At 33.9% G+C, this 144,179-nt stretch overlaps 8 protein-coding genes, 4 long non-coding RNA genes and 1 other non-coding gene across 15 annotated transcripts; 4 read left to right on the top strand and 9 right to left on the bottom strand.

Annotated features, from left to right (window-relative positions):
• Positions 1-17,540: 17,540 nt before the first annotated feature.
• LOC105632674 (protein LPA3) lies at positions 17,541-20,560 on the top strand. Of its 2 annotated transcripts, XM_089716001.1 has the most exons (9): positions 17,541-17,694; positions 17,773-17,913; positions 18,013-18,060; positions 18,139-18,178; positions 18,253-18,353; positions 19,454-19,646; positions 19,721-19,819; positions 20,064-20,181; positions 20,300-20,560. In XM_089716001.1, the coding sequence occupies exons 1-9, from the start codon at positions 17,620-17,622 to the stop codon at positions 20,418-20,420; spliced, it is 936 nt and encodes a 311-aa protein (XP_089572127.1). In that variant the 5' UTR covers positions 17,541-17,619; the 3' UTR covers positions 20,421-20,560. The 2 variants fall into 2 exon arrangements, with proteins under 2 accessions (XP_089572127.1, XP_089572128.1); XM_089716002.1 differs by lacking the exon at positions 20,300-20,560 and having other exon boundaries at positions 20,056-20,139.
• A 4,031-nt stretch (positions 20,561-24,591) lies between these two features.
• On the bottom strand, positions 24,592-24,698 carry LOC149492820 (small nucleolar RNA R71). The gene has a single exon (XR_016319017.1). It is a non-coding gene; the product is annotated as a small nucleolar RNA R71 (small nucleolar RNA).
• A 601-nt stretch (positions 24,699-25,299) lies between these two features.
• Positions 25,300-29,234, top strand: LOC149492819 (uncharacterized). The gene is made up of 4 exons (XM_089715960.1): positions 25,300-26,557; positions 27,390-27,476; positions 27,597-27,819; positions 28,445-29,234. The coding sequence occupies exons 1-4, from the start codon at positions 25,300-25,302 to the stop codon at positions 29,232-29,234; spliced, it is 2,358 nt and encodes a 785-aa protein (XP_089572086.1).
• Positions 29,235-30,053: 819 nt separating this feature from the next.
• Positions 30,054-33,583, top strand: LOC149492818 (uncharacterized). Its single transcript, XM_089715959.1, has 4 exons — positions 30,054-30,576; positions 30,681-31,921; positions 32,311-33,318; positions 33,422-33,583. The coding sequence occupies exons 1-4, from the start codon at positions 30,054-30,056 to the stop codon at positions 33,581-33,583; spliced, it is 2,934 nt and encodes a 977-aa protein (XP_089572085.1).
• Positions 33,584-53,297: 19,714 nt separating this feature from the next.
• Positions 53,298-58,003, bottom strand: LOC105632719 (subtilisin-like protease SBT4.15). Its single transcript, XM_089715849.1, has 11 exons — positions 57,873-58,003; positions 57,218-57,306; positions 56,823-56,920; positions 56,614-56,757; positions 56,408-56,513; positions 55,800-56,310; positions 54,945-55,045; positions 54,619-54,840; positions 54,388-54,496; positions 54,085-54,298; positions 53,298-53,999 (listed from the first exon to the last, which is right to left on the bottom strand). Exons 1-11 carry the CDS (start codon positions 57,963-57,965, stop codon positions 53,446-53,448), a joined length of 2,241 nt encoding a protein of 746 aa, XP_089571975.1. The 5' UTR covers positions 57,966-58,003; the 3' UTR covers positions 53,298-53,445.
• Positions 58,004-67,887: 9,884 nt separating this feature from the next.
• On the bottom strand, positions 67,888-73,948 carry LOC105632675 (Ankyrin repeat family protein). Its single transcript, XM_012215121.4, has 2 exons — positions 73,618-73,948; positions 67,888-68,712 (listed from the first exon to the last, which is right to left on the bottom strand). The coding sequence occupies exons 1-2, from the start codon at positions 73,749-73,751 to the stop codon at positions 68,100-68,102; spliced, it is 747 nt and encodes a 248-aa protein (XP_012070511.1). The 5' UTR covers positions 73,752-73,948; the 3' UTR covers positions 67,888-68,099.
• A 4,942-nt stretch (positions 73,949-78,890) lies between these two features.
• On the bottom strand, positions 78,891-88,772 carry LOC149492817 (uncharacterized). Its single transcript, XR_016318773.1, has 7 exons — positions 88,051-88,772; positions 87,697-87,834; positions 86,927-87,008; positions 81,001-86,112; positions 80,647-80,784; positions 79,877-79,958; positions 78,891-79,062 (listed from the first exon to the last, which is right to left on the bottom strand). It is a non-coding gene; the product is annotated as an uncharacterized LOC149492817 (long non-coding RNA).
• Positions 88,773-90,865: 2,093 nt separating this feature from the next.
• On the bottom strand, positions 90,866-93,662 carry LOC149492816 (uncharacterized). Its single transcript, XM_089715958.1, has 5 exons — positions 93,410-93,662; positions 93,123-93,298; positions 92,117-92,564; positions 91,662-91,974; positions 90,866-91,157 (listed from the first exon to the last, which is right to left on the bottom strand). The coding sequence occupies exons 1-5, from the start codon at positions 93,660-93,662 to the stop codon at positions 90,866-90,868; spliced, it is 1,482 nt and encodes a 493-aa protein (XP_089572084.1).
• A 14,077-nt stretch (positions 93,663-107,739) lies between these two features.
• LOC149492815 (uncharacterized) lies at positions 107,740-109,796 on the bottom strand. The gene has a single exon (XM_089715957.1). The coding sequence runs from the start codon at positions 109,753-109,755 to the stop codon at positions 107,740-107,742; it is 2,016 nt and encodes a 671-aa protein (XP_089572083.1). The 5' UTR covers positions 109,756-109,796.
• Positions 109,797-110,544: 748 nt separating this feature from the next.
• Positions 110,545-113,253, bottom strand: LOC119370411 (uncharacterized). Its single transcript, XR_016318742.1, has 3 exons — positions 112,531-113,253; positions 112,335-112,408; positions 110,545-110,827 (listed from the first exon to the last, which is right to left on the bottom strand). It is a non-coding gene; the product is annotated as an uncharacterized LOC119370411 (long non-coding RNA).
• A 1,853-nt stretch (positions 113,254-115,106) lies between these two features.
• LOC105632677 (putative polyamine transporter At1g31830) lies at positions 115,107-117,514 on the bottom strand. 2 transcript variants are annotated; one of them, XM_089716691.1, is made up of 2 exons: positions 117,083-117,514; positions 115,107-116,945 (listed from the first exon to the last, which is right to left on the bottom strand). In XM_089716691.1, the coding sequence occupies exons 1-2, from the start codon at positions 117,101-117,103 to the stop codon at positions 115,491-115,493; spliced, it is 1,476 nt and encodes a 491-aa protein (XP_089572817.1). In that variant the 5' UTR covers positions 117,104-117,514; the 3' UTR covers positions 115,107-115,490. The 2 variants fall into 2 exon arrangements, with proteins under 2 accessions (XP_089572817.1, XP_012070512.1); XM_012215122.4 differs by having other exon boundaries at positions 117,192-117,512.
• A 3,133-nt stretch (positions 117,515-120,647) lies between these two features.
• LOC119371355 (uncharacterized) lies at positions 120,648-122,958 on the bottom strand. Its single transcript, XR_005178966.2, has 2 exons — positions 122,823-122,958; positions 120,648-121,181 (listed from the first exon to the last, which is right to left on the bottom strand). It is a non-coding gene; the product is annotated as an uncharacterized LOC119371355 (long non-coding RNA).
• Positions 121,933-124,093, top strand: LOC110009306 (uncharacterized). Its single transcript, XR_002284195.3, has 2 exons — positions 121,933-122,023; positions 123,860-124,093. It is a non-coding gene; the product is annotated as an uncharacterized LOC110009306 (long non-coding RNA).
• The last annotated feature ends 20,086 nt before the right edge of the window (positions 124,094-144,179 follow it).

Raw genomic sequence — 144,179 nt, 5'->3', positions numbered from 1 at the left:
TTTTACTTCTACTTGGAACTAAACTCCATTGTCTATCACAACATGATGGGGGATTCCATATATACAGATCGCGTTCTTTTCAATAAATTTGGCCATTTGCTTGGCACTATTTTCTTAAATGATTCTGCTTCAACCCATCTTGAGAAATAGTCCACTGCAACCACTATAAACTCGTGTCCATTAGATGCAGGTGGCGAAATCTTGCCAATGATATCTATTCCCTAAGCTACAAATGGCCATGGTGAAATAGAAGGATGTAATTCTAAAGGAGGAATGTGACTCAGGTCTCCATGTATTTGACATTCAAAGCACCTTTTCACAAATGAAATCCAATCCTTTTCCATTGTCAACCTAAAGAAACCCTGTCTGAGAATTTTCTTAGTAACCGCTTTTCCATTCATGTGGGTACCGCAAACCCCTGCATGGATCTGTTCCATAATCCCTTCAGCTTCTTTCTTTGATACACATCTTAACAGTACCCCGTCTGACATTCTTTTGTACAACTAACCGTCTAAGACTGTAAATTGTAATGCCAAACGCTGTATAGCTCTTCTGTCATCTCTAGTAGCTGAATCTGGGTATACCATTGTAATCATCCACTACAGGACATCATAAAACCATGGCTTCTCTTACTCCTCAATATCCATAATCTTTTCGCCTCCATAACACGAGATGTTACCCAAAGACATCATAAATAGTTTCTCAGGCATTACCGAAATCTCTTCCCAAGCTGAGGCTAAGTTAGCCAAGGCATCTGGTACTCAGTTGTTTACTCTGCTTGTATGTGTGAAGGTTACCTTTTTAAATTTTTGAACAACAATGCACAAATGGTCAATGTAAGGCTTCAACCTATCCTCTTTAACTTCCCAATTGCCATTAGCATGCTCGATTATCAGTTTCAAATCACTAATAACCTCGACTTCTTCAGCTTTAACTGCAATCAAAGCTTCTAACCCAAACAGGCAGGCCTCATATTCTGCCATGTTATTTGTGACTGCAAATTGTAATCTCTTTAACATCTGGATAACCTCTCCTTGTGGAGATTCTAGCAAAACGCCTACTCCGGCTCCTTTACTATGAGCTGAACCATCAAAGTAGAGCTTCCATCTTTTCTTTTATATCAAACTCAAGTGTTCATCGGGAAAATCAATCTCATACTGTTCATTGTCTTCAACTTGATGTGCTGCTAGAACGTTTACAATTGCTCAACCTTTGACGATTTTCTTCATGGCATATTCGATATCAAATTCTGATAGTAGGATTAGCCATCTAGCTAGTTTCCCCACTGATGCCGGTGTTCCATAGAAATATCTGAGTGGATCCATTCTCGATACTACTATCATTTTATAAGACTGAAAATAGTGCTGAAGTTTTCTAATAGCCCATACCATTGCTAAGCAAGTTCTTTCAATCAAGTTATATTTCTGGTCATTTGGAAGAAGCATTTTACTCAAGTAATACATTGCCTTCTCAAGTACAGAATTAAGGGTTTTGCTGGCTTTGGTGAGCACAAAACTGGGGACTTGATAAATATTCCTTGATTTTGTCAAAAGCTATCTGGCAGTGATCGTTCCACTTTACTGGCTGATCTTTCTTTAAAAGCTTAAAGATTGGATCATATACTATAGACAACTTCGATTTGATCCTACTGATATACTAAATCTTTCTCAGAAAGCTTGAAGATCGGATCATATACTGCCAGAAAGCTTCTCACTTGTTTTTCCGTCTTAGGTGGCTCCATTTCTTAGATCGCCTTAATCTTGTTTGGATTGATCTCTATTCCCTTAGGTCCTACTATGAATCCTAACACTTTCCCGAAAGTCACCCCGAACACACATTTCTTCGGGTTCAACCGCAGGTTATATTTAATCACTCTATCTATGAACCGATCGAGGGCTGCTGGATGTTCTTCTGGTGTCTTCGTCATGACAATCATATCATTGATATACACCTCTAACTCCTTGTGGATCATGTCATGAAATAATGTAGTTGCCATCCTTTGATAACTAGCCCCATCGTTCTTTAAGCCAAACAACATCACCCGATAGCAAAACGTAACAAACTCTGTCACAAATGTTGTCTTGCCTTTATCCAATAATGCCATGAGAATCTGGTTATATCCTACAAATCCATCTATAATGGAGTAGTATCCTATCATCGCTACACTGTCGATCAGGATATCAATATGAGAGAGAGGAAAATCATCCTTCGATGATTTTTTGTTTAGATCGCTGTAGTCCAAACACATTCTGACCCTTTCGTCCTTCTTAGGAACTAGGACTATGTTTGCCAACCACTCTGGATAGTGAACCGCTTCAAGACAACCTGCATCTATCTGTTTGGCCACTTCCTCTTTAATTTTCTCGGCTCATTCTGTCTTAACCTTCTTCTCTTTTACTCCACTGGCTTGGCTCCAGGAGAGGAATTGTGTGCTTAGCTATAGACCTATGTATCCTTGGCATGTCTCCATAACTCCATGCAAAGGCTTCCTTCTTGTCCATGAGTAGACTTTGAAATTTGTGTTTAACGCTCGTGTTAGGTTTGGCCCAATTAATAGAATTCGTGGATTATCTTTTGTGCGAATATTAAATTCGAGCATGCACGACGAGTTAATGTCAAATATGCACATGTGCTTATCTACTCGATGAATGGAAACATCAGGAAAGACATCAAACAAGTAAGCAAAATTGAAGTTCATTTCATTAAACAGCATAGAAAGTTCATTACAATCAGATTCATCACTAATAGAAATCAACACATCAGAAGGGGTCTCAACTTCTTTAAAGCTCTCTTCTATGCAGGCCCTTATTTCTTTCAAAACTTGATCTGTAGGGTCCTCTTCTTCTTCAGCGCTCGCCTTCCCTTTATTCTTTTCTTCCTTCTTCACTTTCTGGGCAGCTTGCCCCTCTTCCGATTCCTCTTTCTTCCTTTCTTCCTCAGCCACTTGTGGCCCCTTAACCTCCTATTTCTTGGGTGTCTTCTCTTCTTCCTTCGGTTCCTTCTCTTCCTCAATCTTTCTTTCCTTAAGCTCAACCACCAAGATATCAATAACATCAGCAAAGATCTTTAGACCAGGGTATGCTTTCCTTTGTGCTCAAAAGGCTCTATTGGCAGACATGGAGAGGCATGCTCACTCGAACGGACGAATCGTCCATCCATGTCCAACCAGCCGTATGTTCTCTTTGGTGTGCTTCCAAATTTATACCCCAAGCCTTGATGGTCCCTTTGAGTGTGAATCTGGGGTAGCTCTGTAACGCCTTGTTGATTCTTTCCAAGCCCTTTTCCTTCTTCATAGTTCATTTTCTTCATGATGTTAGAGATAGTGGGTCCCATATTAGTGCTCAATACAGCAACATGAAAACCAGTCCATGGGAGGATAACCTGGTTATCCACATTTAACATAGCTACGCTTCTTTCACTAGCAGCAGGTATGGTGATGATTTTCCCATTGAAGGGAAATTTGATTTTCTAGTGCAATGTCGATAGCACACCTCCCAAGGAATGATACCATGGCGCCCAAGTAGCAAAGCAAATGTAGGGGGGATATCAATGACTATAAATTCAGTCTCTTTTTAAATCGGCCCCACCTTGACCACTATTTTGAATATCCCCTTAACCTGTCTCTTGGAATCGTCATATGCTCTAATCACAACATCAAAAGATTATAAATTAGACAATTCCAATTTGAACTTGGAAAGCAGCTTTAACGGGCAAACATCCATAACTGACTCGTCACTATCATCACATTCCCAGTCACTCTTCCTCTGACCTCAGCCTTAATGAACAATGCCTTGGTGTGATTTCTTTCTTGAGGAGGAAGTTCATCATTAGAAAAACTGATAGTGAGGGGATCATGTTGCACTATCCCCATAAAATCAGCTAAAGAAATGGATGCTAAAATCGGAATCTCCACCATGGCTTTTAGCAAAGCCTCTTGGTGTTATTTTAATGATACGAACAGATCCCACATGCTTATATTCGTATGGGTTCTTTTCAGTTGTCTCATCAGGGCATCATCTTCTACATCCTTCTTTAGCACCTCCGATGAGCTTGCTTTGTCTTTTTCCTCCCTCGGCTTGGTCACATTCGGCTGATACACTCGACCACTGCGAGTCACATCGCTTACTGCTCTTGCTTCCTCTTCATCTTCACTACTCCAAACATTCAAAATAACAAGATTCACCTCTACTTCATCTTCACTTCCAACCCAAACTTGCTCGCTTTGTTCCAACTACTCTTCATCGTTATCCCACACATTTAGCACCATTACATAGATTTGTTCCAACAGCATCTCCCTCTCTCTTTCCTTCTCCTCCTCTTCAAACTCGGCCAGCACCTCCTCGGGAGTCTTTCCAGACTCGACCATATATAAGTTCTTAGGAGGCGGCACGTTCCTAAAATTCGAAAGTCGATTTGTCCTCGTGCTAGGCCTTGATTTCTCGGGATCAGTAACTTTGCCATTGTCAATCAAATCTTGGATTTCATGCCTCAATCGCAAGCAATTATCAGTTGTATGGCCCTTACCCTGATGATATTTGCAATAAGCACTCTGATCATAGTTTTTTGGTAAAATGGCCAGAGGAGGTCTCGACGTAAGTGATCATAACAGACCCGCCATTTTCATTTTCTCAAATACTCTAGAGAGAGGAGTGTCAAAGTTAGAAAGTCTCCTTAGTGGCACATATGAAGTTCTCAAATCAAGAGTGGTTGTTATTGTGTTCTTGGTGGAGCTAGGAGTCTTGGTTGATTTTCTCAACCCTTGGAACCTGAACTTATTAAAGCTTCCGACCCAGTTCCTATATTTCTTATCTTCTCTTATTTTATCTTCTACGGCGGTCCCCACCTCATAGACATGGGAAAATTCAATCAAAGGCATATAGTACAGCTTTTCACGAAAGACTGGCAGAGCCCCCTTGATGAATATCTTGATCTGTTCCTTGGTATCTGGGCGGTTCCTCATTTGCGTGACCTTAGCTCTCCATCTAGCCATATAATCAGTGAAGGTCTCGTCATTCTTCTACACAGTTGCTTCTTAATCTCACAAATTGATGCTCATTTGGAGATTGTAAGCATATTCTTTGAGGAAAACCATTATCAACTCATTCCAATCTCTTCTTACCCTCTTCTCGAGATTGTAATACCAAGTTTAGGCAGACCCTGCTAAAGACATAAGGAACATCTTCAAAGTTTCCCTTGACGGTAGACCCGCCAACTTTATAATAGACTTGTACTGCATGAGGTGCACCTTCAAGTCACCGTTGCCATCATACTTCGCCGCTTTTGGCATCTTATAAGTCATTCGGGTAGCTTGCCTCAACTCTAGCTCCTCATCCTCATCGTCGTCAAGGTCAACATATTGGTCCATTCCCTTCATGTAGCTTCTTAAGCTGCTTATCCAACTTCTTAAACTTTTATGAGACGAACGGCTTAGACTCAGACCTCTTGGCAAACATGTTCTTGTAAAACTCATAATCTTGCCAAGTGTCGTCTACATGCTCCTTCTTCTAAGACTTTCCTTTAGCCTCATTGTCATCCTCGATAACTACTTTTTCTTTCCCTTTATTAGTCCTCATGAGCTTCTCAAGGCTAGATGCACTGTTCTTTCAACCATCTTCTCCATTTCAAACAAAGGAACACTAGGTTCAGCCATTCCATCAGCAGAAGTGGAAGCTAAAACTGGTGAATCTATTCGAACCGGAGAGTTTTCAATCTCAAAGCGGGAACCCAATGAACTAGAAGAAACTGAACTAGGTAAATCATAAGGGGTTGAAGGTTCTTCAAGTCCAATCAACCAGCTGTCTGTCCTTAACCAACTAACCACTTTTAGTGCTTTCCCTCTTTGTGGAGCTATCTTGACTGCACAAATTTGAATGTTAGAAAACATGACATAATGCATGTATGCATGAATGCAATCTTATGAAATGGCATACAAAAATGCGATCATATAATCACAACATCGTGCAATGCACCTAATGTTAGGAACAAAACACACCCTATTTCATAGCTAAATACTTATAATGACCTTACTGCTTATTCTTTTTATTTTGTATCCCTTTCTTTTTACCTGAAGCGTGATAATACTTGAGCAGGATTCTTTATTTATCTACGATTGAGATTTTTTTCTCTTTTGCATTACTAATATTTGGCTCGAATATACTCTTTCATTACTTTTCCAAAAGTGAACTTCTTACATCAATTGTTTTTTAAGGCCCTAACTAAATATTTACAATTCTTAAACCTCCAAGCCTAAGAGGTTTGATAAGGCTTCGCATCCTCTAAAGTGAAGTAGCCAATTTCCACAAGGCAGTTGGCGACATTTCGCATGAGCGTGAATCACGCCTCCACACCTTGGAAGATAGTCATGGCTTGGAGTTGGGCTTGCTTTATTTCAAGCAAAAGTTGATGAGCCTCTTTTAATTGGTCTTCCTTCATCGGAGTTGGAACCGAAGGAGCTCCCCTCTTAGGCATTTGGGTCTAGGCCTTACAGTCACTATTGGATAGAGCTCTTTTAACTCATTTTGGCTCTAACACTTCTCTTAGGTTTTTCGCCCTTTGGCGCTTTGATCATCGGGATCGAGCCATAATGGAATATACCCTATATGGCTATAAAACAAGTTAAATGATGCATGAATAAAGCACAACACAACCATAGCAATTATATACAAAGAAGGGGGGGCACGGGTGTCAGGAAATGCATGACCTCCACTCTTATATCTCCCACACATGATTCGAGGTAAGGTCTTTTCTAACCCTAGGACATATAGGTTGGGCCCATAAACCATCATGAGGTTTTGGACTGACGCCTCTCGCATATATTGGATGAATGCATCAATCAAATCTTATTAAGATAAACCTAGAGGAAAGAACTAAGGCCATTTACATGTGCTTAGGTCGGGCTTATTAAGTCTTGGGTTCCATAAGTGAGAATTGGTTGTTTCCTCCCATTTGCTTTGGGTCTAAGCGTAATGGTGATAACGGATTGTGCCAATTCTTTTGATATACTAAAAGGTACTTGACTTATGGGTGGTGTATATTAGTGGTGGATCCAAATTGTCGAGTGGAGTGAGAGGATCACGACCTCCAATACCACCTTTAAGGTTTAGGGTAGAGAGGAGATAAAGAAGAAAATAATGCATGAATGACAGTTTCTAATTACGAAAAGTAAACTCAATTTGAAGCTAATAACACTATTAAAGATTATGAATAAGTGGACAACTTTCAAACTCAACTCTCTTATTTGAACACAAAACCAAAAACCAGAGATTCTGGGTTCGATCCCCAGCAGAGTCGCCAGGCTGAGGACGCTTGATTTTTCCCAAAAGGATTTGGAAAGAATCATATAGAACGGGCTTAATTTATTTTATTTAATAAAATAGTTTTCTTTTATTAAACCCATTTAATCCACTAAAAAAGATTTTCTTATTTTGGTAAGAGTTTTATTTTGGAGTTGCAACCCTTATTAGGGAAAATTCTCGAATCAACAAATTCTTTGAAATTGACTAATCCGATTTTAAACCAGAGATAGGGTCCGGGATATAGGTTCGAAATGGAAGGTATTAGGCACCCATTTCATCCGGCTAAGCCAGCCTCCATGTTGTCCAAACATTCACAATAATTTAATAATTGTGAACCCCTCCCCCAAAAATAGGCATATAATGAATATGACTAAGGGCAGAAATGCACGTGAATGTGTGAGTCGCCACCTTGTTTAATTATTTTAAGGTAAACTAGGAAAAAACCCTAAGTTGACTCCAATTTTAATTAACCTAATTACTAGATTAATTATCCCAATGTTTAAGGCACAATCTACGAACCCGAGGTGGATCTCGAGACTATGTCATGCTGATGAACTAACCAAAGTATAAATGCTTTGCAAGGTAAATGATGTAATTGGACCAATGAAATGTTTAAGTGATTTCGACTTGCCGCTCGGGGTTACATCCCAAACGTGCCTACGTACTTCCGTTTGAATGGAAGATCAAAGTTGACGTAGTTCGATAGGCCTTTTTTTAAAGGGCTTTGAATGGGTATGCTTAATGCATGAGTGTGTGTATGCTTCGTGCATTTTGTTTAGGTATTTTGCCAAAGAATTGATTGGTTTGATTAGGCGTTTGTTGCCAAAAGTGTTGATTTAAGGCTTTTAGCCAAAAAGATTGATTTAGGCAATTTGTTGCCAAAAGTTGATGTGATTTAGGCGATTGTCGCCAAAATTGATTATTTGAAGGCTTTTAGCCAAAATGGGTTGATTTAGGCAATTTGTTTGCCAAAAAGTGTTGATTGGGCGATTGTCGCCAAAATTGATTGATTTAAGGCTTTTAGCCAAAAGATTGATTAATTCAAGGCATTTTGCCAAAGCTTCGATTTAAGCGATTTGTCGCTAAAAATGGTTAATCTTACTTATAGGCAATTTGTTTGCCAAAAGTGATCAATTGAATTGCAATATAGGCAATTTATTGCCAAAAAAAACGTGGTCAATTAAGGCTATTTAGCCACAATTATTGATTAATTGGACTTAAGCCAGACTGTTCGAAATAAAGACGATTATACCATAGTCATTAATTGACTAGATACTTTAGCCAATATTATCGGATTTAGGCTTTAACACTACGATTATTAATTAACCGGGCATTTAAGCTAAATCATATTTAATTGAGGCAGTTTATTTGCCTAATTGATGACGTGAATGCATTGATGCAGCAGTTTAATTCAGAATTGGAGTAGAAGAGAATATGCACAAAATGCTGAAATTAAATAGACAGGGTTTCATTATTACCTGAGTTAATCGGCGGCCGCTTCTTAGCTTCAGCTTGAAAACTCCGGATTAAGCTCCTCGTTTGGGGAATATTAATTAAAATTTATTCAATTAAGTGACCAAGTATCACAACAGTAGAATAATAAAAGCCTACACTAAATGCAGAAAAGCAGTAAAAGAACCGCAAGGAGCGTAGGGGAGAAGAGAGCATCCGTCAACACAGACTGAGTGAGTAAAAAAGTCGCACCGGGGCTGTATTTATATGGAAAACCCGGGCTGGAGGGCGGCCGCAGCCGCCCTGGCCGGCGGCCGCCGGTCGCCCTTTCCGGCGGCCGCCACAGCCGTGAAGGGCGGGCGCCCCCGCTGTGTCCGGCGGCCGCCGCTGCTGTTGCCGGCGGACGCCGCCGCCGTGGCTTGTCCACTTTCTAGTTTTTCGCTCCGAAGGCTTTTTCAAGAGTTCCGTACCTCCAAAAAATATTCCGGGACCAGTTCTGCGATCCTCGTAATTTTCTGGACGTTTCAAGTGCCATATTGGCATACTTTCGATGAACTTTTCCGAATGGCCTCCGGTCCAACCGGACTGTTTGCAGTCTGGGAAAACAGGCTTTTTGAGCCTCAAAATTTGAGTATTCACAATAATGCAGTTAACTATAAATAGAGATGTAAAACCTTTTATGCACTTTTTGGAAAGCATGTCAAGCAAACATTCAATCTCATCCATACAACATGAATTATAATCAACCAAAGAAGGGGGGGGGTGAGGAGAATAGAGTTACAAACCAACCTAAACATTACATTTTATCCCTAAACCCTCCAAATTTCCCAAACCCAAATAATAATTACATCAAGCAATAATAGGAATCCCATTAAGGATCCTTTACATTTAGCAATAAGAAACTTAAAAAGATAAATTCAAACCACAAATAAGAACCATAAAGGATAACAAGTAACCACAGAATTACATTATAATTACAAGATCATAACACAATCAATCATCCTATAATCATCACTACGATTAATGGAAGTGATACAAGATTAACAAATTTAGGGTTAGCACAATAACAATGAACATTAAACTAAATGGCAAGAATTTAAAGTATAGAAATAATAAAGAACATGAATAATAAAGTGCTAGTAAAGTAAAAGACAATAATTAAATGACATAAATTTAAAGGTTTTACATGATTTAAGCTCATGATCTAGATGTTAATCTTAGAAGGATGAACAAATTCATTAATCACTACTCTCAATCATGTTTTATGTGTTTATTTGATCCATATATGACCTAATACGCATCACGAACCTTTTAAGGTCGGAGCTTGGCCGAATCACCGAATCCGGACTTTCATTAAGTAAGAATAAGGGTTTCTAGGCATTTGTGGCGTGAGCCATAAGAAAGTGGCGCACGCAACTTCTGTTGGCCTCGCGCCACAGAGGTGCAAAAATCCCTGTTTGCTTGATCCTAGGTTTTCCTCCTAATCGAGCTTAGAAATGGTGATTTAAACACCGAAAAAGCAAAGAAAAAGATGAAGAAAATTTTTAAAGGTTCTCAAAAACTACTTTTTGTGATTTCTTTGATGATTTGATTAAAAAATGGATGAAGGAAAACCCAACACTTGATCCTTGATCCAACAATCCGAGATTCAAGATTAGAGTTTGTGGTTTTAGGATTCTAGATTGTTTACAAGGGGTTTTTGATTGATTAATCAATGAAATCTCAACACAAATCTAAGGTTAACACAAGTTTCCTTTAGATTTCTTTGTTGAGTTTTTAAAATGCAAGAGCTTCCCCCTATTTCCAAAAAGAGCCCCCCTTTTACACACCTCTAAATGCCTATTCATAAGCAAATGAGGGTGGGTGGCCCCATCTTAAGGCTAACATAGCAAAAATGTCACTGTCGGGCCCCGCAACGGGATTGGGCCCGCTTTTACAAAATCAGACCGGCTGACATCCAAAACGAGGCAGTGCATTGGAAAGTATGCCGGGCGAGCCCAGCGCGCTTTCTAGGCTCGGTTCGTCGCGAAACGCGCAGTAACCCAAAAGGTAAAAGTGGTTAAACACATTAGTAATCTTAGCCACGGACCATCGGTCCAAAAATCAGGGCGATCGGGAATCCATATCCAGTTCTATGTGAAAAAATGGTATATCATCACTGAATCTGTTAGGGGCAAAATTTCAGCATCTACAGCTGCTTGAGTACTTTTGATGATCATGTCATCTACATACACTTCTACCGTTCTCCCAATCTGGTGTTGGAACATGCTGTTGACTAATCTCTGGTATGTAGCTTTTACATTTTTTAGACCGAAGGGCATTACCTAGTAGCAGTAAATTCCCCTATCTGTAATGAAGCTCGTATTTTCTTCATCTAGTTCGTTCATCCTTATTTGATGGTATCCAATAGCTACATCCACGAAGCTGTATACTTTATAGTCAGTCGTTTAATCTACTAGTTGGTCAATATTAAGCAGAGGGTAGGAGTCCTTGGGGCATGCCTTGTTCAAATCAGTAAAGTCTATACAGTCTCCACTTTCCATTAGACTTTGGCACCAAAACCACGTTCGCCAACCATTCTAGGTAGTTAACTTCTCTTATAAATCCTGCATGCAATAATTTATCTACTTCGATCCCTATGGGTTGTTGCTTTTCAGGTCCATGGCCTTGCTTCTTTTTCTTGACAGGCTTGTACTCTGGATCAAAGCTGAGTCTATGGGACATGATGTCTGGGTCTATCCCAACTATGTCTCTAGTGGTCCACGCAAAGCTGTTTAAATTTTATTTCAAAACCTCTTTGATGTTATTTTGTACCTCTATGGGTAGTTCACCACCCAAGGTCAGATATCTCCCTGGCTCCATCTCTCATTTAGTGAGTTCACCCACAAGCGCTGGGTTCAACTCCGAGCTATCCCTTGGTATGTCGAAAGGTTGATGTTCCTCTTATATTATGTATTGTTTCTCATATGGCATCCACATTATAGGTAAGGCAAGTGGTATCCCTTTTAGTGGCACCATGTATGCTTCCCGAGCCACCTTCTAATCCCCCCTCATAGCAATAACTTTATTATTATCAGAGTAAAATTTTAGAGTTAGGTACTTGATGCACGAAACTGCCTCCATCTCATATAAGGAAGGTCTACCTAGTATGACATTGTATGGAATGTGGATGTCTGCTACCATGAATTCTGACTTAATCCTTATCGAGATACCTTCTACTTTGAGCTTTAAAGTCACCTTTACGGATCCAGCTACAGGGATTGGCTTTCCATAGTTAATAAGTTAATCGTACTACCCTCATCTACTAAGATCCTTTTTGCTAAGAAGTTTTCGAGGACTCCTTCTATTACTAGAGCATCGTTATGTGGGGGTATGCAAATGTTCTCCATCTGCCTCAGAAAATTAGATTGGTGGTCTCGCGACTAACTTTGGCTGAGGAAATATAGAATAATTTCTCGACCCTTCTTTTCCTCGCTGAATTACTATCCCTGCCTAAGAAGCCTCTAAATATTGTGTGAATTATGCCTAAAGTATTGCGTTGTCTGGCCTTTTTTTCTTTCTTCTCAGTTTCTTTCCGAACCTGTCCAATATAACTCTTTGAGTTTGCCTCTCTATATGAGGCGTTCAATCTCCTTTTCAATTGCCAACAAGCTTCAGTATCATGTACGATGTCCCTGTGAAATTCACAGTATCTGCTCTCGGTGCCCATGGTATCTTCTTTCATCTTTAAAGGGTAATTGAGTTGAGCCTTGTCTCCATGATCCCTGAACTAGGATAATATTTTCGAGCGTGACTTTTTTAAGGGGGAGAACTCTCGGTCTTATTATGATTTATCTTCTTTTGAGTAAGGTGTTTAAACAACGCAGCTAGCTTGTGGATGTCGAAGAGGCGATCTTCTCCTAGGCAAATATCTCATGATTGGGGAAGGGTGTCTTTTATGTCTAGGCTTTTCTTCCTTAGGCGACCTTCAGTATTGAGCCTTGTAATGGCTTTGTCCTGCTTTGTGTATTTGTTAGCTCGTGCCATGAGTTCAGCAAAAGTTAGAGGAGGGTCTATACTCAAACTCTCGAGTAGCTTGTTTTATTTGCAGTTCTTAGCCATGACACTAATGGCCACTTCATCATTCAAGTTCTCAACCTGCATTGCTATTCTTTGAAATTTGGAGACATACTATCTCAACGTCTCACCATCTTGTCTCTTTAGGTCTACTAGATCAGATGAGATTTTCTTGAATGGCACACTTGTGATGAACCGAGCTCGGAATGATGTAGCCAATTAGGAGAACAATGGGATGGATCCTATTTTGAGAGTCTGATACCACTCTTGGGCTACCCGCTTGAGTGTGATTGGGAAGATCCTGAACATAAGATCTTCAGAATTAGTTTGCAGGTACATCATGGTTCGGAAAGTCGCTAAGGGACTTCGAGAATCAGTGGATCCGTCATAGGGTTGGAAAGTCAAAATTTTGAACTTTATGGAGGAGGTATTACAGTATGTTCAACCACCTCACCATGGTTGTTGTCCTAACCCTCCATGTTATGGTGTTCGACCGATTCATTAGCCATGGTACTCAATGGTGAAAAAGATTGAGATTAACGGAGAGTGAAGGTGTTTTCCACGCTCACCCTACCACTTGTTAAGTTATCAGAAATTGAGTAAATGAAAGAATTCAGAATTAGCCTTTTTCTGAAATTAATTTGGGATATATATACTGGAAAAAGGATAATTGTATTAGGAAAAGGACTGTGGGAATCCTATATTATCTATTAGTTAGAGTTTATTTAGGAATCTAATATCCTTTTATATTATCTTTTTAAATATTTTATTATTATATATTATCAAGAAGAAATATTGGATTGAAGATTTTATGGATTTTGAAAGAAAAGAAGTATGATTACCTAGACTCTGGTTAAAACCGAGTCGAGTACCTCCAAAGAGGTGATTAGTTCGATATTTTTCCCTAAAGAGGGTGACGACTCCTAAAAATGCTCTTATCAATTAAGAGTCCTTTCTTTAAAATCCTTTTTCAAAATAATATCACCTCTCTGAAGGTGAAACGGGTTCAATAAAACCATTTTTGTAAATTAAAATAAATCTAAACTCGTTCCTACGTCCCGATGACGCATTCTCACTCAAGAAAAATTATTCCAATTCATAGGTTGTCTTATATCTAGATGATCTAGGTAGAATATCTGAAAATTATAATTTTGTCGTGTGTCATCTAAATAAAATTTCAATTTGAAATAATAAGGCAACTCAATACATGCAATACTTTGTAGAGTAACTCAAAAAACAATATGTAATCTCTTAAGTCACTTGCTTTTTCGGACTTCCTTAAGCCATCCTGGAAGAATTTGACAATTTGTACGAGCCAGTTTAAAATCTCTTGTTGTTTCTATATATCTGCAACAACATCCAGTAAATTAAGGCTAAACCTACTACACTAGGTTGGACAAAGGAAAACCCGAGTGTGTACAATAAAAAATGTTACTAGAATTGGTGCTTCCCTCTACTACTCCTTATTCTCTTGATCACCTTAGCCTTCACAATTACTTTACGTCCTTCATACTTGGCAGTTGTACGCTTTACTAGTCTCTCTCGATCCTACCTCTTTCGGCCCTTCCACGAGCACTTCCTCTAGCTGGGATTCCTACAATTCACCCAACATGATTCGATAAAATTCGTATGGAGATCTCTTTTGAAACTCCAAGTACAAATTCTCTGTGTTCAATTTCTCGCACAACCAATAATATAGCTTTGTATTTATAGTCATTTCTGGCAATTTTAGAAACTCTCCAAACCCTAACTCCATCACCCACTACTTTTGTAGGTCTCTCAACTCCATAACCAGTGGTCTAAGTGCAAGAGGCCTATTATGCATTAGGGCTCTAAATGACATAAATAAGCCTACTTTATCATACTATAGCATGTTTCACAAGCATATAAAATCGTCACATTGCAATTGCTCTTACCAGTTTCACATTTTTTTTAATGTGTGCATCATAACCTTTACTGAATCTTGTAGGGTGTTTAATCAGATTAGCTACAGATTCATTCGTATTGTCATCTTCATTATTAACCTTCTCCCACAAATAATAACAAATACACCTAAGATCAATTATTTGTTTTCAACAATTGCTCACTTTATCATATTACTAATCAAACATCATTCAATCAGTCACACACCAACTGTAATATTGGTTTCAACTAATAATATTTAACAATTCATATTACATTACTACATTAAAAGATTTAGTTTCAGAGGCTTCCAAAAAAATTTTGTTGTTCCTCTCTTTAATATTTTATGATTTAAAAGCGTTTTAATTAGTGCCCTGTATGGAATAGGAAAATAAGACTCAAAAATCTAAGTACATAAATTAATTTTTTTTTTTTTTACATATATCTACAAACCCATTTATTTTTAATATATAATATAAAAATAATTATTAGTTATTACTTTTGAATCTTTTCTCTTATCTATATTTACACATTTTTTTATAATTTTTATTTTTTAATATATCTTTAGTTTTCAAGATTTGTGTAATAATTTTCTAGATATATGTATATATACAATATTTTAAGTCTTAAACTAACTATACATTACACCAATCTATCCAAAAATTAGTATTTTATTATTTAATTTATATTTGCAAGCCATTATTCTTTTACTTTAATTAGAAAAGCTTATGAGAAAAAATATATATAATATATTTTTTAAAGGGTATTATTATATTATTGGAATAAAAAAACTAAACTACACTTATAAATTTAAAAGGCTTGAAAATTTAAATAGGTTTACCTTAAATCATTTTTATCTATAATACTTTCAATTATTTTTAATATAGTAAAAAGTGAAGTTATGAATGAAAATTTTTCGAAAAGTATAATATATAGCGAACTTGAGCAACCCGCGCAATGTGCAGGCCTTCATCTAGTATTTATAAAAGTGTAAATATATAGCAAATAGAACAATCCGCGCAAGTCAATATATTGATCATTTTGCAAGAATTTGGAAAAAAATATTTTAATTTTATTTTTTTGTATATTAGTAAGTACAATATTGGATATTTGGATTCTTGAAAATAATTATTAATTATAATTAAAATAATTATTAATTATATAACTTTCGCATGCGAAGCGTGAGAAGACGACTAGTAAATATATAATTTCTAAAGTCTAATGCTTATACGGCAACATATGAAAAATATAAAAGTGATGATGTGACATTTTAGTTTTTCATTATAATTAATTTTTTTATTAAGTAAAGAAGTTATAAATTTATAAATCTAATGGGGATTTTATTATAATTAATATTTTTGCATTTAATAAATATTAAATTTTTTATTAAATAGTTTTTTCTGTAAAAAAACTAATAAAGTTGTAATAAAGTCATATTTAATAAAAATTAATTAAATAATATAGTTACGTTAACAAATAATTAAAATACTAATTTCAACTCATCAAAATTTATTCCATTAAAATTTATTTCATTAAAATTAAATATTTTTACACCTCATTTAATTTGAATATATGAGACTTTCAAAGAAAAAAATAAATAATTAACTAAATATATCAGTTGAATTACAATAATTTACTTACAATAATTAATTGTGTTAATTAATATTTTAGTTCATTACTTGAGAATTTCTAAAAGAGCATTTAATTTTACCTTTCATGATTTAATAAAAAATATAAGCAAATTATTTAAATTAAATCAACATAAATACGAATTACAATAATTTTTTTGAAAATAACATTCAATTTAATAAAGAAAAATAGAAAATTATACAATCTGCACATTGTGTGCAGGTACATGACTAGGTTTTATAATAAAGATGTTTGACTCAAGTTGAGTCTGACTCAACTAAAATTTTGATAGGTAGAATATCCGGTGCCCTTAATAATTTTTTATTGGTTAGATGAGAGATATTAAATTTGAATTTGAAATACACTCTCTTATCTACTTTAATGATGGAAATCTAAGACAATTTTAATTGATGTAGAGAGAGAAATTTTAAATTTAAAAAATTGACATTCTCTCTCCTAATTTAATAATGACTATCTAACATTAAAAAAAAAAAAAAGAGAATTATTTGATGGGAGCTATAATTATTAAGCAAGTAGTAGTTTTTTTTTTTTCATCTTCCTTGGTTATGGCCTGTGTTGACCAAAAATAAGTTTATTTGTTTTTTTTCTTCGTTGGTTATAACACATGTTGGCCAAAATATAGGGGCAAAATGAAAAAAAAAAAAAGGAGAAAAGATAAAAAACAATTAAAACAGTTATCCTCACATAATTAATATTCCTCGTATAAAAGGTTGTTGATATCTTATGATCGAGGATATAGATAACTGGAGTAGAATATTGTATTAATTATCAATTAGAAGATAAAATTTTTGTCGCATTCATATTAATTTTTTTTTAAATCAACTTCATCTCACATCTCTTTCATAAGCGGTAGTATATTAGATATTATTATTTCGAGACACAATAAAATTAAATAGGGATTAGTGGTACAGATGATATGTGAGTGTGTTATCTAGAGGAGAGACATGAGTTTAATCATTTTTATGTATGACATGCAAAGGAATCACATTTTTCAATAGAAATAATGATTGCAAATAAAATCATATTTATTTTAGTTATAAAGTGCAACTAGGTAAACGCGCAATCAAAAATAATTCTTATTGAATCATTCTCAATTTGAACCGTTTAGCTTGCTCCTATTTTTATTGTTAAATATTTTATATTTCAAATTATAAATATTGGTATGAGTTGGCGGCTAACCTTCGAGCCGTGGAACCCGAGCCGTGCATCACTGCTGCCCAATAATGCGCACCATCATCGTCCTCTATTCTGTGTGGTTCAAAATATGCCGTTATCCAACAGCGTATTTGGCGCCTCTGCTCCGTTGGCAACCCCATGGTTGGCAAAACCAAAGCTGAGAGTAAGAGATATTACCAATTGAATCGAACCGAACACAATCAATTCCTTTCTCACTTTATTTTTTTTGTTAAATATGTAGAATGATCGACACCATCTTCTTCATACTAAAAGAATCATTCCCCAACTTATAACTTACTCTGTTTCAAGAAATGGCAGTTCCTCTTCCTCTCTTGAACTCGATGTGCCATTTCCCAATGATTATCAGGAGCTTCTTCGACAAGTAAGTTTTCATTATATATTCTATTTATTACTCCGTTTGTTTTATTAGAAATTAGAAATAATTACAGTTGAAAAGAAAGTGTTTATTACCTTCTAACAGGCCAAGAAAGCAAGCAATTTGGCTATGGAGAACAACAAACAGTTGATGGTTAAGTATTTACCAAAATAATTATTGATACTTATATTGAATCACTAATAGACTGTTAACCCAAAATCTGTATAACAGGAGATTGAATTCCCAACTGCTGGACTTGAATCTGTGCCAGGTTCTATTTATTTTCATTTTTGATTTTCTTTATGCATATATCATGAAAATTGACATGTTAAATTCTCTTATCAGGTGATGGGGAAGGGGGTATAGAAATGACTGAGAGTATGCAGTTCATTCGGGAATTTTGTGACCAATTTGTAATTCCAGAGAAAGTTACACGAACTAGAGTAGTAAGTATTTACCCATTGTTTGTTATAAATAAATTTTGGTTTAGTTATATGTTGAATTCCATAAAATTTAGCTTTTGGGACACTAATTTTTTCATTTATACCAAACATGAGAACACGAAGTTACAAGAAATAAAACTAATAAGACAAAATTTTGTGGACTTATTAGTTTTATTTCCTGTTTCATTTGATCAATAAATCATTATGGTGCGAGTTCAACTTGTTGAGAACCATGATGTTAGAACATGCAGGGAAAAAAATATAGAAGGGTAATTTTGTTTTAACAATTTGGGTTGTTTAATTTTGTGGTAGAATTTGGTTTCCTTTGGTTACCAAATCACTATGGTGCTTGAAGAGAGGGTTTGTTATGGATTTTTACCCATGCTGTACATAAATGACAAGCATAACTTCTGCAAATTGTACAGCAGTTCCAAAGGGCTTAATTGTATGTGATATTTGTAATGGAACAAATACATTATGTAGAACTGCTTCGAAACATGTTTTTGTAGAAGAATTTTGAAGCTTTATAATTATGGACTGTTTTAGCCCTAATCTGATGAAGCTGTCTACAAATGTAGCCTTAGAGGGTATCAGTAACAGTAATATAGCCTCAAAAAAGGTCATACTATTGTTCAAAACTATATTTGATGATGCTTTTCAAGAGTGATAACACTTGTGAAATTCATGTTATGGTGGGTTTCGTGATAGTTAGGATTATGGTGGGTTAGCAGTGATAAGTTAACATATTTCAATCATATTTCATAGTTTGTTCAAACATTTACCAGGGCTGTCAAAAGCTCTATCAAGTCTAGCTACTTTTTGGTTTTATTATGAAAAATTTTACCTGACTCCTTGTCCATGTCACCTACTCATAATTATCATCTATCTTGGATGTTGCTGTGTTTTTCCCATTGTTATTAGTTAAACTCAGGCAAAATCTCTTACCTTACTTCACGTCCATGTCACCTACTCATAATTGTCACCTAGCCTGGGTGCTGCCTTAGCGTAAATTGTTAAGCTTAGGAAAATCTGGTCGATCTATCTTTTATTGTAATTTTGTTTTTTTTTCAATGATTTAAAATCTGTAAATCAATTTGTTCCAGTTTTTTCCTGAAGCAAACGAAGTTAAATTTGCAAGACAAACAGTTTTTGAAGGATCTTCCCTTAAGCTGGACTATTTGACAAAACCATCATTTTTTGAGGATTTTGGTTTTGTTGAGAAAGTCAGAATGAAAGATCGTGTGAAGCCAGAAGATGAGTTATTCCTGGTTGCCTACCCCTATTTTAATGTCAATGGTAGCTTCAAACTTGTTATCTTCAGAACTTGATCTCCACTTTATCTACATTTTTCCAATTCATCTGCATCTCAGAAATGCTTGTGGTGGAAGAGCTTTACAAAGAAGCTGTTGTGAACACAACACGGAAACTGATCATATTCAATGGAGAACTTGATCGTATAAGATCTGGCTGTATCCTTGTAATGCTAGTTTTTTTAATCTGCTAGATTTTAGATTCTAGTTTATCTTTTCAATGCACTTATAGCCAACCGTTTTGCTCTTTCATTAATCTCCATAATAGAAAGCCTTGTTTTAATCACAACTCTAGTCATAAATTTTATTTTACTTCATTTTATTTTCTATAAAAGAGATTTATATTGAGATGAGTCATGCGTCTTATGTTTCTCAAACTAAAGTTGTCCTTGAAGGAAATAAGATTATCCACCCTTCTTTTATCCTAAGCTGGCTTCTCTTTCCAAGACTCTATTCCCAATGATGGAAACTGTCTATTATATTCACAACTTCAAGGGATTCAATGGGGGAACTCTTTTCAGGTTTGCTGGTTATATACAATCTTCCTTGCTAGTTAGTATTGCCTACAAGTTATGGCTGTTTTGCTTAACTGAAGAGTCAATACAATATTATTAATTTCTATTTCTGTTTGGACATTAGGTGCTACCCAGGTCCTTGGAAAGTCCTTAGGAAAGTGAAGAATGCCTACATTTGTTTGCATCAGCAGGAAGTTATGCCATCCCTTAAGGAAGTTGCGCTTGATATTCTCCCATCAGTTTGAGAATTTGTTACTTATCTCATTTATTAATCTTATGGATTCTTTTGTTTTTAGTATTTATAAGAAAATTTGATCTCCAGATTATGATATTGATACTAATATGAAATCTATTAATCTATTTCCGATGAACACAAATTTCTTTAGCTTCCTCCAACAATGAATGTACTCAAAATAGAGACAGTATGCTCTATATAGATATTGCAAAACAATACCATTAATCTTATTAGAATGGGCCCTTAGCGTAATCATGAGTGGTTTTGTTATAGTTAAGAACGTTGATACAGTTCAAGAAAAATAGAAGAAGATATTTGAGATGAAGTTGGAAAAAACAATTGTATTAATAATCAACTGAAGCTGTCCTCTGTGATTCCAAGGAAGAAGAAATAGAAATTAATAAGAAGGATAAGATAATGGTGTTAGGCCTCAGGCACCACTTGCCTCAGCTCTGATACCACTTGTTTGGCCTTTTCAATCAATTAAGAGAAAATTGACACAACGAAAAAATAGAAATGGGACACATAGAAATTTACATGGTTCACCCTCAACTGTTTAGGGCTACGTCCACGGGACAAACTCCAAATAATTCTTCCATTATTAAAATAGTAGGTACACAGAGAGTAATATAAAAATAGTGACACTCAAAGTGTTTTCCAAAAACACTCTATAATAATTTCCTCACTATTTTTTCCCTCCCTAGTTTTAGGAAACCCTTCCTAAAGATAACTCTCTCTACATTTTTTTTTCTTCTTTCTACCGTGTTTAGATATAAATCCTCTCCTCTATTTATAGGACAAGAAGATGCGAGAATGAGCTGTACAATACAAATTGCACATGTGGAAAGTAAAATCGCCGCCTACCTTCATTATTTTCTTCCTTCCTTTGTTGAACTTGTTGCTTCTTTATTTCAAAGTGTGTGGGTCCCACTTGAGTGGGCACCGGCATAACAAATGGCTGAATCAGCCCCCAAGCCTTTGCCCATGCCGATTGCTCTGCCCAAAATAACTGAATTGTACCAGGATGCCTTTCTCTCTCATCTTCATTCTTTAAACAGGTTGTTCATGAGGAATCTGCTTACATGCCTCTATTTCTTGGTACCCAATTCTGTATTTGGAATTCCCTTTGATGCCCTTAGCAAGTTTTCCCCTTCTAGAATATACCAGGAATGGTTTAGGATCAGGAGCCTTTCTATCATTACATGCTGCTCGACAAACAGCCCTGTCCTCAAGGCGGAAGTGGGGGAACTGAACTGAGAAATCAGACTCATCCACCCAAGTTGCCTCTTCTTCACTCTACCCTTGCCATTGTATCAGCACTTGAGTTTTCTGTAAATCACCATCTTGCACAAATCTTCTTTGACATAATTTCCAACATAGGTCCTTCTTGCACCTCCAACCCTTCGGGTAAACTCTCAACAACAGAATGATCACCAACAACTCTCTTCAGTTGAGAAACATGGAACACGAGGTGAATCTTGGATGTTGAAGGGAGTTTCAACTTGTATGCAACTGCTCCCATTTTTTCAATGACTTCGAAGGGTCCAAAGTAGCATGCAGATAATTTAGCATTGACTCGCATAGCCACGGATTGCTGATGGTGGGGACGTAGCTTTAAAAACACCTTACCACCAACAAAACATTGGAGATCCCTACGATGCTTATTGGCATATTTAATTATAAGCTGCTGGGCTTGATGCCAGTTGTAACGCAGCAGCCTTTGTATTTCATCCCGACTTTGTAGGTGCTAGGGAAGGGCTTCAACTCTTGTTTCGCCTAGCAGGTAGTGTTGGATATCGGGGAAGGTCTTTCATAAATAGCCTCGAAATGTGTTCTCTTTATAACACCTTGGAAATTTGTGTAATACCAGAGTTCAGCCTAGTAGAGCCACTTCGACCAAGTTTTAGGCTGCTTAGAGGAGAAACATCAAAAGTATGATTCTAGACTACGGTTGAGTACTTTAGTCTGGCCATCACTTTGTGGATGATAAGAAGAAGTGAAGGATAGCTGGATACCTTGTAAATGGAACAACTTGATAGCCTCGCAAAGCGGGCAAATTTTGTTATGTTATTTTCATATAATTTGCATGAATGCATGAAGTTTTTATGTATTTTACGTTTGTTCGCATTGTTTTTGTTTCAAAGTGATTATAGGAACACAATTGGAACAAAGGAATAAAAAGGCTTGCTTTATATAGAAAAAAGACCAAGAAGTTGATTAAAAATAGAAGAAGTTCCTAAACCAGCCTTCGCGTCGCGAAGGAGGTCACAACAAGAAGAAAGCCCAATCGCGAGCGCTACCTGAGGCCGCGCGCGCAACTTACATACCAGAAGACTCAGCAGGCACCAAAAACGCAAGTCACAAGCGCGACAACCATATGCGTGAGCACGAGAAGCACTCCAGCAAGTCAGAGAGTTTACAAACAAAAGTCGCAAGCGTGAGAAGCACCCTTGAGAGACAAAGACCTTTAAAGCAAAAGTCGCGAGCGCGACCTTGAACCTCGCGAGCGCGAGTCGTGTTTCCAGGAGACGTAATTGCTGCCTTTTCATCAGAAAAACATGTCTTCCCATGCATGGGTCGGGACTCTTCCCAAAAGAAGTCACCTGAAGCACCTTTTGGCCAACAGATCACCATCATAACCAACATCATTCTCCTCTTCTATAAATAGCAATCAAAGTGAAGGAAGAAGATATTCAGATTCAGATATAGATTCAGATTAAGACTCTGAAGATATTCAGATTTAGATTGTGTAAAACTAGAGAAGTGTGATAGTAGTACTTAGAGCAAGTTGACGAGAGTCACTTGTTATTAATTGTGCCAAGAACATCAAGAAGTTCCTCGAGGTGTGACGCCCTCCGGAGGCTTGAGTTTGATTACTTTTTTCTCTTGTTTTATAAACTTATTGTATGTTGTTCTTCACAACCTTTCTATGCAAAGCAACAATTTCAATTGGTATCATTCAATAAAAGTTCCTTAAGTTATCTTTTAATCTTTGTTTAATCAAGGTTACTAAATTATATTCTCAGAAGGAAATAGTTTAGTGAAGATCAAAGAGATTTAATTCACTTAGTTGAATTTTCATATGCATATTTCACTTATTTTGTCAAAGTTAAATATGTCTTATTGAAATAATCAAAGAATAAGTACTAGGTTTAATATTTAACAGAATAAGGTATTTATTATAAGTAGAAATACATATAATAGATAGAATAATTCTATACCGAGAGGTTGAATTATATCATATCATAAGTAATTAAAGAATAATTTATTGTAAGTTTCAAGCTTTGGCATAGAAGGAGAAAATCCTCTGTATGATTAATTATTGTAAGTATACTACTACACACTTATCTATAGAATTAATAATAATTAGTTTTAGTATAACTAGAAATTTAATCAAAATTTTTCATATTCATATTCATATTTCTGTAGACATACCATTAAGAATAAAGTAGTAAAGTGGACTTAACCCGTTCCTCGTGGGATCAATCTTTTTATTACTACGTTGCGATCCGTATACTTGCGGGAACTCAAAAGAGACGCAACAAGTTTTTGGCTCCGTTGCCGGGGAACGGTGTTCTGTTATTTAACGAAATATTCTTATATGTGATTTACAGCTTATTTTATTAAAGATACCTACTTATTAATTTTTTTTGATTTTGCAGGAGCACATAATTTACATACCTCATATGCCAAGTACCAGATCTTCGAATAGTGAATTAAAAGATTATCAGCCTAAGATTGAACAGTTTCTTTCACAACAGAAGAAGAAAAAGAAAAGACGAAATTCAAGAGTTATGGCTAAGGGAAATCCACCACAGAGTTTGATGGACTATGTCACTCCAAGTTTAAATGGTTCACAAAAAGGAGTAGTACGTCCACCCGTAAATGCTAACCAGTTTGAGATTAAACCTACTTTATTACAAATGATCCAAAATAGTGTTCAATTTTACGGATTACCGAATGAGGATCTTAACTCGCACATAGCCAGTTTTCTTGAGATCTGTGATACATTTAAGATGAATTCAGTACCAGCAGATGCTATTAAGTTACGTCTATTTCCTTTCACATTGAAAGATAAGGCAAAAGCTTGGTTGAATTCATTACCACCAAATTCTATCACCACTTGGAAACAACTAGCCCAAGCTTTCCTGTCTAAATACTTCCCACTAGCAAAAACCGCTAGGCTTATCAAATAAATAACCTCATTTACCCAACATGAAAATCAATCCCTATATGAGGCATGGGATCGCTATAAAGAACTCCAATGAGTTTGCCCACACCATGGCCTTCCCCAAAATATATTGATTCAAACTTTCTACAATGGGGTTACTCCTTCTACATGAGGAACTATAGATGCTATGGCAGGAGGATCATTAATAAAGAAGACTACTAATGATGCAATTGAGTTACAAGAAGAGATGGCCAACAATAATAGCATATGGCCAACCGAAAGAACTCAGGTAAGTCATTCTACTATTAATAATGAATCATCTTCTACTTCTTCCTCAAAGAATTCGGTAAAGAAAGTGCATGAATTAGATCCCTTAACTATGATGCAAGCACAGATTTCTGCTTTGTCATATAAAATTGATAACTTAAATATGAGTAAATCAACATCTATTATTTGTGACAATTATGGTCAAAATGGGCATGTGTCGAATGAATGTAATTATAAGCATCCGGTTATCGAGGAACAAGTGAATTATGTTCAAGGACAAGTTCGCAGTCCATACTCGAATACTTATAATGCTGAAAATTGAAATTATCATAATTCTTTTTGGAGAAACCATGATAATCAAGATAGGGGCAATCAAGTTAGTCAATCTCAAGATAGACTAGGACAATTGACTAGTAAAATTGATAAATTTTTGGATGGAATTAACCAGAAAATGAGTAGTCAAGACGATAGTTTTAAATGGTTAGAATCAAAGTTTGACAAGTTATTCAAAAACCATTCATCATCCATACATAACTTGGAGGTACAAGTAGGGCAGCTTGCAAATGCTATTTCCTCACGTGAAGTGGGAAATCTTCCTAGTAATACAGAAAAGAATCCTAGGGAAAATGTAAGTGCCATTGCTTTACGAATTGGAAAAATAGTAGATAAAATAGTTCCTTCGGGTATTGATGCTAATATTTTGAATAATGCAACTGTGAAGCCAATTTGTGAACCGAGCATTGAAGTAAATAGTGCAGGATCAAAAGAACAAGAAAAAGGAAAGGACAAGGAAAAGGATAATGTTAAGGCTTATCAATCTAGGCCACCTTTTCCACAAAGGTTAAAGAAGCAAGAGCAAGATAAGCAGTTCTTAATTTTTATTGATAAATTGAAAAATTTGCATATTAACATGTCACTCATGGAAGCTATTACACAAATTCCAAACTACAGGAAGTTTCTTAAAGAGTTGATCTCGAAGAAACGTAGTTGGGAAGACGTGTCAACAGTTACCCTAACTGAGGATTGTAGTTCCATAATCTCAAGTAAGTTACCTACTAAACTCAAGGATCCAGGAAGTTTCACTATACCATGCAAATTAGGTAAAGTAGATTTCCCTAGATGCCTTTGTGATTTAGGAGCAAGCATTAATTTGATGCCATTATCTCTCTTTAAGAAATTGGGTTTAGAAGATGAAGTTAAAAGAACTAATATGGTTTTACAACTTGCTAACCAATCTATTAAAAGATCCTATGGTATCATTGAGGATCTACTTGTTAAGGTTGACAAGTTTATTTTTCCAACTGATTTTGTCATACTTCATTTTGTTTATGATGAAAATTGTCCTCTTATTCTAGGAAGACCATTTATGAACACAGGGAGGGCATTAATTGATGTTTCAAAAGGAAAGTTAGTCCTTAGGATAGGTGATGATGTCATTGAATTTCATATAAACAAAGCCATGAAATATCCTATAGATGAAGGTAATTGCATGAGAATTGACATAGTTGATGCATGCATACAGGAAATTTTTGCCTTGGAAAATAGTGATAAATATGAAGAAGATAATGCAAATAATGAAGGAGAGGATTTTATAAATTTAAGACCTGAAATGTTACTTAGAGAACATGAGCCTTTGCCTCCATCAATTGAAAGTCCACCAATAGTAGACCTTAAAGAGTTACCTAGTCATCTACGATATGCTTTCTTAGGTAAAGATCACACACTTCCTGCAATTATTTCTAACAAATTAACTATAGATCAAGAAAATGACTTGTTAAAAATTGTTAGAAATAGGATTAAGAGTATAGGATGGCAAATTTCTGACCTTAAGGGGATAAGTCCAAATCGAGTCATGCATTACATCAATATTGAAGATGGACATATACCTAAGGCAGAAAGACAAAGGAGACTTAATCCTAACATGAAAGAAGTAGTGAAGAAAGAAATTATCAATTTGTTAGATGTAGGAATAATACACCCAATTTCAGATAGCCAATGGGTTAGTCCAATTCAATGTGTGACTAAAAAGGAGGAATGACTGTAGTAAAAAATGAAAATGGTGAACTAATTCCTACTAGGACCACTACAGGTTGGAGGGTATGTATTGATTATAGGAAACTCAATTCAGCTACAAGAAAATATCATTTTCCATTACCATTCATAGATCAAATGTTAGAAAGAATTGCTGGTCATGCTTTCTATTGTTTTCTCGATGGATATTCTGGATATTTTCAGATTTATATCTTTCCAAATGACCAAGAGAAAACCACATTTACTTGTCCATTTGGTACATTTGCATATAGACGAATGCCTTTTGGATTATGCAATGCACCTGCAACATTTCAACGTTGCATGACTGCAATTTTTAATGACTACATAGAGGAAATTATGGATGTATTCATGGATGACTTTTCTATTTATGGTGATTCATTTGAAAGTTGTTTGAAAAATTTAGATCTAGTATTGTCAAGATGTGAAAGTGCTAACTTGGTTTTAAATTGGGAAAATGCCACTTTTTGGTTGATGAGGGCATTGTTTTAGGGCACAAAATAAGTAAGGAAGGAATCCAAACAGATAGGGCAAAAATAGAAGCCATAGAAAAGTTACCTCCTCCTACTACGGTTAAAGGTATAAGATCTTTTCTAGGCCATGCAGGATTTTATAGAAGGTTTATAAAGAATTTATCTATCATTACTAAAGCTCTTACTAACTTACTTATTAAAGATGCATCTTTTGATTTTTCCCCAGATTGTTTGAAAGCATTTAATACTTTGAAGAATGCATTAGTAAGTGCACCTATTATGGCAAAACCTGATTGGGGATTACCATTTGAAATAATGTGTGATGCTAGTGATGTTGCTGTTGGTTGTGTTTTAGGACAAAGACATGATAAGAAATTGCATATGATATACTATGCTAGCCATGTTCTAACTAGTACTCAAATGAATTATACAACTACTAAGAAAGAAATGTTGGCTGTAGTATATGCATGTGATAAATTTCGATCATATTTGTTAGGAGCCAAAGTCATAATCTACACTGATCATTCTGCATTGAAATACCTATTTGCTAAGAAAGATGCAAAACCACGTCTTATTAGATGGGTATTATTATTGCAAGAATTTGACATTGAAATTAGAGACAAAAAGGGTTCTGAAAATTTAGTTGCTGATCATTTATCACATCTGGAAAATGAAGAAGGACCAATAGGAGAATCTACAGTTATAAATGAAAGTTTTCCTGATGAAAATTTAATGTTAGTACAACATGTTCACACACCTTGGTATGCTGACATTGCAAATTTTCTAGCCTCTAACATAATACCTCCAAATATGACTTATGCACAACGAAAGAAGTTCTATGCAGATGCTAAAAATTTCTTATGATGAACCATTCTTGTTTAAGATATGTATGGACGGTATGATTAGAAGGTGTGTAGGGGAAACAGAAATACAAGATATACTTATGCATTGTCACTCTAGTCCATATGGAGGGCATCATGGAGCAAATAGAACTGCTTCAAAGGTTTTGGAAAGTGGCTTTTATTGGCCTACTTTATTTCAAGATGCACGTATATTTGTCTCTCATTGTGATAGGTGTCAAAGGGTTGGCAACATAAGTCGGAAAGATGAAATGCCTTTATCCAACATACTTGAGGTAAAAATATTCGATGTATGGTGGATCGACTTTATGGGACCCTTCCCTGTTTCACAAGGTGAAAGTTATATCTTAGTAGCTGTCGACTATGTTTCCAAATGGGTGGAAGCACAAGCTTGTGTCACAAACAACGCCAATACAATGGTCAAATTCTTAAAAGCACTATTTACCAGATTTGGAGTTCCAAGGGCAATCATAAGTGACGGTGGTACGCACTTTTTAAATAGATCTTTTAAAAGCCTTTTGAAAAAATATGGAGTGCACCACAAAGTATCTACCCCATATCATCCACAAACTAGTGGTCAAGTGGAAATTTCAAATCGTGAGCTTAAGTGGATTTTGGAAAAAACTGTCAATTCATCACGGAAAGATTGGTCACTTAAGCTCGATAATGCACTTTGGGCATATAGAACGGCATTTAAGACACCAATTGGGATGTCTCCATACCGTTTAATTTATGGTAAGGCATGTCATCTACCCCTAGAATTAAAGTATAAGGCATATTGGGCAATAAAGTCTCTGAATTTTGATTTAAGCAAGGTCGGCTACAAAAGGAAACTTCAGTTAAATGAACTTGATGAGATCAGATTATTAGCATATGAAAATGCCAAGTTGTATAAGGAAAGAACTAAGAATGGCATGATAATAAGATTCGAATCAAATCATTTAAAGAAGGAGACAACGTGTTGTTATTTAATTCAAGACTACGCCTATTTCCTGGAAAGTTGAAGTCAAGATGGAGTGGACCATTTGAAGTAGTTAAAATTTCAGATCATCGAGCATTAGAATTGAAAAATCTATCTAATGGTTCCACATTTATGGTCAATGGACAAAGGTGTAAGCTTCATTTGGGTGATAAAATTAATGATCCACCACAAGTAACATTTTGAATCAACGCAATGGGCATGTATAATATCAATATCTAACTATATACTTTGTTTATTTTAATTTACTTTCTATTATTTGTAAAAAAAAAAAAAAAAAAAAAAAAAAAACTCATTAAAAGTCAAGCATGCAAGAAAGTTTATTTTTGCAGGGAATCGAATTCGCGAGCGCGAATACAGAAGGTGCGAGCACGATTGTTGTAAAAAAGAGACAGAAGGTTTTTCATCATCAATCGCGGTCGCGACAATAAAACAGTGCGAGCGCGAGTTCTCTGCAAAACAAGTCAGAAACGTTGAGATCCACTTTCGCGATCTCGATCATATCAAGCACGGGTGCGATTAGGGTACAACAGAACTCAGAGAGAACGGAGACAACCATTCGTGAGATGCGAATTGCAGACTCGATCGCGACTCCAGCAAATTACTGGCGCGACTGTCTAACGGTCAGAAACTCTCAACTGCCCTCTCACATTCAAATTCAACTCTTCTCCTTCCCAAGGCATTCAAACCTGTAAAAACTGCTAATACCCTTTCCAATCCAATCAAAACTCTTCCTTTTCAACTTCCCCATTAACCCTATCTTTCCCTAAAATCATCTATATAAGAGTTTCCATTCCCACTTTTTGTGTGTCTTCAACGCAAACTCTCCATCCAAGCCATCACAATGCCATTCAAACAAAAGGCCAAGAAGAATAAGGAAGGATCTTCTTCCTCTGCACCAGCAAAAAGGGATTTGGCTTCCAGGTATAAAGCTCCTTTCCCTATATATACTATGGAGGAAGGAGAACGTTTCACCCGTCTTGCCAAATGCAATTTCACAGGTATGTATCTTCTTGACCATAATTTTTTACAGAATACTGGCATTTTAGAGAAAGTTCAAGAATATTTGAAAACCCTGAACTTTGAAATATTTAGCCAATTGAAAATTCCTGAAAATGCTAAATTGAGTTTAGAATTATTGACTACCATTGACTGGGTAGATAACACTGAAATGGCCATCAAATTTAGAGTGGATGGAGAGGATTTAACTGTGGATTATGATAAAATGCACCAATGGATAGAATTCCCCAGAAATGGATTTGCTTCTAAATGGAAAGGTTGGAATGCGACTTCCGTTTGGGAAATGCTAACGGGTCAATCATCTTTTCCTCCTCGAAATGCTGGAAACAAATGGATTAAGGATGAGAGTATTTTATACCTGCATAAATATTTGTGTTATGCTTTGTTCGGACGAGTGGAAGCCTCCAAAGTCCAAACAAGGAATTTGTTTGTGTTGGAAACTATTTTGCAGGGAAAATAAGTAGATATTGCAGGCATAGTGCTCGATACAATATACAATGCCTCTCGTCATCAAAAATATTCTGGCTAGCTCATGGTGACAAAAATACCAGGTATTTTCACTCCTCAGCTTCTTCACGTAAAAAATTAAATTTCATCACAGGTATCCGTGATTCGAATGGTGTTTGGAAGGAAGATCCGAGGGATATGCATAATGTGTTTCTAGACTATTTCACTGATCTATTTACAGCCACTCCTGCTCAGTTTAGTTCTATTCTTGCACATGTCAATTCTCGAGTCTCTGAGTCTGATAATGACAGCCTTATGGCCCCTCTTCTTGATGAGGAGTTTCGTATGGCAGCCTTTCAAATGCACCCGGATAAAAGTCCTGGCCCTGACAGGTTTAACCCATGCTTCTTTCAAAAATTTTGGTCAGTCGTGGGTTCAGATGTTATTACCAGCTATAAACAGTGGATTGCGAAGGGCTCTTTTCCTGAATTGTTGAATGAGACTAACATTGTCCTAATCCCAAAACTTGATAATCCTGAGTTTGTGAAAGATTTGCGGCCAATTTCTTTATGTAATGTCTTGTATAAGATTGTGGCAAAGGTCTTAGCTAATCGGCTGAAGCATGTCTTAGGAAAAATTATCTCCCCATCTCAGTCAGCTTTTGTTCCTGGGAGGCTAATTACAGACAATGTCATTCTTGCTTTTGAAACAATACATTCTATGAAAGGTCGGGGGAGGAGTCAAGAACAGACAGTGGCCCTGAAGATTGATATCAGTAAGGCTTATGACCGTGTTGACTGGTCTTATCTAGAAGCTATAATGATAAGACTTGGTTTCCGTGCCAAGTTTATTCAGCTGATTTTGATGTGTATTACGACGGTCAGGTACCATGTGCTTGTTAATGGTCAAACTGTGGGTCCCATTATTCCATCTCGTGGGTTGAGACAAGGCTGCCCTCTATCTCCGTACTTATTTCTTCTGTGCTCTGAGGGACTTTCAGCTTTATTTATGCATACGGAGGCTATGGGGTCAATTCATGGGGTCGAATTTGTAGAGCTACTCCGAGGCTGTCTCACCTCTTATTTGCTGATGATAGTATTTTTTTTCTTTAAAGCTATGGCGGACGAAGCTACAGCGGTTGCAAATATCCTAAGACAGTATGAAGCAGCATCAGGACAGGGTATGAATTTGCAGAAATCAGGGGTTTTTTTTAGCTCTAATGTGGATGACTTGGTTAAAGAGCAGGTCTCTCAACCTTTAAATCATGGCAGATATCTAGGACTACCTTCCTTAGTAGGATGTAACAAGAAGGCAGTCTTTTCTTTTCTTCGTGATAGACTAAGAAAGGCTATTTTTCGATGGAGTCACAGACTTCTTTCCAGGGCGGGAAAGGAAGTAATGATTAAAACAGAAGCTCAGGCGATTCCATCCTACTGCATGAGTACTTTCCTTCTTCCTTCCTCCTCATGTGAAGAATTGCAAAGAATTATAAACTCCTTTTAGTGGGGTACATAGGGCTCGAATGGTAAAGGAATTCCTTGGCTATGTTGGGATCACATGTGTGTTGAAAAGGCTATGGGAGGCCTTGGCTTCAGACATTTATACTCTTTTAATTTGCCCTAGTTGGTAAACAGATTTGGCGACTTGTCACCGAGCCAAATACTCTTCTATGTTCAGTTCTCAGAGCAAAATATTTTCCCAGAGGGAATGTATTGGATGCGCCCTTAGGGCATAATCCCAGCCTTATATGGAGGACCATGGTCTCGGCTAAGTCATTTCTAAGAAGAGGGTATAGGTGGAGAATTGGTAACGGTTCAAACGTCAATATCTGGCATGAGCCGTGGCTACCAAACGATATTGATTTTTATCCGCATAGCCCTGTTGTTCCTGGTTTTGAGAATACGTCAGTTGGAGACCTCAGGCTGCTTAACGGTTGGAATGTGGATTTCATAGCCAGACTGTTTAGTTCAAAGGAGGTATCTCTGGTCCTCTCTATCCCTTTTACTAGAGCTACCCAGGAAGATAAACTAATATGGAACTTCTCTAGTTCAGGTAAATACCTTGTTAAATCAGGATACAAACTTGTCTTACCTCATTTTGTGGCGCCTGAAGTAAGCATAACTTCGCCAGTGTGGGCTAAATTATGGCAATTAGCAGCCCCTCCGAAGGTTAAGCATTGGTTATGGAGGGCATGTCGTAATATTTTGCCAACAAAATCTGTACTTTTTGGCAAGCGAATCACAGAGGATGACCATTGCCCATTTTGCGATGAAACAGAGACAATAATGCACATGCTATTCTTTTGTGAGAAAGCTCGGCTGTGTTGGACTCTAGCCCGGATTCCATTGGATGGATCTGCCATTGGGTTTATTGATCTATTGTCGGGGTTTATTGATCGGCACAGTGATGAGCACTGCTTGTTATTTGGTGTGTTGTGCTACTTTATCTGGTTTGATAGAAATCATCAGGTTTGGCAGCAAACTGATGTTGATCCGTACAACATTGTCATGGCAGCCACTAGCTTTCTTAGAGAATGGAAGAATGCGCAGATTAGTCGAAGCACTTCCTCTTCTCCGTCGGCTTCAGTTCTGACATGGGTTCCCCCTCCGACTGGAGCTGTGAAGTGCAACTTTGATGCAGCTGTCCATACGCACTACAAAAAAAACTTCAAATTGCGACCGATTTTTGCGACCGACAAAAGTCGGTCGCAATATGGATACCAATTTGCGACTGATTGGTAAACAGTCGCAGATTTTAGCGCGGAAAACTCGCGCGGGATTGCCTTTCAGTTTGCGACTGAATTACTGCGCATTTGCGACCGATTTTGAGACCGCTTTGCGACCAACTTTGTTTCTGTCGCAAAAATGGGCGCCTCAAAAAAAGGGACACAATCTGAGACCGAAATGAGATAAAATTGCGATCGATTTTTTGCGACCGCATATTTCAGTCTCAGATCGGTCGCAATTTTGGCGCATATTAAAACGACGTCGGACAATTAAAATTTGCAACCGATTTAAATGACATTTGCGACCGATTAGTCGGTCGCAAATATTAGGGCTTTAAACACGCCCTCTTCTTTTCCTTTTTTTCTTCTTTCTCTCTTCTCCTTCTCCTCTCCTCTCTTCTCCTCCGTCCGCAGCGCGCCTCCAGCCCTCCTGAGAACGCTCCAGCCACTGTGACGCCGCCACCGACGCTCCAGTCACTCCTCTACGGCGTTCGCCACCGTTTGGACAGCATTTGAGGTAAGCCGGTGACCATTTTATTTTTTTCCATTTTTTTTTTTTTTTTTGCGATTTTTGTGTTTTTTTCAATTTATTATTATTGTTACTGTTATTACTGTTAATATTATTAATATTGTTAATATTGTTAATGTTGTTACTGTTATTATTTTTTTCGAAATTTTTTTTTTGCGATTTTTGTGTTTTTTTTCAATTTATTATTATTGTTACTGTTATTATTGTTAATATTATTAATATTGTTAATATTGTTAATGTTGTTACTGTTATTATTTTTCAATTTATTATTATTGTTAATATTATTATTTCGATTTATTATTATTGTTACTGTGACTGTTTATTATAATTAATAACATTAATCAAATAATGGATTTATAATAATAAGATTAACTAATAAAATAAAATATAATTTCATTTCATTAAGATTAATTGCATTATCATTAAATCTTTATATATGTCCTGTAATTATAAAAAAAATTAATAAGGATTTGAATTGAATATATGAGAATTTCAAAATGAAAAAAAATAAATAATTATGTCAGTTGAATTAAAATAATTTAATTACAATAATAAATATTTCAATTTATTTGGCAGAAAAATGATCATATTTAAGTAATGATCATATAATATCATCTTTTGTTATTTAATGAAAACATATAAGTAAATTATTTAAATTAAAAAATACAAATTTAAATCGGCATTCATTTAAATTTATTAAAAATATATATATAATTATATCAATAATTATACATGAATAATTTATCTATGAAATTAGAATAAACCATCAATAATAGAGGGATGGAGTTGGTAAAAAATCATACGTACAAAGATTCCAAATAACATTAAAAAAGAATTCTTTAAAATATTTAAATAAAATTAATTAATTATAGAAATATAAAATTATAGTAATAAACAAACAACAAAAGATTCCCAAACGTAATTGGTTACCTGGATGAGGAAAGTATTGATTTTTGGGGGATTCTATTAGCATATTTACATCAATATGATAAATATTTTTTATTATTAATTTTTAATAATTGTTAAATTATGAAATAATGTGGCACCAACTCTTATTTAATAATTATGTCACTTTCAGAAATTATTTCGCAAGTCTAACCATCTTACGTCAAATATAAGATAAAAATACGTTGAACACAACAAATATATATATAATTTATTTGTCATTCTCAATAATAAACTTACTTGTCATTGTTGTTACAGTTGCATTGACAAAAGTGGTGTTTTGTTAATTTATTTTTTAATAATTTCCACCGTTTCTAATGGATAACGACAACTTGTTTGAAAATGCTTTCATTATATTTCAATTAAAATATTTTATAAAATAATTTTAACATTATAAGTTAAATAAAAAAAGAAAAAGTTAAACGGCTAGTTAACAAGAAAAGATAGAGGTGGGCTCATTGGGGCCCAATTTAATAAGGCGATGGTTTAAAGGGCCCAAAGAATTATGGGTTTTTATAAATACGCGTTGTTTAGTTATAGTAATTATCAACATGTACTTGCTCCACTACTGCCTAAGTTAAAATTAAAAAGAAACCCTCACTAGAATTGAATTTTGCGTATTAGGTTAATTGAAATTGAATTTAAATCAGGGTTGTGATAATTGTAATGAGTGCTGCAGTTTTTTATCCTAACGTGCAACTTTGTTGTGATAATTGTTGTTTGAGCAAGTCCTGTTAATGATGAGTTTGGATTGGAGGCCTAGTAGTGGCCATTTTGCCTTTGGAGAATGTTGATATGTTATAGAAGTGTTTATTGAAGTGTCTTTCTATTTGAGATTTGATAGTGTTGTGCCGAAATGCTGCCGAATTTTTTTCAATAAATTCAATATGTAGAATAGTACACTTACCTTTATATATATATATATATATATATATATATAACTTTACCAGATTCAGATCTAAAACTCAGAGCCTAAGGATTTAGATCTGCTAATTGGTATACATATAAAGCCTTCGTTTTATAATATATCATAGATAGTCTTGACATTGTGCCACTGAACCCGTTCCATTGAACCCGTGTAAGACCCATGAGTGAAGGGCAGTAAAAGGGTATAACCGGAGGGTATAACCGGACAGTTGTCATTAATATTTATGATATCTTCTAAAATGGATCCTTTATTATGTAGATCGGCTAGTAGTAATAGATCTGAAGACTCAGATAACTCCGAAATTAAAAGGGTAATAAATAGAAATGAATTAATTTTACAAGATTTTAGTAAAGCTATTCATGAATGGGAAATTCCTAAAGTTGATAAAGAACAAATTTATAAAATTTCTAAATTTAATTTATTTAAAACTGATTATGTTATTAAAACCGAAGAAAGAGATTTTCAATTAAGTAAACCTTTTGAAAGGATCACTCTTTTGTCTTCTAAAACTTTGCAACATCATAAAAGTAAAAAATATAAATATATTCATATCGGATTAATTCAAGTAGGTATAAAACCTTTAACCAGAGAAGGATTAAATACTAGTATTCTTGCAGTAGTAAGAGATGCTAGATTTTTAAATTTTCAAGATTCTTTATTAGGATCAGTTGAGACTAGCTTAAGTGAAGGACCAATCTCTTTTGAGGTCTATCCAGATATGACTGTCTCATTAAATGATTTAAACATTTTAGAAAGTATAGTTTTAGAAATTAAAACCCATAATTATAAGATGAAGCAAGGATCAATTCCTATAGCTTTGATTTATAAAATTCATTATAAAGCAATGAACTCAGCTTTTGGGACTAAATATAAGTTACAACCTAAAATTGGCGAAACACGTTTTCTTCAAACAGATTTAACTAAAACAAACACTGTAATACCTAAAACCATTCAATGGAAAGACATCACACTTCCCGATGAATGGATTTTGGAAGGGGTTGTACCTCCTCCTATATTAGAACCAATTAAACCAAATGTCAATTTACAAAAAATTGAACAGTTTGAAGATGGTAAAGTTACATTAAAATTTAATAGAAGTCATAGTATGAGGATTACAGGGTCATCTTCCTCTGTAACTACAGATGAAAATGATAAACCTAGTTCTTCTATACCTTCTGTTATTTATGCAAAATATAAAGAATCTGAACCTAAACCGATTATTCAAACTTTTGTAAAACCTAGGTATTCTACTTCAGATATACCTAATTTAAATAAAATGAAAGGAGTTGATTATAGTTCTTCTATACCACAGGCTGTTTATAATCCTGTAACTAACTATGTTAATCAACAATCTAATTTGGTAAATTCATCTCCAGAATCACCAACAGCTTCGGCTATAACTGAAAATGTTAGTGCAATAGACAGAGAATTAAATGTTCTTACTAAAGAAAATATTGAAAAGAATTTAATAAAAGAAATATCCAAAACAAAAAATTTATTAAAAATAAAAAAGATATTAAAAACATATACTTTTGAAGAATTAAAATCTGAATATTTAGAATATAAATTAAATAACCAAATTGAAATTAAATTCTTTGATTGGTATAACTTAATTAAAGAAACTAAATTTGAGAACAGTCTAAACCCAATAACTATTAGAGACAAGAGACCAGAATTTGTAGTAAATGACCAAACAATAAAGAGTGATTTTCCTCCTAAAACAATTAGTAAATTAAGACACCATGATAATGAAATTACTTGTGCCCCATACAAAACTGCTCAAGATAATGATATAAATAAAAAAATAATCGAACAAAATAATTTTAGTAATGCGAGTTTAATTTGTTTAAATACACAATTAAAAAGAATTGAAAACTTATTGGACAATAATCTAATTGTGAATGAAACGGTAAAAGGTAAAGAAAAAGTACAATCTCATATGTTTAAACCTTTTCAAATTTCCCAATCAAGTAAAAAAGAATTTGTACATCAATTAAAAGATCAATTAAGTAAAATTCAAGTTCGATCTGCGACTACCCAACATGTAGCTCAGGATACTCCTCAATCATCAGCATCAAGAAATATAAATATAATTGAAGAAAACACCAACTCTGATGTTAGTGAACCTGACTCAGAAAATATTCAACAATTTGAAATCAATCCTATAAATCATCATAGAGAAATAGTAAATAGAGCACCAGACTTAGGAATTGTTGATAAACCTAATACTATATCTCAATTTAAATATAATGCTTCAACAATCTATGAATGGAACATAGATGGTTTAAGTGAATATAATATCTTAAGTATTTTGCAACAAATGACAATGGCTGCAAATGCTTATAAAACACAGTCAATCATTTCTGATAAAGCTATAGCAGAAATCTTAATTGCTGGATTTACCGGCCAACTTAAAGGATGGTGGGATTATCATCTCACTGACCAACAACATTTAGAAATTCTAAACTCAATTCAAATAGATGATGAAGGTGAACCTATATATGATGAAAATGGTGAAGTAATTCAAGATGCAGTGTCATCTTTAATTCTCACTATTTCACTTCATTTTATAGGAGATCCATCTCACTTAAAGGATAAAAATGCCGAGTTACTTAGTAATTTAAAATGTAGACATTTAGGTGATTTTCAAAATTATAAAACGACTTTTCTCACTAGATTAATGTTAAGGGAAGACTCTAATCAAAGCTTTTGGAAAGAAAAGTTTTTAGCTGGGTTACCTTATTTCTTGGGAGAAAAGGTTAGAAATCATATTAAACAACAACATGGTCAACCTATACCTTATAGTAAGTTAACCTATGGACAATTAATTAGTATAATTCAAAAGGAAGGTTTACAAATATGTCATGATCTAAAACTTCAAAGAAAGATAAAATATGAAATGCAGAAAACTAAAAAAGAATTAGGATCTTTTTGTAAACAATTTGACTATAGTATAACTTCTCCACAGAAATGTGAGGGCCAATGTTCTAAAACCAATAAACCTAAAAAATATTATAGAAATAAATACTCTAAAAAACAATATAGATATACACCTAGTCAAGATAAATTTTATAGTAAAAAAAGAACAAAATCTTCTTATAGAAACAAAAATAAACAACCTTCTAAAACTACAACTAAAACTTCTTATAAAAATTTGACTTGTTATAATTGTGGTAAAAAAGGGCATACATCTAAATTTTGTAAATTTAATAAAAGATTACATGAATTAAATTTGGAAGAAAATGTTTTAAATAAAATATACGAACTCTATATTGATTCGGACTCTTCGGAATCTGAGACTAATGAAAGTGAAAATCAAATTGATGAATTAGGAACTACTACAAGTTCTTCCAGTTCATCAAAATTTTCTTTAAATATGTTATCTAAAGATCAAAGTAATTTATTAACAGTAGTTAATGGAATTGAAGATCAAGAAATTAGAGCTAAACTTCTTAAAAAACTAATAAAAAGTTTTGAAGACGAAGATGACGTAAAAAATATTACTCCTAAAATTCAGTCTAATACTTATGATTTAACTACCATTTTAAATAAAAATCAACCTAAAAAGGTCGATATGGATGAATATACTAAAGAATTATATAAAGAAATTAAGATGCTAAAAAATGAAGTAAAAGAATTAAAAACCCAACTTCAACAAAACTCTAAAAAAATAAAAATACTAGAATCCCAACTTATTTCTAGTTCTTCCTCAGAAGAAGATGAACCAGCGAGTAATTTAAAAATAAATGAATTAGATGAAGATATAGACTGTAATTTTCTCAATTTATTGCAAGAAATCACTTCACGAAAATATTTAGTAAAAATAAACATTCAAATAAATGATTTTGTGATAGATGCAATTGCACTTTTTGACACATGTGCAGACTTAAACTGTATAAAATCTGATCTAGTTCCTAAAAGATATTGGTTAAAAACTAGTGAAAAATTAAGTACAGCCAACAAATCTAAACTTGAAATTATAGGAAAAACAGATGCAATGATCATAGATCAAGCCTTAGAAATACACACAGTATTTTTACTTTCACCTCAGATAAATTATATGGTAATACTAGGCACTCCATTTATAAATCTCATCACACCATATTCAGTTAAAGAGGATTGTATTAAATTTAAAATAAAAAATTGTAAGGCTCAACTAGAATTTACGGAAAAACCTAAAAAGAAACAATTAAATTTATTAAAAGCTCATTCAATTAAAATGTTAGAAATAAATTCTTTAATCAAATCTAAAGAAGAAAACTTAAAAGATTTGAAAAATAATGCATGTTTAAATAGAATTAAAAACCAATTAAATTCTGATGATATCCAAAATAAAATCTCAACCCTAAAAAATTTTATGGAAAACAAATTATGTGCTGACCATCCAAATGCTTTTTGGGATCGTAAACAACACATAGTGGACTTACCATATGAAAAAGATTTTGATGAAAAAACCATTAAAACTAAAGCTAGACCAATTCAGATGAGTCCTGAATTGAGTAACCATTGTAAAAATGAAATTCAAGATTTACTTAATAAAAAATTAATTTCTAAATCTAGAAGCTCATGGTCTTGTGCAGCTTTTTATGTAAAAAAAAACGCTGAAATAGAACGAGGTGCTCCCAGATTAGTAATAAATTATAAACCATTAAATAAAGCTTTAAAATGGATTAGGTATCCTATTCCAAATAAAAAAGATCTATTAAAGCAACTTTATAACGCAAACATTTTTAGTAAATTTGATATGAAATCTGGCTATTGGCAGATTCAAATTGACCCTAACGACAGATATAAAACAGCATTTACAGTTCCATTTGGTCAATACGAATGGAATGTAATGCCTTTTGGATTAAAAAATGCTCCTTCTGAATTTCAGAGGATCATGAATGATATTTTTAACCCTTATTCTAAATTTTGTATTGTTTATATTGATGATGTGCTTATATTTAGTACAACCCTTGAAGATCATTTTAAACATTTAAAAACGTTTTGTATGGTCATCGAGAAAAATGGTTTAGCATTAAGTAAAGCTAAAATGGACTTGTTTAAAACTAAAATAAGATTTTTAGGACATCATATAGAACAAGGTAAGATTCAACCTATAGAAAGAGCACTTGTTTTTGGTGAAAAATTTCCTGATGAAATTTCTAATAAAACCCAATTACAACGTTTTCTTGGTTGTTTAAATTATGTAATTGATTTTTATCCAAATTTAAATTGCATGATAAAACCTTTACATAATAGACTTTGTAAAAATGCTGGTCCCTGGACAACTCAGCATACTCAACTAGTAAAAAAGATAAAATCATTAGTAAAAGAAATCCCTTACTTATATATTCCTGATCCTAATGCCTTTAAAATTGTTGAAACTGATGCTTCTAATATTGGTTATGGAGGCATTTTAAAACAAAAAATTAATAGTAAAGAAAGAATAATCCAATATACTTCAGGTCATTGGACTTCAACTCAATTAAATTATTCTACCATTAAAAAAGAAATTTTAAGTATTGTTATTTGTATAAATAAATTTCAATCTGATCTTTTAAATCAAAAATTTTTACTTCGTATTGATTGTAAATCTGCAAAAGAAGTTTTGCAGAAAGATGTCCAAAACCTTGCCTCTAAACAAATTTTTGCTCGATGGCAAGCGCTTTTAAGTATTTTTGAATTTGACATAGAATATATTAAAGGTAATGATAATAATATTCCAGACTTTCTAACTAGAGAATTCTTACAGAACAATGGGAAGAAAGAAGGATAAAGGGAAAGAAATTAAACAAGATTCCAGCTCTCCAACTAAAGCTCTTTCTGAGCACTCTGAAGATCTTAGTAAAACCTTAACCACTAAAATCACCTCTCCTAAAGACCTTAAAAAATGGATTGAGGAACTTTCTCAATCTCCTGAAGTAATTAAAGCACTGCAGGGAATGGCATCCTCTTCCACAGAGGACCCAGGTATGTCTTCTAAATCTAAAGCGATCGTATCCGCTCATGATACGGCTACTCTGTCTCAAACGGTAGACAGTAAAGAGTTATCAAATCCGTTAATGGCTGTGGATTTGCCAAAAATCCAATATAAATCTACTGGTAATATACACAAATGGTTTGATAAAAATTTATTTGATTTTGAAATCGAAGTTGAGGATGGTTATAATCATACTAATCCTTGGCAAATTATAAAAAATTATTATCCTGAGAATTGGTTTTTTATGCCAACAGACTTGTCCAAACCTCAGGCCTATTATAATAATATATTATTAGATACTGAATCAGTAAACATCAAACATACTTTTGATAAAAATGGAATAATTTCTTATTCTTCTATAAAAATAAAACGCGTCATCCATCCTAAGGATTGGCCCGTATCTTCTTTAGTAACGCCAGTAAAATTTAAAGGATTACATAAATATAATATGAGTTATAATTATTTTGATTATAAAAAAGCGTGGGATACGATATTTTGTCTTCAAAATCCCACCACTACTCATTCATGGTTAATATATTTTGATCAACATATACGCACTGATTTAAAAATCCCAAATTGGTTTAAACGATGGTGGCAATTTAAAGGAATTTCTGAGGAAATCATTCCTCATGATATCCATTATTTGTACCAGTTCTTTAAAACCCATTATAAGCCTAAACCTGAAGAAGTTCATATTCCTTCTTTGATGTATTATTGTATGACCTTCTTTACTCCATGGGTATATCAATGGTATTTTGATTATCAGTATGTTCCAGGAAGCCAAATTCCCATGATAATAAAAAGACATAAAATAAAATGGTGGGGATCATTCAAGAATTCCACCACTGAACATAAAATTAGTCAATGGATCCGCAATAAATTATCCAGCCCATCTAAACCAGCTTTAACCTATGCCCATACATTAGCTATTCAGGATAACCCCCAGTTTGGTATCCAAAAAGCCCAATGTCAGGCCCGGTTAGCTGCAGCCAAAACAGCAGAAGAATATAGATTGATCTGTCAAGAGATATCTGAACAACTCTCAACCAGTTCAAATCAGCCCATAAAACCATCCACCAGTAAAGCCCACAGTGCATCCTCCAGTAAATCTTCAAACACTACACACCATAAAGACAAGGGTAAAATCGTTTTACCATCATCCTCATCATCTAGTTCATCTAGTGACGAAAGTGATGACAGCGATATCATAAAAATCCAAAGTAAAGCAGGTAAAAAAGAAAAAGAAAGAAAAAAGAAGTTAAAACAAAAAGAAAAATAAAAAGAAAAGAAAAGTTAAAAAAGAAAAAGAAGGACACATCATCGTCCTCATCTTATTCTGAATCACTGTAAACAGGCAGAAGGAACCTTATTCCTTCACTCTTTGTAAAATACCCAATCAAAGCGGCACACAAGTTTTTAGTAAAAGGCCAACTTAGCAAAAGTAAAATACAGCTCGGCACAGTCAACTCAGCAACAGTAAAAGTCCACTCAGCAACAGTAAAGGTCCACTCGCCAACAGTAAAGGTCAACTTGGCACAGTAAAAGCAAACAGTAGAGATTCTCCGACAGAGACTACTGTTCACCAACAGTAAAAGCAAACAGTAGAGATTCTTCGACAGAGACTACTGTTCACCAACAGTAAAAGCAAACAGTAGAGATTCTTCGACAAAGACTACTGTTCACCAACAGTAAAAGTAAATAGTAGAGATTCTTCGACAGAAACTACTGTTCACCAATAGTAAAAGTAAATAGTAAAGATTCCAAAATTTTTATTTAAGGGAGCCTTTTCCCCTTGTGAAGGCATCGTATGAAAACTCATAATATAGCATATACTTCAATCTAGGTGTAGTTATTCCCTCCTTAAACTATCTCCCTCCTTTCCCAGTTCGATTGTAAAGGATTCAAGTGTTGAAAGTCTTAAATTCTTGTAAGTTAAAACTAGTTTAAGTTTATCATTTAAAGTTTAATTTTTGTATTTAAATATTGTAATACTATTTTGTTATTTCAATTATTTATTTTAGTAAATATAAATTGCTACTTATTAAAGCCCTGTTAAAGGCTTCATTCTCTTCTCCCTCCACACTCTGACTTAGTTCTGGGGATCCCAGGCTAAGGTTGCAGGAACCCTCAACCTTAATTAACATATAATTAATTAAAATTGGTTGAGTTAATTGATAAATATTAAATTGATTTGAGTTTTGATTGTTGTATAAGTATGCTCTGTGGTTGCACCTTAGTGTGATCTTCCACATCAGAAATATCATTCTTGTATGTTTATAAATAAATACTATATATAATAAAAATCTTTGGTATATCAGCTGGAAACACATAACCTCCTGGTGTTTATCTTTGCACTTGATAAACAAGGGAAACTTTGTGCTACAACGCTACGTACCAAGATAATAGTAATGATTTATATGATTATAAATCCTATTGATAATAGTATATTATTTGACATATATGTTAATGATATTTTGATTAATATGTATATTGATAATGATCGTTGTTTAGTTCATGCTTATATAGGTTTTAATATGTATGATATGTTTATTAATTTATAAATATTAAAATCAACTTAATATCTGAATCTGAGTAATTAATTAAACGGTCCTTTTGTCTTTTTATAATATATATATAAATGAACTTAGTTATTTTACATTTATCTATAGTTCCCCCTTATTATAGAAATAACCTTAGTTAGTTATAAGTGTAACTTGAACATTACATTAGTGGCATGTTTTAAGGCTAGATCAGACTAATGCAATTACATATAATTTACCCTTGATAAACACATTGTTAATTAGGTAACAAAAATGCAAAATAATCGAGATTGGATGTACTGGAGGTTCGAGGTCAATGGGATATTAAGACAAGAGTTCCTGCACGGATTGGAGGCATTTATACAGTTTGCAGTTGGTAATCCCAGTTTTATGGATGGGAATAAGTTGAGGTGTCCATGTAATCACAAGAAGTGTCGAAATCGAGCCTTCTTAGACATCGATACAGTGAAACTTCATTTGTGCAAAAATAGGTTCGTGGAAAATTATTACGAATGGATACATCATGGTGAAGCTCGAGTTGCCAGTGGGTCAGGCCACTCCATTCCGGTAAGTTTAGAAGTTCAGCCTTATCAATTTCTGTATGGTAATCAATGCAATGATATGGTAATCGATGCGAGTAGAGTACAATTTGATTGGGATAATATGGAGGAATCGCCAAATGTAGCAGCACAACAATTGTTTGACATGCTAAGTGCAGCTAACATTGAACTGTGGCCTGGATGCAAGAATCATTCAGTTCTGTCTGTTGTTGCACGATTACTACACATGAAAGCAGAGCACCATTTTTCAGAAAGGTGTTACGATGATTTTGTTCAGTTAGCAAAAGAAATGTTGCCTGAAGGCCATTCAATGGTTGATAATTTTTATCAGACAAAAAAATTAGTTCGGGGATTGGGACTACCAGTAGAAAAGATTGATTGCTGCCGTAATAATTGTATGATATTCTGGGGTGTTGACTCGGAATTCAGAGAATGCAAGTTTTGTAATCTTCCAAGATATCAACGGCGCAGTCAAGGGACTGGTAGAGTACAAAGGGAGAAGGCTTTCAAGAAGATGTATTATTTCCCTCTTGTTCCTCGCCTTCAAAGGTTATATGCATCAAAGGCGACAGCTGAACACATGACATGGCATGCTTTGCATGAATATGAGGATGGTATAATGACTCATCCGTCAGACTCTGAAGCGTGGAAACATTTTGATAACATTCATCCTCTGTTTGCTGCTGAAATAAGAAACGTGAGATTGGGGCTTTGTACTGATGGGTTTCAGCCGTTTGGCCAATCAGGACAACAATATTCATCATGGCCTATCATTGTCACACCATATAATCTACCACCGACAATGTGTATGAAAGATGAATATATGTTTTTGTGTGTTATTGTTCCTGGGCCTACTAATCCAAAACATAAAATTGATGTGTTTCTGCAGCCTTTGATGGCCGAACTTAATTATTTATGGGAATATGGGGTTCAAACATTCGATATTTCGACCAATCAGAATTTCATAATGCGAGCTGCTTTGCTTTGGACCATCAGTGATTTTCCAGCATTTGGAATGTTATCTGGGTGGAGTACCGCTGGCAAATTGGCTTGTCCTCATTGCATGGAAAACACTAATGCATTTACACTAAAGAATGGAGGTAAACAATGTTGGTTTGATTGTCATCGCAAATTCTTACCAGAATCTCACCCTTGGAGGAGAAATCGACAATGCTTTAGAAAGAACACGACTATTGTTGAACCCCCTCCACCTGTGAAGTCTAGAGCAGAAATATTATAAGAAATTGAAGATTTGGGGCTTATGAAAGTTACTGAGTTGGGTGCAGATGAGGTAAATAAAATAATTGGCAGGAATAGCGGGTGGAAAAAGCGAAGCATCTTCTGGGATTTGCCATACTGGAGTTCACTTCTTATTCGTCATAACCTTGATGTCATGCACATAGAAAAAAATGTGTTTGAAAATCTGTTCAACACTGTCATGAACATTGAAGGGAAAACCAAGGATAATGCAAAAGCAAGAGCGGACATGAAGGAAATTTGTCGTCGACCAGAACTCGAGCAAACTGTACTTACTGGTAAGTTTCCGAAGGCATGTTATTGTTTAGATAAACCCCAAAGGCAATTATTGTGCAAATGGTTACGATCATTAAGGTTTCCAGATGGCTACTGTTCAAATATGGGTAGATGTGTGGACATGAGGAAGTATAGATTGTTTGGCATGAAAAGCCATGACTGCCATGTTTTCATGCAAAGATTGATTCCTGTGGCATTCCGAGAATTATTACCAGGAAAAATTTGGGAAGCAATGACAGAATGGAGTCTGTTTTTCAAGGAATTGACGATGACTGTTATCCGATGCGATGATATGGACCAATTAGCGCGAGAAATCCCAATTGTGATGTGCAAGTTGGAGCGAATTTTTCCACCCGGCTTCTTTGATTCTATGGAACATCTGCCGGTTCATTTGCCCTATGAATGTCATTTAGCAGGACCGGTACAATATCGATGGATGTATCCATTTGAGAGGTGATTCACTAACATCTCATTCTAATGATTACATCATTTATTTGAACTTATACTTACATATTGGCATTGTACAATCACAGACACCTGCAGAAAATTAAAAAGAATGTGCGCAATAAGGCAAAGGTCGAGGGATCCATTTGCAATGCATATTTGGTTGAAGAAGCTTCCACATTCTGTTCGCACTACTTTGACCAACATGTTTTCACCAAGCATCGGAGAGTGCCACGTAACGATGACGGAGGAGATCGCGTTCAATCTGAGTTTGAAGGAAATCTAAAAATTTTCACCTACCCTGGGCGTACGATTGGTAAATCAAAAAAAAGACGATTGACTGATGCAGAGATACAAGCGGCTCAAACCTATATTTTATTGAATTGCGAAGAGATCACACCATATGTACAGTAAGTATAAATAATGTAAACATTCTAGACTTGATGTTGGCCGTTGTTAAAGTATACTTATGCTAATATGGTTCGTTCATAAATAGGGAATATATCAATCTTCTGCGGCTTCAAAATCTCAATTTGACTGATACTGCAGTTGATGCAAAGCTGGACACGGAATTTGCATAATGGTTCAAATATTATGTAAGTTACTTTCAATGTACACAACACGGAATGTACATTTATTAAATTTGACTCATGTCATTACTATTTCCCATAGGCTCGAAGCTCGGGAAGCGATATTCGTAACAGATTTATTACGGATCTGGCAAAGGGGCCATTACCGGTTGCTAATGCCTACTCTGGCTACTTTGTAAACGGTTACAAGTTTCACACTGAGGGTTATGGGAGAAGCAGAAAGACAATGAACAGCGGTGTGTGCATAAAGGGATCAAACTACAGTGATGTGTCAAACGATTTTTATGGGAAATTGGTTGAGGTTTTGGAGTTAGAATATCCAGGCCTACCAATGAAGTGCACAATCTTATTCAAATGTGAATGGTTTGATCCTACGCCAAACATTGGCACGAAGGTTCATCCTAAGTATAATCTGGTTGATATTAATCAAAGAAGAAGATATACAAAGTATGAACCGTTTGTTTTGGCAATGCAAGCTGCACAAGTGTACTATGTCCCATATCCATCGTTTAAACGAGATAGATGCGATTGGATGGCAGTGTGTAAAATCAAGGCTAGATCAGTTGTTCATGCACTTGAAACGAAACAGTCTTCTTCACTCGCAGTATCGGAGGCATTTCAAGAAGTTAGGGTTGAAACGCAACCGATGCAAGTTGTTGAAGATTTAACAGATAGGTTGGATGATGAAAGCCGATCTTATGTTGAAATAGGAGCATCAGATGATGAAGAGGAAGAAGATCAAATCATCATGGGTACCTCAGAAGACGAATATGAAGAAGAGGAAGCTGATGAAGAGGAGGAGGAAGCAGATGATATTGAAGACACTTAAAACTTAGAGCAATTTTACTGTTAGAAATTGATAAATGTATATGCAATTAATATTATTAATGAAGAATTTCAATGGTATTCACTTTGTTTACTCGTATTTACCACATGTTCTACAATTCATATAATTGTATAAATTCATTTTATCTAGGTTCTGATATCTGCAGTACAGATGGCTAGAGGCAGAGCGTTTGATTCTGACGCGTCCGGCAGTGGTTCGCGTGGAGGTCGTGTACCTGGACGCAGTGCCCGTGGACGAGTAGGGTCGATCCCTCGTCCTTCGTCAGGTACGTCTGGGGCTTCGTCATCTGCTCAGCGACCGGTACTGCCGCCATCACATCCTTCTTCAGGTACGTCTGGGGCTTCATCCTCTGCTCAGCGTCCAGTACTGCCGCCATCACAGCCTTCTGCTCCTTCCTCTTCTGCTCCTTCCTCTTCTACCCCCGTTTCTGGACCATTACAGACTCCAGCAGCTGCACAGTCACCCACTGTGCAAGGTAATCATAAATGTCATAACTGTCATTTTAATTATATATTAATTATCTAGAAATGTATAACATTTGTCATTTATTTTGCAGCTTCATCAGATCCACGTATCACCCTCAGTTTGGTAGCGGGACAGTAAGTACTTATTCAGATTTTCTGTAGGCATATTTTGTAATTATATTTTGTACTTGTTCATCTCTGTGATGCTTTTGTGTAATTATATTTCACTTCTGTTTTTTTTTTTTCAGCATATATCCATCTTCTCAAGCAGCGAGGCAAATTTTGAAGATAATCAAGCTACAGCTGCATAAAGAAGGATACACATGGGATGCCGTACCACAAGAGGCGAGAGACTTTTATTGGGAGGAGTTCCAGGTACTCTTTGGTTTAAGTTATATCATCATTCAATGTTTACAATTCAAGATAAATCCTTAGTGTTTAAACGCTATATTTCATTTTTTTGCAGAAACATTTCATATGGGACGAGGCCATTACAGCTATGTTGAAAGTAGCCTGGGAGAAGATATGCGCCGATCGATACGCTGACTTCACGTATAGGATGAGAAAAAGCGGTAAGAAGCAGCAGTGCGTGTCTCAGGAGATATGGGAGAGCTGGCAAAAGGCTTGGGAGGATCCTGCATTCAAGAGAAAGCGGGAGATATTTGCACAAAACAGGCGCAGTGAGACTGGCGGTGATGGAGCAGGACCTTCGCGACACACAGGCGGATCTATATCTGCTATAGAGACAGCTCGATTATTAGTAAGTGACCTAGTCCATTTATAATACACTGATGTTTAATGAAAGTACATTATATATATTAATATATCATGAATAAAAATTTATTACAGGCTAAAGAATTAGGTCGTGAGCCCACACCGATGGAGGTGTTTACATACACTCACACGAAGGACCACGATCGTAATACCTTTGTCGACAGACGTGCGCTGAGCGTCAATGTAAGTAACAATGAATAATATTTACATTTACCCTCTAATCATTGCGAAGATGTACAAAGTTCAATATAATAAAGCTTGCAATTGCATTGATTAATTAATTTTTTATTTTCAGGAGAACTATACTACAGCTCGGGAGCGTATTGTTACTTCTCAGACCGATGAATCCGAAGCTGAGTCAAGAATTGACGAGGTAGCGCTTTATCTCGAGGCTGTAGGGGGCGAGAAGAAGAGGAAGGTATACGGCATCGGGTCTCAGGCATCACAGTTTTACACTAGCTCAGCAGCTCACGCTTCTACAGCCAGCGCAGCACCGCAGCCGGAGCACACTGGCTCGCACTATGATGATGATATACGGGCTCAGCTTGCTGATCAGCAGAGACAGATTGCAGAGCTTAGAGCGCATGTGCTGCGGCTGTCCGGTGAGGACCGTGCTGGTACTTCTTCCTCTGATCCTGCGCCTGCTACAGACCGACATGTTTCGACGTCTCAGCAGCAGCCACTATCAGCTCCTGATCCCGATGCTGCAGGCGATACCTTGCTCACCCCTCCTGGCGCTACATCACATCCAGCAGGTACTCCTCCCGGCGGTCCGACATCGGATCCTGCAGATGAGCAGCAGCATATATAGATTTGATTTCCGACCTTTTATTTTTTCATTTGTATTTTCATTTTTTAATTTGTTCAGAACAATAAAAATTACATTTTTATACTGTTCTTGAATTGCGTGTGTGTATATATGCATTTATGTCAACTTTTACAGGTGTAGAAAAATTTTGGTTTCAAAATAATATTTAATTTTTTTTATTCCCTTTTTCATTTTTGCGACCGATTTGCGACCGATTTGATACCAAAAAAAAAATTTTTGAATTTATAAATTGAGACCGATTTGCGACCGATTTTAAAAAATTGCGACCGATATTCTGCGACCAAAGTTGCGACTGAATTTCCAATTAAACCACGACCAAAATTTGCGACCGCTTTTTCAATTTTGCGACCGAATTATCGGTCTCTAATTTGCGACCGATTTTCTCATCGGTCGCAATTGACATTTGCGACCAGTGATTTTGCGACCGACGTTTGTCGGTCGCAAATCGGTCGCAAAGTATAAATAGCGACCGATTTTTGCCATTTTGCGACCGATTTGTCGGTCGCAAAATGGCGTTTTTTTTGTAGTGACGTCTGAGGGTCGATCATCATATGCTGGCCTTATTCGGAGTGAAGCTGGGCAGTTTTTGGCATCTTACGCAGGTCATTTTGCCGGGGTGCTAAAACCACACATCGCAGAGGCCATTGGTCTGAGGGAAGTATTGTCTTGGTTGCTCGCGAGATCATTTGGTAGGATTCTATTGGAAACAGATTGCTTACGACTGTTTCAAGCTGTCACGACTGGTTTTGAACCTTTTTAAGATTGGGCACCAGTATTAGAAGAAATTAAACAATTGCTTTCTCAAAATCCATCTTGTGAATTGATTTGGGCTAGGAGGCAAGTCAACAAGTCTGCAATGCTCTCGCTCGTGTGGCATGTTTACATCCTTATTTCCATTCATGGGCCATGATTCCCCACTGTATTGAAGATCTTATTGCTTTTGATTTATTATAATATTATGATCTCCTTTATTATCAAAAAAAAAAAAAAATTCTCCTTTTCTTTTCTCTCCTTTCGTACCTACCACCACCTCCACCTCTACAACACCATTGCCATCATGACTGCCATTGCAATTGGCTGCTTCCACTTCAACCCCTGTGCCACCAGACACCTACCTAAATAAGATGTGATAATCCAATCTCAATTCCTCTTTAATCCAGAAACATTCAAGGCATTAATTAAAGGGGTTAGAGAGAGCTAGACATATGGTGTCTTTTGGCAATCATCTTATGATTACCCTGGTGCATTGTACTGCAAAGGAGAAGAGGATAATAATTTGACTAGACCTGTGCTTTTTTTTTCTTTAAACTTCTTTCAGCATTTTTTTGCACATTTACTTTTGGTTTTGTCATATTTATATTTAATCGGTGAAAATTCCTTTAATGTATGTTTTTTTTTCCTCAAATGTTTTATCAGATCAGTGATTCTTAGCTTCATTTCCTTTGATTCTGATTGAGATCTAAATTTGTTTGGGGGTTTGTTGGTTTTTTTTGCTAATTTTGTGTTAATTTCTATTAGATTTGTCTCTAACCATACTCATCCTCCCGACCACAAGTGTTTTCACCAATTTGTGAGTGAAGGGTTATTTATGTTGTGTAGGCCGTAGTGGTATTTCGACCCATTAAGCCTCCTAATGAATTAAAAAAATTATTTTTTAAACAAATATATATAGATAATTAAATATTTAAAAATTTAAATTTTATCTTTACTAAGTTTATTTTTTAATAAATATATATGACAATGAGATATTTGAAAATATTTTATATTTTATTTATTAAATATTTAATTCTTTTAGGATATAGATAAAAAAATAAAGCAAATATATATGTGTGTATGATTTGATTGGATGTATTCTTTTAAAAATAAATTTTAAATAGCATATATATAATATTTTATTTAGGAGAGATAAAAAAAAGAAGAAAAATGTATATTACCCTAAAAAAAAGAAAAAAATTATATTATTTTTATTAATATTTTTCTTTATTTTTGTAAAATTTCATTCGACATATTTTTTAAAAGTAAATTTTCAAATAAAATTTACATAATTAAACCTGAGTTGAAAATTTTAATTTAAAAAATATATATAATATTTTATTGATATATTTATATATTTATATACATTGAAATTTTTTTTGTTCGGTGAGTTTTGAAAGAGTTTTATTCTTAATAATAATTTTTTATTTTCTTTTTCATTACTGAATAATTTGTAACTATTATCATTTTAATTTAGTAAGAGATGTATATCCCCTTGCAATAAATAGATGGTCTATTGATGATTAAGCATGTTTAATTTTCTTGATATTTGTTTTTCTTATATCTTAAATCTATTTGATTTAAAAGAAAATAGTATTTAGGAAACTGGAAAAAAAATAGAATTATATGGTTCTATTTGAATCATTTTTTGGAGTTTCAAGAATTTGTTTGTATATGCATATATTTCTTTCTCTGATACACTGGTAAATAATATTGCTATCATAGCCAAAGTGATTTCTATTATTAATTCAAATCATCCTTTCATTTCTTTTCTTTTACCTAGCAATAAAAAATAATTTATTAATTTAGTATTTTTTAAGAATAAAATTACATAAATTATTTTGTCTTAAGTTTTTTTTATTTATTATATTTTTATTCTCATTGTTGTCACTATTTCTTTTATTACATTATTTATAATATTCTTACTGAGAATTTTGTTAATTAATTGCTTAGTATTATTCTGAAAAATAAACTTTCAAAAAAAAAAAAAAACCATTATAAGCTCTCTTAATTTACCATCTTGCATAAGCTTGCTCTGCCATTTCCTTCTACAATATCAATTACAATTACTGATCCAAAGGAACATATCAATTATTTAGATCATTTAGCCAAGTTTCAAACACAGTGCACCATTGATATATTCCTCTACACAAAAACCATAAATCCCAACAAAAAAAAAAAAAAAAAAAAAAAACTCAAAGCAAAGAGGAAAGTTTCAAAGGGATTCAAAATGTTAAGTGATGTTATTTCTTCTGAATAATGAATACTAATGAAAAAAACAAAAATTTGGAATCTAACTTAGCAATTTCTTAAAAAAAAAAAAAAAGAAAAAAGAAAAAAAAATCAATCTAAGTACCAAATTCTTTTGCAAATAACAATAGGGCTCTTCACACAATGCATGTTATCACTCCACTCCAGCAAAGCTGAGCATGACTCCATCTCATTTGGCATTGGACCACCTTTCACTATAACCTTAAAATCTTTCTTCTCCTTCAATGAAGTGAACGTCAAAGTTTCTGGTTCAACTTTGACTGAGAGATGCTTTGGAGCTTTCACAGTTGCTTTATACACTGAAGTTGCATATCCTACATTAGTCACCGTCCGGTAGAAAACTGCTGAAATGGAAGTCATATTATTTTTAAGTTGCAAATGCATTGAAGGGTAGTTTAGGCCATCAGTGCCTTTTGCAGGTTTGAAGCTCGAACAATTGTACTTTTTCTCCCCACCAATTAGCTTGCCAATGGTTGTGCTATTGTAGCCTTCTTTGCATAGGAAACTCAGGTAGGAACTCACTGAAATGTCATAAACAAGGCCAGGATGCACTGCCTTTACTGGGTTCATTTGCCCTGATCCAGCCCCCAAATCCGTGTCAACATCTTTAATCTTCATAGGTGTGGCTAAACCAAAGAGAATGGCACTTTGGTTAGTCCTTAATCTAATAATAAACAAACTATGTCATATTAGCATTTAATAGAGTGTTACCAGTAGTCATCAGAGCGGACTTAATCGCGGATGGCGACCAATCAGGATGGAAGCTTTTGACATAAGCAGCAGCTGCAGAGGCATGTGGGCAAGACATAGATGTTCCTGATATTATGTTAAACGGGGTATGTCTCGCATCAGTTGGATCCCCTGTCACTGATGACAATTTTGAGTAGGCAGCTAATATGTCTACGCCTGGTGCTGCAAAATCAGGCTATATATCCAATATACACTATTTCAGTACAAAGAGCATCTCAATTATGTTTGTAGACTAAAAATTACAAATATATATTTTTGACTAACCTTGAGGATGTTAAGAGTAATTGATTGAGGTCCTCTAGATGAAAAAGATGCCAAAGCAGGAGCACTAATTTCGGCAGTTCTTGTCTTGTAGATAATAGCTTGAGGGTTCCTGTAAATATAGAGTTTGATCAATTCAAATAAAACATGTTACAATATATATATATATATATATATATATATAGAGCAAGGAAAATAAAATTATTGGTAAAATTAAATCAAAACATAACATACTTAGTTGAGTTAATATACTGATCTATCTTCAAGCCATCGTTGGGATCGACACTGGTCGCTGGTATTACAGTAGTGAAAGCAGTGTCTTTAAATGAAGTAAGAGTAGAGATCACACCAATTCCTTCCAGTTCTTTAATGGTGTAATCTTGGCCAGCATTATCAAGGCAATACACAATCTTTCCCTTCACTTTGGTCATGCTCAGTGTCCCAAAATCACAAGCACTATGCCACCATTGCCGATAAGATTGAATTAGTATTAGAAGCTCTAAATGGAACTTGTAAATTAGTTATATCATCAAAATCAATTGAGTTTTTAGAATTTCTACCTGGCATTTCCATAGGGCTCTTCTGCAGTCAGATTTTTTGCAAGGGTTCCACTTATTAAAGGATACATTTTGTTTGGTGAAAATGTATTGATTGAAATTCCCTGCCGACAAAATATCAAAAAACATTATGCAATATGGATGTGGATAAAAAATCTTGATTATAGTTGTCAAATCGAGAATCGCACTTTTTTATTTTTAAAATGGAGAATCGAATTGTAAGATTCATTGTGATTTCTCAACATGAATTTAAAATACATATGTATAAATTTATGGATATATTTCTATTAATTTTATGAAAATATACTAAAAATTTAATTGTAAATATGTAATTATATAAATTTCAATTTTAGATCATTTTCTAAACACAAGATGAAAGAGACATAAAGAGTTGTGTAGTTGTCAAATTCAAAATAATCAAACTATAAATTAAAATTTTAAAATAAAAGAAAAAGTAAAACTATAAAACCATTAGAATTTCCTATCCAAATCCATATTAATTTATTTACTATCACTTCCAAATTCAAGCCCTACATCATCTTCATCTTCCAATATATCGATATTTCTTTACTCTTCTTTCTTTGGATTAAATTTTTCCATTTGATTTGTTGGCTAAAACAATCGTTGAACATGAGAATCCACGAGAATCGCATGAATTATAAGATTCGAATCATGAATCGTAAGATTCTAATAACACCAATCTTGATAACTTGTTAATTGCTCAATATGCTTCAAGCTCAAGAGTAAATTTTAACACCAATCTCACAGTATGTTTCTATATTATAATCTCACATTATTAATCCCTTCCATCCCAAGAAAACATAAATCCTCTCTACCACTCATAATAAAATAAGTTACCTGAGCTATCATGCCATTGCCAAGCTTAAAAGCAGTCTGGAATTCCCTGTCGATAGTAGAAGCAGCAACTGTCATGATCCACGGAGCAGCATTATCTACAGTTGATAGAGATGGCCCTCCATTCCCAGCTGAACATGAAGTTAATATTCCCTTCTTCATGGCATGAAATGATCCAATGGCAATTGTATCTTCAAAAAAGGCTCTAGGGCCTCCTCCTATTGAAACTGATATTATATCCACACCATCAGCAATAGCATCGTCAAAAGCAGCTAGTAAATCTGTGTCTGTGCAACCACCAGCCCAACAAACTTTGTACATGGCAATGCGAGCAGATGGTACGCCACCACGAGCAGTTCCATTTGCTATTCCATATAAATTTGCTCCTCTCACAGCAACTCCACCAAGAATGGAGGAAGTGTGGGTTCCATGGCCATCATCATCTGCTGGACTTAGGTCTTCATCCCCATTACCAATGTTCTCCAAGTTGTAGTATTTTGCACCTATTACCTTCCTTTTCATGTCATTAATTACCGTTCAAAGATTCCATCAGGACTATCTTAGAGAAAGTGAAACTTCTTAAAGATAAACAAAAGTAGAAACATATGTACTTGTTGCATCTTGTGAAGTTGGCTCCAGTAATACATTTTCCCTTCCATCTACGTGGGATAGGCCCAAAACCCTTATCACTGAAGCTTGGAGAATCTGCATAAATTCCTGTAAAGAAATAGGAAAGAACAAATAGTATTAGCATCTTTTGTATTTTCAAAAGAACTCCTTCAACAAAAATTCCTAAGAAGACAACTCAAGTTCTTACCAGAATCCAGCAAACCCACTATGATGTTACTCTCGAGTTTGGGTACCCTCTTTATTGTTTCTGTCATTCCAAGAAAATCCCATGATCTTGTTGTATGAAGTTTGTTCGTTGTGCTTGCAAAAACTGATACTACACTCTCTTCCTCTGCATATATTTTAAACTTATTAGCTATTTCAAAATTTAAATATCATACTCACATAAACATATACCTGATAGTCTTTTCACTTCATGGGGTAACAACTTTGCTGCAAATGCATTGAAGCTCCTTCCATAGCTATGTATTCTGGATTTTCTTGCAATAGACTCACTACAAAAACAAAATATTACATCCATGTCACTCAGATCTCAATTTACTATTTTGATTTTTGTTATCAAAAACCAAAATTAAACTAAATTTTTTAAAAATTAAACCGATCAATTTGACTTAATTTAGTCGATTTTACAGTATTCTACCTAACGCGTTTTCGAGAAAGCAAAATTATCAGCATCAATCACATGTTTAAGGAAAATTAGGTAATAAAAGTTGTTATGTAAAATACTTAATTATTGTTTGGTTTGTGAACCAAATGATATAATATTGAAATGATGAGAAAATGTTACATACTCTCCTATTACTGTCAAAAGCAAATTATGGTGCTCTTCTTCGACTGACTTTCCTTCTCCGGACAGGTCTCCCATGTACACAATATATGGCTGATGGTTCTCAAAAATTATATGCGTCATTCATGAGTAAAAATAAAAAATAAAATCAATTAAAAATGTTCTAGAATAATAAATATCATAATAAAAATAAGTTATAATTTAAATTTCAGAAACTAATTAATCAATGTTAATATTAATATTAATATAAACATTACTTAAAAAATTCTAAAAATCTAAGAATATAATTTTAATAATATAAATATAATTTAACTTATAACTACATAATCTAAAAGTTTCTAAACTGCTCCAGTAGTATTCAATCACATAAATTCATTATTTTGTGATGAGCCAAAAAAAAAAAAAAAAGGGGACAATTAATAGATAGCATGACAGTAACATCATAAATAATAATAATAATAATAATAATAAATTAATTAGTTTGAATTCGAGACCTTCAATGGTTCGATAAGTGAAGATACCAACTAGACTCGGAAGTTTTAAAAAAAAAAAAAATTCCAATATTACTGAAATTACAAACTTGTAGCAGAAAAAAAAAAAAAAAAGAAAAATCAAATTTGTCATCAAGAAATTTGCCCTCTTAACAATCATAACTATACCTTTCTTCCATCATTATAACCATAACTAGAAGCATGAACTAATGAAATTACTGAGACAAGACTGAAAAATAAGAATACTAGATTTTGTGACATTTTCACTTTTAAGTTTCTTTTTTTTCTCTTTTACTGCATTTATTTATAAAAGGAAGGCTGCTTTAAATAGATGATGGAGAGATCAATAACTCTGAGTTTACAATCTCTCTGTGCGTAAAATATGCCAAAAGAATAGATTTAACTCGGAAAAATCCAACAATCTGTTTTAAGACTCAAGATTTTTTTGGCTTCCCTTTTGGATGTCTCTTCATTGAATTACTATTTTTGTTCCATTTTTGAACTGTAATGAAAACTTGGGAACAATTATAATTGAAGGGAATCAGAAATGGAATGAGATTTTTCTCTCAAGTGTTTGGTTCAAATAAAAATATTTTACACGTATCGTATCATGAGTACTATTTTATTTTCAATTCATATTAAATGTCTTTCGCTCCTTGTTTTACCTCTGTTCTATAATATTTATCACATTTCAGAAAATAGTTTGTTCTAAAATACTTGTCATATTTATTTTTTCAAGGAGTAATAACTTTTTTTTTCCATGTTTACCGTTTGTATATGTACTAATAATTATTACTTCAATTTAATAATTTTCTTGGATAATTAGAATTAAATTAAGAATAATATAGTCAATTTATTCAATAATTTATTGTAATTTAGACAAATTTAATAGTTTTATTAAGAAACGTGAAATTCTAAATGTGACAAGTATTATAGAATACAGATAGTATTTAATAGATAAGTTTAACCACTAAAACTTAGTATTTTCTGAAATTATTTTCCATATTTAGCTCCAAAAATTGATCCAGAACATAAGGCTTGAGATTCCAATCCAAGGCATAAAACAGATCTTTTTTGCAACCTTCCTTTCTATGTCTTATAAATTCCTAATAAAAAAATAATTTGGTTCTCATAAATTGAATCAATTAATATTTTTTGAAATATTCTTCTTTGCATCTGAATCAAGGGATTGACCTACAATCATGTTGATGCTTAAGTTAATAGAGAGAATAGAAGAAAGAATTAAAATTAGGGAAAATAATTATTTAGTCTTTGAGGCTTTACAAAATTAATTATTTGGTCCTCATCTTTTTGTATTTTAGGCATTTAGTCTTGAATATTTAGTTCCATCTCAATAAGAGGTCTCCTCAGCTTTGTTAGAAGCATTCATGTCCCTCAAATTTTAATTCTTCCTTTGCATCTCATCAGTTTGAACATATGGACATTAGGTATACTAAGTTGATTTTTTAGTTCCCACGAGGATTATATACCAAGTATCAAATTTCTATTAACCTACTATTATTTAAATGACAATAAGGAGAATAATTATAAAAATAAAAAAAATAAAATAAAGTAATAAGAAAGAAATCAAGTAATTGTTGAAAAAAAAATCAAGGTTTAAAGGTTATTAGGAATTTTGACTTCACTTAATTCTATCCGGTTTATCTTATTAGTTTAATAATCAATTTTAATTATTTAAGAAGGAGAAAGAATCCTATATTGCTAATAAGCTCTCTCGATGTTTTATTAGTTATTTTAACCCAATTCAATTACTCATCTCTCAATGGCGCAACCAAACATAGATTAATCATTAAGTTCTTGTGATTATTCAGAAGTCCACAAATTAAAGCTTTTACTTTTATGAAAACTTTCCAAGAGTCAAATCATCTAGCTCTCACATCATGTTGTTACTCTCATGAAATTTATTATCATGTTCATATCAAAAACCCTTCCCTTGACAGTGATTAATGAAATAAATCAATCCAGGGGGAGAAACTCTGCCTGGAATCATTAAGATCAATAATAAATTTTACTTAAATAAAGAAAATCAAATCTAATATTATAAACTGGAGTTGAATTGAAGCTACATCATATCCCTAGTAAAAAGATTTATTTTGACATAGTAAATAAATTAAACTCAATTAAACTTGTAAATAATCTCATAATGAATAATAAACAAGAAAAGAGTTTAAAAATAAAAACTAGTCAACGATTGGCTTGAGCAGCTTCCTTGAATCTTTGCACCAATTTGAATACTTGAAGTCTTAAAGAGAGAGAAACTACGTATAGTGGAGAACAATAGAACAAAAGATGGAATATACAATGAATGTCTCTAGATTATAGTTAGTCTCTCTTTATATAGATTTTTTGGAATATCTTCGGATTCGTTTAGGAAAGTGAATCTCTATTAAGCAAGAAATCTTTTGGAAATAGGAAACTATTTATGGTTTGTATTTCTTCCCAATTAGAACTCCCACATCGTCTAAATAGGAATCCAGCTTTAATAAGGTACGTCCCACAATATCTTCATGCAGGCAGCACAAGATTAATCTGAAATCTCGATTTAAGTTGAACTCTGCAGAGTAGCACGAGGGTACTGGGTAGCACGGCCTGGGCATGCTTCTTGCTAGATGTCATGTCCAAACTTTTGCTTTTAATCATCTTTTGCATTTTTGGCTAGTTTTCAATAAAAAAACCTAAAAAATCCTCAAGATCAAGTAAAATATAATTTAATATAATTTAAGGAAGCTTTAAATAAAAAAATAAATAAAACTAAATAAAAACTAATTAAAGTAATTAAAAATACTAAAAATTCTAATAAAAGCTATATTAAAAATATTATAAAAATAACACCTAGCAGTCTTCCTCTACATCTTCTTTTGCCAAGGTTGCTAACCATTTCAGCAAAGTTAGTATCCTCATTGCATGACCTATTTCAAATATTTGAATCTCTAACAAATTCCCTCTTATTTTGTCTTTCATCTTCATTTTGTTCCCCATCCACACTAGCTTCAACATTGCCAAGCCCTACATTCTGCTATTCTTCATGATTTTCTTTAGCATTAAATCACCTGCATTCTGAGATTCTTTACCCAAAACAACATCTTCAATCTCAGCATTTATGTTAGTATTTTTTGCACTTAGTCTACCAACATCCTCCACTTTAGTATTTGTTGCACTTATTCCACCAATATCATCAACTTTAACTTGAGAATCCACAACAATGACACCATTAGGTCCTACCATACTACTATGCCCTATTTGGCTTTGTAAATCAATTACTACAGGCTCAGATACATCTTTAGTTTTGTTGGAGTTTGGTTCATTGATCACACTTAAATACAAAAAGATTAAAGTACCACAAGTATGGTTTATTGTCAATCCTATACTTGGCCATACTTTTACCCATACTTCATAACTTATCTCATACTTAACCTACCTAATTCATACTTCTAAAACTAAAAAGGCTGCAACATAATACAATAATAATAAACAAAATATTTTCATAATGTGACAATAAGAAAGCCATAACCTTCAACACTCCTCCTTGGCATTTTTGCTGGAAATACCAAGTCTATACTTTAAACTTTTCAATCTTGTTTTGGATAATTTTTTGGTTAAAATTTCTGCAACTTAGGGGCATCTTCTCTCCAAATCACAATGTTACATGGAGCATTTTCTCTTCATAGTTCTTAATTTAATTTGTTTTGTATGGAGCATTTACTCTCTAACATTTTAATTCTTCATGGAGTACTTACTCTCCGACTTTCTTCTTTTCTATATGGAGCACTTCTCTCCAAAAAGCTTCTGTAACTTCTTGGTGCACTTCTCACCATTTGGTACACTTCTCATCAAAATATATTTTTTTTATTTTTTTTAGAACAAATAATCTTCTCCCCATACTTCTTGTGCCATGTTTGAGCTATTTTCTTCCTTAAGTCTGCAATTATTTTGAGTATGCCCAAACCTCTCGCATTTGTAGCATTACGGTTTTCCTTTATGCCAACAATCCTTCTCTTCATGGCTAGTTTTCTTATAGATTCGACATGGAGAATACTTCACAATAGTTGGCTCTTTATGTTTAACCTTTGCTTGAAAAGCTCCTTCCTTGGATACTTGATTTCTCATGGACAGCTTTTGCTTTTGAGCTTGCAAAGCTCCTATGAGTTCTGTACAGAGTACTTCGCCAAATCATGAGATTTCTCAATGGTAGCAACTTCAGATTCATATTTGTTAGGCAAAGTGATGAGAATTCTCTCTACCACCCTTTGATATGAAATTTCTTCTCCATTCATTCTTAGCTGGTTCACTACTTGCATCAGTCTTATGTTATAATCTTTAATGCTTTCACCATCTTTCATTTTTAAAGCTTAAAATTCTCTTCTAAGAGTTTGCATTTCACATGCTTATTCTTTCGGAACCTTGAAACTCCTCCTTTAACAAATACCATGCTTTCTTTGTAACATCCACACCAAATGAGGTGCTAGCTTGAGATGTTAGCTTACCTTAGGCAAATCTCCCATCGGCTATGCACAAGGTGAAAGTGATATATATAAGGAAAGGCAAGCCTTAGATTAGCAAAAGGCTTTTTGCGTTATTGAGTTGATTCTAGCCCAAGAATAAAATCGTGCGAGCCTAAGAGGGCTCGGCCCAAAGCTTAAAGTATCTTGCTAGCCTAGGATGCCATAGACTTGGTATTAGAGCCAAGCCTTGTCCCTCTAGTGGGTGGTGGGGCAAACCTTGGCGAGGACACTGAGTCCCTAATGGGGGCAAAGTGTAACATCCGCACCAGATGAGGTGCTAGTCTGAGATGTTAGCTTACCTTAGGCGAATCCCACATCGGGTAAGCACAAGGTGGAGGTGATGTATATAATGAAGGGCAAGCCTTAGACTAGCAAGAGGCCTTTTGGGCTATTGAGTTGGTTCTAGCTCAAGAACAAAACTGTGCGTGCCGGAGGGGTTCAACCCAAAGCGGACAATATCTTGCTAAGCCTGGGAATAGCTCAAGGCTTTAAAGCATCATTTTCTTGTTGTTTAATTTGAGCAAAGTTGGGTTTGCTCTTGGTGGAGGTGATTCATAATCTTATTATACTACCTCCCACAAACCTTGAGCTTTCAAGAAAGCTTTCATTTTTACTACCCAAAAATCATAGTTCTAACCTTTGAAAACGGTGGTGTTGATCAGGCCCCTAAGAACTAAAAAGCTCTGATATCATGTTGAGGTTTGGGGCATAATACATTGATCAACTTTCATACTTAAATACAAAAAGATTAAAGTACCACAAGTATGGTTTACAATCAATCCCGTACTTGCCCATACTTTTACTCATACTTTATAAGTTATCTCATACTTTACCTATCTAAGTCATACTTCTAAAACTAAAAAGGCTACAACATAATATGATAATAATAAACAAAATATTTTCATAATGTGACAACAAGAATGCCATAATCTTCAACAACTTTGATGATCCAGTAGTATGGGACCAATATTGTCATCAACTTCACTAAAGAAATCATCATGCATCACTATTTGAAAGGGAGATCTTCTATTACTGATGCATAAAGTGACTACTACTATATGCTTAAACATTTCCAGCATAAAATTTACCTCGTCATTATTCTCTATTTTAATATTCTGACCACAGATGATATCCACATAACCAGTTTTTATTTTGTATAGTTTACACACCAGTTGTAGTCGAATAATGTAAGAAATTTTATAGGGATCGACATTACTTATGGTATCCCATTGTCCTTCATACAAAATCTCAATCATATACCATGGAGGAGGCATGATAATGACATCCTGTATAATCAGTTCAAACATTTAAGTACTTATCCAATGACTCATTACCTTAAAAAAAATCATAAATTCCCAAATACATTATCAAAATCGAAGCATAGAAACATGTAATCCGGTCTTTATATAGCGCAATGCAACCATGATAAAAGAAAATTTGAAATTTTGAGGGTAACTATGAAAAATACGTCAACTTTTATAAAGAAACTACCTTAAAACAAAACAAAGACTTATGAACCCTGGGAAATAGCAAACCAAAACACTTCTTTTATATATATTGACAATAATAAAATGTCCATATAAAGAGGCCTATATTCATGCTTTATTTCACATTTTGCCAAAACTTCCAAGGCATATAAGAGCTCTTGTTGCTTGTGATTTTTCTTTTATTAACAAAACAAGCTATTTTCAAAAAAGACCTATTCTAGAATTTTAAAATATATAAAATTGTAACTATATATATTTTGACTTATTTTTTATTTTTAAATGTTATCTTTTAATTAGTCTTCATGTAAATTATTCAATTATGCAAAATTACATAGATACTTTTTACTATATAAGAATGAAAATTTTAAGAAAATTTCATATCAATATGTTTGGGAATTTAGTAATTATATGCTTTCTTTTTTAGCAATTCAAATTACAAATTGTTATTGTTATCGATTCTAAAAACTTGTAATTTCTAAATTCAAGAGTATATAATTAAAACCATTGTATTAAAATTTGGATAATGAATGCATGTTAGGTGAGTTTTTCATATAAATTTTTATGTCATTGTTTTTATTTAATATAATTGTTAATTTTAATTTCGTCCACCCTGACTATATTTTCTACCTTTGACCCTGCCTGAGTAGGAGATTTGAGCCCTTTTATATATAAAGGTAACATCTTTATAGATATCTAGAGCTGTAATTGGAATACTAGTTTAATAGATATGTAGTGTGGATTTGGACAAGTACGAAATTAGTATGCCCTATTTAGAGCTGAATTATAATATTGATCACCTATGTATATTATTTTTCTATTATCATACAATCCTTACTATCTCATTTTGTCCCCATGTATAAATTTGACATTGAATTTTGGCCGATTCTTTGTGTGCCCCCTAGATTTTGTGGGATCCAATCATTACCTTATACTTTTACATTTGAAAAATAATTATATTCCTCGCTAAAATAAAATGTGAAAATGCATAGTCGTGATTGAATCGATGCAAGTTATTTCATTTTGACGATGACCATAGTTGTTACTGAAATATGAAAGTACAGAATCATGATTGATTTTAAAAGGCCACAAAAAGAATTGACGAAGGTTCAGGATCAAATTTACATATTAATTCATTTTCTTTCTAATTCATATCACTTGCTTATACCCTTATATAATAAAAATATAAAATGTGCCAAACATGTATACTCATCCCTGTACTGTGCATAAAAATTTAATGGTACCTCAAACTTGCTTAGTCATATTATATTTAGGGATGGCAAGATAACCCATGCCTTTTTAGATACTCACCCAAATCCGATCTAAATGATCGAGATGGGTAAAACACAATTCAAATAGTATGGTTGAAACCCATTCCATTTCAAGATGGGTAAGTATGGATTTTAAAAGAGAATTATAATCGTACTCTACCCTTGTATTTTTTTTAAATACACCACTATACCCTCATATTTTTACTCCGTTAAACATAATTGTCCTTCTGTCCATTTTATGCACTTTTAGACATTAAATTGACATGAAATGCCTTCAATAACCCTAACTAAAAGACAAAATCAGTTTTGTTCTGAAATCAATTTTTTGTCTTGCCAGAATATCATTGGTGGTGTTGCCCGTGGTGGCCAAAAAATCGAGTTATCTCATAATCTTATGGGAAACTCAAATTTTACATCTATTTTCATTTTTTATCACAAATTAAAATTGATATCAAGAAATTCTTAAACCCCAAAACTTTTAGAGAGAGAAAAACTTATTCATATTTTCTCTCTAAATTGAAAATCATAATTTTATTATTATTTCAGCAATAACAATAAGGAAGAATAATGATTTCTATTACTATATTAATCTCTTCTTCTTCTTCTTCTTCTTATTCTTTTTCTTATTTTAGAGAGATAAAATAGAGAGAGGAATTATATAATTGCTATTATTCTTGGTTTTTGTTCATTGATTCATACCCAACAGCTTTATGTGGCAAAAAGCTACAACAAATTGTTCCAACACAAGCAAATTTAGCTCTTAGATACTCTTGCAATGGCCAAAATAGAACTTGTCAAGTTTACATTGTCTCTAGATCCAAACTCGTTCAAATATTGTCGCTTCTATTTCTATCTTTCTGAACTTTGATCCATCTCAAATTTTCTGCAAAAAAATGAATGTTTATAAAATAGAAATCCATTGAGATTCTCATATATAGGTAGTAATGAATATGGAGGGAAACAAAGTGTTATAGAGAAGCCGGAATCTATGGAGAGAGTCTTGGAAATGTTTGCTAGAAGAGAAAGGGAGGAAGAAGAAGAGGGTGTTTTGGTGAAAAAAAAAATTCTCTCTCTTTAGACCGTTAGGTTTTCTTTGACTTGTTTTTTGACAATGTAAAAAATGGACGGAAGGGGTACTAGTGCAACGAACTAAAAACATGAGGGTATAGTAATATATTTTAAAAAATACAAGGGTAGAATAGTTAATTTCGATAAAACACAAGGATAGGATTATAATTTTTTCCATTTTAAAGCTAAAAACTACGGTGCTGTTTGTTTTAGATTAAGTTTTTTGTTTTTTATTTTTTTCTTTAAAAAAATAAATAAAACTTGTTTGTTTAAACTTGTTTAATTTTTTTCTTTACATTTTAGAATACTATTTTGTAAAAGAAAGAAAATAAATTTTATGAAACCACAGATAATAATTTTTGTAATTGTGCTTTCTGTTTTTATTCTATATTTCTCCTTTTTTTTATTTTTTATAAGACTTGTCCTTACAAAGTTGTATTATTATTATTATTATTATTATTATTATTATTATTATTATTATTATTATTTTCTCTATCAATATAAATCTAATGTCATTTATTTATTCAAAATATATAAGCATTAGTTTTATTATCTCTATTAAAATTCTACACTTTTTTTTTCATCTCTTCTCTATTTAGTATTATTTTTATTTTTATTATTATTTTCTCTATCTACGTAAATCTAATGTCATTTAGTACTATTTATTTATTATAATACTTGGATATTATATTTTTATTCAATTGATTGTATACATAATAATCAACCGTTAATTTAACTTTGAATTTAAAAATTAAAATGTGAAATATTTTTAATTATTTTGTCTTAAATTTTATATTTTTATTTTTTTATTATTAACCAAAATCTTTAATGGTTTAATAAGGGAGAGATTTGATAATTGGAAGAATTTTTCACACCGTGAACTAAAAGAAAGGAAAAATTAATTTTAGGAAAAAAAAATAGTTTTGAAAAATAAGTAACCAAAAACTAAAAACAGCTTCATGTTTCTAATAAATAAAAAAACTAAAAACAAATAACTGTAACAAAGTTTCTAATAAATAAAAAAACTAAAAACAAATAACTGTAACAAACGGGCCTAATTTGCTCGATAGCTCATCCTTGCTTAAGTTTTTTTTCTTTTAAATTAAGTTTATATGTTTTATTTTTTACAAAATTCTTTAAATAAAGCCCACTCCATGATGTAGTCTGCTCCGCCTCATTTTCATCCTTAATTACTTATACTCCTAGATACATATCTCTTTATATTAAAAATTATAATTTGTATGATTTTTAATTTATATATATATAATATTGATTAAATATGTAGCTAGTGTGATCTTTAAAAAAAATAATTTTCAATGATCCAAAATGATTTAAAAAATTAAAAACACCATGAGATTTTTGACGAAAAGCACAAGGATGAATTTATCCATTTCACATATGGTCTCACATCATCCACTACCATCAAAATACAAGTGAAATTGAAATGCATGTTCAATAGAGCATATAGGATGCAGAAATACATGCATTAGGAAAATATGTCATGATGCAATAAGTTCAAAGCTCCACGTTGGAAATGCAATGGTATTTTTTTTCCCACATGATTTCATCACCATCTGATGTTCTCACTTCTCAGTAGTCATCCCTGCTATCAAAATAAAACTAAAAAAGAAAGCTTTTATAGCTCAATTGAAGTGGTTGTCGGAAACAAAAACAATCGAGTGCTGAAATTGAAGTGCACCGACCAAGTATGTATAGTAGGGGTGATCAACTGATCATGGTCCATGAGTATCGAACCGGTTTTAGTTAATCTGAGTGCCAACCATTAAAGGCTAACAACTGTATCCTCAATCTCTTGTGTAGAACAGAAAACAACCACTGGACTAATTTCCACTATCATTCATTCCAACAGATATGCAGAAACAAACATGTAGGAAGTTACTTTTATCTCATACAACAAAGAAAGCCTGAAGACGAACACACACAGCACCATAACGTAGCTACCATAACACCAGCTGTGATCATTTTGGTTTCTAAGGTTAGTCTTCTGCCAAAAAAAAAAAAAAAAAAAAAAAAAAAAAAAAAAAATGTTTACAAATTTTCATCTTCCTGAGTATCATCTTCACTTAAAAGATGATTAAGTGTGATTTTTTGCTTTTTATGTTCTGAATACCCCGCGCTAATTTCTTTACCTTCATTGCCTTTCCTCTTCTCCTTTTCATCCTCCTGTTCTCCCTCGTCCTTAATAACAGGAGCTTCACTGCTACCACTCTCTGGTTTATCTGGAAACAATAGCTTTGGATTGGATTCTTCAGCTTCCTCTCTTGGATTCAGATCTCTATTTTTAGATGAGTGCTCACTTTCTTCTAGAAACAAGCGGATCTCTTCCTTGTTTGCAAGATCAAGAGGGGTCTTTCCTGCTTTCGTCTTAACAGCAAGGCTTGCACCTTTCTTTACCAAGTACTTGACTAGCTCAAGATTGGAACCTTGAGCAGCATAGTGAAGTGGAGTTAGGCCCTTTCGGTTGGAAGTTTTGACAGAAACTCCGGATGAAAGCAGAATCCGGACAACTTCTAGATGACCCTTCTGGGCTGCAAAATGGATTGCGCCCATGTCATCCATAGCAGCCGCACCAACATCAGCTTTCTGCTTGCAGAGGTAACTCACCACATGTGCATGTCCAGACCATGCTGCTAAATGCAATCTATGGAACAAGGTTATTTTTGTCAAGGAAATAACATTGAGATAGCTCAGCACATTACAAGTTTCACAGTAAAGATTGCCATGAAACTAAAGAAACCTGATAATTAAACCATAAATTGTAAAGAACAAAAATAAAGAGAATAATCAGACAAATCAGATTTGGTTAAACACTTGACTAGGAAATTAGCATGGATCGCAAAAAGCTTCAATTGGCATGCACCCAAAATAAAAATGGAACAAACGATAGTCATCAGAAGCTTCCTTCTGAACACCAATATAAAATCTCAAATACAAATAGGGGTGAACTCACAAGACAGATCTACATTAATTAAATATATTAACTTCTCTTTGATCAATCTTATATTTTATTTCACTGTATTAATGTGTAGAAAATGTTTCTTATCATCCTATTCATCATGGAACAATGTGAAATTTTGTCGCCAGAAGATAATAGAAGAGAGAAATCAAGCTGGCTATAAATAAATAGAACAGTCAATGGCATTGAGTGCCTCAGAAATAGAAGACAATCCTTCTTTTTGTTCCATTTAGATAGCTTGTCATTTGAAATGGATGAGTATTTAGAATTCGGCACTATGCTGAGTTTTATGATTTTACAATGAAAACTCAAATCAAAACCACATTAACTTCAAATGACTCTCTGCCCAAATGGAAAATAATGCAAACAAATTACAATATAAAGGTAATACATTTCTTTTCTTTTAAAAAAGAAAAGATGATACATCCACAAAATACTCAAAATGTTTCATGGATATTTATATTATTCTCAAAGTTACTGGAACAAGAAAATAAGCATCAGAAAAATATTCTATTTTCAGTTTTAAGTTTCTGAGTAGTTTCCAATATGTATGTTTCTCAGTCAAACAGTAAAATTTATGTTTCCGATTTGGAAGTCTAAGTTCCATAAGCATTAGAAGGTCCAGAAGGTTTAGTGTTATATTGAGTCAAAACTGTAACATTCTTATGAAAAAAAATTTGAGAAATTTGCGGCAACTTGCCAGTCGTGCAATAAAATTCAATCTTAGAAATTCGATCTGTGAAGCATAGAATTTTATGGCATTACTCAAAATCACCAGGCAATTCATACGTGAAATTCTCCTTTTATATGGTAGAAGACTTCCTTTCACAAATAAATCATACTAAGTTTCCAATAAAACCCTAATTTTCACTTCCCTATTGGTGTCAAAGAATCCAATATTTCCCTTAAAGTAGTGCTAAATCTGCACTCTGAATAGCCAATTTGTATTTTGTTTTAGATCCTAATCACAGCTCTTTTACAAACCTGGTTATCCGTATAACTTTCCATCATTTCCAGCTTTAAAATGAACAGAATGCAGAAATTGAATTATAATTTGCAAGCTATCTTATATTGATTTGGTATTAGCATGAAGAATCCTACAAGTCAAATTATATAATCCTCTTGAACGACAGAGAATGATTGATTGAATGAGTTTTATAAATTAAAAGCTGACATGCATACTCTGAAGGTACAAGTGGATCATCTAAGTACATTCACATTTGATGTTTTCTCCCCCTTTTCCTCAATTAATTAATTGCACAAATTTAAAACAACTAAGGAGCTAGAGGTAGACTGGATGATGTAAAGATAAAGAGTTAGAACAAAAGCAGCAACTAGATTGACCAATAAAGCAACAGAAAAGTTATAACAGAATATCAGAAGAGTAAAGAACCCGAAGGAGCCCTAAACAGCAACTACAAGGGTAACTATTACTCAAGCATGTGAAGATGGGACTTCCAAACCCTATAACTCAAAGCACCAGCAATGCAGACAGCCTAGAACTCATGGTACACAAGTCTACATATGAGAAATTTAGAATTGGTGTTTATTTTGGACATTCTCAGATACTTTTTAGTCCTTAAAGGTCTTATCTTTATGCTTACTTGAGTCAATTACCTTTGAGTGAATTATTTCATCATCTATTTTAAAACTGCGGCATATTATAGTAGTTTTGTGATTAACTGGAATCGGATGAGTAGTGGCATCTTGAGTTTTATGCAAGTCTCTACAGTTGAGGCATCAGTTATAATTCTTGAGTTATTTAGTGTCTTTAGTTCTCTATTCAATATTTCATGAGAATTAGGCTTCTCCCATAGATTTGAGTGCACAAAAACACCCATGATTTGTAATATATTATTAGAATTAAACTGATCAAAAATTTTCAAGCAATGCTGATAAGGGACTGGACCCCTAACTTCGCCCCAAAAGTTAGCTCGTAGAGGAAGGACCGAACCCAACCTTATATACTAGCCCAGAATGTACTCTGCGGGCGATGTGGGACGCATCATCCCCACCCCCATAAGACCCGACTGCCTCAGTCGGCGTTCTGACGAACCCCATGAGACACCGACCCTACGGAGCCAAAGTTCTGATACCAAATGATAAGGGACTGGATCCCTAACTTCACTCCAAAAACTAGCTCGTAGAGGAAGGACTGAACCCAGCCTTATATACTATCCCAGGATGTACTCCGCGGCCGATGTGGGACGCATCAAATGCTCTTTTGGATTTTGTGATACCCACAAACAATCTTGGGTTAGATGTCCAAGGACTTCAAAATATAAATTTAATCCTTAGAATATTTCATTTTCATTCTACTTTTTGACAGCAACCAGATATGCAGTCCAGTAAATTATTGATGATATGGAACACCCATTTCAATCTATTCCTATCCAAATTCAACCACTAACTTAATTGCTAATTTTCTGACACAAACACTTTTTTACTAAAGCAAATACTTTTTAAGTTCCAGTCAATCAAGCTGTCCTACATAAATATTGTAGTGAATCTGAAGTCAATTTAAAAGACAATGTTTCACATGAAACCTCACTACACATTGTTACTTTTGTATAATGTGATGTGGCTAACAAAATTTGAAAGAAAAAAAAAATAAAGAAAAGAAAAGGAAGAAAAAGAATTTAAATTCAAACACAAAAGTTTGTTTTGATAGCATATTTTTCTAGTTCTTTTAGCATCATGTTCATATGTCTAGTAAATGAATAGTTGTTGCTTCAGTATTTTAAGTCTCAAGGAAATTTTTAATGCATGTATTTACAAAATTGCCTTGAGACTTAAAAGTAGTGAAGCAGCAACTATTCACTTAAAAGGTGCAAATAGCACAAGTTAGGGATAAAATGAGAGCAGTACATCTGAGATGGTTTGTTTTGATAGCATATTTTTCTAGTTCTTTTATCATCATGTTCATATGTCTATTAAATGAATAAGTTGTTGCTTCAATATTTTTAGTCTCAAGGCAATTTTGTAATGCTTGTATTTATAAAATTGCCTTGAGACTTAAAAGTACTGAAGCAGCAACTGTTCACTTAAAAGGTGCAAATAGCACAAGTTGGGGACAAAATGAGAGAAGTACGTCCAAGATAGTTTGGTCACGTCCTTCAAAGACCCCCATGCACTCCAGCTCATAAGTGCAATACATTGATCTCAGAGGATGTTACATGGAAAGAGGTAGACATAAAACTGCATGGAGGAAAGTTGTCTCAAAGATCTACAACTTCTTGACATTTGTGCAGACTTGGTTATGAATAAAGTGGAATGGAAACAAATGATTTATATAGCCAATCCAACTATTTTGGATTAAGGATTAGTAGTAATGGTTTTAATTGTTTTTGTTGTATGCTTCTATGGAAACATCATTTGAAATTACTGAACATCCAGAATTTGGCACCACGACTATCTTTGATGATTTTACACACTTGAAACTGAAATCCAAGTCTGCAATCATTCCAAATTATGATCCGTCAAAAGAGACTGTAAGAGTATTAATATTTACTCCAAGTCTTATTATAGAATCCTTGTTGGCTTAGGATAACGTTATTCCTTATGATGACTAGCTTTCAAGTAAAGGTAGATTTAAGTCTATGTATGCTAAGCTAGTATGATTGTAAGGTATTTCAAAGAACATTTCAGTCAATAAAATTTCAGCAATATCTGTTTTTATTTTGAGTTGTGATGAAATTCAACCCTAGAAAGCTTGAAGCCTTCTTGATAGGAGCAAGTCCTATATCCCACTAGTGTTGGAGCACATATTAGTAACATTTCTCAACCAAGAGATACTGCTTAGTTAATAAGAAAATTCTAGAGGAGAATTGAAGAACAAACAGTCTCATATGATAGATATGGAATTGTTAGAGAATGGATCAACCTAAGTTCAAATTTGTAGAAAAGGATATAAGGATGAATTTTACATCCTTAGCTAACCTCCTTACAGGAACAAATAAAAGGACAATTCTTTTTTACGATAAAATGTGATTAATAAATACATAACCTGGGATGCGAACTCCGAAAATTTTGACTAAAGATTCTCCACCACCATATAAAAACAGTCAAACTAAACACACAAGTTTTTGAGAGCCCGAAACAGGTTTTGTATCTTTAACATCATCCTAATGCCAAAATGCGCCTGGGCTTGAAGCATTGAGAGCACAGTCTGCCCTCTAAAGTTTAACTAAACCAGAAGGTAACGGCTTAAGAAAGGAATTCATTTCTTTAGCATGAATATAGAAGCATATGTGGGTGTTTGGGCATCTATTGTACATATTAGGTTGACAAAGGTAATACAGCACTGTCAAGACTAGTATAAACTATTGTTTTTAGAAGTGTTTTAATTTCATTTGCAACACAAACAAATTCAAACCACAATTCAAATTCAAGGAAGAACAAACACAATCCAAAAATCATGAATTCCCAATTTGAAGCGCAACCAATTCAAAGCCCAACTACAATCCTATCACAATTGCAAGCGAAACAACAAGAAACGAAAGATTATAAATAAATATTGAGAGAAACCGATTAAAGTTAAAAACTATTGAGGAGCTAAAACAACTGTAATAAAGAAACGGATGAGGATACGGAGTTCTAGAGTGCTTATCTCTAGAGTTAATGGCCAAGAGGTTTGAACTGAGAATTGACTGAACTGCATTCAAGTCACCGGACCTTGCCGCTGCATGAAGCTCTAATTGATCATTTCCACTGCCCCTTCCCATTTTCTTTCTTTCTTTCTTTGCCCTGTCTATCCTTCCCGCTTTGTCTGCACTCCCGTTCCGGAAGCTCTAAAGAGTTCGCAAACGTAAATGTATGGGCTTCGATATTGGCAAAGCAAATTACCAAAAGGTTAGTTTAATTATTTTAAGATGGTGAAACCTAGATTTAAGTAGAAGAATGGTGTTTGATTCTTACACAAGTTTAAAGAAAAATACATAAATTGTGTTATGAAATATGATAAATAAAGAGTATATACAAAAAATGGAATATATAGAATAAGATAGAGCAACGGAGTAAGAGAGCGTATAGAGAAATTGATTTCTTTTATTAGAATCATAGAATAGTGTATTGGATTAAGAATTTATTAGATTTTTAAAGATTTTAAAATTCTATTGATATTCAATCTATGTTTTTTTTTAGAGTATATTAAAACTTGTAGTATTCAATTCAGACTCTTATAAAATTTATAAAAATCTGATGGTATTTAATTATGATTTTTAAAAGTACATAGAAATTTGATAGTATTCAAAAAATTTACTAATTTGGAAGGGTTTTATAAAATTATTGATTTTGCTGGATTTTAAGATGCTAAGTATGAATAAAATAAAAGAGTGATTCGCAAATCTATCCTCCAACCCAAAAATTTTAAAAATATTTTAAAATCTAATAGATCTTAATCGAATACACCACTTAATAAGGATGGAAGTGGAGCACGTACCCGCGAATTTTAAACGTATCCATTTTATATCCATTTAAATAATCTTTTAACTACTTGTATTCGAATCTATTTAAATTTTACTATCGGTATCTATCCAAAACTCGTTTAAAGTATCTCTTAAACGGGTAGGATACCATGAAATGTTAAACTATTCAAATTCAAATTTATTTAAAATACATTTTTTTACTAATAATAGAAAGGCCACTACCGAACCTGTTTAATATAGCGGTTAACGGGTAGCGATTATCTAAATATCTATACACTTACCCTACCTGTATCCATTACTGGTAATACACGTACCTTACCTGTAGTAATTTCACTGTCTATATCCGCTACGGGTAGTAATTTCACTATCCATATCCGTTCTAAACCCTTTTATAACTATCCATATCCTCTTTAAACGGATTGGAGCAGAGTAAGTACCCTGAAATACTTGTATTACTTTTATCCCTAAAATACTTGTACTACTTTTATCCCTAACCCTTAAGATGTAAAACAATATATTAATTATTGGATTAGTTTCGAATTAATTCATGCGCTGAGGATTTGATAGTTTGACAAAAATTAATATTAATAGTGCTACAAATTTTCAAAATTAATTGGATTACTTTTCAAAATTTTTATGTGTTGATATCGATTATAATGATTTAATCAAATAAAAAATTTGAAAAAATCTTTGAAATAGTCAAAGAATTGAAGAATACAATCTGCTATTATTGTAGCCAGACCACTAGGCTCTGTGAGCCGCAAGCGACGAGTCGTGCATCGGTATTAATATAAAACAACCTCCTTGCGTAAGCTCTGGCAATTGTCACAGGTCCTGGCTAGCAGGCGGTTGGTTTTTAATTTTAAATTAATATATATATATATATATATATATATATATATATATATATATATATATATATATAAACCTGTGATTTTCCGACGAGACGGTCGTCGTTCAATCAAGAGACGAGAAGCCTGTGGTCTTCTGACCACATCATAACTGTTCTGGTAGCACAAGATGGCTGCTGCTGAAGCTAGCCATTACAGGCATTTCACTGTCGGCAGCGGTAAGATTTTAATAAGAAAAAAAATGATTTTCGAGAAGATAATGCACTTACTTTTTTGTCCCTTATTATTTTTCAGTTTTTTCATTTAGGCTCCAAAACCTTTTAATTTATTCAATTAGGCCATGAAATTAATATTAATTAGATATATAAAAATCACTGTAATTCCATCAAAGTCAATCAAAATCTATAAAAAAAGTTTCACCAATTCCATAAAACTCGATGTGGAATTCTAGTAGAATCTGTGGGAATCTTAAGAAATTCTTCAATTCCATCAAACTCAATAATTCTTTTAAAATCTTACACAATCCTAATCTAATACACCTCTTTAATTACTCAATCCATAGTATTAAGGAACTATTCATAGGATATGATTACAATCTAAAGAACAAAACCTTACACACCAAAGGATATAACCGTTTATCCTAAAAGACATAACCTTACATTTCAAAGGATATAACTTATTGCCAATCAAGTCGTCTGGTTGGTCTTCTCGCTTATATGAGGAGTGGAAGTTCTTGAGTTTGAATCCTCTCAACCACAGTTGTTTTTGCCAATTTAGTGAAGCAAGGAGAGGGCTACCCCTGTTGTATAGCCCGCAGTATTATTTCGGCCAATTAAAGGTCCCTTTGAATGTCCATTACACAAAGAATATGTTTAATTTATTTCTCCCCTAATGAAGGTCTGCTTTTAGAACATTAAGCTGACTTTGGTGATATATGTTTGGTTTTATCTCCTTATCAATTAAATTTGGACTAGATTCATTGGGTGGCAGAACTAAGATTCATTGGTTTTATCTCCTTATCAATTATCAATGGCAATGGCCTTTTTTTTTGTCGCAGGGGATGGAAGAACTGATTAGTAAAAGCAAAGACAAAGAATTTTTATCTCTTTGCAAGTAGTTGCAGAGAAATTATGATAGAGAAGGTAGCAGTGAAAGTGACAAATGTTTGAAGGAGATCCCAAAACTTTAAATTTATACAAATCGCTGAAGAAACTAAGGAGATGCCAAGAAGAAGTTGGAAAGCCAAAGGACACACCTTAATAAAGGAAATAACATGATGCGTCGTTCAAAGCACACTGATAGCTTTAAAAGTCACATCCATTAAAGAGAGAGCCTGAATTGATAGCTGAAACTAAGAAGGTGTATAACTTTTAAAGCAACTGATAATTAGGGCATACGTGGAAACTCTACAAGCGCTCAACCCAAAACAAACGAAGGAGATCGATTCTAAGGAGAATAAAAACAGGAAATGAAAAGTCAAGATAAAATTTTGGTCGAACATAAATGATTCAGTATATTTTGGGAGGATGTTTGATAGGAACAATTAATAAGAATTGACCGAGGTTTCCTCTATTTAGACCCATTTGAGTAATGCTCGATCCGAGAATCAATTAATCATGTAATTAATCCCCAAGATTCTCGCTCATTATTTATGACCAAAATTCTTACTTGGCATTTATTCCTTTGATTAGAATAAGAAAGCTACTATAAATATTTGTATCTCATCCCATTGGAGGACACCTGATAATCAATAGCAATTTCTGAATAAAAATTAAACATGTAGATATAGGGAGGGGTTGATTCTTGTCTCTTGTGACAGCCCGTTCTTACACTTTTAGTTTTATTGTAAATATTTATATTTTTTGTTAAATAAACTACAGATCTATATCTATTTGGCATATATCTATGTTATTTATGTTTCTGCTATTTTTTGTGATTAATCTCCATCTTGTGTGGAGTTTATGATTTCTCCATTTTATGTCGAGTATTTTTTTTTTTTTTTTTTTTTTTTTTTGGCATTTGTTTGGTTTTATTTGGATACATGTGCAATTTGTGGAAAATTTTTTAACTACATGATGATCTTTGTTTTTTGGAGCATGGTAATGTAGCATGTTCCTCTTTTGAATTTAGTAATTCAGATGGTCTGTGTTTGTCATAAACGACTAGTTCATGGATAATTAGACCATGTATAAAATATTCAACGAGTTTGTCTAACCAACCACTTTTGAAAATCTAATAGTTTTTTCAAGTTTACCTTTTAATTTTCATTAGGATTTCTTATTAGATCAGCGAACAATAATTATTTTAGTTATAATAGATTTTGTTCCATGTTTAGTCTTCAAAAGAGGGTCATATCTTTCGTGTATTATTTATATTGATTTGAAATTTTTAATGAAATTTTAATATATTATATTCAATAAAATTTTTATATGTAACAAAAAATATTCTAAAAAAATTGTAAGTTTGAGACCTCAATTAGAAGAAACAAAAGCAGAGACTATTCTTCGGAAAATAATTTTCTAAGTGTTGGACTACAAACACTCACTTGTTAGTGCAACTGGGTTTATATTTAAAATTTTTTTGATACTTTCCTAGAGGCATTTTGAGACACCTCAATCAACGACCAAGATTCTATCTTATAGATACAAAAATGGCACCAAACAAGACATGCGTTCCCCACTTTCGGATTAGAATGATTAATCTAGAGAGATCATGAGAAAAACTGTTCAACCTTGTTAGGAAGCATGGACAAACATAGGGCATGTTAAGGGGGGCCACAATCAAAATAAATTAATAAAAAAATAAATTTTTGTGGAAAAATTTCTTTTAAAAAAAGTTATATATATATATATATATATATATATATATATATATATATATATATATATATTAATTTTGCCGTCATAATTAATTAGTTTAAAACCTAAATTGAAGCCTTTCATCAACTTTACAATTACATTCATGTTTAATGAAGTATTAAAATTTGAATCCTCTCAAACAAAAAAAAAAAAAAAGAATAATATTGAACATCCTCCTCAAGAAATCAATAACTTGCTTTATGATATTTATTGAGTATTCACGCAGAGTTAAAATTAAAAATTATGGGAACCAAAAAAGTTTTTCAAAAATTAAAAGAAAAAAATTATTATTTTAGTAAGTGAAATTCAAAAAATTCACTATAAGCAAAATTGGTTATTATATATTAAAAGCAAACTCACTATTTAATATTTATATATCTATATCTATCTATCTATCTATATAAATACATAATTTTCAAGGTATAAATGCTTATGTGACAACATATTAGAATATGAAGGTAGTGATGTGACATTTTATTTTTCATTATAATTAATTATTTTGTTTTAATAAAAATTAATTTTTTGATTAAATAATGGAGTTACAAACTAATAAATGAAATGATGGAGGATTTAATTATAATTAATGTCACGACCCATTTTCGTGGGCCGGACCGGCACTAGGACCTGGGTGGGCTTAAGGCCCCCGAAGCCCGTAGTAAGCCTAACTTATTCCAATTCGACATTCTACAAATATTTATGGATTCGGGCCCATTAACTTATTATGCATATGCATTCAAAATACAGTTCATATATTTAAAATGGACTTTCATTATTTAATTACAACCCAACTGGAATACAATTGCGGAACTCTACCTTTGTATTTACATCGTTATTTCTATCATTAACAGTCTTCTACAATAAGTGTCTCAACTCCACAAGGCTTTTCTTTCTTTTTATTACCTGGAAAAAAAATAGTAGGCAGGGGTGAGCGCCAAACTCAATGAGTAGGGTTAGATAACCCTCTCACCCCACACAATCACACAGATGCTAAATATTTTTATCTAGTTACCGTTTAATTATATGATCATGCAGTTTGTCACACAAATGGCAATACAACAGCAATCACAAGTATCATCACCTTCATATAATCACATCACGTGGAAATTAGTCAGTGGCACCACCTGAAACCCCAACGAGCCGTCCTCACACATGGCTCGCCCTCTCATACATGTGCACCAGGGAGCCGATCCCCCATACGGCCAACTGGTCTTATCCTCACTGACCAGTCCTCTCATTGTTTTTCCATTTTCTCTCTTTTCTTTTCCATACCAACAGGAGGCAACTCGGTGGTCTCCATCCAATCTAGATCATCAAGTGCTCACAACAGGAGGCCACCCTGCGGGCTACAATCAAATCTAGATTATCAGGTGCGCAACAACAAGAGGCCATCCTGTGGTTCTATATAATCCATATCATCAGGTGCACACGGGGGCGCCGATCTCCCATTTTCCCGGCCGACGGTCACATTTCATATCATATCATATTCAGGATCCATATCACATAGACCGTCCTCACAAACCCATGGTGGCCCACTTCATCCCAATTCCACACAAACAAGGCACAGTATATACACAGCACAAGTAATCACATAATTTATTTAATATCAACAATTAGTGCAGCACAATATGGCAATTCAACAAATTAATGCATGATAGCATTTAGCCGTGAATGCATGAATGCAGGCGGATGATACTAGTTATCTAACACTACTCACAGTTCTTTATTGTCCTTTAAAAGGACTGCCTTTTTAGCCACATGCTTCCAGCTTTTGTCCTCGCATTTTGTATTTTATAAACCTTTAAAATAAATAAGAAAATTCTAAATAAGAATTTTAATTCAAAAACTTATATTTCACATTCGTTTATTTATTTTGGCTACCGGTCATTTAATTCACTTGTTATATACGCATATATATTTAGGTTCTCTCATTTATATAAATAACTATTCTAATTTATAACCTTTAGATAAAATCTCTAATTATTCGGTGAGAAATATTATATAATGATAATTCTAATATTGTATAATATTTCTTAATACTTCAAATTTTTGTCGTCACTACTTCTTAAGAATATAACTAATTTAATTCTTCATTAAGTGTTTTATTAAAAATTCGGCAACATTTTCTCTATAAACTGGACTATCCAAATTTTTCATATTTTCACAAATCCACACACGCAGCCCATCCATCGGGCAAATTCATATCCACTAATCTCGTCCGCCATATCCGTCATTTATTCGGTCACTTAATTCACATAATCCATTATAATTAATTGTTCTATAACTATTTATTTGTTAATACCTAAAATTTATTATTAGCTAGGAATATATATATATATTTTTTTGTACCAACCTTATAGTTATACTTAATATTCATAAAATATATTTAACAATATTTAATTCAATTTACTTAAATACTTAATTAAGTTCATTAATTAATTAATTCGGGATTTATTCAAAAATTGCGAATTAAGCTTTAGAGTGTACCGATTGAAAATCAGACGACGGATCCACAACCTACATGAGAAGAGGAAGATTCTGCCTTTTGGTGCCTCACCGGAGTGTCGCCGGCCAGTCGCCGGACCACCGCCGTCGCCACCGTGCACGGTGGCCGGAAATTCAAATCTTCACCAAAATTAACAAACAATATATCATTTTATTCGTTTCGATGAGAGGATCATTAATATGTATTCAAATCAAGGTGGGTACGAACTATTTGGCCGAAAATTGATCGGAAAGGTTCGGTGATACCCATTTTGGGTTTTCCGATTCCGGCTATTTCAGTCGACGAGGAGGCCATCAAATTAAAGAGGAAGAAGAGAGGAGTCATTTGGTACTCACCTTGTGTCCTAGGCTTGCCTGAAACGGCGTGAATCGCCGGAAAAAGGTGTCCGAAACTTCAAGCTCTTCCCCTTCGAAATAGTCACAATTTCAGTTCAAATCTACGCTATAATCTTCTTCCTCGCGTTGAGTAGATGTTTTTAGAGTATTCATTTGCCAAATTCGGTGGCCGGAGGAAGGAGATCAAAGAAGAGGGAGGAGGAGGAGGAGGAGGAGGAGGTCACGCTACTGGAGAAGAAGAAGGAAGAAAAGAAAAGAAAAAGAAAGAAAAAAAGAAAAGAAAGGAAATGGGCCGGTCCGGTTCGATTCGAACCGATTCGGTCCGATTCAGTGATTTGATCTCGTTTCGTTTGGTTTTTTTTTTTTTTTTTTTTTTTTTTTTTTCGCTCGGTTTTTCAATTATTCGTGTGGTTTCGACACAGTTAATTAATTTTTAGGTCCGGTTTAATTTATTTAATTATTTAGTTGGGTCATAAAACATCTCTTCAATTAACTTTCTAATAGTACAACAAATAATGATAACAATAAATTAATTTAGGATAATTAGTTTATATCGTAGAGTTCCATTTTATTTCATCGAAATTTCTGAACGTTCTGTTTTTGGGCTTGGGCTCAATTCAAATTTGGGCTCAAGTTAGAAATGCTCGGTCTTCACGACCCATACTATAAAAAAAATTCGGATTTTTGATTTAATAAAAATTCTAAAGTTTTGAAAATAAAAATTCGGGATATTACAATCTCCCCCCCTTAAGACAATTCGTCCTCGAATTGAATCTAGTGGGAAAGAATAAGAATGGATGCATGGAAATTTTAAAGTTATATGAAATTGCTTCCAATACCAAGGAGACAGCTCGCGAGCAAAAATATAAATCGAGGAAACGAAGTGAATGAGGTATTCTGCTTGTATTTCTACCACCAATCATATTTAAACCAAAATTTCGTTCAAGCTATACAATACCACCTAGCTGATACTTATAGGAAGCTTTGTTACTTTAGCCTCTAAACTATCATCGGACAGTTGCTAGAAAATCTTTCTTTAAATAAAAATCTTACAATTAACCGAGCTTTACAACAAAATGCTTAATACTTATATTTTTCCCAAATTAAATTTTATTACACATTTCTTTATGAAAACCAAATACATAATTTGCAAAAAGTAAAACAATTTGAAATTTAATTTGATTTATTTATTTAACATATATTATGACGAAATCTTTGCTTAATCAAAGTCGAAAAACTGTTACTTTAATCCAAGATTTTAAGAAAAATTTTCTTGAAATTTTCATTGTCTACAGGGTTATTCGAGCTCACTCTCAGTTCTTTTATACAAGTTCTATTCTTGTTAAAATACTTTTATCGTACACTAGCGCAATTATTTAAATAGCTCATTTACTATGGACATTCCTGCACTATTAGTTATCTTACTCTATAGGAACCTCCACACTTTCTATTTAATCGTAGTCCCTACGTCTAATCTCATTCCTTATCTTAACATATATCATTAGAAGTTGACTTCCCTAGTACATCTTTTGCTTTTCAATTGTCTATTTCACGTATGTTGCTTACTAATTCATCCTAAGAATATCGAAGCGTACTTTTTAATTATTCCATCTATTATTAATCATCATTTATCTCATTAACAATATTTCATCCAATACCTTTTATTACTTGCCCCTACTATTTACCTTTTACCTCATACCTATCAACATATAAAGTCTTCAATGAAATTTCTTACATCTCGACTTAATGTTGCCTTACCAGTCAAATATTACATCGAATAAATAAGCATTAATCATTCTACTTCCTTTATTAAATTACGCGTCAACTAAATAATTTATTCGTTTCTATATAGAATTTCAATTTCTGCCTTAATTATGAAATAGTAATAAGGCCCTAATTCATCTTCATATTACATAAGTTAATTGTTTAATTTTTTCCATCCAAGTTTTAAAATATAATATCAATTTATCTATCTCAACTTTTCTTATTTAGTCTAACAAGTTATTTCTAACTTCCTTTATTAATATTCTCAATACACATTATATTCCATCCATTTGATTTGTTAGATTCATCATTTAATCCAAAATTCTACTAATGAGTTAACAACGACCGACTAGCTTGACCATTTTATGGGTAACTGGCTATTTAAAAACTTTCAAAATAATTTTCCTTTCCCACTTTTAAAAAAAATATCGGCATGTCACTCACACAAAACTTTGAAATTCTTGTATCCACTTTTATTCATTTCAAAACCAATCTCAATCGTGGTATAAAAATATTTTCATGAAGTTTGAAAATCAATACTCATTGTATTTCTAAAACTTTTTGGTATTTAATAAAAATAAATTGTCTATCTCCACAAGGACAATCCTTAATCATCTAATTTCAGTCTATTGTTACATATTTCATCCCTAATTGATCCTCTTAAACCAAGCATATTCTAATCTTCATCATTACTATTCCTTTCGCTATTTTTAATCTCCCTAATAGACTGGTCCACACCTTAAATTTTTTCCAAAAGTTATTTTCATTAGTGATTTATTAGTTATATTTATATTTATATTTATCTTATTATTATTATTATTATTATTATTATTATTATTATTATTATTTTATCTTTATTCATTTAGTTATTTATTTTAGCATCATTCATTTTTCTTTTTTTTTTTTTTTTTTGCATATTTCTTACATCGAATTTTACTCCTTCCTCAATTTGTTTCTAATTATTTATTCTAGTATTTCATCGTGGATTAATTGACCATATTATCATCATTGACTTTACTACTATTTAGCATCCCCTAATTTTATACAAGTTCTTTAGATTTTTTTTTTTTTTATTCATTCTAATCTTCCTTTTATCCTCCATATCTTCTTAGTGTACCCAACCTCATTTAAGTCTTATCCGTAAAAGAATTTAATGGTGGGTACATGAATCTATGGCGTGAAACCGTTATTCTACACAAAATTTAATTCCGTCGTAAGGTCATTGTTTCTTGGATTTCTTATTCTAATTTCATCATTATGAGTTATCTTAGACCTTTATCCTCTTCCAAATTTTATTAACTTTTATTTTATTTTTATCTTATTTAGCACCTCGATCTAATTCTGTACTGAATTCTTTAAAGCAGATTTTTATGTAAGTTTTCTTATACTTAACTTAGATTAATAAATAATATTAGTCTTTTCTGCACAACTCTCTGTCAAGATATATCAAATTCCGTTAATTATTAAGTTTTCCTACAGCATTCTTTCCCCATTAATTCCCCATTTGTGATTTAAAGTTACTCATCATCTTCTACATTCCTTTTATTATAAAAGATTCATGAACTTAGTCTAGCCCATTAAGTATCCTACATATGCTAGGAGCTTAATTATATAATATCTAATAAATTTATTACAAACTGAATTTTCACCTCATTTATTATTATTTTTATACCAACTAGCCCTTAGTTCCACATTAGTTCCATAAGTCCATTATCGATTCAATCTAATTGCTCATTTTATTACAATAGATTCATAATTATTTCATGGTTTGTAATTTATTTTTTTATTTTTTTATTTTTTTATTTATTTTTATTTTTATTTTTTTTTTTTAACCATTAGTCAATATTTCCCATATTAATCAAATTTTTAAATTCAAACTTTTGCCCAATTATTTACTAACCACTTTTTAATTCTATATTAAAACACTCAAATTTTACCCTTCACACTAATTTCTCCAAAGAAAGTTTTTAACATGTAATCACATAATTGATTTACCTTTGTCTTTTATTTTGCTTTAATTACTCCATTTAAATTTTGTATATCGAGATTTGACCAATCAAATACCTTTTATTGTATTTAGACACAACTTATTGTTTTCACGTCTAACTCTTTTTAATTATGCCAATAAGTCTCTATTCTCCTTAATGTTATACTTAAATAATTTACAAATTTTCTCTTTTTACATCCTTGAGTTTAGCCTTGAATAATTGAGAGTTTAATTTATTTGTCTTAGATCCTCTTTTTTTTTTACCCTTCATGTAATGTAAATTACAATTTTCACTTTTTATTCCCTAACAGTAACAGTTCTAGAATTTAATTTCTATCTTCATTGAAATGTTCATTCTAATTCATATTCTATACCATTTATTATTATTTTATCAATATTAACTTTTGCAAGCCTAATTTAGTCCTCGGGATAGACAATATGATAAAAATTAATCAAACATGCGATCATTATAAGTAATTTAAATTCTAAAATCAAATAAATTTTTGACATGCCGACAAAATAATAAAATCAAACAATTAATTGCAACTTCACAATAAAAACAATTTCCAACAAGCAAAGAATAAAACATTTTTCTCAAATCATAGTTCAAATAAACTCACTTTCTTATTGTCTTTAAAACTCCAAATTTTTTCTAAACCATTTTAAATAATTTTCGAAGCAGTGTCTCTTGTTGGATCAAGGTGTACTGGGTGATCAGGCCATTACACCAATTTCCAACTGATCCTCTACTTCAAAATTTTATAGAGGGGATTTAGCAAACTCAAAATATTTCGTTTATAAATGTCAGTTACCCAGACCTATTTTAATTTCCTATTATTTATGTACCTTTAGTTCTCATCCTAAGTTTGATACAGATTTCCTTCCATCCTCGTGCACGATGCGTCCATCGGCACTAAAATGGAATTCAATCCAGACTACAGCTCCTTTGTTAGTTACGGCCGATCCCAACAGAGGAGTTCTCTATTTAAATTCCTATGTTCCGCAATTGATTCCTAAGTCCCAACTTACGCTCTGATACCAACTTTGTCACGACCCATTTTCGTGGGCCGGACCGGCACTAGGACCTGGGTGGGCTTAAGGCCCCCGAAGCCCGTAGTAAGCCTAACTTATTCCAATTCGACATTCTACAAATATTTATGGATTCGGGCCCATTAACTTATTATGCATATGCATTCAAAATACAGTTCATATATTTAAAATGGACTTTCATTATTTAATTACAACCCAACTGGAATACAATTGCGGAACTCTACCTTTGTATTTACATCGTTATTTCTATCATTAACAGTCTTCTACAATAAGTGTCTCAACTCCACAAGGCTTTTCTTTCTTTTTATTACCTGGAAAAAAAATAGTAGGCAGGGGTGAGCGCCAAACTCAATGAGTAGGGTTAGATAACCCTCTCACCCCACACAATCACACAGATGCTAAATATTTTTATCTAGTTACCGTTTAATTATATGATCATGCAGTTTGTCACACAAATGGCAATACAACAGCAATCACAAGTATCATCACCTTCATATAATCACATCACGTGGAAATTAGTCAGTGGCACCACCTGAAACCCCAACGAGCCGTCCTCACACATGGCTCGCCCTCTCATACATGTGCACCAGGGAGCCGATCCCCCATACGGCCAACTGGTCTTATCCTCACTGACCAGTCCTCTCATTGTTTTTCCATTTTCTCTCTTTTCTTTTCCATACCAACAGGAGGCAACTCGGTGGTCTCCATCCAATCTAGATCATCAAGTGCTCACAACAGGAGGCCACCCTGCGGGCTACAATCAAATCTAGATTATCAGGTGCGCAACAACAAGAGGCCATCCTGTGGTTCTATATAATCCATATCATCAGGTGCACACGGGGGCGCCGATCTCCCATTTTCCCGGCCGACGGTCACATTTCATATCATATCATATTCAGGATCCATATCACATAGACCGTCCTCACAAACCCATGGTGGCCCACTTCATCCCAATTCCACACAAACAAGGCACAGTATATACACAGCACAAGTAATCACATAATTTATTTAATATCAACAATTAGTGCAGCACAATATGGCAATTCAACAAATTAATGCATGATAGCATTTAGCCGTGAATGCATGAATGCAGGCGGATGATACTAGTTATCTAACACTACTCACAGTTCTTTATTGTCCTTTAAAAGGACTGCCTTTTTAGCCACATGCTTCCAGCTTTTGTCCTCGCATTTTGTATTTTATAAACCTTTAAAATAAATAAGAAAATTCTAAATAAGAATTTTAATTCAAAAACTTATATTTCACATTCGTTTATTTATTTTGGCTACCGGTCATTTAATTCACTTGTTATATACGCATATATATTTAGGTTCTCTCATTTATATAAATAACTATTCTAATTTATAACCTTTAGATAAAATCTCTAATTATTCGGTGAGAAATATTATATAATGATAATTCTAATATTGTATAATATTTCTTAATACTTCAAATTTTTGTCGTCACTACTTCTTAAGAATATAACTAATTTAATTCTTCATTAAGTGTTTTATTAAAAATTCGGCAACATTTTCTCTATAAACTGGACTATCCAAATTTTTCATATTTTCACAAATCCACACACGCAGCCCATCCATCGGGCAAATTCATATCCACTAATCTCGTCCGCCATATCCGTCATTTATTCGGTCACTTAATTCACATAATCCATTATAATTAATTGTTCTATAACTATTTATTTGTTAATACCTAAAATTTATTATTAGCTAGGAATATATATATATATTTTTTTGTACCAACCTTATAGTTATACTTAATATTCATAAAATATATTTAACAATATTTAATTCAATTTACTTAAATACTTAATTAAGTTCATTAATTAATTAATTCGGGATTTATTCAAAAATTGCGAATTAAGCTTTAGAGTGTACCGATTGAAAATCAGACGACGGATCCACAACCTACATGAGAAGAGGAAGATTCTGCCTTTTGGTGCCTCACCGGAGTGTCGCCGGCCAGTCGCCGGACCACCGCCGTCGCCACCGTGCACGGTGGCCGGAAATTCAAATCTTCACCAAAATTAACAAACAATATATCATTTTATTCGTTTCGATGAGAGGATCATTAATATGTATTCAAATCAAGGTGGGTACGAACTATTTGGCCGAAAATTGATCGGAAAGGTTCGGTGATACCCATTTTGGGTTTTCCGATTCCGGCTATTTCAGTCGACGAGGAGGCCATCAAATTAAAGAGGAAGAAGAGAGGAGTCATTTGGTACTCACCTTGTGTCCTAGGCTTGCCTGAAACGGCGTGAATCGCCGGAAAAAGGTGTCCGAAACTTCAAGCTCTTCCCCTTCGAAATAGTCACAATTTCAGTTCAAATCTACGCTATAATCTTCTTCCTCGCGTTGAGTAGATGTTTTTAGAGTATTCATTTGCCAAATTCGGTGGCCGGAGGAAGGAGATCAAAGAAGAGGGAGGAGGAGGAGGAGGAGGAGGAGGTCACGCTACTGGAGAAGAAGAAGGAAGAAAAGAAAAGAAAAAGAAAGAAAAAAAGAAAAGAAAGGAAATGGGCCGGTCCGGTTCGATTCGAACCGATTCGGTCCGATTCAGTGATTTGATCTCGTTTCGTTTGGTTTTTTTTTTTTTTTTTTTTTTTTTTTTTCGCTCGGTTTTTCAATTATTCGTGTGGTTTCGACACAGTTAATTAATTTTTAGGTCCGGTTTAATTTATTTAATTATTTAGTTGGGTCATAAAACATCTCTTCAATTAACTTTCTAATAGTACAACAAATAATGATAACAATAAATTAATTTAGGATAATTAGTTTATATCGTAGAGTTCCATTTTATTTCATCGAAATTTCTGAACGTTCTGTTTTTGGGCTTGGGCTCAATTCAAATTTGGGCTCAAGTTAGAAATGCTCGGTCTTCACGACCCATACTATAAAAAAAATTCGGATTTTTGATTTAATAAAAATTCTAAAGTTTTGAAAATAAAAATTCGGGATATTACAATTAACTAGGAAGATCTTCGTCAAATACCCGACGAAGCCTTTTTTTTTAGGAATTCCTCGTATATATTTAAATATTAAGTTTTGTATTAAAAAGTTTTTATTCTAAAAAAACTAATGGAGTTATAATAGATTCATAGTTAATGAAAATTAATTAAATAATATAATTTAGATTAACAAATAGAATTGAATATTATTTCAATTCACTAAAACTTATTTCATTAAAATCAAATATTCTTACACCTCATTTGATATGAATATATGAAAATTTCAAAGCGAAAAAATAAATAATTAACTAAATATATTAGTTAAATTATAATAATTAATTGTGCTAATTAATATTTCAGTTCATTACTTGAGAATTCAAAAAAAAAATTATAATTTTATCTTTCATCATTTAAGCAAAAATAACTAGGCAAATTATTCAAATTAAAGCAACACAATATAAACTGCAATAATTATCTCGAAAATTATGTTTAATTTAATTAAAAAAAAACAGAAAAATATACAATCCGTGCATTGGGTACATGACTAATATATATTAAAAGTTGCATTACTTACTCTATTCGTGTCATACTTTGATGGGGTTAGGTATTTTCAACAACTTGATGTTGTCCACTTTAATTATATGGGATACTATTGTTGTCATGTACGTGTGTCATCACATGATACTTCCTCACTTACTTTTTTTTTGTTTTTTTGAAAAGCACAATGTTACTATATATTATTAGCTTCAAAAGCCAAAACATCATGAATATGATTTGAAATGACAGGACCCCACTCCAAAAAATCAGACATAAAAACAGCTGTCAGTGCTAAAGAATGAACACACTGATTCACTGATTTTTTAACAAAAGAAATAGAACAGGATCTAAGCTCATCAAGAATAACTCTACAATCCTTAACTAAAACATCAAAATAAGAATTATCATGAGAAGGTTGATGGATTGTGACGCAGAACAGTTACGTGAATGGGAATAACTATTATACTATGTCAGAAGTTTTGATCAATAACGTATGATCGGACGAAATAAAATAGAGAAATAGATTCTCAAAGAAGTTTATTGATATGAATAATGATCAAAGATAATGAATGAGTTCCTAATACAAAATAACATATTTATAGGTTTAGGCTTAAACATTAAAAACCTAAAAATAACACAAAGAAAACGTAACTAGACAAAACCCTAGTAAGGGCGGTGGCACGGGCGTGCTGGACTTGGCATGGGCGTGCTGGAACTCTCAGAGGCTAGCACAGGGCGGGCTTGGCATGACACAGGCGTGTCGAAACTCGAATCGTAACTGGACCCGTCGGCACGGGCATGCTTGTCATGGCATGGGCATGCTAGGACTTCCAGAAGCTAGCATGGTCAGACTATCTGTGGCATGGGCGTTTCTAAGATTCTTGGTCTTGGGCATGTCTCGCGTCCTGGGCTTCCAGAGTCTGGCACGGGCGTGCTAAGAGTGGCACGGCCATGCGTCTTTTTCCTTGTTTTGCATCGATCCAAGTCTTCCAAATATTGAAGTTCAAGTTGCTTCGCATCAATCCCCCCCGCGTCAAAAGAATTTGACCTCGAGTGATCATCATCGAGATAGAACGGAAATAAATCAGCAACATTGAAAGTCCTAGAAATCTTCATGTCTTCGGGCAAGTCATGTACATAGGCATTATCATTAATCTTCTTAAGTATTTGAAATGGGCCAATCTTTTTGTTATGCTTAATATTTTTAGTTTAATTTGCATCTGTCTTAATTTTGCCCTTTATTCAAGCAATTTTTTCTTCACAAAATTGCCCGAGGCCTATGCCTTTTTGAATCCACTCGTAGATTTTATGCCAGTAATCCCTGTACTCTTTTTTCTATTAGCCTTTGTTTGGCAAGCTGCTGTAAGTTTTCGATGAGATCTTTAATACTGTCCTAAAATGATTCATGATTTATTGGAATCAAGCTTCCTCTGTCCTCAGCCACATTCCTTGCGAAGATACACCTTGACTCAATCACCCTTTATAAAAGATTTATGTCGCCGGTGTTTATCAGCTACAGCTTTATATTTTGCATTGGCAGTAGTGATGAATTGTTGCACTTACTTGAATACTTCCACGTGCTTAGAAGCCAAGTTATTAACTGCAATGCTCTTTTCTACACCTGCTGGAAGGGAAAGGAGATTAAGAGTTTGTGCGGGTACCTTCCAATAGACAACTGCAAATGGGGACATCTTGGTGGAGCTACGCATGGCACTGTTGTAAGCAAACTCTGTTTGGGCAAGAGCAAAATCCCACATGTTCTTCTTCTCGCTACAAATGCACCTTAGAAGATTGCCAAGAGTTCGGTTCACTACTTCAGTTTGTCCATCAGTTTGGGGATGAGCGGTGCTGCTGTAATGAAGTTGAGTATTGAACCTCTTCCACAAAGTTGTTCAAAATTGAGCTAGAAACTTCGTGTCTGGGTCAGATGTAATTGTTTTGGGAATGCCATGCAAATGCACAATCTCCTAGAAAAATAACTTCGCTGTGTGATGAATCATTAGTTTGCTTGCAAGGAATAAATTGTGCCATCTTGGAGAATCTGTCTACAACAACAAAGATAGAGTCAGTTCCGCATTGAGTTCGAGGTAAACCCAACATAAAATCCATGGATAAGTCCTCCCAAGGTTGTTCTGGTACAGCCAAAGGAGTGTAAAGACCGGTGTTTTGAGAATGGCCCTTTTGTGTCTAGCAAACGGAACACCTTTGTACTAGCTTTCCTGCTTCCTTATTCAGTTGTGGCCAATAGAATCTCGCCCCAAGTGTCCGCTCAACCCTCCACCATGGACTTCTCTGATTAATTTTTTTCAAAGGGAAGACCGAGGGATGCATAACCTATTTTCTTTGAATAAGTACCCATCATGAATCAAGAAACCGTCGGTAGGCTGTTTAGCATCAATCTTTGCCCAGGTGTCCGTAAAATCTTCATCCAAGGCGTATAGATCTTTAAGAAAGTCGAACCCAACAATCTCTTGCTTGATTGTGATCAATAGGGTTGCTCTCCTGCTCCAGGCATCTGCTACTGTGTTGCATGTTCCTGACTTGTGCTTGATGACATAATGGAAAGCACCAAAATAAGTTGCCCAACAAGCATGCATCTTACTCACTTTCTTTCGAGTTTGAAAATGAGTTAGAGCCTGATGATCAGTGTAAACAATGAACTCACGCCCTAACAAATAATGTTCCCAAGTCTTGAAAGCTTGAAAAACTGCATACAACTCTTGTTTATAAGTAGACCATTTTTGCCTAGTTTCATTCAACTTCTCACTAAAAAATGCAATAGGATTTCTAGATTGAGACAAAAAAACCACCAATTCCAACCCCACAAGCATCACAATCTACTTCAAATAGTGTATCAAAGTCAGGTAAAGCAAGAATAAGGGCGAAAGTAAGCTTATCTTTGATTTCTTCGAAGCTCTTATTTGCAGCTTCAGTCCATACAAATTGTCGAACTCTCTCCTTCTTCAAACAATCTGTGATGGGAGCTACAATGCTACTAAAGTTCCTGATAAACCGCCTATCGAAAGTGGCAAGACCATGAAAGCTGCGAATTTCAGTGATGTTCTTGGGAATGGGCCAATTTCGAATGGCCTCAATTTTTCTGTCATCAATATGAATTCCTTCCGAGCTAACAACATACCCAAGAAATAGAATCCGCTCTGTCATAAAGTTGGACTTCTTGAGATTGATATATAATTCATTTTCTGTAAAGCCTCTAACACCCCTCAAAGGTGTTGAATGTGTTCTTCCTTGTTGCGACTGAAAATCAAAATATCATCAAAATAAACAACTACAAACTTGTGCAAGAAAGGATGCAAAACCTGAGTCATAAGTCGCCTGAATGTGCTTGGTGCATTAGTCAACCCAAATGGCATAACCAACCACTCATATAACCCCTCCTTGGTCTTGAATGCAGTCTTTCATCCATCTCCCTCCTTGATTTTGATTTGATGATACCCGCTGCAGAGATCTATTTTGGAGAACACTATAGATCCCAACAGCTGGTCCAACATATCCTCCAGACGAGGAATAAGGAATCGATACTACATCATGATCTTGTTTACTGCTTAACTATCAACACACATCCTCCAAGTCCCATCCTTTTTTGGTACTAATAAAGCAGAAACCCCACAAGAACTAATACTCTCCTGGATATGGCCCTTCTTCAATAATTATTCTGCCTGTTTCTGAAGGATCTGACTTTCCTTTAGGTTCATCTTATAGTGCGAGCAAGTTTGGTATCTTCGATCCAGGGATGAAATCGATTTGATGTTGCATGTCACGTAAAGGTGGGAGTGTCGAAGGTTCTTCTGATACAACATGAAATTTGTCAAGCAACTCTTTGATTGGTGGAGGTATTAGCGCCCCTTCATTAAGGTCTGCCTCTGGTTTGATCAACAATGCCAATGCACCTCCAGACTTCTCAATTGCACCAGATAATTCATGCACGTTGGAAGAAACAGCTACTATGGATTGTCCCTCCACTTTAGAAGCTTTGGATGAAGATCCAGAAGGTAAGACAATGATTTACTTGTTCTTCTAAGTAAACAAGTATGAATTCTCTCTTCCCTTGTATAATGCATTCACGTCAAACTACCATGGACGTCCCAATAGTACTCTGTAGGCATCCATATCCACAACATCACAACTGACACAGTCTGAGTATGATTTTCCCATTGAGATGGGAACTTTGCAAACCCGGTTTACTTCAATTGTTTGACCCTCTTTAATCCACCCTACCTTGTATGGTGAAAGATGTGGTTCGGTTGGTAAACTGAGCTTTTCAACCAGCTTCTTAACTATCAAGTTCTCACAACTGCAACTGTCAATGATAAGGCGACACACTACTTCACCCATTCTACATTTAGCTTGGAAGATTTTTCTCCGTTGAGTGTCACTTTCTTATTTTAAAGAGTACAAAATTTTTTGAATCACATATGTAACTTCACTGTCTTCTAAACCTGCCAAGGACCCATCTTCTTCGTCTTCCACTTCTTCAAGCTCAGTCATCTCATCGACTACATCAATTTACAGACGCCCGTCAGTGGCCCCCCTACGCTCTGGACATACATTAGAGGTATGCCCTTGCTTTCTACATCGGTAACAATAGTCTCCAGTTGGTTTCTGGTACGGATTAGGTTTATTGTTTCTATCTACTATAGAAGCCTTATCCCGGGAGTCTTTCTTTTCTTCGGTTCAGGGCTATTTGAATTCCAATTATTGACAGGGGTTGCTGCTCTTGAATTCTGTCCATTGGAATTTCTGTTAAACTGTTGATTTTCGGATGGGTAGGATTGCCTGAAATTCTGGGTACGACTAGACGGTTGTCTAGACTACCAATTAATTCAATCCTCCACATGTTTGGCCATCTCAATTGCATCTATCAATGTGAAAATCGCAGCTACACCCATCATACAAATAATATCATGGTTCAATCCCCTCTCATAATGAGCTACTTGTTGGGATTCGACTTCACAATTGTCATAACGAGCCTGTAGTCTTAAAAACTCTTCCGTATACTCATCAACTTTTTGGTTTCCTTGAAAACAATCATGGTACCTGTTGTACAGAATTTGAGAGTGATCACTAGGAAGGAAACGTTGCTCAATCATCTGTTTCATTAAAATCCAATCATGCATAGGTTCAATCCTTCGACAATGGTGTTCGTTTTGAACAGAATGCCACCATGCTGCTGTACCTCCTTTTAGTTTATAGGCTACAATAGAAACCTTGCGTTCATCCTCAATATTCATGACCTCAAAAAATCGTTCAACCTCCGCTAGCCAATCAAGAGTGCTTTCAATATCTAACGATCCTGAGAAAGGTTGAAGATCGACCCTTATCTTGTATCCTTCATGAAAGTTGTCACCATTGCCTTGGTAATCTCGACCTCCATCATAACGATTTTGGCGTCTTGCAAAGTCTGGTTGTTGCTGATTCGGCCCTGCTGTTGCAGCTGCAGGTTGTAGGTTGCCTTGTTGAATTACGAGTCAACTGTCTAATCTGTTCGGTTAACTCATCGAATTTCGCCTCTATGGCTGTGAGTCGTGCTTCATGATTGTCGGCCATGAAGATATTTTGCCTTTCAGCTCTGGTACCAACTTACGCAGAATGGTTACATGAATGGGAAAAATTATTATACTCCGTCAGGAGTTTTGATCAATAACGTATGATCAGACAAAATAAGATAGAGAAATAGATTCTCAAAGAAGTTTATTGATTTGAATAATGATCAAAGATAATGAATGAGTTCCTAATACAAAATAACATATTTATAGGTTTAGGCTTAAACATTAAAAACCTAAATAACACAAAGAAAACGTAACTAGACAAAACCCTAGTAAGGGCAGTGGCACGGGCATGCTAAACTTGGCAAGGGCGTGCTGAAACTCTCAGAGGCTAGCACAGAGCGAGCTTGGCATGACACGGGTGTGCTAGAACTCGAATCATAACTGGACCCGTCGGCACGGCCGTGCTTGTCATGGCACGGGCGTGCTAGGACTTGCAGGGGCTAGCACGGTCAGGCTATCTGTGGCACGGGCGTATTTGAGATTCTTGGTCTTGGGCGTGTCTCACATCCTGGACTTCCAGAGTCTGGCACGGGCGTGCTAGGACTGGCATGGCCGTGCATCTTTTTCCTTAGTTCGCATCGATCCAAGTCTTCCAAATATTGAAGTGCAAGTTGCTCCGCATCAGATTGATTTAATCACAACTAAACAATCACATTCAATATCAACATTAGTAATTCCTCTTTTCACTTTTTAACCAACTTAGTGCTTCCTTAACTCCCATCACCTCTGCCATAGATGCACTAACAGCACAATCCATCAATAAGCACTTACCCCCAAGACACAAACCTCTGGCATCACGAAGGATGAAACCAACTCTAGATTTCTTGGACTGTAAATCCCATGCTACGTCAATATTCAATTTCAATCTACCATCTACAGACAGGTCCACTTAGACTCTATTCTGCTACCAACCACCCAGACCTTTTGTACTAGCTGTTGTTCGGCTTCTTGTTCAGAAACAGTGGCCCGATGAAGGATAATTCCAGCAGCTACTCCACAATTACTCCACACATGCTTATTTTTGTTAAACCAAATCTCCCAGGCAATAAAAAAGACAAAGTTTAACTGGTCCTTAGAGCATCTATTGACCATCGACACCATCCATTCCTACAATGAAAAAGCACCCTCCCACTAACCAGTAACAGCCAACTCCCACACTTGTCGAGCAATAGGGCAGTTTCACAGCATATGCATCTCAATTTCTTCACCTATTCCACAAATCGGACAATTCATAGTCACCTCCACCCTCCTCTGTTTTAGATTAGATAGCACCGGCAAGCAATTAGATAATAAACGCCAAATAAAATTTTTAATTTTACCAGGGACATCAGACTTCCATATAATACGCCACATCTCTGTTGTAAAATTCAACTGAACCTGCTGCGCTTGAGAGAGAAGGCGATACCCACTTTTAACAGTATAAATGCCGCGAGATTCCCACTAGCTCCACACTTCATCTGTGCTCAGCGATGTCAATGAGATTTGCTTAATCAGCTTCACTTCATCTTAGTTAAAATGCATCGATAAACATTTATCATCCCGAGCACACTGATTCACAACCATTAAATCATTAACCACCATATCCTCCATTCCAGATTGGTTCTCACATTGAATATAAGGATAGCTCATATCTGGTAAACGTGGCATATTAAAAACCAGCATTCATCTCCCATTCTCGATGCTCCTATAACAACCTCGACGAAGAAGAAATAGACTCGCATGAATGCTACGCCGATGTAGCTTGGATTCCGACCAATTTCAGCATTAAGAATAAAAGAGTCTTGATAATATCGCGCCTTAAATAGGCGAGAAACCATAGAATCTGGATTTGCCAATAATCGCCAAGCCTGTTTTGCTAACAAAGCGATATTGAAATCTCTAAGAGCTTTGAAGCCAATACCACCAACCTCCATAATGCGGCAAAGTCTGTTCCATGAGAACCAGTAAAGACCCGAACCTCCACCACTTCCATTTTTCCACCAGATACAATTCATGGCCTTCTTGATAGGATCACATATGTTAATGGGCAACAATAATACATTCATTAAATAATTTGGAACCGCTTGCACTATTGACTTAAACAAAATTTCTTTTTCTGCCCAAGAAAGCAACGTCCTTTTCCAGTCCTCTAGTCTCTTAGAAACCTTCTCAATCACATACAAGAATACTTCATTTCTATTCTGACCAACAATTGAAGGTAAATCAAGATATTTTGAATTGTTCACCACCTGACTTACACCTAGAGGCCCACAAATATTCGAACGAACATCTGCTGTTGTATTAGCACTAAAATATTAGTCAGACTTTGCAAAATTCACAAGTTGTCCCGAGGCTTGCTGATAAAGGTTAAGACAATGCTTTATTACATATGCATCTGCTAGGGTCGCCTTGAAGAAATAGAAAGTATTGTTTGCAAAGACCAAATGCGATACTAAAGGCATCGCCCGCTGCACCTTACAACCATGAAATTGCCCTGCACTTTCAAACTTGACAAGCAAAGAAGACAAAGCCTCAGCACAAATTAGAAATAAATAAGGCGAGATGGGATCGCCCTGTCTTAAACCGTGGGATGGAATAATAGGGCCACAGTGTTTTCCATCATGAAGAATATGATAGCGCACCATAGTCACCATACGCATCACCTTAGTAATTCAATCCATACAAAAACCAAGCTTTATCAACATATTCTACAGGAAAAGCCATTCAACACGGTCATAGGCTTTGTTCATGTTCGTTTTTAGTGCAAGCTCCCCAACACGACCCTGCGTTTTCCTTTTAAGATGGTGCATGAGTTTATATGCAATCATTACATTATCTGTAATTGCCCGACTAGGAACAAATGCACTTTGACAATCTGAAATCACATTAGATAAGCAATACTTCATCGATTCGCTAATGCTTTACTAACAGTCTTGTTAACCACGTTGCATAAAGTGATTGGGTGCAAATCAGAAACTAATTCCGGATTACCTTCTTCGAGATTAAGATAATATTAATATCATTTTTCTTGGAAAATTCATATTATGATTCAAAAAAGCAAGGCAAGCACTACTCACATCGTTGCCAATAATATGCCAAAAAGCTTGATAAAATCCCAGGTTCATGCCATATAGCCCTGCCGCTTTATCTGGATGCATCTCTTTCATTGCCGCCTAAATCTTCTCAAATGAAAAATGGTCTAGCAAGCATCTCATTTTGCTCCTCTATTATTTTTAGCTGCATACACACTCAAGAATAGTCTCCATATCACCCTTTTCAAATGTGAAAAGCGCAACAAAATAATCAACAATGTGATCCGCTAAACCATTATTCCATGAAAGCCAAGATCCATCTGCCCCTTTCAGCTGCACAATAATATTCTTTTTCCTTCTAACAGAGGCCATAGAGTGGAAATATTTGGTATTACAATTCCCTTCTTGCAACCAATACTGCTTTGCTCTCTGTCTCCGATAAATCTCCTATTGCTTTAATAGAAGAGCATAAGCATCTGCTGAACTGGATAGAAACAGCATTCGTTTTTGCTCTATAACGAGCCATCTGAGAATGAGCCTCCCTAATCTTCAACTTAAATTTGGCACGCTGAGCCTCACAACATTGAGAAAGATGACGACCTCAATGCTCGATCTAATCTTGAAGAGGTCGACCAATGCCTTCACTCCACCCAGAGCATACCACCTCTTCCACGTTAACTTCCTCTAGCCATGAATTCTCAAACCTGAAAGCCTTCCTAACATACCAAATAATATTAATCCCTAAGTTCAGGAATATAGGGATATGCTCACTCATTGTTGCCTCAAGATGGTACACATGTGCTTTCGAAAATAATAAATTCCAGTCAGTGGAGACAAGTGCCTTATCCAACCTTTCACACACACACCTAGTTGTATTACACCCTCTTTCTCAAGTATTTTGTGTGGGTCCCAAATATATATGGCACAACCCAAGAGGGGGGGTGAATTGGGTTTTCTAAATACTGAAATAAATTTTGTAAATTCTAAACATGAATTAGAATTCTAAGTGCAGCGGAAAACACACAGAACTTTGTGAGAGTAGAATATGGATTAGAATCTCCTCACAATGTTCTAATTTTAGATATAGAAAGTATGTGCAAAGTGCAGCTATTGATTAGAATAGCTTCACACTGACTTGTATAATATCAGAGCTTCTTTATGAAGGAAAGTTATTGAACTTAGAACTTCCTCATAAAGTTTGCAAAACCATATAACGCTATGTGAAAGATAGTTATTAAAATTCAGAACTTCTTCACAGAGCCTTAATCAAATATTAAAGTAACTTTATGATGGAGAGTTATCAGGATTAGAACATCCTCATAAAGTCTAGAAAATAAAATAGAAACCCAAACAGTGAATTATATTGCGAATAGAACAACAGTTAGAACATTGTATATTCACTTTATTAGAATGCCAGAGTTCTAACATTTAGAATAGATGAGACTTATTGCTGTTTTAGAACATCTGAATTATTAACAATTTCAGCGTTTCTAAAAATTAAACAAGAGTGTAAAAGAGATAGTATCAACCAAACTTCAGAAATAAAGAGATCAACACCGAGAGTTATAGTGGTTCGGCACTAACTCGCCTACATCCACTCCTCAAGACGCATCTTGAGATCCTCCACTAAGTTATCTCTTTTAAAGGGTAAGAGACAAACCAACAGTACAAGGCAATAGATCAAAAACCTAGATCTACCCTTTTGTCCCACTAGATTTTCCAAAGGTTCTAGTTAAACTCAACCCTTTCTGTTTTTGGTAGAGTGCAGAAAACTCGATTCAAGACATTACTATCCCACACATGGAGAAGGTCGCTTGATAACCTCTATCTCAATAGCTTCTAACCTAAGCTATTACACACAAAAGTTTAACAAATAACGAGCCTGTCTACTATAGAATACAAATTCTAAATAGACAGAAAGAAACGCCTATATAAGCACAGGAAAAACAATTTTATCAGATTAGAAGATCGATTAGAACACATAATTGTTTTTCAAAAGTAATTGTAAAAATTCTTTTCACTTCAAATATTGAAAACGTTAAGAATAGAGATGAAAAGAAAATGGGGGTAGAGTAGGTTTTGAGAGAAAAGGATTCGTTCAATGAGAGAGAGTGCTGTTAAAACAAATACTCTTACTTCACCAAATGTTTAAGGCGTGAATGTTCCTTTATATAGGAAACAAAGGAGCTGTCACCTTTTGGAAAGAGATCAGAATATCTTCTTTCCTTATTTAGAAGATCTGAAAATCTTTGTTACCAAAAATTATTTTATCTCTTTTTGGTAAGAGAATAAAACCCGATTTTCACTTTCCTTTAGAAAAGATTTTCGACAGCATTTATTTTGGAGAGAAACTATTTGCGGAAAGATGCACTTACCAAAACCGAAAGAGATTTTCCTTCATTTTTAAGGTAAGAGAATAACTTTAAAACACTTTAGATCTTGCAAAATATATTTTCGAAAAGGTGAATGATTTTATTACCAAAAACATTAGAGAAGAAATCTCTTTAGTTTTAGGAAAATAAATCTTTTCGATTTGAAGGAATATTTTCGAAAATAAATTATTTTGAAGAAAACTAATTTTCCGAGAAAATATTTTTGAGATAGAAAAGGATTTTTGTGCTCATATATGGATTTTCTCTCTATCCTACAAAGTTTCCTAAATACCTAGCTACTAGGTCTTCGAAATCTTCACACTCAAAGTAGGATTTGCCTTGTATGATTTTCTTTCCAAAGAAATTCTGCATAAGAATAAAATTAGCACAAGTAACATAATTTTAAATTTATTCGTTTTTGTATTAATCATCAAAATCCGAGATTACAAATCGACCCTTGAGCCAACATTTTGACCCCCCACATAACCTAAGTCCATCAATTCAGATTTATCTACTGTTGTTCCAAAATTTCGAATAAGCTAAGAAGGATGATGATATATAAACTCCACGTTTCTCAGACATATATAAGAGCTCGTTGAAATCCCCTGCAACCACTAAAGGCAAAGTTGATCTCGATCTTAATGTTTCCAATAACCTCCACGATTCATGATGCCGGCTTCTATTTAGTTGCCCATAAAAGCCTATAAAACGAAACTGAGGTATACCCTGCACAGAAACTTTAACATCAACATGACTGTGGCTAGAGCTGATGAATGAAACCATGGGCCTTTCCTTCCACAACAAAGCTAGTCCACCACCATGACAGGTAGGAGGGACCACATAAATTCCTTCAAAACCCAGTAACTGCCTGACCCGATCAACTCTATCAAAACCAATAAGAACCTCCATCAAAAACACCAAATTGGGCGGCTTTAAGGATACTAAGTCCTTTAATTCATTAACTGTACATGGGTTCCCAAGCCCACGACAGTTCCAACATATCAAACTCATTGATCTAGGCAGGCCTAGGAACTAGAACCTGCCTCTAACAAGTTTTTTAGTCCATCATTAGACTCCTCAATCTCCACAATCTGCCCCTCCTTATCCGTTCTCCTTTTTAGGTCAAAAATATCTAAAGCATGGTGTCCAACTTCAGTGCTGCATGTGGGTCCTATATTCTCCTTACTATGCACGAAACCGCCTAAAGTTATCTCGTGCGAAAAAAACGATGTATTTCTAAGGTTGGCAAGAGTTTGTGTGACATCCCAGGTTTGGGGCACAACACCTTAGGCGAATCCCACATCAGCTACGCACAAAGTGGAAGTCCTATACATAAAGGGTGGCAACCTTGAACTAGTGTGACGCGTTTTGGGCTGGTAGAGCGGAGGTTTCCCTGGCCCAGAAAATAAAACCGTGAGGGTTCAGGCCAGGTTTGGCATCCAAAGCGGACAATATCACACTAGGGCTGGGCTGTTACAATTTGGTATCAGAGCCAAAGCCTTGTCCCTCTGGCCGGTGGTGGGGCAAACCTCAGCGAGGACGCTGAGTCCCTAAGGGGGGTGTATGTGATATCCCAGGTTTGGGGCACAACACCTTAGGCGAATCCCACATTGGCTACGCACAAGGTGGAAGTCCTATACATAAAGGGTGGCAACCTTGAACTAGTGTGACGCGTTTGGGCTGGCAGAGCGAAGGTTTCCCTGGCCCAGAAACAAAACCGTGAGGGTTCAGGCCACGTTTGGCACCCAAAGCGGACAATATCACACTAGGGCTGGGCTGTTACAGTTTGATTAAGACTCAAGGGCTGACGTGGTATCTGATCCAACTCCATTGGAACTGCTTCCAAACCGCCTTTACTTCCATCTTGTAAGTTAGCTTCCGATAAGAGCCGTTTAGCCTCGATATTAGTAACTTTTCTACTCTCAGCATGCATCCAGGCCCCATAAGCAAACTGATCCTTCGTTATGTCTGGATGATCAAAAAGTTTTGAACAAAATTTATCAGAATGACCAATGAGTCCATAGAAAAAACAAACAGTTGACAACCGCTCATACTTAAATGTAATCCCCAACTTCTTCATTTGCATCTTCCTCTTCATAGGCTTATGAATATCCAAACTAAGTCGGATGTGTAACACCCACCGCCCAGTCCCGAGAGACCCGACGGCGGATGTCACATTCGGTGCCGGAGGCACCGTCTTAACTTAACATATAAATCGGAAAATCCTAGTATGAATTAGAAGTGATTTAATATTCACAAGTTTAACAAGTAGTATTATTTTTTTAAAAAAAAATGATTTGGGAGAAACCTATAGAAAAACTGCAAGAGTTTCCCCTAAACATAGACATTGCCAAACAAGTGAATACAAAACACTCCCAATTTCAAAACTCCAAACTCCATCAAACTCCAAGAACAACACAATAACACTCTTCTAAGGTCTAACTACAACATTTGCGTATGCATCAATTAGATACATTTAGTTAAACATATTACTTTGAATTTTCTGCACAATAAATAAGTTCCAAGTCTATCTTCCAATAAATACACCCAATTAATTTACAATAATATACTTACAGTATAAATTACATAATAGAGTCTCCAAAAATGGACTACTTATACATGCCATAATACTTAATTACATAACACACTAATCAACTACCAAAATATCTCTTCAGCTCTGATGCTACTCTTTTGGTCTTCAATCAGCAATATAAAATCCAACCTACGCGTGATAAAATCAACACGCTGAGTATAAAACTCAGTGGTACTCATAAAACACAACAAACCAATGTTGCGATGGCAACACACTTAAAATATCAATTTTCATCAAAACATTTACAATCATAAAATCATTAACGCTTTAATATACATTTACATTTATAATAAAATGATCAAATAAAACTATTAATATTTTATTCGTTCAAATCATAAAAGTACACCAATACATATACTGGTTATTTAGAAAACCATGTAACGTAATATCCTGCTTTGACAATTCATTTAATAACATATAATCATTTATTTCCAAGCTACCTGAAAAATATGTTTACAAGGGCTCACATACACTTAGGAGAAAAAGAAGCAGATAGGTTTTCAGAATAGATTCAGAATGGCCTTAGGTCGCCAACAGATTCAGAACATATAGAGCGCGTCCGCCCTAACAGAACATAAGGCACCCACGTGCCTAACATATGATCATAGCTTCTTATCAAAATGGCATCGAATGCCGAGCATGCTCATTAGACAGAATAAAATCAAATCACGCATCAAATTCACACCAAGTATATTAGAGCCCAAAATCCATTTTTTTATTCTTATTTTTATTCTGACTTTCCATTGCTCATAAAATTTATTTTCTGTAGTATTCATAAAATTACAATGAAAACTGAATTTGAACTGAATTCATTCATGAAACGTCTCATACTTAAACCAAAGTACTTAACATTGGAAATTTCCAGCATAAAAGCAATCTTGACCTTTGTTGAGTTTTTAATACATAACTTGACTTATATATCTCCAAATTGAATGAAATTAGATTCATTAGAAAGATAAGACACAATTATACAATTGTTATGAAGGAACCATAACCCAGATAAATCTGCAAGATAGGCAAAATAAGCTAGGAACACAGACTGATAGTCCAGACCGGATTCAGCAGAACCAAGTCCAATGTTTATTGAATTTCTCCGTAACCAGACACTCAAATTAAACCAATCGAACACCAGGGCAATCTCAAGACACAGGGTAACAAATCTCATGAAGAGCTCAACACCTAATCTTGCCATTATGGTGGTCAAAATAGTCACTCAATCTATTGCTTCATGTGATACGTTACAACAGAGTCAGTTTAGGTGTTTTAGTCATAAGTTGAGCTATATATATCAAAATTGGACACAACAGGATGGGTTGGAAAGCTAAGAAATATACCTACAACTTTTATGAAGGACTCAAATACAGAGGGAAAATAAAACGAATAGAAAAACAGTCCTTAAACACACCTATTAACATTTTCCCTTGGTAAAATTCTGCCACTTTTGGAAGAAGAAGAGAAAAATAATTTCTTCATAAATTCAACATATAGGTAGGCTTAGAAAACACTCAAGAACACATTTATACAACCAAATTCCAGCAATCAAATCATTTCATACCAAATCCCAAATTTTCACAAAGTAGTACAAACTTCACAAATCCAAAAATTGAAGTAAGGTTAGTGTGTTTATGAACACAAACCTTTAAAACAACTTGAATCAAAGCTCCTTAAACTTTGGTCTTGCCTTTATCTTTGTTAGAAGGCTCTCCACCCTCTACATGTAATAAGCTCAAAATCAAAACAAAGAAAACAAAGAAAAGAAGAAATTGGAGCATGATTAAGTATGTATATGCTAAAATAAAACTCTAAATCCAAAAATAATGAAGTTTACTTCACCTAATGAATTCTCCAAATTCCTTGAAATTAATCCCTAAAAACCACTTCTCAAGCTTTAATCTCTAGATTTTCTTACTTTATTCAAGGTAAATGGAGTGAATTTGGTGAATTATTCAAGTAGAAAATGGAGAAAACAAAGAGAAGAGAAAGAGAGGCTAAAGGTGAAATGGAGGAGAAGAAGATGAAGTTCACGTTAGATGGAGAAGAAGAGGAAGAAAAATATTGCTCAAATAATGGAGTTGACTAAAGGGTAGTTTGGACTTTTCACCAAAATTGGATGGCTAGGATTGAATGTAAATCTAATCTAATGGCTCCAAATATTCTCCAAATTAAATTCCTTCAAAATATTATATAACACAACAAAATTCTCAAATTTACTCCGTAAAAATAATTCCTCTAATTTCCTTAATTAATATAACACCATTTCAAATTTAGTCCATACAACTATTGCCTCTAATTTCCTTAATTAATATCACATCTTAAGTTACTACTCACTAATTCTCTAAAATTCTCCAAAAATATTCATTACTTACTTTCTACCCATAAAAATCATGCATGCATGCATGCTCCAAAAATGTGACATAAAATAGTAACCATATATAATAATTTTTCTGGACCAAAATAATACCGACTCCCGGACCGACAGTATTATTCACAGACAGATAAACTACTATTTCAACACAGGAAAAATAGGGCGTTACAGCTCTTCCCCCCTCAAAGAATTTCGTCCTCGAAATTCACCTGAATTAAACAACTGAGGATGTTGTTGTCTCATAATGTCTTCACTTTCCCATGTGGCTTCCTCGGTCTTATGGTTTCTCCAAAGAACCTTTACCAAAGGAATTCTCTTATTCCTTAGTTCCTTGACTTTCCTAGCAAGTATCTTCACCGGTTCTTCCTCATAAGTTAAATCTGGATCAATAGTAATAGATTCAACTGATATCACGTGTGATGGGTCGGACCGATACCTCCTCAACATAGATACGTGGAAAACGTTATGGATCCTATCTAGGTCTGGTGGTAAAGCTAGTCTATAGGCCAATGGACCCATACGCTCAATGATCTCATATGGACCAATGAACCTAGGACTAAGCTTACCCTTTCTTCCAAATCTCAATATCTTTTTCCACGGAGATACCTTAAGGAAAACCTTATCTCCCACTGCATACTCTATATCTCTCCTCTTCAAGTCTGCATAAGATTTTTGACGATCTGAAGCTGCTCTCAATCTATCTCTGATAATTTTGACCTTTTCTTCTGTATCCTGAATCAAATCCGGACCTACCATCTTGCCCTCGCTCAATTCTGACCAACATAATGGAGTCCTACATCTCCTACCATAGAGCGCTTCAAAAGGGGCCATCTGAATACTCAACTGATAACTGTTATTATAGGCGAATTCGATAAGTCGAATGTACTTCTCCCAACTGCCCTCAAACTCAATAACACAAGCTCTTAACATATCCTCCAAAATCTGAATAACCCGCTCTGACTGACCATCTGTCTGAGGATGAAAAGCTGCGCTGAAATTCAGCTTAGTACCCAGGGCCTCATGTAGCTTCTTCCAAAATCTAGAAGTAAATCTCGGATCTCTATCTGAAATGATGGATGAAGGAACTCCATGTAATCTCACTATCTCATCTATATAAAGCTCTGCATACTGCTCCATGGTGAAATCGGTCTTAACAGGAAGAAAGTGTGCTGATTTAGTTAGTCTGTCAACTATTACCCATACAGCATCTTTCTTTTTAGGAGTTAAAGGCAATCCAGTCACAAAATCCATTGTAATCTTATCCCATTTCCACTCTGGAATAGCAGTAGGGTGTAACAAACCGGAAGGAAACTGGTGCTCTGCTTTAACTTGCTGGCATGTCAAACACCTCGACACATAATCTGTGATATCCCTCTTCATCGCCGGCCACCAATACTGTGATTTCAAATCCTGATACATTTTATTACTGCCAGGATGCATAGCATATGAACTACTATGAGCTTCTTTTAAGATACTCTTTCTCAACTCTGAAATTTTAGGCACACAAATTCTGTCCCCAAAGTACAAGCAGTCGTCATCTTTAATCATAAATCTCTTTTTCTTTCCCTCTCTGGTTAGGTCTTTCCACAAGGCAACAGTCTCATCATCCTTTTGTGCATCTCGAATTTGTTGAAGTAGGCTAGGTCTAATCACAAGCTCTGCCACAAGTGCACCATTACTAGCTACAGATAATCGAGTATTCATAGCACGTAAAGCAACCAAGGATTTCCTACTAAGTGCATCTGCTACCACATTCGCTTTACCTGGATGGTAATCAATGGTAAAGTCATAGTCTTTAAGCAGCTCTAACCATCTACGTTGTCTCAGATTAAGCTCCTTTTGAGTAAGCAGATACTTGAGACTCTTATGATCCGTATACAGATGACATTTCTCACCATACAAGTAATGCCTCCAAATCTTCAAAGCGAAGACTATAGCTGCTAACTCCAAATCATGAGTAGGGTAGTTCTTCTCATGTGGTTTAAGCTGTCTAGAAGCATAAGCAACTACCTTACTCTCCTGCATAAGCACACAACCCAATCCATTATGCGAAGCATCACTATACACATCATACGGTCTACCCGAAACTGGCTGTGTCAACACTGGAGCCTCAGTAAGCATCTTCTTAAGCTTCTCAAAACTATTCTGACATTTATCAGTCCACTCGAATCTGACATCTTTTTGAAGAAGTCTAGTCAAAGGAGCTGCAATGAGAGAAAATCCCTTTATAAATCTTCTATAATAACCAGCCAATCCTAAGAAACTCCGAATCTCTGTAACATTCTTAGGTGGCTTCCATTGAAGCACTGCCTCTATCTTCTTCGGATCAACTCTAATACCCTCAGCAGAAATAATGTGACCCAAAAAAGTAATCTCAGACAACCAGAATTCACACTTACTCAACTTAGCATACAACTGTCTCTCTCTCAATATCTGAAGTACAATTCTCAAATGGTGATTATGATCCTCTCTAGTCCGAGAATATACCAAGATATCATCAATGAACACAACTACAAACTGATCTAAGTAAGGATAAAAATCCGGTTCATCAAATCCATGAAAACTGCAGGAGCATTCGTCAACCCAAATGGCATTACCAAGAATTCATAGTGACCATAACGTGTCCTAAAAGCAGTCTTAGGTACATCTGATTCCTTAACCCCCAGCTGGTGATAACCCGATCTCAGATCTATCTTTGAGAACACACTAGCTCCTCTCAACTGATCAAACAAATCATCTATCCGAGGTAATGGATATCGATTTTTCACTGTAACTTTATTAAGTTGTCTGTAATCAATACACAATCTAAGTGATCCATCCTTCTTCTTTACAAATAATACTGGAGCACCCCATGGAGATACACTAGGACGAATGAACCCCTTATCAAGTAACTCCTGAATCTGTATCTTTAACTCTTTCAACTCAGTAGGAGCCATCCGATATGGAGCAATGGATATCGGTGCAGTACCAGGCATAACCTCAATACCAAACTCAACCTCTCTCTGAGGAGGTAACCCAGGCAACTCCTCTGGAAACACATCCAAAAAATCACATACTATGGGTATATCATGTACACCAGGGGATTCTGACTCTGGAGCAAGTACACAGGCTAAGTATGCCTCACAACCATGCTGGATCAGTCTTCTAGCACTAGAAGCAGAAATAACATTAGAGAGGTAATCCGACCTCTCACCCACTACTACAATCTCCTCACCAGATGAAGTCTGGAGTGTAATCCTCTTCAGTCTACAATCAATCATAACTCCATGTCTAGATAACCAATCCATACCCAATATCACATCAAACTCCCGGAAAGGTAACTCTATCAGATCTCCCAGAAATACATGGCCATATATTACTAATGGACAAGCTCTATACACCCGATTAACTATCACACTATGACCCAGTGGATTAGTAACCTTCATACTATGCTCTAACATATCAGCATGCATATTACCCAATCTACCCACATGTATGCATAAATATGAATGCGTAGAGCCAGGATCAATCAAAGCATATACAGAAATATCAAAGATAGAGAATATACCAACTATAACGTCTGGGGCATCCTGCTCCTCCCTATTCCTAATAGCATATGCTCTGGCAGGTGCTCTAGACTCAAGTTTGTCCACTGTCTCTGAAACTGGCCTCTGACTCCTAGAACCTACTGTATCGCCATGGCCTCTGCCTCTTCCTCTCGGAATAAAGGAAGCTGACCTCCCGACCTGTGGAGCTGAACTAGCCAAAGTAGGGCAGTCTCGAATTATATGCTCAGTAGATCCACATCGAAAGCATGCCCCAGATAATCTCCTACAAACTCCAGGATGTCTCTGACCACAATGAGTACATGTCGGTAAATTGCTCCATGCAGTACCTCCACCACTAGCAACAGATGTGGTCTGTGACGCTGCTCTACCATAAGGACCATGTCCAGGTCTCTGTATCGGTCTAGACCAAGTCTGTGATGCACCTCTATACCTCTTACTGCTAGACTGAGCCCCAGAAGTCTGTCCAGATGTCATACCCTGAAGCCTTTTTTGTTGGCCCTGCTGATTTCGTTGCCGTCTAGCCTGTTGCTCATTCCTAACGTCTTCAAGCTCTAAAGCTGCCTTTACCAGAGAAGACAATGTTGTATGAGGATGAGCAACCAGATGCATTCTATATTCATCATGCAACCCTCTACGAAAATGCTTGCATCTATCTGATTCAGTAGGAACCATCTCCACAGCATACCTACTTAGTCGGATGAACTCTCTCTCATATTCAGACACAGTCATTTTGCCCTGTTTTAACTCTAAAAACTCAGCTTTACGTTGGTCCATGTAAAGCTCCCCAATATATTTTTGTCTGAACTCAGACAGAAAGAATTCCCAAGTCCTCTTCTCTTTACTGACTGTCTGTGATACTGTTTCCCACCACTGATAAGCTTCCTCCCTTAATAACGAAGTGGCACAAACTAAACTATCTGGAGGTGAGCACTGCATCTGCTCCAATATCCTTTCCAAAGACTGGAGCCAATACTCGGCCGTAGAAGCCATATCATCCCTGCTACCCCTAAACTCAACAGCTCCATATTTTCTCAATTTCTCAATAGGGGGACGAACTGGAATAGGGGCTGGAGCAACTGGAGCCTGGGGAACAGTTCTCGCTACTTGCCTCAAAGCAGCAACTAACTGCTGAACAAACGTATCCTGGTTAGGCCCCGTAGGACCTGCAGCAGCCTGCCCCACTCTCGAGGCGTGCTCCGCATCAGAACCCACAGCACCACTAGCATCATGACCAATAGGAACACCACCACTATGAGGAACATAACTATCCACCTCCTCATCAGACTGATGTTGAGACATCACTGAACTCCTACAAAGACCAAAAGGTTCGCATCAGAGAGAAGTTCTAAATCAAACCACTATGGCATGTATTTAACATAAATTACTCTTACTCTAACTTCAAATCTATAAAGTCCTCTATATGCATATAGTCCTAGAATCGGCTAAACCTATGCTCTGATACCACTATATGTAACACCCACCGTCCAGTCCCGAGAGACCCGACGGCGGATGTCACATTCGGTGCCGGAGGCACCGTCTTAACTTAACATATAAATCAGAAAATCCTAGTATGAATTAGAAGTGATTTAATATTCACAAGTTTAACAAGTAGTATTATTTTTTTTAAAAAAAATGATTTGGGAGAAACCTATAGAAAAACTGCAAGAGTTTCCCCTAAACATAGACATTGCCAAACAAGTGAATACAAAACACTCCCAATTTCAAAACTCCAAACTCCATCAAACTCTAAGAACAACACAATAACACTCTTCTAAGGTCTAACTACAACATTTGCGTATGCATCAATTAGATACATTTAGTTAAACATATTACTTTGAATTTTCTGCACAATAAATAAGTTCCAAGTCTATCTTCCAATAAATACACCCAATTAATTTACAATAATATACTTACAATATAAATTACATAATAGAGCCTCCAAAAATGGACTACTTATACATGCCATAATACTTAATTACATAACACACTAATCAACTACCAAAATATCTCTTCAGCTCTGATGCTACTCTTTTGGTCTTCAATCAGCAATATAGACTCCAACCTACGCGTGATAAAATCAACACGCTGAGTATAAAACTCAGTGGTGCTCATAAAACACAACAAACCAATGTTGCGATGGCAACACACTTAAAATATCAATTTTCATCAAAAGATTTACAATCATAAAATCATTAACGCTTTAATATACATTTACATTTATAACAAAATGATCAAATAAAACTATTAATATTTTATTCGTTCAAATCATAAAAGTACACCAATACATATACTGGTTATTTAGAAAACCATGTAACGTAATATCCTGCTTTGACAATTCATTTAATAACATATAATCATTTATTTCCAAGCTACCTGAAAAATATGTTTACAAGGGCTCACATACACTTAGGAGAAAAAGAAGCAGATAGGTTTTCAGAACAGATTCAAAATGGCCTTAGGTCGCCAACAGATTCAGAACATATAGAGCGCGTCCGCCCTAACAGAACAGAAGGCACCCACGTGCCTAGCATATGATCATAGCTTCTTATCAAAATGGCATCGAATGCCGAGCATGCTCATCAGACAGAATAAAATCAAATCACGCATCAAATTCACACCAAGTATATTAGAGCCCAAAATCCATTTTTTTATTCTTATTTTTATTCTGACTTTCCATTGCTCATAAAATTTATTTTCTGTAGTATTCATAAAATTACAATGAAAACTGAATTTAAACTGAATTCATTCATGAAACGTCTCATACTTAAACCAAAGTACTTAACATTGGAAATTTCCAGCATAAAAGCAATCTTGACCTTTGCTGAGTTTTTAATACATAACTTGACTTATATATCTCCAAATTGAATGAAATTAGATTCATTAGAAAGATAAGACACAATTATACAATTGTTATGAAGGAACCATAACCCAGATAAACTGCAAGATAGGCAAAATAAGCTAGGAACACAGACTGATAGTCCAGACCGGATTCAGCAGAACCAAGTCCAATGTTTATTGAATTTCTCCGTAACCAGACACTCAAATTAAACCAATCCAACACCAGGGCAATCTCAAGACACAGGGTAACAAATCTCATGAAGAGCTCAACACCTAATCTTGCCATTATGGTGGTCAAAATAGTCACTCAATCTATTGCTGCATGTGGTACGTTACAACAGAGTCAGTTTAGGTGTTTTAGTCATAAGTTGAGCTATATATATCAAAATTGGACACAAGAGGATGGGTTGGAAAGCTAAGAAATATACCTACAACTTTTATGAAGGACTCAAATATAGAGGGAAAATAAAACGAATAGAAAAATAGTCCTTAAACACACCCATTAACATTTTCCCTTGGTAAAATTCTGCCACTTTTGGAAGAAGAAGAGAAAAATAATTTCTTCATAAATTCAACATATAGGTAGGCTTAGAAAACACTCAAGAACACATTTATACAACCAAATTCCAGCAATCAAATCATTTCATACCAAATCCCAAATTTTCACAAAGTAGTACAAACTTCACAAATCCAAAAATTGAAGTAAGGTTAGTGTGTTTATGAACACAAACCTTTAAAACAACTTGAATCAAAGCTCCTTAAACTTTGGTCTTGCCTTTATCTTTGTTAGAAGGCTCTCCACCCTCTACATGTAATAAGCTCAAAATCAAAATAAAGAAAACAAAGAAAAGAAGAAATTGGAGCATGATTAAGTATGTATATGCTAAAATAAAACTCTAAATCCAAAAATAATGAAGTTTACTTCACCTAATGAATTCTCCAAATTCCTTGAAATTAATCCCTAAAAACCACTTCTCAAGCTTTAATCTCTAGATTTTCTTACTTTATTCAAGGTAAATGGAGTGAATTTGGTGAATTATTCAAGTAGAAAATGGAGAAAACAAAGAGAAGAGAAAGAGAGGCTAAAGGTGAAATGGAGGAGAAGAAGATGAAGTTCACGTTAGATGGAGAAGAAGAGGAAGAAAAATATTGCTCAAATAATGGAGTTGACTAAAGGGTAGTTTGGACTTTTCACCAAAATTGGATGGCTAGGATTGAATGTAAATCTAATCTAATGGCTCCAAATATTCTCCAAATTAAATTCCTTCAAAATATTATATAACACAACAAAATTCTCAAATTTACTCCGTAAAAATAATTCCTCTAATTTCCTTAATTAATATAACACCATTTCAAATTTAGTCCATACAACTATTGCCTCTAATTTCCTTAATTAATATCACATCTTAAGTTACTACTCACTAATTCTCTAAAATTCTCCAAAAATATTCATTACTTACTTTCTACCCATAAAAATCATGCATGCATGCATGCTCCAAAAATGTGACATAAAATAGTAACCATATATAATAATTTTTCTGGACCAAAATAATACCGACTCCCGAACCGACAGTATTATTCACAGACAGATAAACTACTATTTCAACACAGGAAAAATAGGGCGTTACAGGATGCGCATCTATTCTTTCCAAGCACCTGAGAAGTTCTTAGGATCAGTCTTCATATAATCTCCAATATAATTCCCACATTTTTGCCAAGCTTTTCCAACATAAAGCCAAGAGGGAGATTGTGAATCTGCACCCAGAATCCAATCTTTGCGAGCATAATTTGCTTTGGATCACAGCCCTCGGGAACATTTTTAAAAAACAACAGGTTTTGTGTAAAGTTCCAAGGACCCCTTCCAGGCCCTATCCAAATCAATTGGATGCATAAATTGGAACACAAAGGCGTTATTCCCAAATCTTTAACCAGCATGCTTCGAACAGGTCTCCAAACTGTAGCCATAGTTTTCTTAAAGGCTATGAAGTTTGTTGGTTTTTCAGTAAGCAGTCTCCCAACCACACACAAAGGTGAATTAATAAGATTAGATTGTTGGTTGTCCTCTTCCACCTCATACCTTTCCTGTTCCTCTTCCACACGCAGACTCGCGTATAATTCCTCATTTGATTGTTGTGTCTTGTTGAAATCCTCCATACCACCATGCAAAACTAGAATATTCAACCAGAAAGACAATGAAATAAGCAGGTTTTAGGTTAAACTTGTCACGAGAATAAGAGAGATTTAGGACTTGTCACACAGCGAACAAAAGAAAAAAAAATACTGAGTCGAAGTTTATTTATATCTCAAGTCGAGCTCTCTTAAGTATGCTATTTGAGTCTTTAGATTAAGTATAGAAAAGCCTTTATCTTAATTTAGTAAATATGTCATAAGTTACTTCCTCACTTACTTTAGGCAAATTTGTAAAGTTTAATGATTTTTATATATGATGAAAATATTTACTTCATATAATAAATCAACAGTAGTAACTAAAATTCAAAATACATGTGATGAAAATATTTACTTCATATGATAAATTAACATATTTAGATTTTCAATCAATACTTGAAATTGTAAAAATTAATTATTCCATAAAATCTTAATTAATTTTTGTATCTAAACTTGACCTAAAGCTATTAACAGTTAGAACTATCATAGATGGAGTTACTATTTTGTTTATATTTCATTTTATACTATTTTATGAACCAAATGATAGAACTTACTATCATAATTAACATAGGGTTTGCTGATTTTTTAACAAATCAATATTCTCTTGAATAATAAAATTAAAATTAAAAGAGAAAATATTAGATTTTTTGACATATGCTATAAATTTTTCATGGTCACTAGTCTTTTAATTAATTTGAACGACAAAATAACTTTTTTATATCTTTTATACTCGGATTGCTTTACACATGTGAAAATAATTTGTTTATATCTTTTATCATTGGATTGCTTTATACAAATGAGTTCCTGCAACTATGCCAAGAGAAGTAAAAGTCAAATTGAATCAAAATTTTAAAATAAAAAACAAACTAAACCAATCAATCAAACTCAAGTTTCTTTCTAAATTTCGTTTTAACGAGTCAAGTCAGACTGATTAATGAGTCGACTTGTAAATCAAGTAACTAATCCTTGAATCTCATTTAAAATTTCTATATGAAGAAATTCTAAGTAACATTTCGTTAATTGTATTATAATATAAAAATACATACAATCATTAGAATTTGTTCCCTAGAAGTTTTTAAAACGAATAATATTTTTAAAAATGTGATAAGATTTTAAAATTATTTATTTTTTTAAATTAGATTTGCAAATAATTACACCTCTAACTTAACTTTATGAACAAGAATAATTTCATAAGCCATAACTATGACCGTGATTCTGCTCAAAGCACTATATATATATATATATATATATATATACACACAGCAGAAATCTGAGCAAGGGTGCAAAACTTTCAGCAGATGTCAAGAATTTCATAATGCAATGGAAAAATGAATCAGTTGACAAGAACCTTCACATGTTCTCTTCTTCAGATAGAATGAAATTCAAAAGACAAAAAAGCTGAAAATCTACTGAAACAAACATAACCACATTGTTGCTCTTCCTCACAACCAGTGGTTCTTATTCTAAATATTGGCTCATCAATTCATCTATCATCAGTCTAAAGAGATGATAGTTAGCTTTAACCATGCCTCCTATGCATTTAACAATATCAACATTACATTAGAGTGCTCCTGCGAAATCGACAATGCTGGTGTGTTTATAAAACATAAAGATATTTGAGAATTTATAAATACTAACATGCTTATAATGCACCTAGGTACCTTGCACTCGGTATCCGTATTACCTTTCCAAGTTGAAAACCATAGCATATGATTTGCTGGTTAATTTACCAGAGAACTGTTCTCCTGATTTCCATTATGAAGGTCTAGGAGGTCAGCACTGGTGGCGAACTTCATCCACCTCTTTTTCTCAACGTATTTGAGACAGGGTTGCAGGACAAGCCCAATAGCCACCGCAACGAGGCTTATAACCATTACTTTGTATGTTGAAAGAGACAGCACAACTAAAATCAATATGGTTGGTGGAATACACATAAGTGTAGCTCCAGTGGTTCCCAAAGGTATCTTGTAAGGCCGAGATGCAGCTGGGTATTTTATCCTTAGTTGTATAAATGCTATGAACTCCAATATCATTCCAAAACAATACAAGAAATTCTCTGCAGCTACAATCTCTTGAAAGCTTAGCCATGATAACAAAATCACACCAGAAGCTGAAAACAAAATCCCAGTAAGAGGTGTTCCGTGACGAGACCTCTTAGCAAACAACTCTGGCAGCATTCCTCGTTCTGCCATACCCAAAAGCTGGAAAGAGTCACTGCTCATCTCAGCGACAAACATTCCCATGTTTGACAATGCTGCAGCTCCTTGGATCCACCACCTCAACCAAACTCCCCCAAGCATTTTAGCAATATCAGAGAAATATCCATCAGTCCATAAAGCACGGTCAAGGGGCACAGCCCCAGTGCCAACCAAAAGAGGGAAGAAATAACTAAGAACAACCAATACCAGAGCATAAAATAAAGCTTTAGGTAGAGTTTTCTTTGGGTTATCGACCTCTCCAGCGAGTGTACTAATTGAATCCCAGTAATTTAAATTCCAAAAGAGGGTATTCAAATACAAATTCCAGTCCACTTCATGAAAATTCACCACAAGCCATCTTGAAGGATCCAACTTTGGAATTGCCACAACTCCCATAACCACAAAAGGGAGAATTGAAAATACCCCTAAAAGAACTGCAACCCACCCAACAATAGTCATTCCTTTATAATTCATGAAAGTGAGAACAAATGTCAAAACGAGCGCTGCTGCAGCTCTTGGTAAGCCACTGCCTAATGCTGGTATTCCAGACTTCAAATAGTCAAGAAAAAGAACCGGGTAAAGAGCATTATCAATAACCCCACTAAGCCATTTCATCCATCCTTGTTGGAAACCCCAATATGAACCCAACGCTGACGAAACCCAAACAACGTAGCCCCCATTTTCAGGGAACATGGTGCCCATCTCAGCTGTAATCAAGGCCTCAGGGATACTCCATATTAAGGGAAATATCAAAAAGCCAAGAAGGGCCAGAAGCGGACCAGCCGCCTGGACACTATCTTCAACACCAAAAGGACCTCCAGAAACCTCATAAAAGATGAGGAAAACAAGGGGTACAATTGAGACTTTCTTACAATCGTGTATTCTAGGAGAAGGGACTTCATTGATATCTACATAATCAACATCATCATACTCTGCCATAGTAGTTGAAGCTAATCTATACGGCGAGGTTCTCAATTTCTGCATCCAATATCAAGAAAGCAATTATTAATAACAAAACAAAAAACAAATAATGGGACATCCCACAAATCTTTCGAACTCTAAAACTATCATTACACAATTTAGCAAATGGGTTTCTCATATTCAACAAAATATACCCGAATACAATACAAAAACATCCCTTATCGCCCATGTAAGACATTTTAAGATTCGCAATCCGAAGAAATTTGAAACTGAAAGGAAAGAAAGGAAAAACAAAAACCATACCATGAAAATGAAAGAAAATACATCTCTAATGGTGAGACTGAACAGAAATCGAGCCGAATGAAATCTGCGATTGATACTTGTCAGTCTCCAGTCATCACCGACATACTTATATTTGTTTGATGTGAAATTTTACTTTTGAGTGGCTTCAAGGGAATATTAACGTCTTTTCCCACATTTTCATTCCACCTTTTCATTCCACTAAAGAATAAGAAACCCTTTGGAAATTTTGTTTTTTAGTGTATAGTAAACTTGGACTGTCGATTTAAACTGCAAAACTCTTTTTAGATAATGCCATAAACTTCGTGACCAATGACAAAACTCTTTTCAACCTGAATGGTTATCCACCTCCTTTGTTGCCTAATCTTTAGTTGGTTTTGAAGGATAATTTATATCTGGCTTAGAATATAATAGAATAGAATAATATTGAAAGGCACTTTTCTACCAGAGATTGGTTGTTTTTTAAGTTAGAATGTTATAAGCAGCAGACTATCATTCCCTTTGGAAAGTCTCTCAAGCCATTTTTTGTTTTGGAGAAATTAGGGCAGACTATCGACAAGCTTTAGTTATCCACAGAAAAACCCAATGTTTGGCTATTACAAAAATATTCTTAGAAAATATGATACAAAATTAAAAATTTTAATTTTCTACCATATAAATAATATTATTTTTAAGAATTTAGATTAAAGATAAATTTTTATAATAATTAGATTTTATTTAAAATGTGTTTTCATAGTACAAATACTATAATGATATATTAATTTAGTTCGATAATGTAATTTAATTTTTTAATAAATTATTTAACAATACAGTACATATCATGTTAAAATAGTTTAACAATATATAAGTACTATAATTATTTTAAATATTTTGTTAAAATATATATTTTAAATGGTATGGGCCTTAACGTATTTTAAAAATTAACATATCTTTAAAAACATATTGTTAAAATAATATAATGATTATTTTAAAATAATTATGTCTCACAAAATATAATGTAAAATATATTTTAAACTAGGCAATCCTCCATGCTTCGCACGACTATACAATACTTATATTTTTCATTTAAAATGTAAGATATATATCTTGAGTAAATTATAAAAAAAAACATCATTTTTCAAGGAAAAAGTGACTGAAATTATTATTATTATTAGTATTAGACATAAAGTATTGTAGGCGATATAAAATGATTTAAATGCTTAATTTCTGTTTTTTTAGAAATTTATCTAATTGAGGGTATATAATTAAATATAATTATATATTAAAACATAATATTTAATTCATCGTTGCATAAAATTTATTTAAATCCTTTAGAATTGCATACAATTAAATCCTACAAAAATAAACAAAATTAAACTAAACTAAACTAAGCAAAACACAAAATACAAATAAAAATAAAATATCATAATGTTCTTCTTTCCACCGGCAATAAGCTTAAAAAGTCAAAGTGACGAAGTAATTAAGCTTTCAACTATAGAAAGAAATTTAAAAAATTTACCAACAAAAAATAAAATAGCAAATAAAGAGAAAATCTTGAACATTCTGTTTATATATAATGATATATAAATATTCAAATTCTCAATTAGCAAAAAAGAAAAAAGTTTTAAAAGTTAAAATCACTAATTTCCCCGTTAATCCAATTTTTTGAATTTTAAATAAAAATAAGAAAAACCACATAGGTAACTTTTTCATGATAAATTCAATGTAGTCTTATAAACTATAAATTAAAGATATCAAATATTCAACTTGTCATGAGAAGTAAAACTAAACTTGTATCCTTATAATTTTTTCAAAAACTGAAAATCATAATCAAACAAATCAAAAGAGAAATAAAAAAATGAAGAATAATACTCACCATTTTATCTTCTGCTTTTAAAACTAAATGAGACTATTCTTAAATGTTGATTGATTACTTATCATATGAAGGAAAATAAAATTTGTACCTAATACTTTACTTAAAAACTAAAAATCATTGTCAAACAAAACCAAAGAAAAATAAAAAGATTATTCACTATATTATCCTTTTGATTTTTCAAACTGTATGAAATTAATCTTAAACTTGATGAGAGATGGAAACTTTACCATCTCATCGAAGAATTCTCGTGTGGGTTAGGAAGAGAAAAATTTTGGCAACAACAAATATATAGGCTTTGTTTTAATATTTTAATAGAATTTTAAATTGTAAAACGATCATTAAATTTAGATTGAAACATTTAAGGCAGGAATGTGAAGAATTATAATTTTGAATTTGAATTTTAAAATTATTAAAGGTTTCATTCTGCATATATATATATATAAATATATAATGTAAAATGCATGAAATATCATTGAAAAGATGTGAAAAAATAGACAATATTGAATTAATAGAATTGAATTATCATTCCTCAAAGAAACGTTACATTGAAAATGACAATTCTAAGTGAATTAAATTTTCATTCATCGAATGGGTATTAATCAAGAGCCAATTTTAAGGTGTATTTTTAAAACACATGTTTTTTTTAATATTTTTCAAATTATTAAATTTTTAAAAACATCATATTTGATTTGAAATTTAGACTACATAAAAATAAAAATATTTTGACGGTCCCTATTCCTACCGGTGGTTTATACCAAAAATAAATAAATTTAAATATTGTATTTTTTAATCATGGATATTTGATTTCTATGAAAAAACAAATAGCATATTTTGATTTAAATTTTAAAACTAATAAAAATCTCTATATGTATGCAAAATATGAAAATCTAAAAAATGTAACTAGAATATTTAAATTTCTTATAATTGAATGAATTTAAAACTCATAAAAATAAAAGACAATTCATTATTGAAAAATAAATTATGGGAGAGACAAAGTAGATAAACAAATAGAAATGCTCAAAAATTTCTCAAGAAATATATATAAAATTCTAAAATATTAAGAGTCTCGCTTTTTATAAGAAAGTGTCACGTCAGTATATAGAAAAAAAGAAAAAAAAACAATGATTTTTCTGTATATATGTATAAAAAAACATTTCGTCCACCAAAAAGAGCCACTAGGCACATTGACTTGGATGTCCTATAATTGCACCTCTTTAGGTTGAGGGTTCGTCGGTGGATCAAAAACATCAATTTTGGGTTATGTAATTGTCACAACCCTATCATGAGCTAGAGCCCAGAGATAGGCTTAAAACCACCAAAACTCGTAATAAGCCTTTGACACCAATAATATTCATCAAGTCCAATAAGGTTATTCATCAAGGCCCAATTCAATATAGCATCATCATTCAACATTTCATAGTAACCCCAGCCTCTATAATGATTAATCTTTCAGCATGCATAAAAGTACCTATGGAGCTTACCAGACAATATTCTCAACGCAAGATTTCATTCACAAATTTTTCAAATCATTATTTCTGGAGATTAGACATTTTTGAATATCTTATTACATATGCTATTTTCCTATTGTAATTGCAGATACAAAATATACAATAATAAGAATATTCAATTGACTTTATCCTATCTAGCTATGTACAGGAAAGAATATAGAGCTTCTGGCACATGTAGAGGCAGTAACCCTGATTCTTGAAAAACTAGTGCCTCATTGAGTAATAATAAATAATACAAATCCAGACAGTCACACAAGAGGCTCCTAGGTAATATAAAAGTGAACATTCATTTAAACACATACGACACATCAACAGCAGCCACAAACACTATCATCTTTATATAATCAAACAAGTGGAGATTGGTCTATAAGGTCATCAAAACCCCCCAGCTAGCCGTCCTCACACATGGCTTGTCCTCTCATAACGTGTGCATCAGGGGGTTAATCTCCATACATGGCCGATCGGTTTAATCCTCACTTAACTAACCCTCTCTTTTCTTTTCCGTTACCATCAGGAAATTATCCTGTGGTTTTCCACATAATATATCTCATCAGATGTACAAGAGGCGCCGATCTCCCATATATGATTGACGGTATCATAGACCGGCCTCACAAACCCAACGGTGACCCGCTTCATCCCAATTCCATACAAACAAAGCAAATCATTATCACATCGCAATTAATCAAACAATACAAATCAATGCAAGTTCATCAAAAACAACTTATATGCAAGCATATAGATATTTTTAATAAATAGAAATAGTCACTTAAATATTAAATAAACATACCTTCATTTAATAAATGATTTATGTATCATGAAGATGGCACTATTTATTATTACTCACCACAACATTAAAAGAAAGCAATTTATCCTTGATCCGGAGGAGTTGAAGAGGAGCCGAGAAATTTAAGATCATAATGGAAATAAAAGAGAAGTTGCTAACAGAATTCCAATTTAAACTATTTAATTATCACTATTATTTGTTTTAGAATTTTGAAAATCCTATCGGAAATCCAACAGTCTCCCTTGAAACTAGACTTGACAACCTATTAGAATATCACAAATTAATATCAATTTATAAAGCCCATCCATCGGGCAATATACAGCGTCTAATCCCCATCCGCCATTTACACAGTTCATATTATTACTAGTCAAAGATCGCCCATTTACCTTTGCTAATAGTTAATTTAATAGTAATATATCAAAATTCCAATTTATTAATATATATATATATACACTAAAACGAAATCCAAAATCACTATTCATAGAACAGTGTTATACCAATTTAACCAAGTCCTTTTTATGTTATTCCTATTTCACCCTTCTTTGCATCGGTCATTTACAGACAAAACGCTGCTTCACATTCTCTAAATTCCACCGACCACAATCTCTTCCTTTTCCCTGCCGACTTCACCTTCTCTTCTTTTCTATTTCTATGAACTGCTTCTACTAGATTATACCTCCTCTTTCTAGTAATTTTTTTTTATTTGCATTTAATTCTCTTTTTAATTTGTATTGTTTTCTTTTTTCTTCTGTAAGAAACTTAAAAACACTTAGGGCAAAGATTTCAAATTTTAATTTTCCTTCTTTTCACAATGAAATTGAAATTAGAGAAATCATTTTTTTTTTTTTTTTTTTTTTTTGCTTTGCATGAAACCCATCTCTAGATTTCTTGCTAGATTTTATATTTGAAGTTACTGCATACCCTCGATATGTTCATCTGAGTTAATTAGATTCTTTGAATATTTATATTTACTTTTTCTTTGTTGTATCTCGATGCATTTGATGGCCTAGAAATAGGAGAATTTTGATCTTGAACTCACACTAACGAAGCTTAGACCTAAATTTTAGTAATCAGGGTTTTAATTATCTAAATTATTTGTTATGGTTTTGAAATTATGAGTATATATTTGTTTTGTGGATTTCTATTTGAGGATTTGGTATTTGTAGTGAAAGTCTGTTTTGTTTGGCTATTGAAGATTTTTTTTCCTTGAGCTTTTTATGATTGGAGATAATTAGATCTATTAGTTCTTCTAATTCGGTGGTTTGGCAATAAGTTATACAAAGTTTACACAAAGCATGCCTAGAGATTTCAATTACTGAGCTCAGTGGCCTCATTCTTTCACGGAATCATGCATAAAAAGGATAATTACTTTGTTTGGTTAGTTTGGATAGATTGTTGGCATTACATATAAAATAAGAAGAAGAAATTAAAAGCTATTCGGATTTGATAGTTAAACAAAAAAAAAAAAAAAAAAAGAAACTTGTTACCTGAACTGTTTAGGAGCAGCAGCAGTTTTGTGCCTCCCCAAAAACAAAACAACAAGTGCTGATGTAGAAAACAAAATTAAGAAAGATGAAATTTTTACCGCTTTAAATAATGAAACATAAGGTCCTTGACAATATGGGTTGCTGCAGCTTTTGCTTTCTCTTTTATATTTCTTTAGTATATGCTATCTTTGCTAACTCTAGAGTTGGCAGTGTTTATGTCATTCATGTTGGTACTGTTATTGAGATGTTTAAGAAGCATAGCACATTCTTTGTTTCTTTGATTGTTATTATCACAACCCAGGTATTCTCTTAAGAGCAAACCTGTTGTTAAGAGCATTGAAGTATTCTCTCTCTTTCTCTAAAACGTGTTTGGTTTATAAGAAACTGGAAGAAAAGCGAAAGAGAGTGTGTTTTAACATTGGAGTTCTTTGTTTCTTTGTTGGATTTTGGTTGCCAAAAGGTTTAAGCCTGACAGTGGTTCCACTGGGAGTGTTTATATGGCAAATTTGTTTTGGGTTTTTGAAATTATAGTTCAAATAATAAATATTTTAAATGTGATTTCATATTCTTTTGATTTCCTGCATTTTCTCATCAATCAAATGGGTATTCCTTCAACTTTTTTGTTCTATAATGTCCATCAATTTTTTTATTTTTTATCTTTAGCTAAAAGTTTAGATTTCTAAAGAATCAATGATTTTCTGATTATTACCTTCCTCTCCTTTCTCTCTCCCCCTCTGCAATCATTTCTTTTTGGATAGTTATTAAGAGATAAAGAAGGCAACTGAAATATGTGTTTTCAATATAATCAAGCAGAACTGAAATGCTAATGATAGCTCCCATTATTTATTTTGTTCTTTTGCCTTTTTTTTTTTTTTTTTTAAATCTGATATATATATATATATATATTTTTTTTTTGTACATATTTGAAGACATCAAGATCAGTCATTACCTTAAACATAATTTCATAATTTATTTGAGTGAAAAACTTTTGCGTTATAATTATGGATATCTTTTTATTTTTTTTTATGGCTATGCAGAGTCTAGACGGGGATATCATAGACTGTGTTCACATGGCTTATCAACCAGCTTTTGATCATGCTTTCCTTAAAGACCACAAGAATCACGTCCATCTCCTCCTACATATTTCTACTTTTAGCCATTTTATGCGATTTTCTTTGTTGTTACCAATTCTTTTTTATGGATAAGCTTATCAAACTGTATCAGCATTCTTAAGCAAATTAGAATACTTGCTTAGCACTAATTTCTTTGAATTTCTATCCATTCTATGTATTTCTTCAATGATAAAACTAAAATATATGGAAAAAAATTTTAAAAGTTTTAAAAGTTTTAATCAAAATTCAAAAATTTTAAACTATTAATTATTTAAAATTTTAGATATTGTATATATTAGATTAAATATGAAAAAAATAAATATTTAAAAATTAATTAAAAAGTTAGAAAATTTGTAAAAAAAGAAAAATAGAAATGCTTAAAGAATGGAGTATCAAGTAAGCTGTTTGAAAATTGTTTTTGCTTCAGGATTATAGATAGATAGATAGATAGATAACAAAAGTTTTTTCTTTGAAAGGAAAAACTTCAAAAATGTAAAGGTATGAAAATGAGTCTTTTGTATAAATTTAGTAATTTTTTTAATAAGAAATAGTGAAACAAAAAAAATCTATAAAATGAATATTTTTTTTTTCTTATAAAAATTTGAGTAAACAATAAATAGTAATTATATTAATAAAATTAATGATTATATCGATAAAATTAATTTTAATCCGCAGCAAAGAGCGGGTAAGTTTGCTTGTTCTTACCTAATATTAAACATAACACATAAAATTATTCCTATCCTTATATTTTGATTTGTATTCGAAATCAATAGGGCCAAAGGTTTCACTAGGCATGGCCGGTTCAGTGAACCGCCGGTTCCTGTTCACTGAACCGCCGATTCGAGATGTTTAAAATTTTGAACCGGAACCGATCCTTGAACCTCTGATTTCGGTTCGGTTCCGGCACGGTTCAGCACGGTTCCGGCGAACCGACAGTTCAAATTACGGTTCCGATTCGGTTCCGGCATTACGCAAATTTTTAAAAAAAAATAAAATTTTTGATTCCGAATTCATGAATAAATAATAATTTTAAAATGTTTAAATTTTATTAACTAAATGAATTATTATAAATTTTAAAAGAAAAACATCTATTAACTAACTTAGAACTATTATTACATTAAATTTTCAAAATTTGCTAATTTACTAATATAAAAAACTATAAATGGAATATAAAATTAATGGAATGAGTTGGAAATTATTATTTTCAAATACTAAGAAAATTATTTAAAAAATCAAATGAAGTAAATTTATGAATGGAAAAATTTGAGATTAGAGAAAGAATTTGGAATTGGATGTAAGAAAATAAAAAATAAACAATAGATAATTCCAACATTAAGGAAAATAAAGCAATAGAAAAAATAATGAACTATGGAAATTTGAGAGAATTTTGATTGAGAATAAGAGAAGAGTTAGGATATAATTGATTGTGAAATAAAAAAATCATCAACTCATCATATTTATACATGTGTCTCATTTATTAGTTTTCCAAATTGTCCCTTATATAATTTAGTAAATTACAGTAAATAAATAAATAAATGATTAAAATGAATAAAATTTATTTACCAAAAAATAAATAAAAAACACCTATCATATCAAAAATTATCCGTTACACTCTTTTTTTGTACACTTAAAAGTATTTTTTTTATTATAAATCAACTATTCATGTACCATTTTTTATATAAATTAAGTCAAAAAATGTGTATTTTTTTCACAATTTTTTATAACTCATATACCATTTTACTTCTCTTCACCGTAAATCAAATCAACTACAATCAAATCAATTGATATAAATTTTTTTATAAAAATTTTAAGCTACAATTTTTTTTGTATCCGGTTCGAACCGGACCGGAACCGCTGATTCCGGGCCGGTTCTGGTTCATATTTTAACATCCACATGAACCTTAACCGGCCCTTGAACCGCCGGTTCCGGTTCAAAATTATGAATCGCCGGTTTCGGTCCGGTTCCAGTTCGTCTACAGTACGGTTCGGTTCCGGTTAGAACCGAACCGGTGGCCATGCCTAGGTTTCACATATCAAACTATGACTTGGATTAAAGTTATATCGTGCTAAAAATAATAAGTTAATAAACAAATAACTCATGTCATTGATGTGTCCAATATAAACTACTGGGTATTATAAACTAAACACCTTAAATCACAATGATGTTTACTGCCAGTTTGTCATAATTTAATTGGTTCCAGTTCGCTTACTTGATTAACTAGTTATATAAACCTCTTTAAGTTCGTAATCAATCTCGTTCTATAGATTTTTAGAAGTTTTCGGCTTTTATGCCCATTTATCGGATTTGCGTCGATTATCAATTCAAGTACCTAACGGTGTCAGATTATCAAACTAATTGCATATCCAGAACCTATATAAGAGGGGCAACCTTCTGCCTCTAAGCACTCCGGTCACCGAAGCCGCCGTCGGCGCCACCGTCAACGGTGGTCGGCGAAATCCAATTTCACCAAAAATAGCAAATTTATAACCAAAATATTCCCAAGTCAGTGAGGAAGCTCAATTTAACTTCAATTTCTAATAATTATAACAATTTAAATCAATCTCCTAATTTCTGTCAAATATCAAAACCTAGGACCTTAATCTCTGTTGTGAGGTGCCCACTCAGTGGGACCCACAAATTATTTGTTGGTGGTGGCGATGCCTACCCACACCCACATAGTTGAAAAAGAAGAAAAATTCTTTGGTAAGTGATACGTTGGTAGGTGGACGCGTTAATCACGCATCCACCTCTCCTAATCAAGCTTCCACCTCTCCTATAAATAGGAGACGGTGCTAGAGCTTCAATACACACAAACCGAGCAATAGAGAGTGTTTGAGAGAATTTGAGTTTTAGAATTGGGTTCTAAAACTCGGGTAGAGAGAATAGTGAGGATAATTTGGGAAACACTTTTTGAGTGCCACTATTTTGTATTACTCTCTTTGTAAGCCTACTATTTTTAAATAGTGGAAGAATTATTCGGTTTTTGTCCGGTGGATGTAGCCCTAAACAGTTAAGGGTGAACCACGTAAATATCTATGTGTCATATTTATTTTTTCCGCTGTGTTATTATTATCGTAGTTTTATTGCCGGGCCTAACAAGTGGTATCAAAGCTCAGGTTCGAAGCGGGTGTGAACAGCGGACTGCGCAGTGTGAGAAAATCCTGGTGTGACGTTGTAACAACAGGACCAAGACCGGTGGTGTGACGTTGTAACAACAGGACCAAGACCGGAAGAAGATCTGCAAGTGGTGCCTTGTGTCGAAAGTCTTCCCGACAAGAGGAGGTCGGGCAGCGTGTCCTGCAAAGTTATAGCGGCGGTACAAGATGGTGGGCAGATTATCCCTGGAGGGGAGGTCACGATTTGTGTGGTCCTTGGTTGGAGGGGAGGTTTGTTGTGATATCCTCCCAAGTCCCACATCGGAAAAATGTGAGAAGTAGAACCACAATATAATGGTTCAAACCCAACCCATTAGTATGAGGCCTTTTGGGGGTGCCCAAAAACAAATCCGTGAGGGCTTGGCCCAAAGCGGACAATATCATACTAATTCGGGGTTGGATGGTCCGTGCAGATGAATAGTAAAATAGTAACTCAAAGTTGATAGTGAACAGTACTATTGGCGTTACTGTTGCTGAGTCCGTTTCAAATAGGCCCAGCAATATTCATGCATAGTACTATTCACATATACAGTTACTATTCACGCATACAGGTACTGTTTACGTATACTGTTACTATTCAATCATACGGTCACTATTCACGTATACTACTATTCACGTATACGGTTTCTGTTGGTGTTAATATTCTTCACAAGTCAAAAATGGACGACAGAACAACAGGCACAATGGTTAGACTCAACTCATCAAACTATGCAGTATGGAAGATATTAATGGAAGATCTTCTATGCTGTAAAGATCTTTTTGAAACAATTGAGTTGAAAGGGGTCAGACCAACTTCAATAAATGAAAGCGATTGGAAGTCAATTAACAGAAAAGCAGTCGCAACTATTAGGCAGTATGTTGAAATGAGCGTCATAAATCATATCGCTCATGAGAAAGATGCCTATTCAATTTGGAAGAAGTTGGAGGACATGTACGAGCGGAAGAATGCCTAGAACAAAGCTTTTTTAATTAAAAAGCTTGTAAATCTAAAGTATAGAGATGGCGAAAGTGCTTCAGATCATTTGGGCAAATTTCAAGAAATAGTAAACCAATTGACGACATCAAAGATAGTGTTTGACGACCAGGTGCAGGCACTATTCTTATTGAGTTCCTTGCCGGACAGTTGGGAGACGTTGACTGTTACGCTCAGTAATGTGTCAGAGGGGAATCTGACCTTAACTACAGTTAAGGAAAGCATTCTGAATGAAGAAACCAGACGGAAGGAGAATGCTACGAGTAGCAACTCAGATGCACTCGTTACAGTTACAGAAAGAAGGGGGAGAAGCAGAACAAGATACCCCAAAATCCAGACAAACGTGACAATTCACGGAGAAGATCCAAGTCAAGGAAAGGTGTCACTTGCTATCATTGTGGCAAGCCCGGTCATGTCCAAAGGCATTGCAGAAAGTGGAAGAAGGAACGAGCTAAAGAAAATGATGAGGAAAAAGACGATACGGAGGTAGCTTCAGTAGCTATTGATGCTGACGCACTTGGTGATGGTAGTGCGCTGATTTCTCATGCTGGTCTCAGTGAGTGTTCCACTAGTCAACAATCTCTATGGATTATTGACTCTGCATGTTCTTATCATATTTCTTCAAAGAAGGAATATTTCTCATCACTTATCCTCGGAGATTACGGCCATGTTAAGACTTTGAATGGCACATATGTGGAAAATTGCGGCATTGGAACAGTATGCATCAAAACCAATGCTGGTTATGATCTCTGGTTGGAAGATGTGAGATACACTCCTACGACAAACTTCAATCTGATCTCAGTTCATTGTCTTGATGAATTGGGCTATGCAAATCTGTTTGTTAACAGAACGTGGAAGCTTTCCAAAGGTAACTTGGTGTTCGGTCGAGGAAGAAAGTTCAACACCCTCTACTACACCCAGGCTAAAGTTTGCACCGAAGTAGTGAATGCAGTTGAAGATTCATCTGTTGAGTTATGGCACAAACGACTTGGGCATTTGAGTGAGAAAGGAATGGAGACTCTCACTAAGAAGAAAATGCTATCTTTGAAAGGTTTGCCTCTGAAAATATGCACTGATTGTTTGTCTGGTAAACAACATAGAGTTTCCTTTCAAAGATCTCCTTCTCCATCTAGAAAACCTGGTATTCTAGAATTGGTACACACTGACGTTTGCTCAATGGGTGACAAATCCTTGAGTGGCTACTCATATTATGTTAGCTTTATTGATGACCATTCTAGAAAAGTGTGGGCTTTTCCAATAAAGTCAAAAGACCAGGTGCTGGATGTGTTTAAAGTCTTTCATGTCAGTGTTGAAAGACAAACGGGAAGAAAGTTAAAATGTGTTAGAGCTGATAATAGTGGTGAGTACAGAGGTCCATTTGAGAAGTATTGCTCAGAACATGGCATCAGACTTCAGAAGACAGTTCCCAAAACTCCACAACAGAATGGAGTTGTAGAGAGAATGAACAGAACCATTGTTGAAAGGGTTACATGTATGCTCTCTCATGCTAAACTTCCTAAAACCTTTTGGGCTGAAGCAATGAATACTGTAGTTTATCTGATCAACCTTTCACCTTCAACCTCCCTCAAAGGAGATGTTCCAGAAAAGGTGTGGTCAGGGAAAAATATTTCTTACGATCATCTTAGAATATTTGGCTGCAGGGCTTTTGTTCATGTTCCAAAAGATGAAAGATCCAAGCTTGATTCGAAGTCAAAACAGTGTATCTTCTTGGGTTATGAAAATGATGATTTTGGGTACAGATTATGGGATCCAGTTGAAAAGAAGCTCATCAGAAGCAGAGATGTCGTATTCCTGGAAGACCAAACCATTGAAGACTTTGAGAAAAATGAAAAGCCAAAGTCTATCAATGAATTTTCTGTTAGTCTTGATGCAGAACCTCGTGCAGAACCACAAAACGATGAAGAAGACAATGGTGAACCAGTTCACAATGATGCTGAACCAGCTCCAATAGAAGAACTGCCTCAATTGAGAAGATCTGCGAGAGGCAGGATACCTTCCCAGAGATATTCTCCTAATGAGTATGACTTATTGACTCAAGGGGGAGAACCAGAGAACTACCAGGAGGCAATGGAAGATTGTAAAAAGAATGAGTGGTTGAAAGCCATGCAAGATGAGATGGAGTCCTTGCATGAGAATCATACTTATGAGTTGGTGAAACTGCCTCAAGGTAAGAAAGCATTGAAGAACAAATGGGTGTTCAGGTTGAAGACTGAACAGAACAACTCACAGCCAAGGTACAAGGCAAGACTAGTTGTGAAGGGATTTGGTCAGAAGAAGGGAGTTGACTTTGAAGAAATTTTCTCACCCGTAGTCAAGATGTCTTCTATCAGAGTTGTGCTCGGTTTAGCAGCTAGCTTGAATTTGGAGATCGAGCAAGTTGATGTAAAGACTGCTTTCCTCCATGGTGACTTAGAGGAGGAAATTTATATGGAGCAGCTAGAAGGGTTCAGAGTCAAAGGCAAAGAACACTTGGTGTGTAAATTGCAGAAGAGCTTGTATGGCCTCAAACAAGCTCCCAGACAGTGGTACAAAAAGTTTGACTTTTCATGATGAATCACGGGTATGAGAAAACTACTTCTAATCATTGTGTATTTGTGAAAAAGTTCGCAGAAGGCGACCTTATTATTCTCTTGTTATATGTGGATGATATACTAATTGTGGGCCAAGATGCTAAGAAAATTGAGAGCTTGAAAAAGGAACTTGGAAAATCCTTTACCATGAAGGATTTGGGATCGGCAAAACAGATACTCGGAATGAAGATCTCCAGAGATAGGAAAAAGAGAAAGTTGTGGCTATCTCAAGAAAAGTATATCGAGAAAGTTCTCAGCAGATTCAACATGAGCAATGCGAAACCAGTTAGTACTCCACTTGCAAGTCATTTCAAATTAAGTCTCAATCAATGTCCTTCAAGTGAGAAAGAAAAAGAAGAACTGAAGAAGATTCCTTATGCATCCGCCGTTGGCAGCTTGATGTACGCCATGGTATGCACAAGACCAGATATTGCTCATGCTGTTGGTGTTGTTAGCCGATTTCTTTCAAATCCAGGTAAAGAACACTGGAATGCAGTAAAGTGGATTCTGAAGTATCTTAAGGGCACTTCCAAAATTTGCTTATGTTTTGGTGACAATAGACCTGTGTTAGATGGTTACACAGATGCAGATATGGGTGGTGATGTTGATTCACGCAAATCAACTTCTGGATATCTGATGACCTTTGCAGGAGCAGCAGTTTCTTGGCAATCGAAATTACAAAAATGTGTTGCACTCTCATCCACTGAGGCTGAATATATCTCCATTACAGAAGCTAGCAAAGAACTCTTGTGGATGAAGAAATTCCTACAAGAATTGGGTGTAGAACAAGAGAAGTACATTCTGCTATGTGATAGTCAAAGCGCGATACATCTCAGCAAGAATTCGACCTTTCATTCAAGGTCAAAGCACATTGACGTAAGGTATCATTGGATACGTGATGCGTTAGAGATGAAGTTATTTCAAATTGAAAAGATTCACACTGATGATAATGGCGCTGATATGATGACTAAAGCTTTACCTACAGAGAAACTTATCACTTGCAGAAAGATAGCCGGTATGGCTAATGTCCCCACTTGAGTGTGCAGGGGGAGATTTGTTGTGAGGTGCCCACTCAGTGGGACCCACAAATTATTTGTTGGTGGTGGCGGTGCCTACCCACACCCACATAGTTGAAAAAGAAGAAAAATTCTTTGGTAGGTGATACGTTGGTAGGTGGACGCGTTAATCACGCATCCACCTCTCCTAATCAAGCTTCCACCTCTCCTATAAATAGGAGATGGTGCTAGAGCTTCAATACACACAAACCGAGCAATAGAGAGTGTTTGAGAGAATTTGAGTTTTAGAATTGGGTTCTAAAACTCGGGTAGAGAGAATAGTGAGGATAATTTGGGAAACACTTTTTGAGTGCCACTATTTTGTATTACTCTCTTTGTAAGCCTACTATTTTTAAATAGTGGAAGAAGTATTCGGTTTTTGTCCCGTGGACATAGCCCTAAACAGTTAAGGGTGAACCACGTAAATATCTGTGTGTCATATTTATTTTTTTCGCTGTGTTATTATTATCGTAGTTTTATTGCCGGGCCTAACAATCTCAAATCCCACACTTAAGCATGAATTAATTGAAGACAAATAATTTAAACACAATAAGAGGTGATTTCGACTCACCTTATCAAGATAAGTCGTCGGAACGGCGCGGAATGGCCGGAGAGCACCGCTGCACGCTCTCTCTTGCTTCCTCTCTTCCTGTCGTGCGAGAAACAGACCAAGAGCAAGGGACAGTTGAGTTGTGGCGTTGGGAGGGACTACGAGCGAGGCCCAGGTGGCGCGAACGGTTTCCTTTGGCCGTTGATCGGCCTGAAAATAGGAGACGAGCAATGGAGAGTTGCTGCGATCGTAGCTACGCGAGAAAGGAGGAAGAGAATTTGTTTCGATATAATAAAATTACTCGGTCACTAAATAAGATACTTTGTCACCAAATTACTCGGTCTAATAAAGTTGTTTTGATATCTTAATATGGGCTCAAGCCCAAAACAATTTCTACTAGGCTAATACGGTCCAATACGATAAATACCATATAGGAAATTTAAGATTTTTTATTTAATTAATTTACGAGGTTTTGAAAATAAAATTACGGGGTATTACAGTAATAAGTTAAGAAAATATTTCCTCTCCCGCCTAAACAACAGGAAGTTATTTTCCTTAATTACTAACTTATTTTCCATTGCCAAACAACTTATTTTCCTTAATTTAATTTTCTGAATAATAGAAAATAATGGAAAATATTTTGCTCTAAACTATTTTACTGAAACAAACGGAGCCTTAAAAACAACAATTTTCATCTACTTTTCCACGTGTCTTGTTTAGAAAGTTCATTGGCGATCATCCTTCCTCTATTACTTTACTTGCTACTTAAATTTTGATTTACCTACGATAGTTCCTCAGTCAGTTGTGAATGTTAGAATAATTCTATAGTTTCTCAAGTTCTAATTTTATAGCAAATATATCTTTAATCATGCAATTTGAAAGGTTTCCTCTTTCATTATAACTTAATTTCTAGATTTTAAGCTTCAAGGGAGGATTTTTTTAGTTGAGAATTTCATTATTGTAATAGTATCAACTGTACTTAGTCAATTTGTGAATTTATGTGTCAATTTGTAACGAATGTGTTATAAATTGATGAAATAACAAAAATATAAGTTTCTCTTTCCTCCTACCTTCTCTTTTTTAATTATTCTCAATCTCTTCTCCTTTCTTCCCCACTCTTCTTCTTCCTTTCATAGAAACCAAACAATAATTAAGGATTTCCATGTTTATAATTTTTTTAATTGGTCATGACTAAAGTTGTTATAGGATATTCAAATTTTATTCAGGTGTTGTTGAAAATCTCATTTTTCTCCCTTATTCCACATTTATATATTAATCTTTTTATAACGTACATTGCATATTAATTATTCGTACTTATTCAATTTTTTATATCAATTACTCACTTTTACTTGTTATTTATACTCATTTTATTTTTTAATATTAAATATTGATTATAATTTTTTTCTTATATTATTTAGATTTTTATTTTATATTATTTAAATTTTTATAATATTAAAATAAAATTTCATATGAGATTAATGTGAATATAGCGGTTAATTAATTAAACAACAATGTGTACATACACACACCTTAATTCAATTTAATTATCATTTATCTAAAATTCTACATATCACCTAATAACTGTATAGGTAAAATTCTATAATATCACTTAATAAATACGTTTCAATTTATATGGATACATGAATATAAGAATAAAATATTTTATATATTTTTAAAATCAAAATTTTCAATCTTTTGTCGTCTCGCCGCATATATGTTCATTTTATTTAAAAATAAATTATAAAAAGTAAAAATTTAAAAATTTTGAAAGGCTTAATTATCTATATTCTATTTGAAATTTTATTTTTAAAAAAAATATAACCAAACAAATTATACAAACATAGAGAAAAAATAATATTATAAAACAATACTTTTTAAATTATATTTTAAATAAAATATTTTAAATTATAATAAAATTATAATCAAATATCTAAAAAATAAATTTGAAATAAAATATAAAAAATTTTCAAATATCTCATTATCATATATATTTATTAAAAAATAAATTTAAAAAAAAAGATAAAACTTAAAATTTTGAAATGCTTAATTATTTATATCAATTATTTAAAAATGATTTTGATAAATTATATCCAATCAACTAATAAACATAATTTTTTAATTAGTCATTATTAAGATTATTTTGAATATTCAAATTTCATTAAGGACGTTGTCGGAAATCCATTATTCGCACTATTTCTACATTTATATATAGTATATATAGACATAAAAAAGTTTATGTTCAAAAATTTAAACATGCAATAAACATCGAACTAGTATTAGAACCAGCGCGACGCACGGAGCAATATTAAAGGATGAAATAATTTTTTATAATTTCGATACAAAAACAATACAAAAATTAGACGGTTAACACGAACACGATACATTTAACCCGCTTAATATCAAAAATAGGTTAAGTGGGTCGCGTTGACCCATATACAACTCGTGTAACCCGCTTAATATCATAAATAGATTAAGTAGATGTGTTGACCTATATATGACATACTTAACTTGCTTATAGTATTTTTAACTTTTAACCTATTTAACTCCAATCATATTTAAAAATAAATTTTAACATAAATTCTTTAAGATTTATAATTAAAATAAAAAAGAAATACAATAAATTTAAATAGGTTATAGTTGGAGTATTTATATCTAACACTAAAATTACCTCTTTACTCTTAAATAAACGAGTCACTCGCCTAACCGCATGTCAACTCGTGACACAACACGTTTATATTCGTGTCATAAATGGGTGACTCGTTAATGATATAAACTCATTTAATCTTAACTCTAACCCATTTATTTTGCAGGTTAGGCCAATCGTGTTCGCGTGTTTTGATCCATTTTGACACCCTTAGTATGACCTGCATAAAAAAATGCATTCACACTATCAATGTATTTTTCAATAGTGATAATAATTTTGAGAATTTAACTAATTATATTGAAATAAGAAATTGAGTATTTTTTTTATTTTATGTTTATGATTTATTATAAATGATTGTTTATTTATTTGAAATATTAATGTATTATATTTATTTAGTGTAGTGTGTCCTAAGCGTGTTGGTCTCATACTTTTTAAAAATTATCATATCAGGTATGTTCCCGTATCAAGTGATGAAGTGTTTGTTTTTTTTTTTAAATTTATGTTTGTATCTTTTTTATTAATGAATAATCAGAAAAATAAGAAGGGACTAAATTTGTTTTCGAAAAAACCTTTGTTACTTTTTTTTTTATTACATATAATTATTTTTATAGTTTTTTATTTTCCTTCTAATTTGAAGAGAAAATTATCAGAATTCTTTTCTCTTATATTCCTTTCTTATTTCCAAAAAAAATAGTTTTTTCTTATTAATATTAATTTTTTTCCTCCTATATGATATTATCTGAAAATGTAATTGTTTTTTTCCCTTATAATCCGCAGGGTAATATTAATAGAGAAAATAGTATTTCATAATACCATTCAAAATAATAAAATTATATAATAAAATGACAAATTGTATCTTATTGAGATATGCTGAAAAGTTGCGATGCTAAGATATGTCTTCTTAAATATCATGCGAAACTTTTTATGAGGGATGCAATAGCAAAAGGCATACATGGTATGACCTACATAAAAAAATGCATGCACGATATTAATATATTTTTCAATAATGATAATAATTTTAAGAATTTAACTAATTATATTGAAATAAGAAATTAAGTATTTTTTTATTTTATGCTTATGATTTATTATAAATGATTGTTTTTTTTATTTGAAATATTAATGTATTACTTATTTAGTGTAGTGTATCCTAAGCATATGGATGTCCGACTTTTTAAAAATTGTCGTATCCATACGTTTCTGTATCTCGTATCACGTGTCCGTGCAACCTAACTCCTGGTATATGAGATTATTCTTTATACCAAGTTAATCAACCAAGGTTTTTTTTATTACCAATAAAAATGAAGTGTTTTTTTTTTAAAAAAATTTGTTTTTGTGTCATTGAAATAAGAAATTAAGTATTTTTTTATTTTATGTTTATGAATTATTATAAATTATTGTTTATTTATTTGAAATATTAATGTATTACTTATTTAGTGTATTATGTCCTAAGCGTGTGAATGTTCTACTTTTTTAAAAAATTGTATCCCGTTTCCATGCAACATAGCTCCTGGTATATGAAACTACTATCACCAAGCTAATCAACCAAAACTTTTTTATTACCAACTAAGCATGTGGATGTCCTACCTTTTTAAAAAATTGTATCTCGTTTCCATGCAATATGCTCCTCGTATATAAGACTACTATATACACTAAGCTAATCAATCAAGATTTTTTATTATAAAACAATGAAGTGTTTTTTTAAATTTATTTTTATGTCATTGAAATAATAAATTACTTTTTTATTTTGTGTTTATAATTTATTATAAATAATTATTTATTTATTTGAAATATTAATGTATAATTCATTTAGTATACTATGTCTTAAGCGTGTGGATGTCCTATATTTTTTAAAAATTATCGTATCTCGTACTTTCTTGTATTTAGTGTCCTGCGTTTGTGCAACCTAACTCCTGGTATATGAAACTACTCTATACATCAAGCTAATTTTTTTAGTGCCAATAAAAATAACGTGTTTTTTTTAATTTGCTTTTGTGTCACTGAAAATAGAAATTCTGAGATACCGATTGCGGGACACAGGAATTAATCAGATCATATATCGAAAAAGGAAACTAATCAACAGATGTGCCTTTTGATAGAATGGCCTGGAGAGTTAGAAGAACTCCAAGGTTAAGCGTGATCGTTTAACGGAAATCCTAAGATAGATGACCACCTGGGAAGTTCCTCATTTCACCTATGGGACAAAACCGTGCGGATCCTGCCAATCCAGTATAGAATGGATTCAGCTTGATCTAAAGTGGACAATTTCTCTGGTGATTAGAGTTAGGCATGACAAAAATTTAGTGTTTATTTTATTTTATGTTTATTATAAATGATATATATATATATATATATATATATATGTATTGCTTATTTAGTGTAGTGTATTTTAAGCGAGTGAATGTCCTACATTTTTTAAAAATTATCGTATCTTGTATGTTCTGTATCTCGTGTCTCATTTCCTTACAACTCAGCTCCTGGTATGTGACTACTATAACTTTCTAAACTACTATAAGGCATACCAAAAAACTACAAAATAAAAAATTGCGAGAATAAAAACAAAAATTCCGTTTAGAAGGAACTGGAGCTCATCAATTAGGAAAGACTTTATCTAGTTGAGTACAAAAATTATACACCAGATATAATGAAAAATCAACATAATCTCATCCAAGAAATTAAGTATTTCATGGCTTGGGTTATTTGTATTTTAATTAAATTTTAATTTAATTTAATACATTATCTTGATGGGACGTAATTAATATATATTATCATGATAAAGACATTATCTAAAAATATAAAATAACTTATCTTCTTACAATTGTTGTTATTGCACCTTATCTTCTTACAATCATGTTAAATAATTCTTGTCCTCCTCGTATTTGAAATTTTAGAGGCTTATACTTGGCTTCCATATAATGCAAATTCCTCTACTTTTATTTAAAAAATGCAAAAAACATAGCATTTATTATCTACGCTTATATATCTATTGGGTTATAGATTTCAAACTTCATTGAAGGAAAAAGAAATATAAAAAACATAATATGGAAATACTTTTTAATAATTTAACAATTACCTTTTAAGCATATATTAATTAATTAATTAATCAATTAATTATATAATAGGTAAATTAATTATTTAGTCAAATCAAAATATTCTAAAAAGGACAAAGTAATTATTTTTAAAACTTGTAAGAAGAGAAAAAATAAAATGCTAGAAAAGAGAGTATCAAGTTAACATTTATAAAAAATTTCTCCCTATTCCAACTTTATATATATATATATATAAAATAAAATATTTTATATATTTTTGAAATTAAAATTTTAATTGTTCGCCGTCCATACACACATATTCATTTTATTTAAAAATAAATTTTAAACAGTAAAATTGAAGGCTTTTAAAGGCTTAATATTGTATATTCTATTTGAAAATTATTTTTAAAAAATATTTTCAAATAGAATATAAATATAAAGAAAAAAGAATATTAATAAAAAGAATGCATTTTTTTCTTTCTTTATCTCTCTCCTAAATAATATATTTTAAAATATAATTAAAATAGAATCATATATTTAAAAATAAAATATAAAACTTACAAATACCTCATTATCATATATAGTTATTAAAAAATAAATTGTAAAAAGATAAAATTTTAAATTTTAAAATACTTAATTATCTATATGTATTTATTTTTAAAAAAATTTATAAATTATATCCAATCAACTAATAAAGTAATTTTTTAATTGTGGCCAAGGTTATTTTAAGATATTTAAATTTCATTAAAGGTATGGTTGAAAATCCAATTGGTTTTCTCAATTTCTATATTTATATATGCTCTCTTCTGAATAAAATCTTTTAAAATATAATCAAAATAGAATTAAATATTTAAAAATAAATTTAAAAAAGATAAAAATTAAAATTTTGAAATGCTCAATTTCATATATATATATATATAAATTTTAATAAATTATATCCAATCAACTAAGGGATATTATTTCTTTTTCTAATTAGGTTAAAATATTTGTTCATCTATTAATATTAAAATTTCTAATTCGGTTCAAATATTCAAAATTATTTTTATTTTTTTGTTTTATAAAAAAATATTAAGACTCCTAACTTGTTAGAATAACATTAGAAGTTCTAACAACGGTGAATATTCCTAATTAATTAAGATATTTTTTTTCATAAGCGAGTTAAATTTTTATTTGTTTACAATAATATTAAATTTTTCCTAATTGAATTGGAATGTTCCAATGTTTGAGTTATATTAATTATTAATTCAGGTTCCAAAGTTATATCAAATCAAAATTAAATCTTAAATAGTGAAAATAAAATAAAAATTATTGATAGCCAAATTGAAAAAATATTTTTTAATAATATAAAAAATTAAAATTAAAAATTAAAATAATACCTCAATGATGATCAATAATCAATAATAATATCCAACATACTTTTGATAGTAAAAACAACCAAATCATTGATATTGATAGCGAAAGCAAACAAACCCTTGATGATAGCAAAAAAAAAAAAAAAAAAAAAAAAAAAAAAAAAAAAAAAAAACATTTGATAGTCAAAGAAATAAATGAAAGCAAACAATTGGAAGGACAAATTACCATCGCAGATTCGACCCTTATTTCAGTATGGGCTTCGTTAAAATCTTTATTGTTGTATGTCAATATTGGATTTTCAATCTCTTTCTTGTGTCCTACTTCAGATTTTGGATTGCATGCAGGTTAAAATCTAAAAGAAAGTGTTTTTACTTAGGGGTATCTAGAACTTTATAACCATATTCTTTCTGTGGGTTTTGTTATCATTAAAGTAGAAGAAGGAATTACAATTTTGAAATTCAAATTTTCATTCTCTCCTCTCTGAGTAAACTTTGAAAGTTTAAGGCAACATAAACATTTAATTTTAGGGATAATTATATCTTTGGTGTCTAAACTTTCACTTTTTCTATTTTGAGGTCTCAACGGAAAATAGAAACAATTAATTGTCTAAATTTGTAAAATTTTACAATTATGTCTCTGAATGACGTGGCAAACTGGAAAAATGATTGTGTTTGTATGGAATCCATTTTTAATGATGTAGCAGCTGACGTGGCGAGAAGTTATTGCAATTTTTGCCATGTACTGCATAGCTAATGTGGAATTGGCCTAAAATTCCCTTTATGCCCTCCATTAATTGCATCCCACCTATCCACTACTCTTCTCTTTCTTCGAACACTAAGTTTAACCAAAGGTGACAAATAATCTTCTTTCTTGTTATGTAGAAATGTGGAGCAAAATTAAAGGCCAGCTAAAAAGAATAAATGTTGATAGAATTGATGGACTTTCTCATTCCTTATCTCTTCCTTTTTATGTTAATCTTTTTTAATATCTTTTTGAACCAGAGAAACAACAGATATTAGCAGATTTGATACAAAGGTTCTAATTACATCTCTTGTTAATAGACTATCTTGAAGTTAGCTTAGAAGCATGTAATCTTTGTTATTTGGTCATTTGAAGCATTCATCAAACTCGACTTAATTATTAGAGAATTGAAAGGGTAAATAAATTAAGCAACAAAATGCAAAATTCTGCAGATCATATAGATAAAGTACATGGAGTTTTATTTAGAGAACTAACTGCTTACACATTGCTTAGAAATTCTTTATCGTTTGTTACTCAGTTAGCATTTCCGGGAGTTCATGATAACAACATGGGGTTGCTTCATAAATTGACTTCAGACCAGAGAAAGATTAAAAGGAAAGTAAAAGTGACGCAGAACGGTTACGTGAATGGGAATAAATGATTATATTCCATCAGGAGTTTTGATCAATGTCGTTTGATCTGATGAATAAATAGAGAACTAAACTATCAAAGAGTTTTATTGATATGAATAATGATCAAGATAATGAGTGTCCCGATAATACAAAAACATAACCTATTTATAGTTTAGGTTAAAAGTCATAAAACCCCAAATATAACAAAAATTCGTAAATAGGCAAAACCTTAGAGAGGGATGCGGCACGGGCGTGCAGGACATGGCACGGGCATGCCGAGGACTCTCAAAGGCTAGCACGGGGCGTGCTTGGCATGACCTGGGCATTCTGACACTCGAATCTTGAAGGACTCGTAAGCAAGGGGGTGCTTGACGAGGCACGGGCGTGTTTAGACTTCCAGAGGCTAGCACGGGTGGGTCTAGCTGTAGCACGGGTGCGCCTGTTTTCCTCATGCTTGGGCGTGCCTCGCGTCTTGGACTCTCAGAAGCTGGCGTGGGTGTGCTGGAAATGGCACGGTCGTGCCCCTTCTTCTTGGATTTGCAGCGATCCAAGTCTTCCATATATTTAAGTGCTAGTTGCTCCGCATCAATCCCCTCCACTTCAAAAGAACTCGACCTTGAGTGATCATCATCGGGATAGAAAGGACACAAATCAGCAATATTAAAAGTCCTAGAAATCTTGATGTCTCCGAGCAGGTCAAGTACATAAGCATTATCATTAATCTTCTTGAGTATCTAAAATGGGCCAATCTTTTTGAATCAAGTTTCTTCTGTCCTCCGCCACGCTCCTTGCAAAGACAAACCATAACCCAATCACCCACAGTAAAAGATTAATGATGCCAGTGTCTATCAACTGCAGCTTTATATTTTTCATTGGCAGCAGTGATGAATTGCTGCACTTGTTTGAATACCTCCACATGCTCGGTAGCCAAATTATTGGCTGCAATGCTCTTTTCTATACCTATTGGAAGGGAAAGAAGATCAAGAGTATAGGTTGGTACCTTCCGGTAGACAATTGCAAACAGTGACATCTTGGTGGAGCTATGGATAGCACTGTTGTAGGCAACTTCTGCTTGGGCAAGAGCAAGATCCCACATCTTCTTTTTCTCACTGCAAATACACCTAAGGAGATTACCAAGAGGTTGGTTCACCACTTCAGTTTGTCCATCAGTTTGGGGGTGAGCGGTGCTACTGTAATGAAGTTAAGTGTTGAATCTCTTTTGCAAAGTTGTCCAAAAGTGAGCTAGAAACTTTGTGTCTAAGTCAGATGTGATGGTTTTGGGAATGCTTGCAAACGAACAATCTCCTGGAAAAATAACTTTGCTATGTGTGAGGCATCATTAGTTTGCTTGCAAGGGATAAAGTGTGCAATCTTGGAGAACCTATCTACAACAATAAAAATTAGAGTCAGCTCTGGATTGAGTTAGAGGTAAACCCAACATAAAATCCATTGATAATTCCTCCCAAGATTGTTCTGGTACAGTCAATGGAGTGTAAAGACTAGTGTTTTGAAATAGCCCTTTTGTGTCTGGCAAACGAAACATTTTTGTACTAGTTTTCCTACTTCCTTCTTCAATTACGACCAATAGAAATGAACCTCAAAACCCGCAATAATTTTATCACGGCCCAGGTGTCTGCTTAATCCTCCACCATGAAATTCTCTGATTAGTTTTTCCCGAAGGGAAGACCGAGGGATGCATAGCCTATTTCTTTGAACAGATATCCGTCATGAACTAAAAAACCATCAGTAGGTTGTTTAGCTTCAATCCTAGCCCATATGTCAGCAAAGTCTTCATCTGAAGCATAGAGATCTTTAAGAAATTCAAACCCCACAATCCCTTGCCTAATGGTAATCAACAAAGCTACTCTCCTACTTAAAGCATCCGCTACTGTATTGCATGTACCGGATTTGTGTTTGATGATATAATGGAAAGCACCAGAATTAGTTGCTCAACGTGCATGCATCTTGCTCACTTTCTTTTGAGTTTGCAAATGAGTTAAAGCCTGATGATCAGTGTAAATGATGAACTCACGCCCCAACAAATAATGTTCCCAAGTTTTGAAGGCTCAAAAAACTGCATACAATTCTTGCTCATAAGTAGACCATTTCTGCCTAGCTTCGTTCAACTTCTCACTAAAACATGCAATAGGCTTTCTAGATTGAGAAAAAACACCACCAATTCCAATTCCACAAGCATCACAATCAACCTCAAACAATTTATCAAAATCAGGTAAAGCAAGAATAAGGGCGGAAGTAAGCTTATCTTTGATCTCTTCAAAGCTCTTGTTTGCGGCTTTGGTCCACACAAATTGACGAACTTTCTCCTTCTTCAAACAGTCTGCAATAGGTGCGACGATGCTGTTAAAATTCCTGATGAATCGCCTATAGAAAGTACCAAGACCATGGAAACTACGGACTTCAGTGATGTTCTTGAGAATAAGCCAATTTCGAATAGCCTCAATCTTTCTGTCATCAATATGAATTCCTTCCGAGCTAACAATATAGCGAAGAAATAAAATCCACTTTGTCATAAAGCTGCACTTCTTAAGGTTAATGTACAACTCATTTTTCTGCAAAGCATCCAACACCTGTCGAAGGTGCTGAAGCTGTTCCTCCTCGCTGCGGCTAAAAATCAAGATGTCATCAAAGTAAACAACCACAAATTTATGTAAGAAAGGACATAAAACTTGATTCATCAGTTGCATGAATGTGCTCGGTGCATTAATCAACCCAAACGGCATAACCAACCACTCATATAATCCTTCCTTGGTCTTAAATGTAGTCTTCCATTCATCTCCCTCCTTAATTCGGATTTGATGATACCCGCTACGAAGATCTATTTTAGAGAACACTATACATCTTGACAGTTGGTCCAACATGCCCTCCAGACGAGGAATAAGGAATCGATACTGCACTGTGATCTTGTTGACTGCTCGATTATCAACACACATCCTCCAAATCCCATCTTTTTTTGGTACCAATAAGGCAGGAACCCCACAAGGACTAATGTTCTCCCAGATGTGACCCTTCTTCAATAATTCTTCTACCTATTCTTGAAGGATCTGGCTCTTCTTTGGATTCATCTTATAATGGGGCAGGTTTGGGATTTTCGATCTAGGGATGAAATCAATCTGATGTTGAATATCCCGCAAATGTGGAAGTGTAGATGGCTCTTCCACTACAGCATGAAATTCCTCTAGTAACTATTTGACTGGTGGTGGTACTAGTGCCTCTTCATTAGAGCATGTCTGGTTTAATCAGCAATGCCAACGCACCTCTGGACTTCTCAATTGCACCAGATAATTCTTGCACATTGGAAGAAATAGCTACTATGGATTTCTCCTCCACTCTAGAACCTTTGGCAGAAGTTCCAAAAGGTAGGACAATGATTTTTTTTACTTTTCCAAGTGAACATGTATGAATTTTCTCTACCCTTGTGTAATGCATCTACATCAAATTGCCACGGACGTCCCAATAGTACTCCGCAGGCATCCATATGCAAAACATCACAACTAACATGGTTT

The sequence above is a fragment of the Jatropha curcas genome, chromosome 11, assembly GCF_041381405.1.
Source record: "Jatropha curcas cultivar XTBG-Jc1 chromosome 11, XTBG_Jcur_1.0, whole genome shotgun sequence".
Classification (NCBI taxonomy): domain Eukaryota; kingdom Viridiplantae; phylum Streptophyta; class Magnoliopsida; order Malpighiales; family Euphorbiaceae; genus Jatropha; species Jatropha curcas.
This window is presented reverse-complemented; position numbering and strand designations above follow the sequence as displayed.

Bases quoted from the DNA above. Each gene is read 5' to 3' on its own strand.
- LOC149492819 (XM_089715960.1), top strand. From the start codon at position 25,300: ATGAGTAGTCAAGACGATAGTTTTAAATGGTTAGAATCAAAGTTTGAC. The intron at 26,558-27,389 runs GTAAAGATCACA...GCATTGTTTTAG, and splicing joins TCTACGATATGCTTTCTTAG to GGCACAAAATAAGTAAGGAA. The intron at 27,477-27,596 runs GTATAAGATCTT...ATTTTTCCCCAG, and splicing joins TCCTCCTACTACGGTTAAAG to ATTGTTTGAAAGCATTTAAT.
- LOC105632719 (XM_089715849.1), bottom strand. From the start codon at position 57,965: ATGTCACAAAATCTAGTATTCTTATTTTTCAGTCTTGTCTCAGTAATT. The intron at 56,921-57,217 runs GTATGTAACATT...TTGTTTTTGTAG, and splicing joins CTTTTGACAGTAATAGGAGA to TGAGTCTATTGCAAGAAAAT. The intron at 54,299-54,387 runs GTTAGTCAAAAA...TTGGATATATAG, and splicing joins TTACTCTTAACATCCTCAAG to CCTGATTTTGCAGCACCAGG.
- LOC149492818 (XM_089715959.1), top strand. From the start codon at position 30,054: ATGCCATTCAAACAAAAGGCCAAGAAGAATAAGGAAGGATCTTCTTCC. The intron at 31,922-32,310 runs GTCTCTCAACCT...GTTGGTAAACAG, and splicing joins ATGACTTGGTTAAAGAGCAG to ATTTGGCGACTTGTCACCGA. The intron at 33,319-33,421 runs GTCCATACGCAC...ATTGGTAAACAG, and splicing joins AGTGCAACTTTGATGCAGCT to TCGCAGATTTTAGCGCGGAA.
- LOC105632674 (XM_089716001.1), top strand. From the start codon at position 17,620: ATGCCGTTATCCAACAGCGTATTTGGCGCCTCTGCTCCGTTGGCAACC. The intron at 18,061-18,138 runs GTTAAGTATTTA...TCTGTATAACAG, and splicing joins AGAACAACAAACAGTTGATG to GAGATTGAATTCCCAACTGC. The intron at 19,820-20,063 runs GTATCCTTGTAA...GAAGGAAATAAG, and splicing joins TGATCGTATAAGATCTGGCT to ATTATCCACCCTTCTTTTAT.
- LOC105632677 (XM_089716691.1), bottom strand. From the start codon at position 117,103: ATGTTTTTGTATTGTATTCGG. The intron at 116,946-117,082 runs GTATATTTTGTT...TATTGGATGCAG, and splicing joins TGTTTTTGTATTGTATTCGG to AAATTGAGAACCTCGCCGTA.
- LOC149492815 (XM_089715957.1), bottom strand. From the start codon at position 109,755: ATGGCTTCTACGGCCGAGTATTGGCTCCAGTCTTTGGAAAGGATATTG.
- LOC149492816 (XM_089715958.1), bottom strand. From the start codon at position 93,662: ATGGGTGAAGTAGTGTGTCGCCTTATCATTGACAGTTGCAGTTGTGAG. The intron at 92,565-93,122 runs GTATCAGAAGAA...TTTGATTTTCAG, and splicing joins TGCTTGACAAATTTCATGTT to TCGCAACAAGGAAGAACACA. The intron at 91,158-91,661 runs GTACTTATTCAA...ACTTCATTACAG, and splicing joins GGTTTCTTGATTCATGATGG to CAGCACCGCTCATCCCCAAA.
- LOC105632675 (XM_012215121.4), bottom strand. From the start codon at position 73,751: ATGGGAAGGGGCAGTGGAAATGATCAATTAGAGCTTCATGCAGCGGCA. The intron at 68,713-73,617 runs GTATCCTCATCC...CTTGTTCCATAG, and splicing joins GATAAGCACTCTAGAACTCC to ATTGCATTTAGCAGCATGGT.